The sequence below is a fragment of the Dreissena polymorpha genome, chromosome 3, assembly GCF_020536995.1.
Source record: "Dreissena polymorpha isolate Duluth1 chromosome 3, UMN_Dpol_1.0, whole genome shotgun sequence".
Lineage (NCBI taxonomy): Eukaryota > Metazoa > Mollusca > Bivalvia > Myida > Dreissenidae > Dreissena > Dreissena polymorpha.
This window is the reverse complement of record NC_068357.1, coordinates 144612591-144756769: the sequence shown is the minus strand read 5'-3', so window position 1 is coordinate 144756769 and position 144179 is coordinate 144612591. Positions and strand designations below refer to the sequence as shown.

General features: G+C 34.7%; 5 protein-coding genes across 12 annotated transcripts in view; 4 read left to right on the top strand and 1 right to left on the bottom strand.

Annotated features, from left to right (window-relative positions):
* Positions 1 to 13577, top strand: part of LOC127871832 (alpha-(1,6)-fucosyltransferase-like) — a 62089-nt gene extending 48512 nt beyond the window's left edge. For both annotated transcript variants that reach the window (XM_052415066.1, XM_052415065.1), the window contains exons 5-10: positions 1017 to 1134; positions 2197 to 2434; positions 3293 to 3539; positions 3898 to 4074; positions 7255 to 7405; positions 10747 to 13577. In XM_052415066.1, the coding sequence (XP_052271026.1) occupies positions 1017 to 1134; positions 2197 to 2434; positions 3293 to 3539; positions 3898 to 4074; positions 7255 to 7405; positions 10747 to 11067 (1252 nt within the window). In that variant the 3' untranslated portion in view covers positions 11068 to 13577. The remainder of the gene's footprint in view (positions 1 to 1016; positions 1135 to 2196; positions 2435 to 3292; positions 3540 to 3897; positions 4075 to 7254; positions 7406 to 10746) is intronic.
* Positions 13578 to 69017: 55440 nt separating this feature from the next.
* Positions 69018 to 84252, top strand: LOC127871838 (alpha-(1,6)-fucosyltransferase-like). 4 transcript variants are annotated; one of them, XM_052415083.1, is made up of 7 exons: positions 69018 to 69149; positions 74446 to 74563; positions 75586 to 75823; positions 76512 to 76758; positions 77328 to 77504; positions 79468 to 79618; positions 81863 to 84252. In XM_052415083.1, exons 2-7 carry the CDS (start codon positions 74447 to 74449, stop codon positions 82181 to 82183), a joined length of 1251 nt encoding a protein of 416 aa, XP_052271043.1. In that variant the 5' UTR covers positions 69018 to 69149; position 74446; the 3' UTR covers positions 82184 to 84252. The 4 variants fall into 4 exon arrangements, with proteins under 4 accessions (XP_052271043.1, XP_052271041.1, XP_052271040.1 ...); XM_052415081.1 differs by lacking the exon at positions 69018 to 69149 and adding an exon at positions 70436 to 70755; XM_052415080.1 differs by lacking the exon at positions 69018 to 69149 and adding an exon at positions 70771 to 71269.
* A 3851-nt stretch (positions 84253 to 88103) lies between these two features.
* Positions 88104 to 90529, bottom strand: LOC127871839 (alpha-2Da adrenergic receptor-like). Its single transcript, XM_052415084.1, has one exon. The coding sequence runs from the start codon at positions 90448 to 90450 to the stop codon at positions 89128 to 89130; it is 1323 nt and encodes a 440-aa protein (XP_052271044.1). The 5' UTR covers positions 90451 to 90529; the 3' UTR covers positions 88104 to 89127.
* A 15427-nt stretch (positions 90530 to 105956) lies between these two features.
* LOC127871846 (mitochondrial genome maintenance exonuclease 1-like) lies at positions 105957 to 122599 on the top strand. 2 transcript variants are annotated; one of them, XM_052415100.1, is made up of 5 exons: positions 105965 to 105979; positions 106155 to 106793; positions 113883 to 114093; positions 114283 to 114418; positions 115059 to 122599. In XM_052415100.1, the coding sequence occupies exons 2-5, from the start codon at positions 106226 to 106228 to the stop codon at positions 115221 to 115223; spliced, it is 1080 nt and encodes a 359-aa protein (XP_052271060.1). In that variant the 5' UTR covers positions 105965 to 105979; positions 106155 to 106225; the 3' UTR covers positions 115224 to 122599. The 2 variants fall into 2 exon arrangements, with proteins under 2 accessions (XP_052271059.1, XP_052271060.1); XM_052415099.1 differs by having other exon boundaries at positions 105957 to 106793.
* A 154-nt stretch (positions 122600 to 122753) lies between these two features.
* On the top strand, positions 122754 to 136859 carry LOC127871854 (uncharacterized). Of its 3 annotated transcripts, XM_052415110.1 has the most exons (8): positions 123953 to 126030; positions 128300 to 128629; positions 128970 to 129140; positions 129609 to 129748; positions 130412 to 130510; positions 132885 to 133108; positions 133557 to 133631; positions 135758 to 136859. In XM_052415110.1, the coding sequence occupies exons 3-8, from the start codon at positions 129001 to 129003 to the stop codon at positions 135893 to 135895; spliced, it is 816 nt and encodes a 271-aa protein (XP_052271070.1). In that variant the 5' UTR covers positions 123953 to 126030; positions 128300 to 128629; positions 128970 to 129000; the 3' UTR covers positions 135896 to 136859. The 3 variants fall into 3 exon arrangements, with proteins under 3 accessions (XP_052271072.1, XP_052271070.1, XP_052271071.1); XM_052415112.1 differs by lacking the exon at positions 133557 to 133631 and having other exon boundaries at positions 122754 to 126030; XM_052415111.1 differs by lacking the exon at positions 123953 to 126030 and having other exon boundaries at positions 126503 to 128629.
* Positions 136860 to 144179: the final 7320 nt, after the last annotated feature.

The window sequence follows — 144179 nt, the reverse complement described above, 5'->3', positions numbered from 1 at the left end:
GTAACAAGTTTTATAGAGAGATAATTTCTATTTATCCTTTGGCAGGTACAGATCATTTTCTTAAGGGAAGTAATATTTTTTTAAAGGGATTTTTTTTTAATCAATGCGGCGCAGTAGGGGGCATTGTGTTTCTGACAAACACATCTCTTGTTATTTCTTATTGAACATAGCTTACAAAATAATGTGGGGTGTAAGTAACATATGTTTTACTATTTTAACTTAGAGATACACACACTTTTTGGTGTTGGTTTTCACAATGGGTCTTTCACCATGCATGCTTTTCAAGGTACATTGTATATACATTGTAGATGAACGGGTAACATTTGTCTCCAATATATTTTTTCTACTGTGCAATAATGACTGTACTATTTTATATATAATGCTAAATAAATTGATATAAAATGAACATTAACATTATTATATGTAGCACATTTTCTCTTTTTTTCAATAAACAATGGCTGAAAGTATTGTTGACATAAAATGATGTCAATAATGGGACGATTGAACTTTACCAGTATGTAAAAAATAATGAAAAAGCGTATAATAATGTTATCGTTGCTAAGTGCGCAACACCTTACACCTAATGCAATACCTAATAATCCTTTTTATCCTATATATTTCCTTAGTTTCAGGGGCTACCGCCCCAAACCCCCGCTTTGTCAATAGTGGTAAACAACTGCGTACCGGTAAAGTTCAATCTAGCCTCAATATATTATATTTTTTTAAGCATGTAATGCTTTTTTTTTTGCTGAACCATAGATCTTAGGTTATTGGATAAGCTTGGAGTTTCAAGTCATAAAATGCTAACCTTATATAAAATCAGGGTAGACTTATGTTATATGTCGAGTTGTTTTGTGTCAAAATATAATAGGCTTATGTTTTATGTTTAGGTGTTTGTATGTCAAATAACAAAAGACCTATGTGATTTGTCAAAAAATGGTGGACATGTATTACATGTAAAATTGTTTTATGGCAGATCATTAGAAACTGTAAAACCATGCTTGTTCTCTCAACAGGAAGTTGAAGAATGACCAAAGCAAGCTGGCCAACATGGTTGATGGGACAGGGAAGTGGCGCAAGAAAGAGGCCCAAAGGTTGACTGACCTCGTACAGAGGAGGCTCGAACATCTTCAGGTGAGTTGGAGTGTCTTAGTTTAATGTCACACGTTTGTAAATTTAAGTGGTGTCGCCTATGTGTTGATCTTTTTTAAGGACAAGTCTCTTTATGTTATGAGTCGAAAATAAAAATATTGCAACAATAAATGTAACAACACTTTTTTAAGTTATTGTTATTTTCTGATACACATTTGTCAGTCAATAATATGTTATTTGTCTTAACCACACAACTAATGCATGTTTGTTTACCAGATTTTCATAGAAGTTGAAAATCCAGGTTACTAAATTGAGGTATTGCCAGTGGGAATGTTGGTGGGCGGGCAGGAGGGTGTCGTCAAACAGGTGGTTTTTGGTCAATAACTTGTTTGCAATGACCAGTCTTGATCAATTGTTTGATATAGCAAGCTTGTATGGAAACTGGGCTCAGATTTGCATATGGGCTAGACTGATTAAGGTCAAGGTCACAGTTTTTACAAATGAATTTTTTTTTTCTCTATATAACTTTAGTTTGATTGGAGATACTGTATTGAAATTGTATGTGTAGAAGCTCAAATGCAGACCTAGCCTAGGCTTGCATTTTCAATCAGTTTGGTCAATGTTTAGGTCACTGTTAAGAAAACCAGACAAACAGCAAAGAGGATGTTTCAGGTCAATAATTAAAGTTTTTGTTGACCAATCTTGTTGAAACAGATTATATATCAAGCTGGGAGACCTAGCTTAGGATTGTATATGGGGGGTTTTGGTCACCGTCGATGCCATTGTTCCAAAACATAGAACATTGGGTTCCTGTAAATACATTGAATCAAAGGGTTGGTTTTGAAATAATGTATGCAGGTTGCTTATAGGCAGACTAAGCATGGGAGTTCATGTGGGGCCGTTTGGATTATGGTCAAGGTCAAGAAAGAAATATTTCTGCATAATGGCTTGAATGATGATGGAGATATTCTGCTAATTTGTTTATGTAGGTAGCTTACAAGTCTACCTATTTATTGACTGCCAGGAATCTGTCTAATCTGTGTCTAAAAAGGGAAATTTATTATCACTTCCAAATGCAGTAAATGTTTCATATTTGCTCCTCAGAATCCCCCAGACTGCAATACGGCCAAAAAGATGTTCTGCAACCTGGGTAAGGGGTGTGGCTATGGGTGTCAGCTGCATCATGTGACCTATTGCCTGATTATGGCATACGCCACCCAGCGCACACTCATCCTGCAGTCGGAGGGTTGGAGGTATGCGTCCAAGGGCTGGGAGTCGGTGTTCCTGCCACTCAGCAAGACTTGCCGCACCACTGGCGGTCAGACCACCTCGCGATGGGGACGTGAGTTCAGTAGAAAAAGATTGCAGGGTAGTTTGTAAAAATAAGTTAAAAATTTGAAAACATTTGATCATTCAGAAAGAATTGCACCAGAAGTTGTGAATCTCCTAATAATGAGTATATCAAGTGTTTTGTGATTGAATTCTTTTGTAATTCACATGTGTGACCTGTTTTTCATACCCTTAAGAACCCTCTATGTATGCAAATGAGCTCAATATTTATGACATCACTAGTTGTTCCTTCATTGGTTTGGAAATGATTTTGTTTTGTTTAGTTAACTTTAATGACTTTCACATTAGTTTTACAATATTGATGAGATGTCTTATTTTTCCAGTTATATTTTCAATGTGTGTTTCAAAATTAAACACAAACTAAAACGGGTTACTTTGTTAGCAGCTAAAACTATAACCTTTGAATTGCTGTTGTCATTTTCATGTTGCCCATATTATATTTGAACAGCTTATATCTACTTTGAGTTAAAAATGCAGGAATTAATAGCATGCATCTTCATTGTGGCATTTGTATTCATGCAATTATGCAATAAGATCAATTTTTCGGACGTTTTATTAATTGGCACAATACTAAATTATACTATTAAATTCTTAAAGAAATAACTTAAAATGCTTTACACATATTACCCCAGTTTAAATATCACTTGTTATGCCGCTATTGTCATAGCACAATTTAGTCTGCTGTCAAAATACTATAAGATAAATAATAGTAAGTTTATATTGCTGCCACTTCTTAACTATACAACAGACTTACGACTTTTGAATATAATAAAATAAAAAATCGTTATAAAATTAAATAATTATAAAATCAAATAATTTGTGTAAACTTTATGTCCGGCTATTTTTACAGCAAATTCTATGACGGATGATGCACAAATCATCGAGCTCCCTATAGTGGACAGTCTGTCTCCACGTCCCCGGTTTTTACCGCTAGCGATACCAGAGGACCTTGCTGACCGCTTGACCCATGTCCACGGCGACCCTTCGGCCTGGTGGGTAGGTCAGTTTGTGACCTACTTGACCAGACCAAACGCCATGCTGGAGCAGTTTCTTGATGAGGCCAAACAAAAGCTGGGCTTTACCAATCCTATTGTGGGGTAAGCGTGACTCTTACTTGCAGAATATTGCTTTGAATTATTAGAGTTTGTATTGCTTTGTGTATTTTATCTTGAACTTTTCAGTTATCAGTTGAGAACTGTATGCTTTGAAGTACATCTTAAGTCCCCTACTCTTATCATGAAAATATATTTGTACATAAATAGAAATGTTAATTGGCAATGCTTCCAAAGCCCTGTTTGATAGCACTGTATGTGTTTAGGTTTTATCTTGAAATACCTTTCAACGTCATTGTCCCTTTATTTTTTTTATGGACATTGTTAGTTGGCTAAGTTACCCTTCTGGTAAGTTTAACATATAATAGTTCACTGAGAACCTTGAATATTTTATGTATAACAGAGTGCACGTGAGACGGACAGACAAGGTAGGCATGGAGGCCCAGTTTCACAGTGTTGATGAATACATGCGTTATGCCAATGAGTGGTTCGATATTTACGAGAAGCAGCACCCTGGAGTCCAGAGGAGGGTGTACCTGGCGTCAGACGATCCAGGGGTGCTGCATGAGGCCAAAAAGAAGTAAATTTTTAGAAGACACAATATGTGCCGGTATATGCATTGTTGTTGTGGTGACAACATTGGTACAAGTCTAATATATGTCAACTAGACAAGTTTTATATCTGAGACTAAATCAAATCACAATTTTTATGCCCCCAAAGGAGGGCATATAGTGATTGGACTGTCCGTCTGTATGTCTGTTTGTCTTTCCGTCACACTTTGCGTTTAGGTTTCGAAAAATGCTCATAACTTCTATGTCCCTTGAGATGTAACCTTCATATTTGGTATGCTTGTGTATATGGACAAGGCCTTTACATATGCACACAAATGTTGACCCCTGTGACCTTGTCGTTGAACTTAGGGTCCGCTTTTAGGTTTCGAAATCTGTGTTTAGGTTTCGAAAAATGCTAATAACTTCTATGTCCCTTGAGATATAACCTTTATATTTGGTATGCATGTGTATATGGACAAGACCTTTCCATACGCACAAAAATTTTGACCCCTGTGACCTTGACCTTTAACTTAGTGTCCGCATTTAGGTTTTATAAATCTGCATTTAGGTTTCAAAAAATGCTCATAACTTCTATGTCCATTGAGATATAACCTTCATATTTGGTATGCATGTGTATATGGACAAGGCCTTTCCATACGCGCACAAATTTTGACCCCTATGACCTTGACCTTGAACTTAGGGTCCGCGTTTAGGTTTCGAAATCTGCGTTTACGTTTCGAGAAATGCTCATAACTTCTATCAAAGCGTTTATAGGGGGCATATGTCATCCTATGGTGACAGCTCTTGTTGTTACAATATTATATTTCAACTTTATGGTATTTCATGGTTGTTCTATAGGTTCAGATTTTGGTGTGTTAATTCATGGCAATATAATGAGATTGTTATTTAAAAAAAAATAATATGACATTTCATGTAACAATAACCTTAATTTTACATGTTTATGCAGACACACACACACGCACACAATTGTTCTTTAAAGCTTAACTGAGCACAAAGTGTTCATGGTAAGCTTTTATAATCGCACTTTGTCTGTCGTTTGTCGTCTGTCGTCCATAGTCAATATTAACATTGTTTACACTTTATTGTCTGATTTTTATGGAACTTTGTCAGAATACATGTCCCAATGATAACTTGCAGAGTTTGAAACTTGGCCAGGTATTTCAAAATGAAGATAACTTGGTCCAATTTAATAAAAAGAGTTTTAATACAAGAAGTCACATTTGTTGTCAAATATTCATGTCATTTGGTCAGAACTTTTGTTCATTTGATGAGTTAAAAAATGATTCTGGTTCGTCAAAAAACACCGCTGCCAAGGGCCGGGAAGTTTTCCTTATATGACTAAAGTGAAACCTTGTAAACACTTTAGAAGTCACATTTAAGTCCAATCTTTATGAAACTTGGTCAGAATATTTTATGTTATGATGTTTCAGCAAAGTTTTTTAATGTTTCTGGTTTGTCTTAAAAAGTGGAAAATAGTAGGCGGGTTAGTTTTCCATATAAGGCTATAGTGAAACCCTTGTAAACACTCTGGCGGGTCAGTTTTCCATATAAGGCTATAGCGAAACCCTTGTTAACACTATAAAAGTCACTTTTTTGTCCAAACTTTATGAAACTGGGTAGGAACAATGATGAAATAATTTCTCAGCTGAGTTTGAAAATGGTTCTGTTTCATCTTTAAAAAAAAAAGCCGCCATAAGGCTAATGTAAAATCTTGTTAACACTATATTGGTCACATTTACTGTCCAATCGTCATGAAACTTGGTCAGAACATTTTTCCCAATTAAAAGATTCAGCCGAGTTTGAAAACTGGATCATATGAGGTTAAAAATTAGGTATCTAGGTAAAATTTAAAAAGTTAGTGAACACTCTAGAAGTCACATTATTTTCCAATCTTCTGGAAACTTGGTTAACACAAATTATTTTATGATATCTCAGCTGATTTTAGCAATTATTCTGGCTGGTTGAAAATGATGTCTTGTTAGCTGACTGTAAGTCACATTTTTTGTGCAATCTTCATGAAACAGTGTAAGAACATCATGTACCTGTGTTTTTTGATATTTAGGCTAAGTTTGAAAATTGGTCATTTGAGATTAACAACTAGGTCAAAATAAAGAAAAAGCTTATTAACACTCTTGAAGTCACATTTCAAATCAAATCTTCAAGAAACTTGGTCAGAATATTTGTTCTTATTCTATCCCAGCCAAGTTTAAAAATATGAATGTGCCTAGAAATTTAATATTTATTTATAGTACTTGTGTTATTCTTAAGTGCTTGCTTCTCAGAATAGTTTAGTATGGCAAGCGGTTCGACGCATAATCCCAAGAAACTAGGTTTCTCATGAGAACCTAGGTATTCAGAATGAGAACCTAGCTTCTCGCTTGAAGATTGCACATGGCTTCAAGAACCCAAGTTTTTAAATGTGAACCTAGGTTTTCATGAGAACCTAGGTTCTCATTTGAAAACCTAGGATCTCATAAGAACCTAGGTTCTCATGAGAAACCTAGTTTCTTGCGGTTCGACGCATAATCCCAAGAAACTAGGTTTCTCATGAGAACCTAGGTTCTCAGAATGAGAACCTAGTTTCTCACTTGAAAATTGCACATGGCTTCAAGAACCTAAGTTTTCAAATGAGAACCTAGATGTATGAGAACCTAGGTCCTCATTTGAAAACCTAGGTTCTTATGAGAACCTAGGTGTTTATTTGAAAACCTAGGTTCTCATGAGAACCTAGGTTCTTGCTTGAAGATTGCACATGGCTTCAAGAACCCAAGTTTTCAAATGAGAACCTAGGTTTGCATGAGAACCTAGGTTCTCATTTGAAAACCTAGGTTCTCATGAGAAACCTAGTTTCTTGCGGGTCAACGCATAATCCCAAGAAACTAGGTTTCTCATGAGAACCTAAGTTCTCAGAATAAGAAACTAGGTTCTCAGAATGAGAACCTAGGTTCTTGCTTGAAGATTGCACATGGCTTCAAGAACCCAAGTTTTCAAATGAGAACCTAGCTTTTCACGAGAAAACTGCTTGGAATTATGCGTCGAACCGCTTGCCATAGTTTAGGGTCTCTGGCCCACGGCTCTCTGTATTGTTAAAGAACTGTTCAATAAATATTGATACAAGTTTTATATAGAATTTATTTTACCAAAAAGGAAAAAAGAGTAAATTATTATCTATTTCGCATGATTTTCAGTTATCCCAACTACATTTTTGTAAGTGACAACGAGGTCTCCAAGACTGCAAGCCTTGGCAGTCGCTACACGGATGCCTCCCTACGTGGCGTTATTCTCGACACTTACTTGCTGTCACGATGCAATTATCTTGTTTGTACCTTCTCATCTCAGGTAAATGTTATTGAAATCAAATTTATTCTCTCTACCTTGTGAATTTTACCTTGATTTTAACAAGGGCCAAAGGTTTTCATCTGATCCTCACTTAGCTTTATGAAAATTGTAATGGGGATACCAAGCAATATGTAATCTTTATCAAACAAACTTCGTTTAAATGGAATTGTGCAGAGATATCATATTTTTATGTCCCCCACCCACTATGGTGTCTGTTTGTTGGTCTGTTGGTCCGTTGGTCTGTTTGCTCCAACGTTAACATTTGCAATAACTTTTTCAATATTCAAGATAGCAACTTGATATTTGGTATGCATGTGTATCTCATAGAGCTGCACATTTTGAGTGGTGAAAGGTCAAGGTCAAGGTCATCCTTATGGGTCAGAGGTCAAATATATGTGGCCAAAATCGCTCATTTTATGAATACTTTTGCAATATCAAAGATAGCAACTTGATATTTGGCATGCATGTGTATCTCATGGAGCCGCACATTTTGAGTGGTAAAAGGTCAAGGTCAAGGTCATCCTTCAAGGTCAACAAAAAAATCAAAGCGGCGCAGAAGGGGACATAGTGTTTCTTACAAACACATGCCGCCCATTTTGAGTGGTGAAGCTCAAGGTCAAGGTCATCCTTCAAGGTCAAAAATTAAAAAAAATAAATTCAAAGCGGCGCAGAAGGGGACATAGTGTTTCTGACAAACACATTTCTTGTTGAAAAATGTTAAAATATTTATTATGCCCCCCTTCAAAGAAGAGGGGACAAATTGTTTTGCACATGTCGGTCGGTCGGTCCGTCCGTCCGTCGGTCCGTCCACCAGATGGTTTCCAGATGATAACTCAAGAACGCTTAGGCCTTGGATCATGAAACTGCATAGGTACATTGATCATGACTGGCAGATGACCCCTATTGATTTTCAGGTCACTAGGTCAAAGGTCAAGGTCACAGTGACTCAAAATAGTAAAATGGTTTCCGGATGATAACTCAAGAATGCTTAGGCCTAGGATCATGAAACTTAATAGGTACATCAATCATGACTGGCAAATGACCCCTATTGATTTTCAGGTCACTAGGTCAAAGGTCAAGGTCACAGTGACTCGAAACAGTAAAATTGTGTCCGGATGATAACTCAAGAATGCTTACGCCTAGGATCATGAAACTTCATAGGTACATTGATCATGACTGGCAGATGACCCCTATTGATTTTTAGGTCACAAGGTCAAAGGTCAAGGTCACAGTGACTCGAAACAGTAAAATTGTTTCCGGATGATAACTCAAGAATGCTTATGCCTAGGATCATGAAACTTCATAGGTACATTGATCATGACTGGCATATGACCCCTATTGATTTTCAGGTCACTAAGTCAAAGGTCAAGGTCACAGTGACTCGAAATAGTAAAATGGTTTCCGGATAATACCTCAAGACGGCTTACGCCTAGGATCATAAAACTTCATAGGTACATTGATCATGACTGGCAGATGACCCCTATTGATTTTTGGGTCACTAGGTCAAAGGTCAAGGTCATAGTGACTTGAAACAGTAAAATGGTTTCCTGATGATAACTCAAGAATAATTAGGCCTAGGATCATGAAACTTCATAGGTACATTGATCATGACTGGCAGATGACCCCTATTGATTTTCAGGTCACTAGGTCAAAGGTCAAGGTCACAGTGACAAAAAACGTATTCATACAATGGCTGCCACTACAACTGACAGCCCATATGGGGGGCATGCATGTTTTACAAACAGCCCTTTTGTATTAACAAAGTGAAATATTTTGATTAGTTTAAAATTATAACATAACTAGGAGTAAGATAAAACTCTACCAATAGACCACATGGCTTTTAAATTGGTAAAGTAGTTAAAATGCCATCTTGGAAATTAATGTTTGCTAAATTACCAATGGAAAATGTAAGAAACGCTTTATTATTACTCAGATTTTCAATTAAGAAACAAATATTTTTAATGTTTTCTTATTCTGAGTCAGGTGTGTAAGTTTGCTTGTTTTAAATATTATGCATACGTTCTTGTTAGAATCTTACATTTATTAAAAAATTATAATTTTTCCAAACAAGTCACTTTAAAGGAGATTGTACAAATGTAGGAACATCTCCAGGGTTTATAGGGCTTGATTTTCTGCTTAAATACGGAGATTCCCCTTATTAAGTGTCAGGACCTCACCCCCCCCCCCTGATTTTGAACTTAAATCCCTTGAAATGCATGACTTCTAATGTCATTCAGTTTAATATAAATTAGATCATATATAATATGTATAATATTATTATACCCTCACAAACGAAGTTTAGGGGGGTATATAGGAGTGAGCTTGTCTGTCTGTCGGTCTGGCGGTCCGTATTTAGTGTCCGCTCTCTATTTCAAGTTGTTTTCATCTGATCTTCACCAAACTTGGTCAGATGTTGTATCTAGATGATGTCTAGGTCAAGTTCGAATATGGGTCATGTTGGGTCCGGTCACGGGGTCACTTAGTGCGTTTTAAATATTGAGCATGGTGTCCACTCTCTAATTCAAGTTGTTTTAATCCGAGCTTCACCAAACTTGGTCAGAAGTTGTATCTAGATGATGTCTAGGCCAAGTTCAAGCATGGGTCATGGCATTTCAAAAACTAGGTCACGGGGTCACTTAGTGCGTTTTAAACATTGAGCATGGTGTCCACTCTCTACTTCAAGTAGTTTTCGTCCAATCTTCACCACACTTGGTCAGAGGTTGTATCTAGATGATGTGTAGGTCAAGTTCGAACATGGGCCATGCCAGGTCAAAAACTAGGTCACGGGGTCACTATGTGCGTTTTAAACATTGAGCACGGTGTCCGCTGTTTTTTGTGAAGACAACATGCAAAATATTCTTTGTCAATGCGTAATGTGGGGGTATTAGTCACGTCTAGTTAATATTATTACTACAAAACATACAAAATGTACTAACAGGTAAAGACAGAACAGATTAATGGGACCCCCATTTAATAAAGAGAACTGCTAAATATCAACCACCTTAGTCATGTGGACCAATAAAGTTCAATGTAGGTATGAAACCCTGCATTATCTCTTACAATTTAATGGTAATCTGGGAAACAGGGCTTAATGCATGGCATAAAGTGTTGTCCCAGAATAGCCTGTCAAGTCTGCACAGGCTTATCAGGGACAACCCTTTCCGCTTTTATAGAATTATTCATCAAAAGGAAGTTGCTTCTAAAATAAATTCCAAACCAGACGGAATGTGTTGGCCCCCATTTTCTAATCTGGGACAACACTTTACGCAAACGCATTGAGCCTGGTTTTCCCACAACGCGGCTAATTCAATTCTTGTATGCTTTGTGATTTCCCTTGCCAGGTCTGCAGAGTGGCTTATGAGCTGATGCAGCCACTGCACGGAGATGCCTCGGAGTGGTTCAAGTCTCTTGATGACATCTTCTACTTTGGTGGGCAGAACGCACACAACTGGTTGGCAGTTGAAGACCACCAGAGTCGCCGTGAAGGAGAGATAAGCTTCAACGCCGGGGACACGGTTGGAGTGGCGGGAAATCACTGGGACGGGTATTCCAAGGGTAGAAATGCAAAGACAGGGAAGTCAGGTCTTTTCCCGTCTTACAAAACTGTGAATAAAATAGATAGGGTGAAGATGCCTACGTACCCTGAAGTAACAGATTTGTGATGACTTAAGGCTGTTTTTTTAATTTTAGTTAGTTTTATGTTTGGTTATAAGGAAAATTTCATGGTGTTTATTTTTACATTTTGTTGCAATATGTCTGTCGCAAGTCAAATCATTTGTACGCAGGTAGGTATAGAACATCGTCAAATTTTTATACAAATTTCAATTATCATATTTACAATACAAATTGCTAGTCATTTTATGTAGAAATAAACCTATACATATTTTAATATATGAATATTGACTTTGTAACTTATATCATGTTAGATAGATATATTAAAACCTCTTTTGTTGCTCAATAGTTCAATATCTACGCAGTAAATTATATAAGGATATTGCAATTGCTATATGCTTTTTTTATAATAGTGGTGTGTGTTACAAACATACATACAGGTGTTGTAAACCTTAATACATAAGGGATTCTTTTTTTGTCCTCTACTGGTTTCACCGGAGGGGACTTATGGTTTTCGCTCTGTGTGTCTGTCAGTCTGTCTGTCATTTCCTTCATCCTCTACAAAATGTATTTAAATAATGCCCATGATTTGAAGTATGACCACAACCCAGGGGGTCACATTTCTTTATGACAATAAAACAACTAAATATCACTGAAACAACTAGGCAGAGAGCTTTGATATTTAGATCAACAAACAATCACTGAAACAAGACAGTCCAGAGCTTTGATATTTAGAACAACAAACAATCACTGAAAAAAAATTGTCCAGAGCTTTGATACATATAGAAAATTTGATTCCATATAGGTTGTGTGCTTGACTCATGTGAAAATTATTGAAGGCTGTTGATAGGCATACCTTACAATTATACTAGGTCCAGGCAGTTGTTCTCCATTTTAAGATTGTTCTCATACATATTATAAAATACATACATATTATAAAATACATATTAGTTTAGAAGAACAAACAATCACTGAAACAAAAAGGTCCAAAGCTTTGATATCTAGAACAACAAACAATCACTGAAACAAAATTGTCCAGAGCTTTGATATTTAGAACAACAAACAATCACTGATATTTAGTATGTAACATCAGGTTTGGTCCTTTAAATAGTTCAAATCATTCCTCTGTTGTCAAAATCAGCCTAGACCCAGGAGTTACATGATTTAAATTGACTTGTGTAGCAGAATCACTTTCAAAAGCTCGTATCTTAAATGTACAAGGTCCTGAGGTGTAACTATTGATTGGTAACTTTGTAAAATGGTCATCTACAATTTTTCAATTTTATGCTCCTGTAGTCAAAAGTATTCCTAAGCCAGGTGTCTCAAGTATAATACCTTTCAATTGCAGTTTCTTAGGTGAGCATTCAAGGATTGTCTTGTTATTAAAAATAAACAATATTTATTTTCCATCTAGGTTGTGTGCTTGACTCATGTGAAAAACATTGAAGGCTGTTGATAGGCATACCTTACAATTATACTAGGTCCAGGCTGTTGTTCTCCATTTTAGGATTGTTCTCATACATATTATAAGAGATATACAGAAAAAAACACATTCAATATAATAATAGACTCTCTAACTTTTTAATGTATAGCTTTTGTATATGTGATAGCTGTTGATGCTTTGCAAGTTAATCATTATGTACATCTTAAAATTGTGCATATTACATTGGCACCAAACGTTTTTACACCAAAATTCAAAATTTCAACACATTATTTTTGGCATGATTTAAACCAAAGAAAAAAGTGCTTATGAAATAGGAATGTTTTTTCAATTATGTTTTAATTGTTTTTGGTTGAATAATATGTATCATATTTTGTAAATGATTTTAAAAACATTACCGGTACATTTGATCACATTTATTGATGTTGAGGCATTAAACAAAATATTAATTTTTTATATTTTAAAATATTTCATCTATGTAAATTCATCACAGTGAATCAAATGTATGTTTCTGATTCTTTTTAACACATTTGTTATTATCCACAATATTGAATTGTTCCATATTGTTTCAGATATTAATAATTCTTAGTCTCTGAAAATATGGTGTTTTTAACCTTGTTGGAGTGTGAAAAATGTAAATATATATTCTTTAAATATTGGCATCGTTATTGCCAGATTCAATACATTTCATCCCATCTTTAATTGAGCAATTTCAAAATAAACTTAGTTTTATTTCAGCATTAAAGTTTATAGAGCTGTTGTGTGCACAACAATCATGTCATTTTGATTTTTAGTGTAATGTCATTTGATGTTTATTGTAATATTTAGCTTGGCTGTTTTCGAAGAAATCCCGAGGTATTGTCATAGCCAGCTCGTCGTCTGCGGTCTGCTGTCTGCACTTTGCTAAAACCTTGACATTTGTCTCTAAAATCAAAGTGCTTCCACCTACAACTTTGAAACTTCATTTGTAGATGCACCTTGAGTTCTACATGCCACACCCATTTTTAGGTCACTAGGTCAAAGGTCAAGGTCACTGACCTCTTAAAAAAAAAAATCTGACAAGCTTTCATTTATTCAAAACTGCACGCGCAGCCGAGCATTGGAACCCGTTATGCGGTGCTCTTGTTTGGTATATTCTGCCATTTTGGTATGTTTGGTTTCAAAATTAACACCAAACATTTTCATGAAATGATGTATAAAGTACAGAATACTTTTTTGATTTTCAAGAAGACATGTTCTCGCCAAAGGATTGTGGTTTAGGTTTTCATAGCCTGGCTAAATGAACTTATCTACTTTATATTCAACTCTAACCTGGTATTCTTTTATATATTCATCCTACCGTAGAGGAACTTTTAACTATGCATTGTAGTATAATGTCACAGTTTATGTAATATATTGTCTCTGTAATATAATGCATGTCCAAAAAGAGAGCAATCTTGCTGAATAGTCGATCAGATACTTTGATGTTTCATAGAGGTAATAAAAATCTTATATTTACTGCATTCATAGCTTAAATTTTAATTTTAACTTGTTCCTGATTGGTTGTTTTTTTCACTTTGTTCAGTAAAGGGCCATTTTGCTCTCTTAATTATATGTGCCATTTAGAACTAATTATGTTAGATTTTATTTTGATTTGTTTAATTCAGGCCAGTGTTTGGACTTTTCTTTAATTGTGTTCTTTTAGCTTAAAACAGCATTACAAAAGAATGAAAAACATATTCTGTGATTGTTAATTTTTGCTAGCTTATTTCAAACAAACAAACCTGAAAAGCTTTTAATGACTTACTATTACTTAAAAATGGATATGAACATTTTAAGCTCGACTATTATATATGAAATATATATAGTGGAGCTATCCTACTCGACCCGGCGTCAGCGTTAGCAATAGCGTGCAAAAGTTAAAGTTTTCGTCTTACCCCAATTATTTTCACCCCTACCCCCCCTACCCCCCCCCATTTTTTTTTAAACATCATCTAATAAATTACCACACTCCACATTATACCCCCCCTCTCACCCCCCCTACCCCCCCCCCCCCCCATTTTTTTTTTTTTTTCCTTTTCTTATTTTTGAAAGATTGTCTAATAAATTATTGAATATGAACAATATCCCCATGATGGCTTACATTATACTGTCAACCGCTCGAGTAGTCGAGCGCGCTGTCCTGTGACAGCTCTTGTTAATTTTCAAAATTGACAAATTGTTTGATTTTGTTTATTATTCAGAAACATAAGTTTAGAGTCATCCTATAAATTATAAGCAACCTCTTCTTTTGTTTGCGAATTTCAACATTTGCTAATGTACTTTTTTAGACTTTAGACGCTTAAAAAAATGCTGTAAAAAAAATCCAAACAGGCTAAAATGTTGTATTTGTTTGTCTTGCCTTGTGATAACCAGAAATCCAGTCAAATTTTTGCCATAAGTTATATTTTTACAACATAAAATCATTGTAGCATTTTAAGTTATCCTCTAAATGAATTTATATTATATCTTTGTTGGTGTTGCTTGTATATTTATTTATGTTAGAAAAACACGTCTTTTAAAGCATATTTTCTTTTTAGTTTCTTTTAGAAGATTATTTTGTCATTATAAAGATTTTTTTAAATTCATATTAATTATATTTGACCTGTGTCATGTAAAAATGAGTCTTGTGCCATATGCAGCTAACAAAGGTTATTGTCCCCTACCGGTTTCACCGGAGGGGACTTACGGTTTGCGCTCTGTGTGTCCATCAGTCTGTCACACTTTTCTGAATCATGCGATAACTTTAAAAGTTCTTTATATTTTTTCATGAAACTTGAAACATGGATAGATGGCAATAATGACATTATGCACGTCATATCATTTTGTTCCTACGTCAAAATTTCTGGTTGCTATGGCAACAAATTTATAAAAAAATATTTTTATTTCTGACAATGGCGGAGCCAGTAGGGGACATATATTGCTTGGCAATAGTCTTGTTTGGTCTCATTTGTGGACATGGTAGCTACTGACTAGGCTGTGCAGATGCATGGGCTGCTCTGGAGCTATGCTGACCACAAATCTCATAAGACCCATTTTTGCATGATGCAGGTCATAAGTTTTTCTTAAAGCTCAGCATAGCTGGGTTTTTTTCATTGATTTAATGTTAACAACTACGTTGAACGATGTTTGAAAAAAATGTGTAGCATATTGTTTGTTAAAGTGTTATTTCAAGCATGCTAAGGACAATATTTGTAAAATGTTTAATTATTGACTTGCCTGATTTTTTTTATTTGTAAGTTGTTTGTGATTTGGAAGATGTTTTCACATTACATGTGCTGTGTTGGTATTTATTTAAGTTTGTAAGATAGTGTGTTGTGTATGTATATTCTGTATTCATATATAAAAGATACAGCAATCAGTATTCTGTGTGACTGTAAATGACAACTTCACTTTCTAGCTCACCTGAGGACAGACGAGGGCCATTCTTGAATACATTCTTAATAACAAACCTGACATTACAAACCTGTTCTCACAGATTTTATCGAAGACTGTACTGGAATTGATTCATTTAAGCACTGTCAAATTGTAACATTGTCCAAAGTATTTTCAGATATATATTTGATAATGCAAAGCAGAATATTACTCAAATCAAGCTAAATCATTGGCACAGAATTTAATACTGTGCTCTACTAATTAATTTGTGTTTGAATGCATTGTGTTCCAGTCTTTTGAAGACAACTTAAACTTAAGATAATTTGATTTCTTATTTGTATCTTTATTTCAGAATAATTATTTCAGATATATAACGTTTTCATCTAATTGTTTATCACGTAATCGATTTTATATCAAATTCAAAGCATGTATTGATAATGGTATTTTGATCAATTGTATTATGATCTAAAAATATTGCAGATGTAAAATAGATGTGTACTAAATTTATGAATTTTTATAAGTATTTTCAGTAGATAAATTGCGATTGTTTATTGGTACTTTATTAATTTTATCACACATTACATTTAGAAAACTATCACTAAGAATTGTATGATGAACAGAAGAAAACGAACCTGGGTATAAAATAACAGCTTTCTTTAATTTTTATTAAATATCTGTAATATTGATGCCATGTATTCTAGTCCTTGTAAGTAATGTGTATGTTAACAGATGTTTGCGTTATTGTTATCATCATACACCAAATTGTTGCTAGCTTTACTTAGCACCCACATTAACTAACTGCCCCTGAATCAAAGTGCCACTTTCTGAGAAAATTGGGCTAAATGCATGTGTATAGTATCTTCCAGATTTAGCCAGTATAGACCGCAAATGCTAATCAGGGAAGAGACTTTCAGCTTTTATGGAAGAAATCCAGACTTGCCGAAATGTATTGTCCCAGATTAGCCTGTGAACTCATGAGCCCGTTCTGGGACGATATTTTAAGCACATGCATTGAGCCTGGTTTTCTCAGGTACAGGTTCAATTACAAATGCTTATTGCAGTTGGGTACTTATTTGACATCAAACAATGGAGAAACGTGGCTAAAAAACTGATTGCCTGTTTTATCAATAAAAGGTTTCTTTTTTCTCTTTTGTATTTAAAAGGTTATTTATGAAATGCTGTCACAGCTTCTTGTTAACCCTTTGCATGCTGGGAAATTTGTCGTCTGCAAAAATGTCATCTGCTCGAATTTTTTCAAAGAATACTATCAGAATAGCAAACAGTTTGGATCCTGATGAGAAGCCACGTTCTGTGGCGTCTCATCAGGATCCAAACTGTTTGCAAAGGCCTTCAAAATTCGGTTCCAGCACTGAAAGAGTTAATATAAATGTTTGTCTTGCATACTGGCATTGTTGGTATATCTTGGTTGTTTGAGTTGTGTTGTAACAAAAATGTTATCAAAATGTCCTATTGTGATTAAATCTGTTTTACAATTGTATGACTGTTATTGTATTACTAGATAATAAGATTGTGTAAATACTGGTAATTGAAATAACGATGTTCATTCAATTAGTTTTGTTCAAACATCATATTGGTGTATTTATTTTGTTGTGTATTAGAATTGGGTTACATGAGTGTGCTATTAATGCAAAAACATTTGGAAAGAGTTCTCAGGATTTCAGCTATGTTAAATTTGATGACAGCTAATGATTTGTTCTGTGCAGTTATTTGTTGGTTTTGAGGTTTGTTCACACATGCATTCATAGTTCCAAAATTGTTATGGCAGCAATTTAAGACAGTTGTTAAAAGCAAATCTTAGTGTCATTCTCCAGTTAAGAGAATCCCAACGTTAGTTTTATTTCTGTGTGAATTATATTGAGTGGGATTCTAAGTGTACATGTGTATGTGCAGCATTCCAGTATTGGTAGGCATGGTATTTTTCCTGTCTTAAGACGCTATTTATGACAGAATTAATCTTAAATTAAATATGCTTATATGTCTTTAGGTAATTTTTACCTCAGATTTTCCCATTCAGCCCTTTTTTCTCCCATATCTGCAAGTAAATGCACATAAATACACATGTATGCCTTGTTATTTCACTGGGCATATAACCGCTGACAATATGTATGACCCATGTATGAGAACTTAGTATATGAAATAACTCACGATTGTTTATGTTGTGTTTTATCGTTTTCTAGTTGAACATACATGAAAATGTAAATTGTTGATTCAGAATAGTTTTTTCTTATTTTAATACATACATTTTCAGCTGTGGTAATATTTGCACGTTAATGTAAAAACTCAAGTGACGTCATGAAGAAATAAAGTCTGTTTCGTGTTTAGATGTGCTGCGCTGTTTTTAGCTCACCTGAGCACAACGTGCTCATGGTGAGCTTTTGTGATCGCCTTTTGTCCGTCGTCCGTTGACCGTTGTGCGACATCAACATATGCCTTGTTCACTCTCTAGAGGCCACATTTATTGTCCAATCTTCATGAAATTTGGTCAGAAGATTGGTCTTAATGATATCTTGGATGAGTTCGAAAATGGTTACGTTTGCTTGAAAAACATGGCTGCCAAGGGGCGGGGCATTTTTCCTAATATGGCTATAGTAAAATCTTGTTAACACTCTAGAGACCACATTTATTGCCCAATCTTCATGAAATTTGGTCAGAAGATTAAACCCAATAATATCTTGGACAAGTTCGAAAATGATGCCGGTGGGTTGAAAACATGGCCGACAGGGGGCGGGGCATTTTTCCTTAAATGGCTATAATAAAACCTTGTTAACACTCTAGGACCACAGTTATTGTCCAATCTTCATGAAACTTGCTCAGATGATTTGTCCCAATGATATCTTGGATGAGTTTAAAAATGGTAGCCTTTGCTTGAAAAACATGGCTGCCAAGGAGCGGGGCATTTTTCCTTATATGGCTATATATGGCTATATTAAAATCTTGTTAACACTCTAGAGGCCACATTTATTGTCCGATCTTCATGAAACTTGGTCAGAACATTCACCCCGATGATATCTTGGACGAGTTTGAAAATGATGCCGGTTGATTGAAAAACATGGCCGCTAGGGGGCGGGGCTTTTTTTCAAATATGACTATAGTAAAACCTTGTCAACACTCTAGTTATGTTATAAAGTGCTGCTTTAATGTATTCTTACAATGAAGACAATGTTATTGTAATTTCTTGTGTAAATCTGTACTTAATGTTTTGTCACATTTGTTATCAGTTTGTAGCAAATTAATCTATAATGGGAACTATTACTGATAAGCCATCTTTGAGAAATTCCCTGCAGATATTGATCATTGCAGTGTGTAACTTTTTACCACTCAGCTTTCTTAGCCAGGTAGTGTCTGAAACAGTTAGAAAACCAGCATGAGTTGCCCTGAACAAATTGATAACGACCACAGACAGACAGAATCATGATTCCTAGGTACTTAATTACCCTTTCACTGTGCTCTATGCCAGATGTTAATATTATTGGTCAGTAATTCAAGCTAGTTGAAGTGTTTGATATATTTTATTTCACAGAAGGAGTATTAAATGCATGTTTTTAACAATTAACAAAAAATATGTAATTTAAATGGGAACTTCATATCAAAACAAGATTCCATAATAATTAACTCTATATAGAGTCTAATCATATTTAAGTTATGTTAACACAAATCAAATGGATACTCTATGAAAAAAATAAATAATAATTTCAATTATAAGTTTCTGGAGATAGAAATCAGAATCAGAATAACCTTCAAAGTCAAGATTTACCTTTCTTATTTGCAGAGTTCATTTATCAAGATTTAATCATTTTCAGGCTTTATGTATTAAAACGATGTCAGAAAAATGAAAATAAAACGGTAATGAATGATACACAATATTAATGAAATGAAATATAAAATCGATACATTTTCATATTTCTAAATTGTTTAGTGAAAAACAGCCTACTGTTGAATAGTATGTTTATAAAATTATATTTAAGTAAACGGCAATACCTTTAGTAAATTGAATTACAACCAATCAGCGGTGTCATCCTGACCGGAAATAATCGTTTGTCGAATAAATATTTCCGCATTACATAAGTGCTCACAAAGTAACATAACCCGTAACCATCCCGTGACCGGTTCACTTGCGTAAGCAAACGAGACCGCAATACCACACCTGGATACGACGGTTGAGTTCGAAAATGGTTTGGATCGGTGAAAAAAACATGGCCGCCAGGGGGGGGGTCTTTTTCCTTATATTTATATAGTAAAAAAGCTTGTGAACACTCTAGAAGTCACATTTTTTGCCTAATCATCATGAAATTTTGTCAAAACATTAGCTATGTGGATGTCTCGGACGAGTTTGAAAAAGGTCCTGATAAGTGAAAAAACATGGGCACCAGGTGGTGGGGCAGTTTTCTTTATGTGTATAAAGTGAAAACCTGTGAACAGTCTAGAAGACACATTATCTTCATGGCATTTGGACATATCTTGGAAGAGTTAAAAAATGGTTCAGGTCTGTTTAAAAAAAACATGGCCACCAGGTGGCCATTTGTTGTTCATTCTTCATGAAACTTGGTTAGAACATTATTGTGTTTCATTGATATCTTGGGCTGCAAATAACAGGTCATTTCTTTTTTATCTCAGGTGAGCGACTTTGGGCCTTTCAGGCCCTCTTGTTGTATGACAGTTCAAATAATGAAAAAAACCTGTCAATATTTACATGAAATACATGAGCATTGTATATGAGTACATGCGATATGAACACGAATTGTGTCCCATAGATTTTGATATATTTGAATGCTGTTTTCGGTCATGGTTTAATGCACTTTGGTGATTTGATTGCAAATAAATCCACTCGGCCATTGGTTGTGAAATTAAAGAAGAGTTGTTGTTTTTTTCTTCTTTGATCATTTTTGTCACGCCTATTTCTTCATAGCACTTATTAAACTCCTTGAAAAATAACCAATCTTAAGACTACTGCAGTGGTCCAGATATAATGCTGATCTGAGTAAAATATGCATGGAAAATATCAAAATACGAAGTAATAAAATTGTATTGAGTAAAATAACATATTACAATCCACAATAAGCATTGGGAGCAATTAGCAAGCAAACCACCTTTGCCCTTATCCATAATTTGCATGCATTTTTTTGTCTTTTCTATCATTCATGATTATCGTAAAGATGTCGCTCATGAACATTTCATATCCATCGGTATCACCAAACATCTTCCTTGACCATGTCCAAGACGAGGATTCTGGCACACAAATTCTGGTTTTACAGTGTTTTAATAGCAAATTATATATTTTGTCTCAGAAATAAAGATTTGATTATACACTCTTTGTAATAGTTAAAAACTGTGTGCATAACCTTAAAATAATTTATTTTTTTATATTTATTTGTTTTAATCATTAATTCGGTATTTTCTAATCTAAAAGATGAGGTTCTTGTTGAAAGGGATCAACATTATAATCAATAAAGAATGATGTGCAATCTAATGAATACTAGAACAAAACACCAGGCAACATATGGAAAAGCATGGTTCCTTAACGTCGTTTCTATGTCAACATCTTAGCGGATAAATGATCCCTTAATTATTTGACATATATTTTACATATTGTAAGTAATAGTATAGAAATCTCAACTTATCTGAATACATTAGACGTGACTTATGTATACTTTCTATTATAATATACAAGGCAGAGTTGCCTATTCTGGAAGATAATTCGAGATTATGTCATTATCCAGCAACTTATCTACGTCATCAGGTTCCTGTTGGGGGAAATTTGAGTGCAGTCAACCACAACAACCACAGCTCCCTGAACCATTTTATGTGGAAACAGGAGTGAAGCAATGATATATTTCTCTCCGATCCTCTATTCGCTGGCATTTGATTAAATCATTCACCTCACCATAGAGTGAAGGAGGCCGGGAATACACTGGACGCAACCAGCGTTGCTAGTCCGTGTTCTAATAGTGTTTTGCAGTGAAATATTGATTGGAATACAGCAACTATAACCACACTTTGCTTCATCTCGAAAAAATTAGATATCACATTAGCAACACTTGTAGCATGCATTTATTCAGAGGAAGTATTTTTCTTGGATCTTCGTCTATTCTGTTTTCTTTCATCAAAGAATAGGTTGGTGAATACGGGTTAGGACTATGTCGATTATATCGGGTTACTAGGTAGTAGGAACCAGGATATCCAGCAAACGACAAAGCAGTTGGCAAAGTCACCAAGCACCATAGGTCGTATGGTCAACATACGAAAGACCATGGTCATGAAGCAGTACTTACCACCTTCAAGGAAAGACCTTATCACTTTCAAATACCAGCCTCTGCAAGAAGAGGACGAGTTCACTTACCTGGGCAGAAGGATAACCACAGATGGAGACTACACAAAGGTTCACAAGGTCGGCAAAGCCAACCAACCCTTTGCAATGCTGAAGCCACGTAGATCCACAAGAAGCAGCACACACACCATTCTCCGCAAATCCAAGAGCAGCGTGCCGAGCGTCTTTCTTTCCGGGTCACAGGGCTTGAAGGCAACTACTAATATTGAACCATAGCTTGAAGTCTTCTGGGACAGGTGAAGCAATGACCGCGGCGAAATATGTTACTTTATATTAAGATGCTTTTAATTTAACGAATTTGCAGCTAAGGTTGTTTTTTATGCATAGTGTCCAAAGATATGGTTTTAAAAAACATTCAGTTAATACATATGGGTACAGTTCAGTATGTTTAACGTGAAATACTCGATGGGCCTTGCGTTAACGACAATTTTTTACTATACACACATAATTAAAAAAATAATTGGCTCCGACCTAGAGGTAACCTGTTTCATATATGTATATAATGAAAACTTAAACAGATCTTCTTTTGGTAACACAAGGTTTGGTATTTGGAATGTAAAATAATAGAGTTTAATTGAACCCAAAATTGAAATTCAAACATGGCAAAATGTGACTCCTTTTCATAGTCCCGTATTCATCATTTGCTTAACTAATACGAGACAATTCCTTATTCATGATTCAAGGTAACCATATTTGATGAAAGCCTTTAGAGAAAAATAATACAAAAATCTCTTTAAGTAAATCAAAACTAAACCGAACAACTCGAATACATTTGATTTATGTGTGACGATAAATGTCGTTGATTTTCTTATTTGAGCTTGACTAGCATTTATTGTTCAAACTTAGCTGATATTCCCTACTACCAATACATTCTTTACATCAACGAAAATGTGAAATTATTTTTAACTTATTTATTATATCAAACAACACATTATAGTTCATTTCTTCTTTATTGTTTCAATTTATTCCCCACTTCATTTTTTGCAGCTGAAACGAGAAACGGGAACCAGTTCCTTATTCAAGCCGTATAACCCTTGGCATATTCTTACTTAAGTCATACATTTAGAGGAAAAAAATATATCATATACATGTATATGTTCTATTGCCTCGTAGCGCAATTTTGATTTAATTATGATTCCAACTCCTTTCAAGTTTGAACAGTTCCCGCTTAAAAACAGTTTGCCATCCTATTGTTTTGCCAATTATCTTTTAGCATTGTGAGGAAGCATATATCAAATTTGTTATTTAACCATTTAAACACATTCTGACGTTTGCTTTTTGATGATAAGCCTTTTACATTAAAATTGCATATACGAATATCCATTTATGTATGTTATTCCCCCCCCCCCCCCCCCCCTAGTAAGCGATTGAATCGCCATAGACCCATGTATCGCTGGTATTATAGTGACATGCCCGAAAGAAAAAGAATGGAGTAATAAGAGCTCATATTACAAGCTAGAAGTACAGACAGTTGGAATGGACATTTTCACAGCTTATAATATTTACTGGTAACAGAGATCACACGACGATATTCAGCATGATATACATGTACCATTTTACCTCATATGACGTAGAGAGGTCAAATCTGTACATATAATATAGATACCTTAATTAGGATAACTACGCTAGTAAAGCCACACTTAATGGCATACAGACATATCTTTAACTATATAATCCATAAATAAGCTAGTCGCATTTCCTTGTCGAAACAAAATACAAGGATCTGCGTTGGCTATAAAGACCACTTATCTGCGTTGGCCTTTTTCAGTTTTCCTGATAATTTTGTATAAGGAAAGGTTAAAAAGGAGTACCGGTAACATTGAGAAAAAAAAGAAACGTCTTGTTAAACAATGACTGTGTGGTATTCTAAAGGATCACGGAAATGTGCGTTATACAGATTCTTTTAAACAAAAAAAAAAATTTAATCGTTTTTATTTCAATAAACAGAATCAATCATATGTACATTGTGTTCATCGTATTTATAATAATTTACGTTTGTTTTATTTCATATGGTATAAATAGTGGAAACATTTGCACAATTGTTATACCTAGATTAATAATAACATGGTAGGCATTCCATAGCTTACATAAATATTTTCATACATTTGATATCATTTCCTGTATAAAACAGATTCATATGTTTAATGCCCTTGGACATGAAATACTCGTGTATATTGTTCCATGTTAATTGCTTTAAAGGGGCCTTTTCACAGATTTTTGCATGTTTTGAAGTTTGTCATTAAATGCTTTATATTGATAAATGTAAACATTCGGTCTAAAAATATACAGTTAAAAAACAAGAATACAATTAAAGAAAAAAAAAAGTAACCCTAAACGGGGCTCGAACCACTGACCCTTGGAGCCATGGAGCAAAAGTCTACCGCTCTATCCACTAGACCATCCGCTCTTAGACCACTTTCAGTGCATTTTTTACCTCATATATGTAATCCTCGTAGTATAAAAAAATACGACAACAAAAGAATTCTCCAAATTATTAAATCGTTTCGCGTTGCAACGCTATATAATTTTCAGGTTTTTAAATCGTCAAAAGATGCACATAATGGATATTTTAGAGCATGGTTAATGTTCAGTATTACTGTTTCCTCACAAATATCATAACTTCAAGAAAAATGTGCGAATCTGATACAATTTTTTTCTATTTTGTCAATTTACCAAAGAGTAAAAAAGGCCCGTTTTAGCAGAAAAAGCAGCAATTCGTTTTCTTGAATATTTAAAACTTTAAATAGTTTCTGGCAACAAATGATAAGAAAACCAAGGAATGTTTGGGAAACGTTGCTGAATATAACTACCGTATATGATTACATTTGCACGCCTTACATAAACAATGTTATACATTCTATTGCTTTCACTGTGTATTATAATCTTTTTTTGAATCGCATATTTAAAGTTTAGATATATTATTGAACTTAAACCGTTTACTATTTATATTAATAGAAGTGTTTACTTCAATACAATGTGTTGTAAACGATCGGTGGATGTAAAACTTTTTAAGTGGCGATTCCTCGAGGAACTCGTTGTTACAATACAGAAAAATAAATATACTGTGATATAAACTACATGTATACTGTTCGCAAAAATATATTATTCGTGGGCGAAGTTTCACTTTATTTTGTTGCTGTTCTGGGCCATGGTAAGTTTATCCAATGTTCGTAGTCTTCGAACTTAACCGGTTGGATTTTGTTCATGTGGCTCTTGAACATGATTTTACCGTTTATAAACCACTTTTTTGAAAATGGGTATTGCAATACTGTTTTTATTGCTATCGACTTGATACAGATGTATCAATTCTGCGCTTTGTTAAGCTTTTAAACAGGTATATAATTAATGCTACGAATATGAATTTACTATTGTTTTGTTATAGCTTTCGTCAGCTTAATTGTGTGTTAATGGTTTCATTGAACTATTATCTTGTTCAACTTGTCTCTTGAGAATTACTTTTTCAACTTGTCTATGCTTTTAAATCTTACATAAAACTCCAACCTTTGGTATTTCAATCAAGTGATATCATTTAGCTTTATAACCCTTGAACCTTTCCTTTTTGACATGCCGCTAGTGAGCCTGCAACAAAACAAAGTACATACAATAATAAAATTAAAATCTAATGCATCAAATATAGAATATTAATATAAAATATTATCTTGTTCCGCGTAAAACACGTGTCATCTATTTGCATTTAGGTAAATACGCTTTCTGTTGTTGACACATCAATAAAATAAAGTCCCAAAGCAGACGGCATTTATTGAACATTACTTTTTCAACTTGTCTATGCTTTTAAATCTTACATAAAACTCCAACCTTTGGTATTTCAATCAAGTGATATCATTTAGCTTTATAACCCTTGAACCTTTCCTTTTTGACATGCCGCTAGTGAGCCTGCAACAAAACAAAGTACATACAATAATAAAATTAAAATCTAATGCATCAAATATAGAATGACTTTGATAAGTTTCCGATTTTATTTCGATGAACCCAGGGGCATTTTTGTCGGAGACGAACAAACCTTTTAGCAGCCTTTGTATCAATCGGGACTCCTCGGACAATTCCGCCATAACGGCGATCGTCTGTGTGGAGCCCACTGTCCGATGCGTTCAGATTGCCTTTGTATGTGGACAGCGAGCGCCATATTTTGAAACCGTGTGTCCGTTATAGACTGATCTCGGAAAAGCACGAGTTTTGAAAAACCCACTAATCACCCCGGTACAAATAACACTGGTTCATTACATCAACCAATGATAGCTTACTTTAATTAATAACGGTTGATACGGTGTGTGATTTTGAAAGGATTATAAATGGGTCATGTTCATTTGTACCAGCAGATAAGTGCGTTTTTCCAAAAAGTTGCTTTTTCCTGGATACATATATTTAGTAACCATAAACACGTTTATGGATCATTAAAATTGTCTCTATCGAACATATGACTTTAGATACTCAATACATACTGTCTAGGCGATAGGTGACAATTATCACACTTGCTTTCAATGGTCATGCCTGCTTGAACTCCACATTGCTTCGCGCAGGTACATGTGTCCAACGGGATACATTCTGTTGTTTGCCCTTTTCACGTTCAACTCTTCATACACGTCTTAGGCGAAGGTCATTTAGGCATTTGCAATTGATCACAATTTACCACACATAGCGTCCGTGACACATGCGTGGTCATAAAGCCGATATGATATAACATAATTTTTTTATTTGTTTACTATTTACATGTTAATTTTGATCAAAATGAACTCAATGAAATAGTGAATATCAGAGAATATGGAAGAGACAAAAAATGGAATTTTCTCATATAAAACCCAAGTATATGCTTCACCTTACCTGAAAATCTTTCTTTCATCCGTAATAAGAAATGCTTGCGAGATAACTGGGAAAAGAGGTAACCAATATATGTTTGAAATGTTCATTTAAAAATGCAAACATAAGTTTAATAACGTCCCATGTTAATTGACGTTCAATGCAACAAAACGCAGATACATGTAACAATTCACATTCTATTACGTCATACTATTTCCGGAATCAAATGAGATGTGCAATGACCGTATTGTAATTAGTCAGTGCGCTGTTGGGTCTCAGACAGTGTACACCAATGTTCGGTTTTATACTGAGAAAAACTAGACCGTGGCGATATTTCTCGTCAGTTAGAGACTTACTAGTTTTTTTATATTCTTTGGAATATTGGTCTCTAAGAAATAGCTTGGTTGCTTAATTGTATTTTATTGTTTTCGGACAAAATTCATAAAATATATCTGCTCGCAGATTTAAATATAAGTCCATTTACGACTTTGTTATTTTACGGCATTTGTCGTAAAGTAGTCTTCTAGTCTACGTTGCACGTGTGTAATGGCGGACAAAGAAGTACAAAACTCAAAACAGTCTACGGTTTCGGCCGTTACAGGCATGAAAGAGCCTAAACCACCGAATGAAAATGCAAACCTATCAAAGACTTCATCTGTAAAGCCAGGTAACTCCCGTCAGGTACCCGCCACGAATGCGAACATGAACGAAGTCTTAGAAATTTTGCGTGTACTAAATTCTAATGTCAATACTCAAAATGAGCGCATATCGTTTTAATGAATTCATGACCGCTTGTAACGAACCCATGGAGGATTATAGTAATTATGATGATTGTTATGTTGTTGAAACAGAACACGAAGAATCCTCTATTGAGTCGGAACAAAAACCCATTTTCAAACAGCTGTCCGACAAATTTTATCAACATGAACAAGTTTATGTTGATATTCATCCTGACCTGGCAAGTCTTGTAAACAACTTTTTCAGAAATGGTTTATCTGAAGACAATCTTGATGACATTTGTAAGCGAATTCATCAGCCAGAAAATTGTGACTCACTGATAAAAACAAGAGTTTACCAGGGCATTTGGCGCCTGATGAAAAGCTACACTCAAGCTAAAGATGCGCGACTTAGTGCCATTCAAGGAGTCGTGTTAAAGGCATCCATAAATATGGTAAATCTCGTTGAAAAGCTTCGGAGCATGTCGAGTTAGGACCTAAAATGATGAATACAAAGCGAAAAGAGCTCCACAAACAAGATTTAAACTATTATCATTATTTTGCTTCGGCATCATTACCCTACACAGATCTGTTGTATGGGAATGATACGATGTTAATAAACAATGTCAGAGAAATAAACAACATGAATCGTATTGGCAAAGTTGGGCGTGGTGGTCCTATGAGGGGCTTTAGCCGGGGACGCCGAGCTTGGTTCAACCCATATGGTCTTCGCGGACGAGGCTTCCGCGGCAGAGGCAGAGGAAATGGCCCTTTTCGGACTGAAGCCTTTCCAAAAAACTCGAGACCCCAATAGAAGAAGTAGATAAGGTTGGTACTTTTGTTGCTGGCAATATAAAAAATCACATTAAAAATTGGAAAAAAATTACAAATGATTATAATGTCCTAGATATTGTTGAGCATTGCCATTTGGAATTTATTGAAGGCGAAAATCCTATTTAAACAAACTCTTATAGAAATAAATTCTCAGAAAAAGAAGAACAAATTATAAATACAGAAATACAAAATTTATTGGCAATGTGCGTTATCGAGGAAGTTGATCATCACCCTAATGAATATATTTCTCCAATTTTCATTATTCCAAAACAAACTGCGGGTGAATATAGGATGATTTTAAATTTAAAATTATTAAATAATCATATTCAGTACCATCATTTTAAGATGGACACCTTTGAAGCAGCTTTGAAATTGGTAAAGCCTGGTATTTATTTTGTAAGTATTGATATTCGCCATGGCTAGTACAGTGTACCAGTTGCTGAGGAAGAGCAGGAAAGGTCAGATTTAATAATTTAGGAAACATTTACCAGTTTAAAGTACTGCCGAATGGCGTTTCATCTGCCCCAAAGTTATTTACAAAACTCATGAAGCCGGTTTATGCATCTCTGCGTATGCTTGGGCATAAAAATGCTGGTTACTTAGACGATTCGTTATTTCTGGCTGACACGTATGTTAAATGTCAATTAAAAATATAAGATACAGTAAATCTTATTACTGATTTAGGGTTTATGTTTTCTTTGTTTCATCTTTCTCAGCTGTTGAATATGGTCCTCTTTTTTACCGAACTCTAGAATATGAAAAAAATCATGCCCTTCAGCATAATGCTGGTGATTATGAAGCAATCATGTTCATTTCGGAAAAAATAAAGCATGAACTTAGCTGGTGGATTGAATGTTTACCACAGCAACAGAGAAAAATAACCCATAAAAAACCCTGAGTTAATAATAACAACAAATGCAAGTGCTTTTGGATGGGGTGCTATATGTCTTAATGATAAAATTTGTGGTAGATTGGATGAAACTGAAATCAAAAACCATATAAATGTATTGAAATTACTTGCTGCAAGTCATGCTCTGAAATCTTTCTGTAAAACAAAAAGCAATATTCATGTGCAGATACGTTCAGATAATTTATCAACTGTTGCTTATATAAATAATATGGGCGCAAAAACTTTACTTCCGAAAGAAATTGCTAGAGAAATTTGGCTGTGGTGTAAAAACAGAGAAATTTGGGTTTCAGCTACACATATTCCAGGTATAATGAATGAAGCAGATTTTAGTTCTAGAAATTTTAATGAAAATCTTGAATGGAAATCGGATGAATCTGTTTTCTTAAAGGCAATGCAATGCTTTGGTTTGCCTGAAATAGACATGTTTGCTTGTCGTTTAAATAAACAGATCAGGAGGTTTGTGTCTAAGAAGCCAGATCCCGATGCTGAACAGGGCCCTCAATCTATTAAATCTGTGGCCGAATTTCGGCCGCAGTCCCCCCACCTGAAAAGTATAATTTTTTTACCCTTTTGGGGAGAAAAATTCCCCCTGAAATTAAATATATATATATATATATATATATATATATATATATATATATATATATATATATATATATATATATATATATATATATATGTGTGTGTGTGTAAAGATGTGTCTCATGAGTATTATATCTCTATTCTATTTCAATTTAATCTTGTCAAACATACTAAACTATGAAAAAAGAAATGAAATAAGTGCAAACATGTTCAAATGTAATAATGAGAGAGTAAGTAAATAAAATCAACCCCAAAAGCGAAACGCCGCGAAAATCCCCCCTCATGAGGGTAGCGACCCGCTTCCCCTAAAATTGAGGGCCCTGCTGAAGCAGCAGATGCATTTTCTGTTAATTGGTATAACAAATACATTTATGCATTTCCGCCTTTCAGATGCATTGCACAAGTTCTGCAGAAAGCCAGACAGGACATGGTAGATATTTTACTGGCACCTTTTTGGATAACACAGAATTTCTATACCAGCATCCTGGAGATGTTGACTTACGATCCTTTTATTCTGAAGGTTGGTCCGAACATATTGAAAATACCACAAACACAGAAGATTCATCAATTAGTCAACAAACTACATCTGATGGTATGTCGCATATCCGGAAATCCTATGAAAAGCGAAACCTATCTAGCCAGTCTATTGAAATCATCATGGCATCATGGGGGAAAACTACACAGAAGCAGTACTCTACGTACATTAACAGATGGGTTTACTTCTGCAATAAAAGGAAAATTGATCCATTTCAAAGCCTTATAGAATATTGTATTGAATTTATTACAGAATTATATGAATCTGGACTGAGATATGAAACACTTAACACAGCTAGAAGCGCTTTGTCTAATTTATGTGAAAAACAGGATGGTTATTCAGTTGTATGTCATCCTTTAGTAGTTTGATTCCTCACTGGAAACTTGGAATGTATCTAAAGTTCTGTGTTATCTCAAAACATTAACACAAGTCAATCTTACAAACGTGTTTTGCTTATTGTTTTCTACTCAAGCAGGTCGAAGCCATTCAATTTTATTATTGACATCGGAAAACATTGTTAAAATCAATGACTCTTATGTATTGTTCTATAGTGGGTTGTTAAAACAAACAGGAAGAGGAAAAGTGAATCCAATCCTTCGATTGTGTAAATATGTGCCAGACAATGATGTGTGTATATTGTACTCTTACGGAATATATTAAACGCACAAGTACCCTTCCCAATAGTGAAAAGAAATTGTTAATAAGTTACATTTATCCGTATGAGGCTATAGTCTCGACTACTGTGAGTAGATGGATTAAATGCGTAATGAAAAATTCTGGCATTGAAGTTGACAAATTTAAAGCGCATAGTGCGCGGTGTGCAATAACTTCAAAAGCGAAACAAAGTGGCCTTCCAATCCATGAAATTATGAAAATCGCTGGTTGGTCAACAGATATGACATTTGCTAGATTCTATGACAAGCCATTGGAAAAATAAAGCATCTGCTCTTTTCAAGACGCTACATTACAGTGTTGAGGTTTGTTAAGCAAAAAATTGGTGAATTGGTTCCAATTGCAAGCAAGGTTTGTTTTTGCGTTGAAATCTCATTTGATTCCGGAAATAGTATGACGTAATATAGTATGACATTTGCTAGATTCTATGACAAGCCATTGGAAAAAGAAAGCATCTGCTCTTTTCAAGACGTTACATTACAGTGTTGAGGTTTGTTAAGCAAAAAATTGGTGTATTGCCTCCAATTGCAAGCATGGTTTGTTTTTGCGTTGAAATCTCATTTGATTACGGAAATAGTATGACGTTATAGAATTTCCACAAACAAACAAGACTTACCTGGAAGTTGATGTTTGGTTGGAATTCTATGTAGTCATATTACTATTGACTGGATCAAATGCCCACCGCATGTTTGTCTCTCATGGCCCAACCTCTTTTGAGGAATAGAATCAATGCTTTCTCAAAAAGTTCATTTCATTCAAAGAAATACCACCTAGTTGTCGAGTTTCTGGTGTTGACCGGCAATTTTCTTACGAATCTGTATACGAAAGCAGTAGTACGAATTAATTTCCGGTAACTGCTAAATCTTTCGCAATCGACAATGAAGTGAGAATAAGTTGCTGACATCAGGTTGGAGGTCTGTACGCAAACGATTTCATCATTATCATGATCTTCTTCTTTTTCCTCTTCTTCGTTTTCTTCTTCTGTTTCCAACAACACTGTAATGATTGCTGCTGTATTCCACGACGGCCATTTACTTTTGTCATTCAGCCATGGGGGACCTTCTCTGCAAAGAATGCTTTTCTTACGTTTAGACGCAAAGATGCCGCGTGTCTGGAGATCCGCCGGATTGTCGACTGTCGGACAATACCGCGACAACCTAGGTTCGAATTCTGGTCACGGCACCAAAAATGTTCGATCGTAATAGAAAACTACGCGTTGTGCAGGTTCGTACCTTTATCTGACTTTTTCAAAAAGTTACGTACAATAACAAGTATATAAATATGACGTCAAATAAAACGTGAACGATTGCGGCGACGTCGTGTGTGCGACGACGCGCCAAAATCCTAACAAATATTATATGATCATTGGAGAACATTATGAAAATGGATATTATGAACATTTTCAAATAACATTTATTTTCCAGTTGGATTGTATTACAAATTATCTTTTTGCATGTTTGATTAGCATTAATGAATAGAAGCCTTACTCCGTTGAAAATACCCAACACAAGGATATTATCTGCCTTGCGAAGGTTTGTACAGGTTTAACCCTCCGTTTAGAGAGTTCTGGCAAGATGACACCTTCAAGTAATGGTTCATCCAAGGAATTCCATCTTAGAATATTTTAACCCCAAACAGGCTTGTAATGGATTGATAACTGTATGCTCAACACCTTTAAATAACCAATAAGTGATAATTAGCTGTCAGTTGAATGTTAAACAAACATGATTGCCACTTGTTTAGTTTATGATGCCAAAAACTATTGTTGTTTGCATAACACTGTGTAAATGTAACAAGTAATGTATAATGATAACAATAATTGTATCGGACACATGTAACCTTGATCTATACATAGTACTATTTAAATGCATACACCATGCACTCTGATCATTAGTTGATAAGAACTACTTCAAGATTGTATTTCATCACTATATTACACATTGTACTCTTTTTTTCATATCAAGATACTAAATTAATTTAAATAAATGTACAGAATGGATAACCAAATAAATGCTAAATACAAATATGTGTCCGTTTTAAGGGCGAATGTGTCCGACTCATGGGCGAATTTAGTGGGTATTGTTGATCAACTATTCCTCAATAAACATAAGATGGGAATCAAATAATTATTTGTAAAATAGATTCATATGATATGATAGTTAAAACTCACACAAGCTGAGTCCCGGCTTTGTTCACAAAGCTCTTTATAAATGACTTATACCGTTAACCCGTCCGACTTAAGGGCGAGTTACCATATTATTTTTTGGTATCAAATTCATTTTCTTTTACATGTATTTTGATAGTATTTTAAAGTCATAACAACAACCAAGGTATGTAATATGGATCTTTTACACCCAATATTGCTTTTCTGAGCAAAAAATTAATCCCACGCTTGCTTCTCGCCACCCAGGTTTATAAATGGGTACCTGTGAGGGAAATAAGCCAATGTGCCGTGGCTGCCTGGTGCGCCATATGTAAACGGACGACTTAGACCCCAGTGATCGGGGGGTTAATGTCAAAGTCGGCTGAAGATGTATATCGAAGCAGACTATAAACCGCACGTTTAACCTTTCTTCTTCCTGTAATTGCACGATGATGATCTGAAATATTCGAACCATGGAGTAATTTAGTGGTTATTAAATCGAATGCGTTTAAATTCCCTTTTATTACTTTTATTAAATTTGAGTTGCGATACTATGAGGTTAAATTTTATTTACACTTACATGTATCATGAAAATTGCTGCGGCAAGGTTGAGCGCTCTTAAACCAGTTAAAACCCCCAGTGCTTAGCATTGACCGTTCAAAGGCGGTGACCACAGCTTTTTTTTACTAAGTGTTTATGTTTTTTAGTATTATGTCGTACTTTTTTTGCAATTGGTTACTTGCCACGAATAAAGGTCCACGAACGTGTGCATGGTAGGAATGCAATACTGCTGGAGCAACTGGAGTTTCACTTCTTTATTCTGAACGTTTGTAAGGCCAGAAGCATTCTAGACGAACTTGCAAATGACTCATATGATATAGGTGGTGTTTTCTATGTACTCGTAGACCAGGGCCCATATGAAGCAACCAACTTTTAGACATAAGAATACAAAATAAACGTAGACCGAAGAAAACATACATCAGAGTTTCATTGTGTACAGGCTAGCATGATGCCTTCTTCTGCAACTTTTTTCAAGCAAAACGTTTGTAATTATACGCGTTAAATGCCATGATAGATTTCGCTGTTAGCTAGTTCGAAAACGTTAGAGTTTTGTGAATATTCTTTAGTTGTAGACTTATGGATAAGAATCGGTTGGTGAATGTGAATCCCATTCTTAGATTATTACACAATAACTAATATCAATGCATCACTGTGTGTTTAGCACATATTGAAGCATGTGACGTAGCGAATCTTTTTAGAATTATACACACGGATACTGGGCAATATACTCAGCAAAGAACCACCCCCAATCAGCAAACCCGTCTTGCCATCTTATTTGTACATACACTTTTATTGCCATTTGTTTATGATTGCAAAAATAAGTATAGCTGCCATTCGGAGCATTTTATTGTAATAAATAGGCAATAATGAATACAAATGGTCTCAATAAGCTGACGGCACGTCTATATTCCTGGATGGCTCCAAAGAATCTCTTAATGAACGCCTGAGGTATTGTCACATTCTGCAATCTTGTAAGGTATACAAGCACGATGCAGGAGTTCAGTTCTGAAAGAAATAAAATAAGATAGAAGTTCAAATGGAGCCAGAAATCCTTTTACATGATCTGCTTAACATTTCATATTAATCTACAAAAAGGATGCTGGGACTCCATTTTACGTAGAAATTATCATAAGTCAAAACAGTAATAAAACTTGTAAATAAATATTATGACACCTGTATGCTGAATACAAGTGATCAAACAATAGCTCTGCCAATACTAACCATACTTAATCTTTTATGTCGCTTTCAAACCCGTCACGCGCAATATAAACTGAGTTAAATGACCACATTTTTGGAATGGTAGATTAATAGTTCACAAAGGCCCAATATGATACCGTAATTTATTTTAGTTTTCGGAAATTTTTAAGTGTTTGTTCTTGTCTGAAAATTTAGATAGACAAATGTATTCTCAAAACAAAATGTATTAAAAGTTAGCGACACAATGACAATATACCTTTTTAATGTACGTTTATCTGTGTTATGTTGTTTTACAGACATACTTTCAAATGTTGAACTGTAACAACAGAGTAAACAGATTAGTATAAATATAAACTGCAGCATAAACCCATACTATTAATAGTCGATTATTATATACTGTCAGAAAGATAATTGTAATTCACCATTTTTTTCTTCAAAGGTATCTTTACCACATTTATCACATCATAATTGTTGCCGTTGCGTAGTGGATATGTTGTCCGAAGAGCGATCGGGAGGTCACAAGTTCGATTTCCTGAGTGGACGGATTCTTTAGATCTCCACCGAAGACACATGGTACTAGAACTGGCTCTACCCAGGAAACGGACGTAAATAGGCGTAAGGCTTTCGATACAATCGAGCTTAAAAAAAATAGGTTTAAACTAAACCAACGCATGAATTGGAAGTGTAATCGGGAGCCTATTTGTCCCTCTCCAGATTTTCAGCATGTAGTTGGTATGTTGATTTGGATAACTAAATGCATATGACTAAACAGCAATTAACCAACACATTACTTTTTTCCAATCGCTTTGAGATAACAATCGTAAGCACTAAATGAAAACAACAGTTGTTCTCGAAATGATAGCAACTTGAATTTTATTAAACAGATCTTTTTGGATACTTGACGATGATAATTTAAACTGCGTAACTACTTTGAAGTATTGGGTGCGTAACTATTAAGAGGGATATTGGGTAATACCATAACATGTTCTGCCTATATATGCATATTGACCCAAATAAAGCACAAGTACCGGTCGACTGACTTCTTGAATACATAAGTCAGGTTTCATAACTGTCATCCGGTTTTAAAAAAACACAGGTTTTGATGCTTAACTGGATTAACGCAAATACCTGTTAAATTAATTCGGACGTCCAAGCAATAAGAGTCGCACAAAAATTGATTTTGCCTACATAAGAGGGTGTCTGAAAATTTTAGTCTTGCACAATGATAGACTTTGATAAATTATATTGCTGTTGTCTACATTTTAGCGAGAACTTAATCGCTACAAAAGGAACATTGAAATCGACTATTTAGTTTCACTTAATGCGAACAGCTGAATACAAAATAAATAGTAGAAAATCAATTTTAATCATGGGAATAATCTGTTTTGTAATAGAAGGTTTTTTCAAATCTTAGTGAAAAGGTGTTCACTTTATTGGTAATTTGTTCAGCATAACACCAATACTTACATTTTATTGCTTTGAAGACTTATTTCTATAATTTTTATCCAACCTCCTTGCTTTATATAGGCATTTTAATACTTTAACAAAAATTATTATGTATAAATGGGAACTAGATTTTTTTATGTGCTATTAAAAAGAACTAAATCTAATTAGTCTGCATATCTAAATATTCGACTCCCTTTAGTTTTTTCACGGGACGTATATTGATAGGAGATGAATCGAGTATTTGACCCTTACTGTAGTAAATTCAACCTTATGCAAAAACTAATCATCCGATTGAATTGGTTTATAAGTTATCCTGTGGCTTATTAATTCCTCTTTCAAAAATATAACTTTAAGTATATGCCCGATGTTATTAATGGATTTATAGCGAGTTAAGCACAAGTATCTAACATTTTATGTTTTACCACCGCGCGTTAAACCGTGTCGTAACTGTGTCACGTGACCGGTAACTATCGATTAGCCTACATCGAAGCGCCGAGGTTATTGGCGTCGCTCTGGAGAGCGGTGACTAGTATGTAATGCATTTTTTTTCGCTTATGGGGGGAGAAGTTATTTTACGGATCAATGTATATATTTTTGTTATAAGAATATCTAGCATAGTGGTGATTTTTTGTGTAAATTAGTGTAAATAAGTACTGCATTTGTGCCTATTACATTTATTACAACATTTATTGCCAATAATGCAAAGCTAATTGTTTTAATTAATAACTGATTCACAACTGATCACAGGGGTAAGATCACAGGGACTGGGCAAATACGCGAAAATTTCTGGTTTTGTATTAAAAAAAATCAAAATATATTTATTTTGTGGTTTTTCTAATTTGCTTATTAAGTGGAGGATCAATGTAGTACGATATTTTACGACCTATCGCGCAAGCAAGTTTATTGGAAGGCGTAGTGGTACGAAAACGTACAATGTATTAGTTTATTAATAGACATATAATAACGATCGCTATACACAACTTCACCAAAAAGCAGTACATAAATGATGTCAGACGGAAAAGCTCAGTTGGGAGAGCGTTAAACTGAATTTGTTTACGCAACAATATAAAGGCCCCCGGTTCAATCCCGGATTCCGGCACGAACGGAACAGTTCGGCGGCTGACAATTTTTTTCAGTCATGTTAATAAATATAATAAAGCTTTATTTTATGTTGACATTTTAAAATCCATTCTACTACAATTCTGTTTTTCTTCTGATTTGGGCAGCCCGGCGAGTTATAACTTTAACTTTTGCAAATATCATACCGTTTTAGAATCTAGATTTACGATTGACATGTTTGTACTTTAAACCGATTTGTAGCGTTTATATTTGGTGTTCAGTTTTACAAAATACATCTTGCTTAGGAGAATAGAATTCTGTATACGATAGAACAAAATGGTTTAAAAATGAAAACAGAATGAAGGCGGAAGAGAGTAGCGCGCGGTCCTAACGCACCGAACTGATGCTACGGTCTTGGCGATTATGATTTTGTTTAGATACCGGCCATTTAATTCCCTTTGCCATTATTATTATATTTTATTATGGATTAAAATGAAATATTGTGTTCACGAAACATATCTATAAAACTAATTATTATTGAAGCTTAATAAATTAACGATTTCAACTCTTGTTTATAACATAGAAAGGGTGTTAATTTAATGATGAGATTTTTCGGCTTTGCGAACGTCAAATAAAATAGGTGTCAAAATCATTCATCGTTTGTTGTTTATTTTTAAAGAGGTAATTGTGTATAATCATATGAAAAATTATTTACCTTAAATAGTAAATAAATTAAAATTATTTAAAGATTCTTGAAAATCAAGACTGAAAATATCAAAATACAAAATTATCTAATAGATCTGCAAGATGTCAATGTGTCTGTGCATGCAACAACTAGTATATTTTGAACGCAATCGTCGTTCGCGAATTAATTCGGTGGAATGTTGCTCGTCACACAGGTACAATACATTAATTTACTTTCAAAAACTCCCCCGTGTCGCAAGTTATAAGGGCCCTACAGTTTCGAATGGGTTGTGGTTGTCTGTTTATGTACATTTATGGATGAATAAATCTTCGCTAAATCGCACTGCATTGCCCGATTTTTAAAGTATTGCGCATTGTGTTGGAAAACATAAAAAACCAACTCACTATGAATTATTATCCGTGAACTTACATTTTAAATAGAATTGGCTAATTTATTAATGCATCGCAAGAAGAGGTGGCGCCCGTGATTAACGGACGTGTATATTGGGCCTTAAAGAGAGATTATACGATTTTATCAAATATTAAAGAAGTTATATAAAATGTGTAAAAACTTATTATATATATATATATTTCAATATAAATGAAAATAAAAGTTAAGAAGAACATGTGTCGAAAAATGCGAAATAAGCCAGAACTTTTAATTCTGAAATCGAAAATTGCTGTAGAGTCGAAATCCCCAGCATGTATATCATGCATGTACGATGTGAATCTAAACTTAGTTTAACGGTTCATTTTAAATTCATACAACGATTTATATTCATACGATACACGAACACTAACTCTGATCCTAATAAAAAGACGAATGCGTCGGTTATTGTAAGAAAATATATACGTCACAATCGGCTCGGGGCGCTAATTTGTCTTTGCTGCATTTTATGAAATTCGTCTTTAATGTATCATTTGTCTTGCCTATTTTGTGTAATTGTAACATATTTTATCAATATATTACAATTTAGCACATATAATAAATCATATAATCTCGCTTTAACAATTAAAATAACCATGTGAACGTATGTTTTACTAAAAGTTTCATTTATTGTTAATTAATGTAAAATGAATTAAATCATTTCAACATAAATTAATGAATCGAAATCAAGGAGATATTTTCCTTAAAATATGACAAAATACTTCAATACTTAATGTGATAAATAACATGGGGCATTGTATTACCTCTTTTGTGATACTTCGCAACATGTTACTGTTAATTATCGAGTTTTCGTTCGTAAAATGTTTATTAATATATGTGTATTGGTTAGTGTGAAGCACGTGATGGAATTGCACATTATGAATCGGCGTATTGACGACGAAAATATAATATATATGAAACAGATGGAGCACATATGTATACTTCATTACTTAGAAATATGACACACAAGTCAATTTTAAGTTTTAAATAACCAGCATTATACGCGGGAGTGGTGTTTGAATTGGTAACCTATCGACTGAAGTACATGTGTTGATTTTATGTTAAACGCATTCGACTCAAGGTTGATGTTTTATTAATATAGAAGTTTCAGCGTTGTAACAACATCATGTCCGCAATGGCAAAACACAAGCTGGATGTAAGCTAACAAGGACGTATAGAACAAAACAACAGCATGTCTATGAAAGGTAAGTTTGTTGTCTTACTTTTAATTATCAGTGTGGTGTTTCGTGATATAATTATCACTCACGTGTACGTGTATTAAGCCTTTAAGTCAGTTTTCGATGTCTTACGTTCTTCCATAGTCGATTTTAGCAGATTAATGCGACCTTATGGAAAGGTTGACATTTGGTGTCAGTTAATTTTGCATGTTGGCAGATATATATATATATATATATATATATATATATATATATATATATATATATATATATATATATTTGTATACATAAGTTGGGCGGAGAGTAATAATCTGAGATAAGTCCAGGTCATGCTAAAATTCAAGAAACTAAATAGTATTCTCTGAATGAATTGGGTAGAAGAGAAAGGTTAAGGGTTCAGCTTTGGAGAATTGATACTGTTTAAATGTTACATTACTAAAATGCTTTCGTCTTGAAACCCTTTAAATTTATTGACTGCGATTTTGGTTATGTCCTTCAACTCATACTTGAAACCTAGGTTTCAAATATGAATGGATTAAATGAATCAACTTAATATTAAACAAGATTCTGTTTAAGTTATACTTCTACTTATCCTCGTTAATTCTAAATATATATAATTAAGTTTTCATATACTTAGTCATATTACAGAAATCCAGTGGTAAATAAGACAAGCAGTTAACAAACATGCAAACATTTCGTTGTATTATTATTGAAGGTATATTTAAACTCAATTGAGCACTAATCTGGTTGTTCAATTTTAACATTTAATCGGCATCTCCATTATAGAGGGCATCTCTATTTCTGAGACAATCGGTTGTTGTTGTCCATTTATCGTCAAGCTAAACGATTAACATAAAACTTATTTTGATATCTTAGAAACTTAAATTAATTATAAATAGTGGGGAGAACAACAAACTGAGCATAATTAAGATTCGTTGACCTTGGCCTTTAAGTAAATTAAGCATTAAGATTAATGGACACAAATCATCGTTTCAAGAAGAAGTATCATATTATATTTCTATCGTGAATTTTTATACTGAATTCAAATATTGATGTCGATGAATTACTTGTATTTTGATTACATTGACCATTAAGTTATTGGTTTTATTGAGTATTACACATTTTTGGTATATATCGTACAATATGTTTTATTCATGTTGGTGACTTCTTAATTGAGTTGATCACTTATATATTAAAAAAATACATCTTATTTATTATAGAACTTGTATATGTTCTTAAAGATTTGGGCCTTCGTTTGTACGTTGAAAAAATAAATTAAATATAACAAATAACATTGTCATTGCGAATGTAATTGCGATACGACTGTTAATTGTTACATCAAGCATTGGCGCCACCTCCTATCATTAGCGCCATCTCCTAAGCATTGGCTCCATCTCTTTTGGAAAAATGCAAAATTATCTTCTACGTCGGCAAGAAGCCAATATTCGTGTGCATGCCGCACCGATGCACATTTACAATGATTTTCAAACAATAAAAACGATGCAAATAAGCTGGAAATTAGCTTCAGAACGGATATAATTACAACCTCAAAGTTCAATGAAAATGATTTACAAGGCATCAGAGTGGGCATAAATCAGCTGTTATAGTGAGCTTTTAGGTTTATAAATGAACTGCACTAATGTCATATCTCGACATCTTTGTACTGCACCATGTCATATCATTTTTTCATTAACATGTAAAATGTAAAGTCGAATTTTTCCACTAATACGAATTTTTTAAGGAAACCACGACGGATATGTTACTCGGGGACATTGGTTAATATAATTGTCGGTGCAAAAACTTTTGCATACCTTAAAAGAAATTTGTAAATAAATGCTAAATATGGGACAAATCCTTGCATCGTCGTTTTTAAATAGTCATATTTCAATAAATCCTCAATATTAATAACCAGGATTTTTCTAACATACATGGTAATACCTCCTTTGCTTACACCAAAATATATTTTAATTCAAAAATGACTTTAAACAATTATAGAACTGGATTTACTTACCCTACCGAAATTCATCGAAATCTATCGGCAAGTTCTCCTAGCACATCCAAATTCTCACAGCATATCGGGTTTCCGGGGGTGACAATGTATAGTTTTTGGATTGAGAACTAGATGACAGTCTGATATTGATTTCCGATGCATGCTGCGCTAATTGTGTCATGTAAGTAAAAAAATGCAAGCTGAAAAGTCGCCGATGATAGCGAAAGATCCGTTATTAATAAGTGTGTATTTCTCACAGCCATTTGATTTTGCAGATTCGTACAAAATGTCTGAATAACCAAGCCCTTGTTTTTTGTAACACAAGTATTTTATTAAACGTTTGGTTAATCTTGAGATATTTGTGTGTAATGACCCATTAAGTAATTTATATGTGAGACGAAATTGTATGAGAAGGCTAGACTCAAGTGTAAGGGGATGGTTAATCGATTATTTTATCACCACTAAACTCCTTTAGGGTATATTGAAACACTGAAACGACAAACATCAACTCATTAATGTTTAACAAAGTTGCGCGCGATTTTGGGAATTAAAGCGCTAAAACCTTATTACCAAACATGTGCGGATTAAGGCTCAGCATATTTGTGTTTATTCAATATATGCTTATTATGTGTTATTTACTATTTATTCACAAACTTGGGCAATATTTATTTTACAACAAAGCATCACAAATATAATATTTTTCCTTTCAAATATGATAAATGATACACTTATAAAGCGTATAAAAATAGCTTTTAAAGAGCACACAAAATGCTTGCAGTACCTGTATGCCTTTTGAGGGCTCTGTCTGCTAAAACATTTAATGCTAAAAAGTAATAACGAGCAAAAATAAAAGCATAGAATGCCTATATGCCTTTTGAGGTTACTATCTGTTAAAATATTGAATGCAATTAAAATCCAAGTAAATTTCAGAATACGCCCATAAACATTAAATAATGGAACATTAAAAAAATGATAACATCTGTTTTCACAATCCATACATAACTTAAACAATCTGCTTAAAACGACAAGGCCCATATGTGATCTTTTTGGATGAAACATTATATAATCCTCCTCTACAAGCTTTGTTCAAATCAGGGCCGTTGCTTCATTATTGGCCGAGTCATGGTTTCCTTGTATGTATGGACACAATCTTTCCTGAAACTTCAATTCCCATTGGCTTGGTACGTAAACTATTGCATCGAATAAATAAGTGAATCCAAATAAACAATATTTAACATTTTTTAAGCAATGAAGATTAATTGAACAAATATATGAAATACTAAACATTCTTCTGTTATTCCACCGATCATGTGGCTCTTGATTAACAAATCATGCGCTATTTTATATCCTTACATTTTTGCAATAAAGTTTAATTGAATTAAATATTTTATATGTAACGCACGTCTATCATTTTCAGCAACGAAGTGAATTAACCCCCCCCCCCCCTCCTCCCACACAAATTGCACATTAAGAACGTTCCTCTCATTTTCAGCAATAAAGTGAACTACGCAAAGAAAAAACTCAGTTTCACAAGTCAAGTGTAGTTGAGCCTAAAGTTGAAGTTCAGGCAAGTCGTATCAGTCCTCTTACTGGCTTGGCTATTTGTCATTACGTACATGATCATGTCCAACTTCAAAAGCACAAACGACACAAACCAGCGCAACGAAATTTAACTGCAGCGGGCTCTTGAAGAACTCGAAAAACTACGGACACATAATACTGAACTGAAGTTTTTAAACGCAAAAGAGGTAAATTTACCCAAGGCGATTAGATGCTTATTTGTTTACTGAATGTACACGATGCACAAATCAGGAATAAACTGCTTACAAAATATATGTTTACTCACCTTTGTTTGATTTAAGTTGCACAATATCGGAATGAACCAGGACGGCAATTAACAAAAACAAAAAAGACATGATTGCCCAAAAGCGCTCACCTAAAGAGTCCAAGCAAAACCAATTGTTCAAACTTAACCGTGGAAAAAGCTTTATTGACATACGGTACCCAGATTCGAGGTTTTGAGAAAATGCACATTCTGACCAAGTGTAATCAAGATTGAGGCATAAATGTCTTCTGAAGTGGAAACGAGTTATTTTGTCAGATTTGATCTTTAGACCTTTTTTGGATGCCATCAACAAAATTCGAACTCAACGTTTATATGGACATGATATGCCTGTAGTGTAGTTATACAGGTATTTCTAAGATTAGACCTAGTCACTTAATGTTTGAACGCACCAAGATTTAAACTTTGCATGTGAATTTTTAAGATAAGAATTTATTAGCAATACGGCTAATGTGTTCTAGAAAACTTTGCATAAATTTGACGACACCTGAAGGACGAAGAATGGCGCCTGATTTTTTTCCGAAACGCAAAATGACATGTTCCGAATAAAACCAAGTATTGTAAACTGAAACAGTTTAGGATCGTGAATAATTTTTGTTACTTACTATTTCACCTTAAACAAAACAATAACACCCATATTTAACAGTTTAAGCCAAACAAAAACAATAACCAAACCATAAGGCAGCATATTCGTTATTGAATTCTCTTTCTACACAGGACAACGATGCACAAAGTTCTTTGTTTTAATCAAAGTTACTTGCATCGCCTGTCGAGATTAAAATAAACAGGAAAAAATCAAGTCTGACCTCTCGAATTTAGAGCTGCTCATTCCGCTTTACACAAAAAAATCCTTCCTTTCGTTGGGAAACTGCTCGTTAAGAATTCTTTTTCATTTTCCTACAGTGTGTTCTTCCGCCTTCTCCATATCTTGTTCCCGTAGAAAACACACCTTTGAAAATAAAATTCCTAAACAAATATATTTAACGCATGGATGGAACACTGAAATATGAATATATGATTGGCCAGTGCTTTTTCTTATAGTCTAAACAATAGATGGAACCAAGGAGAGCAATCACACTATCATGATCGCATTGAAGATCTTAGCAAACGCGTTGACTGTACTATTATTCTCCACAAACAAGGCATTGTGAACCGTTTTAACATCAAGCTTCTGCTGTTTTTCCAAAGTTAAAACTAGTTTGAAACGAACAAGTCACACGCAGGTCAAAATAAGACTTCTGATCTTTATTAACATTGCCATTTCGAGAATTGACAATATGTGTTAATTCATTTTAATATGTGTGGTGTAAAATTAATATTATTGTACACACTTATGATTTATGTGTCAGACAAATAACGAAAAAATATGCCTTTCGTACTTTTCAATACCTGTTGGTCTGAATTGAGGCGTGACACGAGCTTGCGAATGAGCTTTCGTTGAAATTGACATGACGCCTTATCTATGATCGCTCCGCCAACTAGAATTGATCCACCAATCAGCGATCGATTAATCGGGCGCACTCGTTAGCAACGACCTGTCCGCCATTTTCTAGACAAGCTACATGTTTAGGTTCACTTTTATTCCAACGAGTTTCTTTTGTTTTCCTCTTAAAAAAACGATTAAAAATGGTTAAACGGTGTCAATGGGGATTATGTAACTCGGACAATCGATATCCGGACAGATTAGTTGGTGACATTGAATTTATTTCGTTTCCAAAGCCGAAAAAAGATCTTGAGAAGTGTAAGAGATGGATAAAGGCATGCGGTCGTCCCCACGAACAACTGAACATCAACATTGTCAACGACAATTACAATATGTTCGTCTGAAGGTGACATGTGATATATTATCTTATTAACGGTATCTACACATTTGCAGTCATGTGGTGTCACCAATAAACGCTTTTAATCCACACTAGGAGCTCGAATGCCTAGATCTCATTTTTAAACGAGTTTCGTTTATTTTGTTCGGATTAAAAACGGATATGAAATATGGCAAAAACGGCGTGAAAAGGATTAATGCAACTCTGAAATTTGGTATCCAGAAAGATAAGTTAGATGAATTAAATGTATACCATTTCCAACGCGGCAATGCGGTCTTGACAAGAGTGAGCGGAAGCTTCAAGAATTTCCGAGATCCCCTTTATAGAACATTAATTTATTTCACAAACTTGAAATGTCATATGAGAAATAACTAAGCATTATTAAGTATGTATTATGTCACGTGTGCATGTAAAATAATTGAGAGTTTTGGTACCCAATTCGTGTAACTTTACGAAATCCCCGTTAAAAATCGCGTTTCTGTGTGTGTCAGAAACAAGTGAAAAAAATATTATTTTAATAAAGACGTATCTATAAATGCTATTGTAAAAGAGTTATTATTACTGATATTAGTTAACCAATAAATGCGGTAACTTCGGGGAAGTCGGTACCTGCGCGAGCGTCTGATATTGGTAGCCTTATTAATTTATAATAGCCTGACCGTATTCCATTTCGTACAACGCTTATTTTATATCAGACAATGTCCAAACTTACTGTGTTGTTTTTGCGCTTTAAATTATAGTGATTGATAAATGTCCCATAAGCAATGTTTAATATGATTAATATCACTTTTATACGCAATAACATGTGGGATTGAGGTACCCACCCGGCGTCAGAAAGCGCGTAAAACTTCACCGAATTTCCAGTTATAAAGCGCTGTTTCGTGTAAAATACACGGGTAGGGGGGAATGTTTCGGTAATAATTTTGTTAATAACACGGGTAAATACCGGTGAAGTGTTAATTTATTGCAAATACCACCATTACACGTAATAACGGGTTCGATTTCGGTAAGCGCGCAAGCGTTTGAGAGCGTGTTTAATGTACCGATTTACCCGTTATAAATAGCTGATGTTCTGGTGTTTACATTGGTAACCTATCGACTGAAGTACATGTGTTGATTTTATGTTAAACGCATTCGACTCAACGTTGATGTTTTATTAATATAGAAGTTTCAGCGTTGTAACAACATCATGTCCGCAATGGCAAAACACAAGCTGGATGTAAGCTAACAAGGACGTATAGAACAAAACAACAGCATGTCTATGAAAGGTAAGTTTGTTGTCTTACTTTTAATTATCAGTGTGGTGTTTCGTGATATAATTATCACTCACGTGTACGTGTATTAAGCCTTTAAGTCAGTTTCCGATGTCTTACGTTCTAATATAGTCGATTTTAGCAGATTTATGCGACCTTATGGAAAGGTTGACATTTGGTGTCCAGTTAATTTTGCATGTTGGCAGATATATATATATATATATATATATATATATATATATATATATATATATATATATATATATATATATATATATATATATATATATATATACAGGGGACAAAAATTCCACTCGTCCGCTCGTATTGACGAGTGAAATCTTGAAAGGACGAGTGAATTTCCCTAAAGCTCTCGTCCTACAGGACGAGTGAAAAAAAGCTGATGTTAAAAATGAATTTTCTGACCAGTAAGACTATTTTTCATTTAATTAAATCATTTTCTAAAAGCATATCTATTCCGAAAGTAGAATGCGAATGAACCGGAAATTGTAATTGTAAATTTTATACAGCAGGTGCGTGTTGTTATACGAGACTTGTGTCCCGAGTAAATATTGGCTTTTTGGTGTAAGCTTTGCGCGTACATGTTGACAGGGAACCATGCGACTGCAGTCACTGTTAGTATTGACTTTTAAAGAATTATTTAAGCGCGAAGTACGGTTTTAAACCAGATTTAAACCAGTCTGAATTTCGTTTGAAAAATGTCTGCCATACGAGCGTTCTTAAAAGGGGGCGGGGGCGATGTTCAAACGTCCGAAACGGAAAGCACGCTAGCATTAGAAAAAAATATTTATTTTGTGTTCCTCATAAATAAAGTAACTTATTTCACTGCTTAGCAGTGATATACTTTAGGAAATTTTATAAGTCATATCAGCCCTTTGCAATCTTTATTTCACACATATTTGAAGGACGAGTGCGTGTGTTTGCAGGACGAGTGAAAATTTTAATGCACTCGTCCTGCAGGACGAGTGCAGTTTATGAATATTTTTGTCCCCTGATATATATATATATATATATATATATATATATATATATATATATATATATATATATATATATATATATATATATATATATATATTTGTATACATAAGTTGGGTGGAGAGTAATAATCTGAGATAAGTCCAGGTCATGCTAAAATTCAAGAAACTAAATAGTATTCTCTGAATGAATTGGGTAGAAGAGAAAGGTTAAGGGTTCAGCTTTGGAGAATTGATACTGTTTAAATGTTACATTACTAAAATGCTTTCGTCTTGAAACCCTTTAAATTTATTGACTGGGATTTTGGTTATGTCCTTCAACTCATACTTGAAACCTAGGTTTCAAATATGAATGGATTAAATGAATCAACTTAATATTAAACAAGATTCTGTTTAAGTTATACTTCTACTTATCCTCGTTAATTCTAAATATATATAATTAAGTTTTCATATAATTAATCATATTACAGAAATCCAGTGGTAAATAAGACAAGCAGTTAACAAACATGCAAACATTTCGTTGTATTATTATTGAAGGTATATTTAAACTCAATTGAGCACTAATCTGGTTGTTCAATTTTAACATTTAATCGGCATCTCCATTATAGAGGGCATCTCTATTTCTGAGACAATCGGTTGTTGTTGTCCATTTATCGTCAAGCTAAACGATTAACATAAAACTTATTTTGATATCTTAGAAACTTAAATTAATTATAAATAGTGGGGAGAACAACAAACTGAGCATAATGAAGATTCGTTGACCTTGGCCTTTAAGTAAATTAAGCATTAAGATTAATGGACACAAATCATCGTTTCAAGAAGAAGTATCATATTATATTTCTATCGTGAATTTTTATACTGAATTCAAATATTGATGTCGATGAATTACTTGTATTTTGATTACATTGACCATTAAGTTATTGGTTTTATTGAGTATTACACATTTTTGGTATATATCGTACAATATGTTTTATTCATGTTGGTGACTTCTTAATTGAGTTGATCACTTATATATTAAAAAAATACATCTTATTTATTATAGAACTTGTATATGTTCTTAAAGATTTGGGCCTTCGTTTGTACGTTGAAAAAATAAATTAAATATAACAAATAACATTGTCATTGCGAATGTAATTGCGATACGACTGTTAATTGTTACATCAAGCATTGGCGCCACCTCCTATCATTAGCGCCATCTCCTAAGCATTGGCTCCATCTCTTTTGGAAAAATGCAAAATTATCTTCTACGTCGGCAAGAAGCCAATATTCGTGTGCATGCCGCACCGATGCACATTTACAATGATTTTCAAACAATAAAAACGATGCAAATAAGCTGGAAATTAGCTTCAGAACGGATATAATTACAACCTCAAAGTTCAATGAAAATGATTTGCAAGGCATCAGAGTGGGCATAAATCAGCTGTTATAGTGAGCTTTTAGGTTTATAAATGAACTGCACTAATGTCATATCTCGACATCTTTGTACTGCACCATGTCATATCATTTTTTCATTAACATGTAAAATGTAAAGTCGAATTTTTCCACTAATACGAATTTTTTAAGGAAACCACGACGGATATGTTACTCGGGGACATTGGTTAATATAATTGTCGGTGCAAAAACTTTTGCATACCTTAAAAGAAATTTGTAAATAAATGCTAAATATGGGACAAATCCTTGCATCGTCGTTTTTAAATAGTCATATTTCAATAAATCCTCAATATTAATAACCAGGATTTTTCTAACATACATGGTAATACCTCCTTTGCTTACACCAAAATATATTTTAATTCAAAAATGACTTTAAACAATTATAGAACTGGATTTACTTACCCTACCGAAATTCATCGAAATCTATCGGCAAGTTCTCCTAGCACATCCAAATTCTCACAGCATATCGGGTTTCCGGGGGTGACAATGTATAGTTTTTGGATTGAGAACTAGATGACAGTCTGATATTGATTTCCGATGCATGCTGCGCTAATTGTGTCATGTAAGTAAAAAAATGCAAGCTGAAAAGTCGCCGATGATAGCGAAAGATCCGTTATTAATAAGTGTGTATTTCTCACAGCCATTTGATTTTGCAGATTCGTACAAAATGTCTGAATAACCAAGCCCTTGTTTTTTGTAACACAAGTATTTTATTAAACGTTTGGTTAATCTTGAGATATTTGTGTGTAATGACCCATTAAGTAATTTATATGTGAGACGAAATTGTATGAGAAGGCTAGACTCAAGTGTAAGGGGATGGTTAATCGATTATTTTATCACCACTAAACTCCTTTAGGGTATATTGAAACACTGAAACGACAAACATCAACTCATTAATGTTTAACAAAGTTGCGCGCGATTTTGGGAATTAAAGCGCTAAAACCTTATTACCAAACATGTGCGGATTAAGGCTCAGCATATTTGTGTTTATTCAATATATGCTTATTATGTGTTATTTACTATTTATTCACAAACTTGGGCAATATTTATTTTACAACAAAGCATCACAAATATAATATTTTTCCTTTCAAATATGATAAATGATACACTTATAAAGCGTATAAAAATAGCTTTTAAAGAGCACACAAAATGCTTGCAGTACCTGTATGCCTTTTGAGGGCTCTGTCTGCTAAAACATTTAATGCTAAAAAGTAATAACGAGCAAAAATAAAAGCATAGAATGCCTATATGCCTTTTGAGGTTACTATCTGTTAAAATATTGAATGCAATTAAAATCCAAGTAAATTTCAGAATACGCCCATAAACATTAAATAATGGAACATTAAAAAAATGATAACATCTGTTTTCACAATCCATACATAACTTAAACAATCTGCTTAAAACGACAAGGCCCATATGTGATCTTTTTGGATGAAACATTATATAATCCTCCTCTACAAGCTTTGTTCAAATCAGGGCCGTTGCTTCATTATTGGCCGAGTCATGGTTTCCTTGTATGTATGGACACAATCTTTCCTGAAACTTCAATTCCCATTGGCTTGGTACGTAAACTATTGCATCGAATAAATAAGTGAATCCAAATAAACAATATTTAACATTTTTTAAGCAATGAAGATTAATTGAACAAATATATGAAATACTAAACATTCTTCTGTTATTCCACCGATCATGTGGCTCTTGATTAACAAATCATGCGCTATTTTATATCCTTACATTTTTGCAATAAAGTTTAATTGAATTAAATATTTTATATGTAACGCACGTCTATCATTTTCAGCAACGAAGTGAATTAACCCCCCCCCCCCTCCTCCCACACAAATTGCACATTAAGAACGTTCCTCTCATTTTCAGCAATAAAGTGAACTACGCAAAGAAAAAACTCTCAGTTTCACAAGTCAAGTGTAGTTGAGCCTAAAGTTGAAGTTCAGGCAAGTCGTATCAGTCCTCTTACTGGCTTGGCTATTTGTCATTACGTACATGATCATGTCCAACTTCAAAAGCACAAACGACACAAACCAGCGCAACGAAATTTAACTGCAGCGGGCTCTTGAAGAACTCGAAAAACTACGGACACATAATACTGAACTGAAGTTTTTAAACGCAAAAGAGGTAAATTTACCCAAGGCGATTAGATGCTTATTTGTTTACTGAATGTACACGATGCACAAATCAGGAATAAACTGCTTACAAAATATATGTTTAATCACCTTTGTTTGATTTAAGTTGCACAATATCGGAATGAACCAGGACGGCAATTAACAAAAACAAAAAAGACATGATTGCCCAAAAGCGCTCACCTAAAGAGTCCAAGCAAAACCAATTGTTCAAACTTAACCGTGGAAAAAGCTTTATTGACATACGGTACCCAGATTCGAGGTTTTGAGAAAATGCACATTCTGACCAAGTGTAATCAAGATTGAGGCATAAATGTCTTCTGAAGTGGAAACGAGTTATTTTGTCAGATTTGATCTTTAGACCTTTTTTGGATGCCATCAACAAAATTCGAACTCAACGTTTATATGGACATGATATGCCTGTAGTGTAGTTATACAGGTATTTCTAAGATTAGACCTAGTCACTTAATGTTTGAACGCACCAAGATTTAAACTTTGCATGTGAATTTTTAAGATAAGAATTTATTAGCAATACGGCTAATGTGTTCTAGAAAACTTTGCATAAATTTGACGACACCTGAAGGACGAAGAATGGCGCCTGATTTTTTTCCGAAACGCAAAATGACATGTTCCGAATAAAACCAAGTATTGTAAACTGAAACAGTTTAGGATCGTGAATAATTTTTGTAACTTACTATTTCACCTTAAACAAAACAATAACACCCATATTTAACAGTTTAAGCCAAACAAAAACAATAACCAAACCATAAGGCAGCATATTCGTTATTGAATTCTCTTTCTACACAGGACAACGATGCACAAAGTTCTTTGTTTTAATCAAAGTTACTTGCATCGCCTGTCGAGATTAAAATAAACAGGAAAAAATCAAGTCTGACCTCTCGAATTTAGAGCTGCTCATTCCGCTTTACACAAAAAAATCCTTCCTTTCGTTGGGAAACTGCTCGTTAAGAATTCTTTTTCATTTTCCTACAGTGTGTTCTTCCGCCTTCTCCATATCTTGTTCCCGTAGAAAACACACCTTTGAAAATAAAATTCCTAAACAAATATATTTAACGCATGGATGGAACACTGAAATATGAATATATGATTGGCCAGTGCTTTTTCTTATAGTCTAAACAATAGATGGAACCAAGGAGAGCAATCACACTATCATGATCGCATTGAAGATCTTAGCAAACGCGTTGACTGTACTATTATTCTCCACAAACAAGGCATTGTGAACCGTTTTAACATCAAGCTTCTGCTGTTTTTCCAAAGTTAAAACTAGTTTGAAACGAACAAGTCACACGCAGGTCAAGATAAGACTTCTGATCTTTATTAACATTGCCATTTCGAGAATTGACAATATGTGTTAATTCATTTTAATATGTGTGGTGTAAAATTAATATTATTGTACACACTTATGATTTATGTGTCAGACAAATAACGAAAAAATATGCCTTTCGTACTTTTCAATACCTGTTGGTCTGAATTGAGGCGTGACACGAGCTTGCGAATGAGCTTTCGTTGAAATTGACATGACGCCTTATCTATGATCGCTCCGCCAACTAGAATTGATCCACCAATCAGCGATCGATTAATCGGGCGCACTCGTTAGCAACGACCTGTCCGCCATTTTCTAGACAAGCTACATGTTTAGGTTCACTTTTATTCCAACGAGTTTCTTTTGTTTTCCTCTTAAAAAAACGATTAAAAATGGTTAAACGGTGTCAATGGGGATTATGTAACTCGGACAATCGATATCCGGACAGATTAGTTGGTGACATTGAATTTATTTCGTTTCCAAAGCCGAAAAAAGATCTTGAGAAGTGTAAGAGATGGATAAAGGCATGCGGTCGTCCCCACGAACAACTGAACATCAACATTGTCAACGACAATTACAATATGTTCGTCTGAAGGTGACATGTGATATATTATCTTATTAACGGTATCTACACATTTGCAGTCATGTGGTGTCACCAATAAACGCTTTTAATCCACACTAGGAGCTCGAATGCCTAGATCTCATTTTTAAACGAGTTTCGTTTATTTTGTTCGGATTAAAAACGGATATGAAATATGGCAAAAACGGCGTGAAAAGGATTAATGCAACTCTGAAATTTGGTATCCAGAAAGATAAGTTAGATGAATTAAATGTATACCATTTCCAACGCGGCAATGCGGTCTTGACAAGAGTGAGCGGAAGCTTCAAGAATTTCCGAGATCCCCTTTATAGAACATTAATTTATTTCACAAACTTGAAATGTCATATGAGAAATAACTAAGCATTATTAAGTATGTATTATGTCACGTGTGCATGTAAAATAATTGAGAGTTTTGGTACCCAATTCGTGTAACTTTACGAAATCCCCGTTAAAAATCGCGTTTCTGTGTGTGTCAGAAACAAGTGAAAAAAATATTATTTTAATAAAGACGTATCTATAAATGCTATTGTAAAAGAGTTATTATTACTGATATTAGTTAACCAATAAATGCGGTAACTTCGGGGAAGTCGGTACCTGCGCGAGCGTCTGATATTGGTAGCCTTATTAATTTATAATAGCCTGACCGTATTCCATTTCGTACAACGCTTATTTTATATCAGACAATGTCCAAACTTACTGTGTTGTTTTTGCGCTTTAAATTATAGTGATTGATAAATGTCCCATAAGCAATGTTTAATATGATTAATATCACTTTTATACGCAATAACATGTGGGATTGAGGTACCCACCCGGCGTCAGAAAGCGCGTAAAACTTCACCGAATTTACAGTTATAAAGCGCTGTTTCGTGTAAAATACACGGGTAGGGGGGAATGTTTCGGTAATAATTTTGTTAATAACACGGGTAAATACCGGTGAAGTGTTAATTTATTGCAAATACCACCATTACACGTAATAACGGGTTCGATTTCGGTAAGCGCGCAAGCGTTTGAGAGCGTGTTTAATGTACCGATTTACCCGTTATAAATAGCTGATGTTCTGGTGTTTACATTGGTAACCTATCGACTGAAGTACATGTGTTGATTTTATGTTAAACGCATTCGACTCAACGTTGATGTTTTATTAATATAGAAGTTTCAGCGTTGTAACAACATCATGTCCGCAATGGCAAAACACAAGCTGGATGTAAGCTAACAAGGACGTATAGAACAAAACAACAGCATGTCTATGAAAGGTAAGTTTGTTGTCTTACTTTTAATTATCAGTGTGGTGTTTCGTGATATAATTATCACTCACGTGTACGTGTATTAAGCCTTTAAGTCAGTTTCCGATGTCTTACGTTCTAATATAGTCGATTTTAGCAGATTTATGCGACCTTATGGAAAGGTTGACATTTGGTGTCCAGTTAATTTTGCATGTTGGCAGATATATATATATATATATATATATATATATATATATATATATATATATATATATATATATATATATATATATATATATATATATATATATACAGGGGACAAAAATTCCACTCGTCCGCTCGTATTGACGAGTGAAATCTTGAAAGGACGAGTGAATTTCCCTAAAGCTCTCGTCCTACAGGACGAGTGAAAAAAAGCTGATGTTAAAAATGAATTTTCTGACCAGTAAGACTATTTTTCATTTAATTAAATCATTTTCTAAAAGCATATCTATTCCGAAAGTAGAATGCGAATGAACCGGAAATTGTAATTGTAAATTTTATACAGCAGGTGCGTGTTGTTATACGAGACTTGTGTCCCGAGTAAATATTGGCTTTTTGGTGTAAGCTTTGCGCGTACATGTTGACAGGGAACCATGCGACTGCAGTCACTGTTAGTATTGACTTTTAAAGAATTATTTAAGCGCGAAGTACGGTTTTAAACCAGATTTAAACCAGTCTGAATTTCGTTTGAAAAATGTCTGCCATACGAGCGTTCTTAAAAGGGGGCGGGGGCGATGTTCAAACGTCCGAAACGGAAAGCACGCTAGCATTAGAAAAAAATATTTATTTTGTGTTCCTCATAAATAAAGTAACTTATTTCACTGCTTAGCAGTGATATACTTTATGAAATTTTATAAGTCATATCAGCCCTTTGCAATCTTTATTTCACACATATTTGAAGGACGAGTGCGTGTGTTTGCAGGACGAGTGAAAATTTTAATGCAGGGTTCAGCTTTGGAGAATTGATACTGTTTAAATGTTACATTACTAAAATGCTTTCGTCTTGAAACCCTTTCAATTTATTGACTGCGATTTTGGTTATGTCCTTCAACTCATACTTGAAACCTAGGTTTCAAATATGAATGGATTAAATGAATCAACTTAATATTAAACAAGATTCTGTTTAAGTTATAATTCTACTTATCCTCGTTAATTCTAAATATATATAATTAAGTTTTCATATAATTAATCATATTACAGAAATCCAGTGGTAAATAAGACAAGCAGTTAACAAACATGCAAACATTTCGTTGTATTATTATTGAAGGTATATTTAAACTCAATTGAGCACTAATCTGGTTGTTCAATTTTAACATTTAATCGGCATCTCCATTATAGAGGGCATCTCTATTTCTGAGACAATCGGTTGTTGTTGTCCATTTATCGTCAAGCTAAACGATTAACATAAAACTTATTTTGATATCTTAGAAACTTAAATTAATTATAAATAGTGGGGAGAACAACAAACTGAGCATAATTAAGATTCGTTGACCTTGGCCTTTAAGTAAATTAAGCATTAAGATTAATGGACACAAATCATCGTTTCAAGAAGAAGTATCATATTATATTTCTATCGTGAATTTTTATACTGAATTCAAATATTGATGTCGATGAATTACTTGTATTTTGATTACATTGACCATTAAGTTATTGGTTTTATTGAGTATTACACATTTTTGGTATATATCGTACAATATGTTTTATTCATGTTGGTGACTTCTTAATTGAGTTGATCACTTATATATTAAAAAAATACATCTTATTTATTATAGAACTTGTATATGTTCTTAAAGATTTGGGCCTTCGTTTGTACGTTGAAAAAATAAATTAAATATAACAAATAACATTGTCATTGCGAATGTAATTGCGATACGACTGTTAATTGTTACATCAAGCATTGGCGCCACCTCCTATCATTAGCGCCATCTCCTAAGCATTGGCTCCATCTCTTTTGGAAAAATGCAAAATTATCTTCTACGTCGGCAAGAAGCCAATATTCGTGTGCATGCCGCACCGATGCACATTTACAATGATTTTCAAACAATAAAAACGATGCAAATAAGCTGGAAATTAGCTTCAGAACGGATATAATTACAACCTCAAAGTTCAATGAAAATGATTTACAAGGCATCAGAGTGGGCATAAATCAGCTGTTATAGTGAGCTTTTAGGTTTATAAATGAACTGCACTAATGTCATATCTCGACATCTTTGTACTGCACCATGTCATATCATTTTTTCATTAACATGTAAAATGTAAAGTCGAATTTTTCCACTAATACGAATTTTTTAAGGAAACCACGACGGATATGTTACTCGGGGACATTGGTTAATATAATTGTCGGTGCAAAAACTTTTGCATACCTTAAAAGAAATTTGTAAATAAATGCTAAATATGGGACAAATCCTTGCATCGTCGTTTTTAAATAGTCATATTTCAATAAATCCTCAATATTAATAACCAGGATTTTTCTAACATACATGGTAATACCTCCTTTGCTTACACCAAAATATATTTTAATTCAAAAATGACTTTAAACAATTATAGAACTGGATTTACTTACCCTACCGAAATTCATCGAAATCTATCGGCAAGTTCTCCTAGCACATCCAAATTCTCACAGCATATCGGGTTTCCGGGGGTGACAATGTATAGTTTTTGGATTGAGAACTAGATGACAGTCTGATATTGATTTCCGATGCATGCTGCGCTAATTGTGTCATGTAAGTAAAAAAATGCAAGCTGAAAAGTCGCCGATGATAGCGAAAGATCCGTTATTAATAAGTGTGTATTTCTCACAGCCATTTGATTTTGCAGATTCGTACAAAATGTCTGAATAACCAAGCCCTTGTTTTTTGTAACACAAGTATTTTATTAAACGTTTGGTTAATCTTGAGATATTTGTGTGTAATGACCCATTAAGTAATTTATATGTGAGACGAAATTGTATGAGAAGGCTAGACTCAAGTGTAAGGGGATGGTTAATCGATTATTTTATCACCACTAAACTCCTTTAGGGTATATTGAAACACTGAAACGACAAACATCAACTCATTAATGTTTAACAAAGTTGCGCGCGATTTTGGGAATTAAAGCGCTAAAACCTTATTACCAAACATGTGCGGATTAAGGCTCAGCATATTTGTGTTTATTCAATATATGCTTATTATGTGTTATTTACTATTTATTCACAAACTTGGGCAATATTTATTTTACAACAAAGCATCACAAATATAATATTTTTCCTTTCAAATATGATAAATGATACACTTATAAAGCGTATAAAAATAGCTTTTAAAGAGCACACAAAATGCTTGCAGTACCTGTATGCCTTTTGAGGGCTCTGTCTGCTAAAACATTTAATGCTAAAAAGTAATAACGAGCAAAAATAAAAGCATAGAATGCCTATATGCCTTTTGAGGTTACTATCTGTTAAAATATTGAATGCAATTAAAATCCAAGTAAATTTCAGAATACGCCCATAAACATTAAATAATGGAACATTAAAAAAATGATAACATCTGTTTTCACAATCCATACATAACTTAAACAATCTGCTTAAAACGACAAGGCCCATATGTGATCTTTTTGGATGAAACATTATATAATCCTCCTCTACAAGCTTTGTTCAAATCAGGGCCGTTGCTTCATTATTGGCCGAGTCATGGTTTCCTTGTATGTATGGACACAATCTTTCCTGAAACTTCAATTCCCATTGGCTTGGTACGTAAACTATTGCATCGAATAAATAAGTGAATCCAAATAAACAATATTTAACATTTTTTAAGCAATGAAGATTAATTGAACAAATATATGAAATACTAAACATTCTTCTGTTATTCCACCGATCATGTGGCTCTTGATTAACAAATCATGCGCTATTTTATATCCTTACATTTTTGCAATAAAGTTTAATTGAATTAAATATTTTATATGTAACGCACGTCTATCATTTTCAGCAACGAAGTGAATTAACCCCCCCCCCCCCTCCTCCCACACAAATTGCACATTAAGAACGTTCCTCTCATTTTCAGCAATAAAGTGAACTACGCAAAGAAAAAACTCAGTTTCACAAGTCAAGTGTAGTTGAGCCTAAAGTTGAAGTTCAGGCAAGTCGTATCAGTCCTCTTACTGGCTTGGCTATTTGTCATTACGTACATGATCATGTCCAACTTCAAAAGCACAAACGACACAAACCAGCGCAACGAAATTTAACTGCAGCGGGCTCTTGAAGAACTCGAAAAACTACGGACACATAATACTGAACTGAAGTTTTTAAACGCAAAAGAGGTAAATTTACCCAAGGCGATTAGATGCTTATTTGTTTACTGAATGTACACGATGCACAAATCAGGAATAAACTGCTTACAAAATATATGTTTAATCACCTTTGTTTGATTTAAGTTGCACAATATCGGAATGAACCAGGACGGCAATTAACAAAAACAAAAAAGACATGATTGCCCAAAAGCGCTCACCTAAAGAGTCCAAGCAAAACCAATTGTTCAAACTTAACCGTGGAAAAAGCTTTATTGACATACGGTACCCAGATTCGAGGTTTTGAGAAAATGCACATTCTGACCAAGTGTAATCAAGATTGAGGCATAAATGTCTTCTGAAGTGGAAACGAGTTATTTTGTCAGATTTGATCTTTAGACCTTTTTTGGATGCCATCAACAAAATTCGAACTCAACGTTTATATGGACATGATATGCCTGTAGTGTAGTTATACAGGTATTTCTAAGATTAGACCTAGTCACTTAATGTTTGAACGCACCAAGATTTAAACTTTGCATGTGAATTTTTAAGATAAGAATTTATTAGCAATACGGCTAATGTGTTCTAGAAAACTTTGCATAAATTTGACGACACCTGAAGGACGAAGAATGGCGCCTGATTTTTTTCCGAAACGCAAAATGACATGTTCCGAATAAAACCAAGTATTGTAAACTGAAACAGTTTAGGATCGTGAATAATTTTTGTTACTTACTATTTCACCTTAAACAAAACAATAACACCCATATTTAACAGTTTAAGCCAAACAAAAACAATAACCAAACCATAAGGCAGCATATTCGTTATTGAATTCTCTTTCTACACAGGACAACGATGCACAAAGTTCTTTGTTTTAATCAAAGTTACTTGCATCGCCTGTCGAGATTAAAATAAACAGGAAAAAATCAAGTCTGACCTCTCGAATTTAGAGCTGCTCATTCCGCTTTACACAAAAAAATCCTTCCTTTCGTTGGGAAACTGCTCGTTAAGAATTCTTTTTCATTTTCCTACAGTGTGTTCTTCCGCCTTCTCCATATCTTGTTCCCGTAGAAAACACACCTTTGAAAATAAAATTCCTAAACAAATATATTTAACGCATGGATGGAACACTGAAATATGAATATATGATTGGCCAGTGCTTTTTCTTATAGTCTAAACAATAGATGGAACCAAGGAGAGCAATCACACTATCATGATCGCATTGAAGATCTTAGCAAACGCGTTGACTGTACTATTATTCTCCACAAACAAGGCATTGTGAACCGTTTTAACATCAAGCTTCTGCTGTTTTTCCAAAGTTAAAACTAGTTTGAAACGAACAAGTCACACGCAGGTCAAAATAAGACTTCTGATCTTTATTAACATTGCCATTTCGAGAATTGACAATATGTGTTAATTCATTTTAATATGTGTGGTGTAAAATTAATATTATTGTACACACTTATGATTTATGTGTCAGACAAATAACGAAAAAATATGCCTTTCGTACTTTTCAATACCTGTTGGTCTGAATTGAGGCGTGACACGAGCTTGCGAATGAGCTTTCGTTGAAATTGACATGACGCCTTATCTATGATCGCTCCGCCAACTAGAATTGATCCACCAATCAGCGATCGATTAATCGGGCGCACTCGTTAGCAACGACCTGTCCGCCATTTTCTAGACAAGCTACATGTTTAGGTTCACTTTTATTCCAACGAGTTTCTTTTGTTTTCCTCTTAAAAAAACGATTAAAAATGGTTAAACGGTGTCAATGGGGATTATGTAACTCGGACAATCGATATCCGGACAGATTAGTTGGTGACATTGAATTTATTTCGTTTCCAAAGCCGAAAAAAGATCTTGAGAAGTGTAAGAGATGGATAAAGGCATGCGGTCGTCCCCACGAACAACTGAACATCAACATTGTCAACGACAATTACAATATGTTCGTCTGAAGGTGACATGTGATATATTATCTTATTAACGGTATCTACACATTTGCAGTCATGTGGTGTCACCAATAAACGCTTTTAATCCACACTAGGAGCTCGAATGCCTAGATCTCATTTTTAAACGAGTTTCGTTTATTTTGTTCGGATTAAAAACGGATATGAAATATGGCAAAAACGGCGTGAAAAGGATTAATGCAACTCTGAAATTTGGTATCCAGAAAGATAAGTTAGATGAATTAAATGTATACCATTTCCAACGCGGCAATGCGGTCTTGACAAGAGTGAGCGGAAGCTTCAAGAATTTCCGAGATCCCCTTTATAGAACATTAATTTATTTCACAAACTTGAAATGTCATATGAGAAATAACTAAGCATTATTAAGTATGTATTATGTCACGTGTGCATGTAAAATAATTGAGAGTTTTGGTACCCAATTCGTGTAACTTTACGAAATCCCCGTTAAAAATCGCGTTTCTGTGTGTGTCAGAAACAAGTGAAAAAAATATTATTTTAATAAAGACGTATCTATAAATGCTATTGTAAAAGAGTTATTATTACTGATATTAGTTAACCAATAAATGCGGTAACTTCGGGGAAGTCGGTACCTGCGCGAGCGTCTGATATTGGTAGCCTTATTAATTTATAATAGCCTGACCGTATTCCATTTCGTACAACGCTTATTTTATATCAGACAATGTCCAAACTTACTGTGTTGTTTTTGCGCTTTAAATTATAGTGATTGATAAATGTCCCATAAGCAATGTTTAATATGATTAATATCACTTTTATACGCAATAACATGTGGGATTGAGGTACCCACCCGGCGTCAGAAAGCGCGTAAAACTTCACCGAATTTCCAGTTATAAAGCGCTGTTTCGTGTAAAATACACGGGTAGGGGGGAATGTTTCGGTAATAATTTTGTTAATAACACGGGTAAATACCGGTGAAGTGTTAATTTATTGCAAATACCACCATTACACGTAATAACGGGTTCGATTTCGGTAAGCGCGCAAGCGTTTGAGAGCGTGTTTAATGTACCGATTTACCCGTTATAAATAGCTGATGTTCTGGTGTTTACATTGGTAACCTATCGACTGAAGTACATGTGTTGATTTTATGTTAAACGCATTCGACTCAACGTTGATGTTTTATTAATATAGAAGTTTCAGCGTTGTAACAACATCATGTCCGCAATGGCAAAACACAAGCTGGATGTAAGCTAACAAGGACGTATAGAACAAAACAACAGCATGTCTATGAAAGGTAAGTTTGTTGTCTTACTTTTAATTATCAGTGTGGTGTTTCGTGATATAATTATCACTCACGTGTACGTGTATTAAGCCTTTAAGTCAGTTTCCGATGTCTTACGTTCTAATATAGTCGATTTTAGCAGATTTATGCGACCTTATGGAAAGGTTGACATTTGGTGTCCAGTTAATTTTGCATGTTGGCAGATATATATATATATATATATATATATATATATATATATATATATATATATATATATATATATATATATATATATATATATATATATATATATATATATATATATATATATTTGTATACATAAGTTGGGCGGAGAGTAATAATCTGAGATAAGTCCAGGTCATGCTAAAATTCAAGAAACTAAATAGTATTCTCTGAATGAATTGGGTAGAAGAGAAAGGTTAAGGGTTCAGCTTTGGAGAATTGATACTGTTTAAATGTTACATTACTAAAATGCTTTCGTCTTGAAACCCTTTAAATTTATTGACTGGGATTTTGGTTATGTCCTTCAACTCATACTTGAAACCTAGGTTTCAAATATGAATGGATTAAATGAATCAACTTAATATTAAACAAGATTCTGTTTAAGTTATAATTCTACTTATCCTCGTTAATTCTAAATATATATAATTAAGTTTTCATATAATTAATCATATTACAGAAATCCAGTGGTAAATAAGACAAGCAGTTAACAAACATGCAAACATTTCGTTGTATTATTATTGAAGGTATATTTAAACTCAATTGAGCACTAATCTGGTTGTTCAATTTTAACATTTAATCGGCATCTCCATTATAGAGGGCATCTCTATTTCTGAGACAATCGGTTGTTGTTGTCCATTTATCGTCAAGCTAAACGATTAACATAAAACTTATTTTGATATCTTAGAAACTTAAATTAATTATAAATAGTGGGGAGAACAACAAACTGAGCATAATTAAGATTCGTTGACCTTGGCCTTTAAGTAAATTAAGCATTAAGATTAATGGACACAAATCATCGTTTCAAGAAGAAGTATCATATTATATTTCTTTCGTGAATTTTTATACTGAATTCAAATATTGATGTTGATGAATTACTTGTATTTTGATAACATTGAACATTAAGTTATTGGTTTTATTGAGTATTACACATTTTTGGTATATATCGTACAATATGTTTTATTCATGTTGGTGACTTCTTAATTGAGTTGATCACTTATATATTACAAAAATACATCTTATTTATTATAGAACTTGTATATGTTCTGTAAAGATTTGGGCCTTCGTTTGTACGTTGAAAAAAATAAATTAAATATAACAAATAACGTTGTCATTGCCAATGTAATTGCGATACGACTGTTAATTGTTACATCAAGCATTGGCGCCACCTCCTATCATTAGCGCCATCTCCTAAGCATTGGCTCCATCTCTTTTGAAAAAATGCAAAATTATCTTCTACGTCGGCAAGAAGCCAATATTCGTGTGCACGCCGCACCGATGCACATTTACAATGATTTTCAAACAATAAAAAAAGATCCAAATAAGCTGGAAATTAGCTTCAGAACGGATATAATTACAACCTCAAAGTTCAATGAAAATGATTTACAAGGCATCAGAGTGGGCATAAATCAGCTGTTATAGTGAGCTTTTAGGTTTATAAATGAACTGCACTAATGTCATATCTCGACATCTTTGTACTGCACCATGTCATATCATTTTTTCATTAACATGTAAAATGTAAAGTGGAATTTTTCCACTTATACGATTTTTTTAAGGAAACCATGACGGATATATTACTCGGGGATATTGGTTAATATAATTGTCGGTGCAAAAACTTTTGCATACCTTAAAAGAAATTTGTAAATAAATGCTAAATATGGGACAAATCCTTGCATCGTCGACTTTAAATAGTCATATTTCAATAAATCCTCAATATAAATAACCAGGATTTTTCTAACATACATGGTAATACCTCCTTTGCTTACACCAAAATATATTTTAATTCAAAAATGCCTTTAAACAATTTTAAACAATTTTAGAACTGGATTTACTTTCCCTACCGAAATTCATCGAAATCTATCGGCAACTTCTCCTAGCACATCCAAATTCTCACAGCAAATCGGGTTTCCGGGGGTGACAATGTATAGTTTTTGGTTTGAGAACTAGATGACAGTCTGATATTGATTTCCGATGCATGCTGCGCTAATTGTGTCATGTAAGTAAAAAAATGCAAGCTGAAAAGTCGCCGATGATAGCGAAAGATCCGTTATTAATAAGTGTGTAATTCTCACAACCATTTGATTTTGCAGATTCGTACAAATAACCAAGCCCTTGTATTCTGTAACACAAGTATTTTATTAAACGTTTGGTTAATCTTAAGATATTTGTGTGTAATGACCCATTAAGGAATTTATATTTGAGACGATTTGTATGAGAAGGCTAGACTCAAGTGTAAGGGGATGGTTAATCGATTATTTCATCACCACTAAACTCCTTTAGGGTATATTGAAACACTGAAACGACAAACATCAACTCATTAATGTTTAACAAAGTTGCGCGCGATTTTGGGAATTCAAGCGCTAAAACCTTATTACCAAACGTGTGCGGATTAAGGCTCAGCATATTTGTGTGTATTTAATATATGCTTATTATGTGTTATTTACTATATATTCACAAACTTGGGCAATATTTATTTTACAACAAAGCTTCACAAATATAATATTTTTCCTTTCAAATATGATAAATGATACACTTATAAAGCGTATAAAAATAGCTTTTAAAGAGCACACAAAATGCTTGCAGTACCTGTATGCCTTTTGAGGCCTCTGTCTGCTAAAACATTTAATGCAAATAAAGTAATAACGAGCACAAATAAAAGCATAGAATGCCTATATGCCTTTTGAGGTTACTATCTGTTAAAATATTGAATGCAATTAAAATCCAAGTAAATTTCAGAATACGCCCATAAACATTAAACAATGGAACATTACAAAATGATAACATCTGTTTTCACAATCCATACATAACTTAAACAATCTGCTTAAAACGACAAGGCCCATATGTGATCTTTTTGGATGAAACATTATATAATCCTCCTCTACAAGCTTTGTTCAAATCAGGGCCGTTGCTTCATTATTGGCCGAGTCATCGTTTCCTTGTATGTATGGACACAATCTTTCCTGAAACTTCAATTCCCATTGGCTTGGTACGTAAACTATTGCATCGAATAAATACGTGAATCCAAATAAACAATATTTAACATTTTGTAAGCAATGAAGATTAATTGAACAAATATATGAAATACTAAACATTCTTCTGTTATTTCACCGATCATGTGGCTCTTGATCAACAAATCATGCGCTATTTTATATCCTTACATTTTTGCAATAAAGTTTAATTGAATTAAATATTTTATATGTAACGCACGTCTATCATTTTCAGCAACGAAGTGAATTAACCCCCCCCCTCCTCCCACACAAATTGCACATTAAGAACGTTCCTCTCATTTTCAGCAATAAAGTGAACTACGCAAAGAAAAAACTCTCAGTTTCACAAGTCAAGTGTAGTTGAGCCTAAAGATGAAGTTCAGGCAAGTCGTATCAGTCCTCTTACTGGCTTGGCTATTTGTCATTACGTACATGATCATGTCCAACTTCAAAAGCACAAACGACACAAACCAGCGCAACGAAATACAACTGCAGCGGGCTCTTGAAGAACTCGAAAAACTACGGACACATAATACTGAACTGAAGTTTTTAAACGCAAAAGAGGTAAATTTACCCAAGGCAATTAGATGCTTTTTTGTTTGCTGAATGTACACGATGCACAAATCAGGAATAAACTGCTTACAAAAATATATGTTTAATCACCTTTGTTTGATTTAAGTTGCACAATATCGGAATGAACCAGGACGGCAATTAACAAAAACAAAAAAGACATGATTGCCCAAAAGCGCTCACCTTAAGAGTCCAAGCAAAACCAATTGTTCAAACTTAACCGTGGAAATAGCTTTATTGACATACGGTACCCAGATTCGAGATTTTGAGAAAATGCACATTCTGACCAAGTGTAATCAAGATTGAGGCATAAATGTCTTCTGAAGTAAAAACGAGTTATTTTGTCAGATTTGATCTTTAGACCTTTTTTGGATGCCCATCAACAAAATTCGAACTCAACGTTTATATGGACATGATATGCCTGTAGTGTAGTTATACATGTATTTCTAAGATTAGACCTAGTCACTAAATGTTTGAACGCACCCAGATTTAAACTTTGCATGTGAATTTTTAAGATAAGAATTTATTAATAATACGGCTAATGTGTTCTAGAAAACTTTGCATAAATTTGACGACACCTGAAGGACGAAGAAGGGCGCCTGATTTTTTTCCCGCCTTCTCCATATCTTGTTCCCGTAGAATGCACAACTTTGAAAATAAAATTCCTAAACAAATATATTTAACGCATGGATGGAACACTGAAATATAAATATATGATTGGCCAGGGTTTTTTCTTATGGTCTAAACAATAGATGGAACCAAGTAGAGCAATCACACTATCATGGTCGCATTGAAGATCTTAGCAAACGCGTTGACTGTACTATTATTATCCACAAACAAGGCATAGTGAACCGTTTTAACATCAAGCTTCTGCTGTTTTTCCAACGTTAAAACTAGTTTGAAACGAAAAAGTCACACGCAGGTCAAAATAAGACTTCTGAGGTTTATAAACATTGCCATTTCGAGAGTTGACAATATGTGTTAATTCATTATAATATGTGTGGTGTAAAATTAACTTTATTGTACACAATTATGATTTATGTGTCAGACAAATAACGAAAAAATATGCCTTTGTACTTTTCAATACCCGTTGGTCTGAATTGAGGCGTGACACGAGCTGGCGAATGAGCTTTCGTTGAAATTAGTTATCATAAAGTATTATTAATATGAACCGTACCGTTTAAAACAGAGTTCATTTATCTACGCTGTCAAACATTATACATGTTTTGCTTTTGATGATTTGATACACGTTTTAATGATTCTTTTTGACCAGTGAATACCATTGCAGAAACAAATCGTATTTCTAATTAATAAGTTTTGCATCTTTCAAGATTGCGTGTAAAATCGGAAGTGGAGGCAGTGCACGGATTTAAATCAGTAAAAACAAGTTCTATCCAATTTGAAACATCGCGCAAACTGTTCTGGAAAGAAATATTGATTATCGGGTATATAATTGTGGAAAAAACGAATGAACAGTAAGAGATTGTTTACAGTCGATGTTATTTAAAACATATCATGTTTCTGGTTCGCACGGTTCACAAAATATGATTTGATTGGGAATGTTATGTTTTTGTTACACGTTTTCTGTATGGACCAACATAATGTTCCACACTCTTAAAAAAAAATCAAATAAAAAAGCTTCATTGAAATTGATCCTAAACGAAAACTTGACAGTCCTTTTCCTCGCAAAAAAAACAACAAAAGAAAACAAACAAATATGCTGCACCAGTTTGAAAGGTCCGATCAATCGATTTATTGACAAAGTCCATGCATGTAAATTAACTGCTCTCTGCAGAACGTTTAAGTTTCAGCGCTCAACAAACCAAGCCACTGCTCAGGAGCTGACGAGTCTGAAAGAGAGGCTTGAAATTGCTCAGAGACAGCTCGTTCACAGCACAACGCAACCGGAGGTCAGAGGTCAGTCAGTCAGCCATTCAGTCAGCCATTTAGTAAGCCCTTCAGTCGGGAATTTAGTTCGCCAGTTTCTCGTATCTCCCCTACCAAATGAAGGGTTTTCATTTGTTTTATTGAAAAGAAGCGCTTAAGCAATTAGCAAAAACACTGGCTCTAAATTAAGGTCAGCAACTGAAGGTTGAAATAATAAACGTAAGGAAGACAGCTGTCTCTTTGAAGTCTTTGTTAAAAAGAAGTAATTTAATTTTATCTGCTCTGATTCAGATAAAAATCAATATATCAATACCCTACATAGAACAAAAATACCACGAACTCTTTTTTCGACGATCATAGTAGACATATTGTTGCTGACTGTTTTCATAAATATAAAACTAAAGAACAAAGTTTTGATTTCCCGATTTTCGGTAAAGCTGTTAACGAGAATTCTCACCAGATTTTTCTGACCCTATAAGCAATAACTAACCCCATAATAATCAACACCTGTACTGCGAATAATTAAACAAAAAGGAGGGGTTCGAGGCGACACGATACCAATCATATTTGTTCCGCTGGCGTCGTGTATCGTGCTTCGTGTGTAAATTTGTTTAATCCAATCTTGATAAAATTTGCTCAGAATATTTATCTAGACAATATCTAGGCTGAGTTTAACTCTGAGTCAAATGGGTCCACAAAACTTGGTCACCGGTCAAATCTTAGAAATACGTTGATTTCACTCTAGACGCCACATTTATGACGCAATCTTGATTAAACATGCTCAACAACATAATACTAAGTTTGAACGTTTTTTGAAACTTAAAACATGTTTAATAAGTTTATTAATTTTTTGTCATTTTTAAAACTTGTGTATACGTTATAAGACATTTACTTGTAGATAGCACTTAATGCGTATATAGAGTATCCATAATATCCCAAGAGTAAGTGTGCAAACGACCTACTCAAAAATATAAATAAATAAATAAAATCTGGATACAATAGTAAATGCTGACCTAGAACTCCAATGAAAAATGGAATTTGACGTAATTATAAATACATGAACCGTTCAAGAAGGTCGTGTTTGCAGAATGACACGACATTACTTAATATCAATCATTTCTTGTAGGCTTTTTATATACATATGGTTCGGCTTGAAAACGTTTCTATCTGTTTACAAATTCTATTATCAGATATGAACGTTCAACACTAAACCCTAGATACATATCTCCCATTTTAGGCGGCCCAAAATTTGAATATGAAGTGATGCGACGGGAGGTGGAGCGTGTGACAGAAGAGTATAATTTGTACGTGCAAGCTAAGCTGACGCAGATAAAGGAGAATGCCTCCGACCCTGCCCTTGTGAGTGAGGTCAATACAATCATCGAGATATCAGCGGATATACACAAGTAAGCAATGGTTGTTCATCGACTCTACTTTAATGTAAAAATAATCACGGATGGAGATATATTCTCTTGGACTGTCCTGATCAAAAGAAGGTTTTGATATTTCATTACATATCTTCTGATATGAATAAAAATCAGCATACCATTATCCTGCATGAAACATGATAAGTATATAAAAGAAGGCATTGCTGAATTTCAAATTTTTAAATCAAATATTTACTATTTCTCACATGGCTCTTTAAAAAACAAATTTTCTCATCAAGGGGGTGTGCGTATACGGGAGCTTACCGGATTTAAGTGAGGCTAGTTGGAACTTACTTCCAAGATTGGGTCGTTTTTCGTGAAGGCGTAGCGGATTTTTTCACCCGGTATATCACTTTGTATGTATATCTATTAAGAATTAATACACCCTTTCGACTCTATAGTGTGTGTGCTTCCCTCGTGTATTTTTTGTTTGTTTTAAAATCGTATAAGTCGGGGAAAAATATTGAAGGAAACCCGTCCACAAATATGTTGTCTACTTACGTGACATTCGAGAAATCGGATGTACAAATATCATGATCTCTTATAATACACAGTATTGACGCAAGTGCACAGTAAAATATAACCGATTCTTTCATTATCCCGAGACCATTTCATCCCTGATAACTAAATATTTGCCTTAAAAATTGGTTTAACCCTCCTTTTTGAAACTGACATCCTTTTAAGCAAATTTGGTACCTATATGCAGTATATGCAATTAGGAATGAAAAAAAGACTGAGTACCATGCCCCATTCATGGACCACATGCGTTTATACGTAAAATATTCCATAAAGAATCCTTCAACACAGCCGGACTAAAACAGCAAATTAAAACTGACGAACCAAACAAAAACATATACAGACTTGTGCCATAAGTGAACGTCATAACGTTTTGAGTAATGGCTGCATTGGTAAGGGCAGTAAATATACAACATTCAAATGAAATAAAAATATAAGGGTTATATCCCTTCCTATAATCAATTATTTTTCTATGCTTCGTGACATCATCATGACGTATTTATATCTAGAATATGATGTAAAATGCAGCCGAAATCGTGTTATAAACAGTCATGGTAGGTGAAAGGAAAGAACTCACCCCTGACACGAAAACGGCTGTTGTTTCATTGTTTCAATCAGGTCTTCGACAAACAGAAATTTCTCGAAGATTAGGCATACCACGGACTACAATAGCTGGGATTATAAATAGATTTCGCGCACGGAATAGTGTTGAAAACTTACCGAGAAAAAAGCCCCGACAAAAATAAATGAACGTGAAAGTCGGGCATTGTTGCGGATCGTAAAACAAAACAGGAAAATAACTTTTTCGGACATAACTGGAGATTTCAATCAAAATAGGAACGCCACAGTTTCCAGACGAACCGTACAGAGGAAATTGTATAGTGAATGATATCACAGGCGTGTAGTTGTAAAACGGATTCGAATTCGAGAAATCAACCGGAAGAATCGCGTAAACTGGTGCAGAACAAACAGAAGGAGGAGTGTATGCCATTACTGGAAAAGCGTGATCTTCAGTGACGAGTGCACAGTTGATATCGGGACCGACAATAAGGTTTTCATTTGGAAAAAGGTAGGCGAAGATTGGCTACCGTGTTGCCTCGGAACTCCCCCAACCCCTAAGTTCAGTTTGATGATATGGGTTTGCATAACATACGAAGGTGTCGGTTCTGTAACTGTTCTGAAGGGTAACATTAATGCTGAAAAGTATATTTCCATCCTAGAAGATAATCTCTGGCCCGTTGTAGCTCGCCATTTCCCGGATGGAAGGTACATATTCTAGGACGATAACGCCCCGATACAAAGAGCCCGGGTTGTAAGCCAGTTCAAAACAGAACATAGAATTCATTCTATGATCTGGCCTGCCCAAAGTCCGGACTTAAATATAATAGAGAACGTATGGCATAGGCTTAAAAGACAACTAAAAAATCAACCCGATGTCGTAGACACACAAAATAAGCTTGAGGCAGACATTCGGAACATCTGGATAAACATTCCTGTTGAATATATTAGAAACTTGTATTCGAGTTTACCAAGGAGAATACAGAGTGTAATAAAATCGAAAGGCTATATAACCAAATATTAAGGTAAATGGTTGATGTTTAATAACCCGCTTTGTTTTATTCGGCACATTTATTGTTGACGTCAGCCATTCAGTTTTTTGACGTTCACTTGTGGCACATGTAGTTTGTAGTGTTTTATTTAAATTTTATTAAGTATACATAGACAAGTCTGACATATAATTGCTATGAGTGTTACTTAATTCGTTACGTATATGCCATAAATTGGCATAATGCTAATATCTCACTTTTTTGGTATATTTTTTTTATCTGCATTGCGTCATTTCTTTCCAAGATGTCTCTACATACATTTTCAGTGTATTCAACACTTACTTACATGATTCATATCGGACGGAATGAACAGAAATGCATTTGACATATTAATATAACTTGAGATAAGAAGGCAATGTTAGGAACAAACAACATAAAATATCAAAGTAAACCAATACTTTATTTCTTAAATAATATGTATAAGTATGAACGAGCAAAAATACACGTATATATTGAATACTTCTTATGAATCATATCGTATATTGGATTTAAATAAATCTTTCTATCCACTACAAGTTCACTATTTTCGATTGTAATACATTCATGTACTCAAAACTTGTTTCAAAAAAGGTTATCCAAAATGTGTCACATCAAAGTTACATACATGTATAAGTATCGTTATGATAAAACGCGTTAAATGTCATTGTATTAAATAAACAGTTGATATATACGTTTGTAATATAAAAACACATCTACTGATATGCATATTCTAAGCAAGCGTTATGTATTACAAATTACTCTAGACATTCCCAATCGCAATATGGTAGTTTTTCGTCACATTAACCTTATAAACAGTTTAAAACTGACTTAACCTTTTCCTGTTTTTTCCTTACACTTATATTACTCGTATGTCATTGTTTGAAATTTGTTAACTGGCGAAGTACTTCGACTTAATCGTTTTTGTTTGACTGGTGGGGTTTCATGTACCTTTTGCTTTCTAGATCGTACACACTTCGTTACGCCTTCTGTTTAAATCTTGGTACCCTGAACTTCTATTACCGGCGTCTTGATACCTTGATATATTTAGCAGAGTATTCCGTTAAGAAAGAATAGTATTCCGTTTTAGACGTATTCAAACATAAATATGTTTATATGCGTTAAAATAAACAGGTAAGAATTCAATTTTTAAATTATACAGTCAAACCCTTATATTACGCACATCAAATGTCAGCGTGAAGTATGTGAGAAAACCTATAGTGATTATAATTAAAAATATAACAATTAATAAAAAGAGGATAAATCTTGATCTTCTGAAAGAGTAAATGTTCTCTAAAACCTGTGCACCAGTGCGGAATTATTCATCTAGGACAGTAATTTCGTGTCAAGCTCTTAAACATAGGAAAGATCTCTTTGCATTTGGAAGTCAGATACCAACATTTGCTTTAAAGGAAGTCAGTTCCAAAAAAGTGGTTTTAACCAATTTTAGGCAAATAATGAGTGATCAGAGATAAAACGGCCTCGAAAAAATGTAATAATCATGATTTTATTTATATTTAACTGTACACATGCGTCAGTAGGTTTTCCTTCAATAGCTTTTTTATTCCGACCTCTACGATCTTGAAACAAACAAAATGAGGGAAGCACAAACACCGTACATTTTAACTAAAAATATAGATACAGTGGCTTACCTGGTGAAAATGTCCGATACTCCTTCACGAAAAAAATCGACACCATATTGGAAGTCAGTTCCAACTAACCTAACTTAACCCCGGTAAGCTCCCGTATACGCATGCCGCCCCTGCTTATACATCAAGATAACAAAACGTTTTATCATACACAAGTCAACTTCAATTTAAAATCTAAATTAACCGATAAGGAATATTCGAGTGAGTGGTTTTGTAAGAGATGTAAACCGTAAGTTTATAAAGATTTATTGGTGCGTAGAAGAGGTATTCATGTTCATTGAGTGGTATAAGATTCAAAAAATTTGTTATGATTTATTTCGTTTTATTTTGTGTATTTTGTTCTTTGCTTTTTGTTGAATTGTATATTAAATATATTACAAAATTGTGGGTTTTTTTGTGTTTAGAATAATTTTTCATTCAAATTGTTAACCACATAGCGCCGATGTGTGTCGAACGTAAAATGCTACACGTTAATCGCTTACTTGTTAATTGTTTACTGCATAAAGCCAAATCGAATTCGCTTACACAATAAACATGGAATTTTAAGCTCTGACTGAAACTGGATCTGTTACGATGCATTCTTTATATTGCCATATACCATTCAATGAGTTAGGTTGACTCTCTAAATGTATGTGCATGTGATGTATCACCATGTGTTAGTGGTATTTGTTTTCTACGTTAATAAGATGATAAAATCGCGTTTCAATAGACGAAGTATTTTTTATACGGCCATACGTAATGATTTTGTAAATGTTAATTTATTAAGGCATACATGTTCATTTAATATGAAACTGGAGTTATCTTCCATGCTGAATAGCCTTCAAAAATCAATACAAATCTTAAACTGTATGAAAAATGTGCAAAAGTTTTTGGTACATGAATTGTGGTTGGACAATATCAATACGGTTCAGTGGATTAGCCAATGGGCTAGGATCTTGTCGAACACATCACTTACGTAACAGCTAATCAATATGGAAAATGTCACTCGACTGGTACAAACGCATGGAACAATTGACTAGCGTAATATTCCGTATATATTCACAATCATTATAGTATTTATTTTCACATTGCTGAAGACAATAACCTTTACATGACATGTGTTCTTGGCTGTCATTTTATCTTTAAACATGAAAACAATAGCCATGGTGTTTTTTTATAAACATTTTTGTAGTGTTTCAATACATTAAATGTAATGGTGTTTATATTTTATTTCTAGTTAGACTTTATTCTTTTCCTCATTATGGTGTAAATAGCATTTAGGCATCGATGTAATATCATGATATAAAGACGAATTAAGAAACAAATCAAAACACGATAGCCTTATGCAATATTGCAAATCATTAAAGCATCGGTTATTAAAGGTTTATCGAATAATGACATACTTATTTTATATACAATATCTTAAACTTTTGTAAATTTGTCAGTTCCTGAAAGACCTGTGTCTTATGTTAGACTCGTTTAAATGTATCAAATCATGAGAAGCATAGATCTAAGTCAAATGTAAGACCATACTATTTTTTCCGACAGGATGATGAAGAATGACCAGAGCAGACTGGCAAATGCGGTGGATGGTGATGTGGACTGGCGCAAGAGGGAGGCGCTCAGACTCACTGACCTTGTACAGAGGAGGCTTGATTATCTTCAGGTGATTTGGCTGTATGTGTGGTGGGGTGATCAGGGTTAAGGCATGTGCTTCCAGCTGTGTCATCTAGCAGTTCTTTTTACCGTGGGTTTATGGTAAGAAGAGACTTTCTTTAAAGTGTAAAAACAGATTTAAGCATAATATTTTCCTCCTAAGATCAAGTATTGCAGGAGACGTTTTATCAGGCGCTCAAATTTTCAAACAACTATGAGGCCATAATTTCATCGAGAAAGTCCTCATTTAACCCCAAAGCATCTTCGTTTCGTCTCACACACATCTTACATTGTCTCTGAATCCCGCACAAAAGCAACTTCCTCAAGAAGTTTCAGCACCTCGAAATCAAGCTGCCACGTTCCCCATCCACTTTGACTAAAATACGTGGAAGGCTTTTTTGGGGGCAACCGTTAACATCTCAAACCTAAACATTTACTACGCAGATCAAGAAGTTTTGTTTGTTTTTTTCACACTACACGTTTGCTTTTAAAAGTACCCGTTGGTTGGTACACAGCTTGCAGAAGTACCTTTCGAATGTGCAATTAAAAAAAATATTATTGTTCGTGTATTTGTAGTTAAGACATTTTTATTGTAAATATCGATTTCTTACTTTATTGTTTTAGTATTTTAATAATGTGCATTAAAATAGTGTTTTTTGCGATCTATATTTTATCTGTTAATATGCAAAGAGCCTTGCGGATATTATCAGGTCGTATCTAATTTACATATTATACTACCGTACATCAGTATTTAAGCGGCTTTTGCTACTCTATATCATCCTTGTCTGTAATGACACGATATAATAAGTACTAGTAAACAATCCTATATTATCTATATCCAGTACACGCTCCGGAAGCACATGGTGGCGTTTCTGAGTTCAATTTCTTTCCGGTCCACTGAACACATGTGGCATTTGAACATGAACCCTGAAGGCATTTGTCCTTGTGTCAAACATAGCTTTTTGACACGAAAGTTAATACAAATGTTTCACCAAGCTGAGGATAAGAAGATGTTCGATATTTTCTCCTCAGAATCCTACGGATTGTGACAAGGCAAAGAAAATTGTCTGCAATCCTGGTAAGGCGTGTGGCTGCGGGTGCAGACTGCATCATGTGACCTACTGCCTGATCATGGCGTACGCCACCCAGCGCACGCTCATCTTGCACTCGGAGGATTTGGGGTACGCTTTCCAGGGCTGGGAGTCTGTATTCTTGTCAATCAGCAAGACATGCCGCTCCACCGTCGGTCAAACGACCACTCGCTGGGGACGTAAGTACACTGGAAACAATGAAAACATTTGCAAAGCATTTAATCATTTCGAAACATTGCTCCACCACCTTTTGAGTCTACTTCACAAATAGAGATGGAAATTTTACAAAAAGATTCAATTCTGATTATCCATGGATAATATTCACAATACATAGCATAGGCTTAGTTAAAGCCTTCTTACACCTCCCCCCCCCCCCCAACAAAAAATCTCATGTATTCTAATTTATCAGCTTTTATTACATTTCTGTTTTCTTATAATTGCCACAATGTAGTCATTGTATCAGCATTGACCAATGCATATATTCAGAAGAAGCAGTAAAGTAAATAATGGGCCAGTAAAGTTAGAGAAAACGTTTTAGATAAAACAGTTCATGCCGGATCAACAAACAATGTTAAAATTCTTATTACGCAGACATTAAAAAAAAACAAGAACTTTCAATTTAAATGTTTTCCAAATCCTTAAATCTTCCAATTTCGTTTAAAACTGGTAAATATTACATAAAAACACATTGACAATTAAACAGTTTCTTAAGTAAGAAGTTTGAACACGTTTACTTTCAGACTTTTTTGCAATTTTAATTGCATAAGACTTTCATTTATAGACGTTAACATATTATAAATTAAAAGAGTATCATGTACCGTAATACAATAATGTGTAAACAAAATTTATGCCTTGTTATTTTTGTAGCGAATTCTATGACGGATGATTCGCAAGTCATCGAGCTTCCTACATTGGACAATTTGTCTCCGCGCCCAAGTTTTTTACCGCTAGCGATACCAGAGGACATCGCTGATCGCTTGACCCGTGTTCACGGTGACCCTTCGGCCTGGTGGGTAGGTCAGTTTGTGACCTACTTGACCAGACCAAATGCCATGATGCGGAAATTTTTGAATGAGAGCAAAGAAAAGCTGGGCTTTGTTAACCCTATTGTTGGGTAGGTAGAAGTATATGTTTCAGAATATTTCTTTGAATAATGATTTTAAGTATTGTGTTACATGTGTGTTTATTTTCGCAAACTGCAACAAATTTTTGGTGGAATTAAATTCTATTGAATAATTACTCAGTCCACATATGGCTGATGTAATTGAAAAGCTATGGAATGTTCTGAAAACAAATGTAAAAAAACCCACTAGCAATCACTCTAAAAGTTGCATTCTTGACAAATCATCATGAACCTTTGACATAACGTGTGTTTGATATATCTGCTTAGTTCAGCGAGAGTTCCGGTCCGTTGATAAAAATGTCTGCCAGGGGACGGGGAGATCTTCTTTATTTAGCTTTATTCAAACCATGTCAACACTTTGGCACAAAATGTTTTTCCAATCATCATGAGACGTACTCAGAACAATTGTTAAAATGATATTGTCGCCGAGTGTGAACATTGTTCCAATTCAAGTTGGATGATTAGTGCTTAGATGCGTACGTCACATCCTGCAGTATAACCTTAAATATATAAGACTGAGTGGATGTTACCCAATATTTGATAGTAATATTGAATTAAAGAGTGCACGTGAGACGGACAGACAAGATCGGTACGGAGGCCAAATTTCACAGCATTGATGAGTACATGCGTTATGCCAACGAGTGGTTCGATATTTACCAGAAGCAGCACCCTGGAGTCCAGAGGAGGGTGTACCTGGCGTCAGACGATCCAGGGGTACTGCATGAGGCTAAACAGAAGTAAGTTTTGATACATATTTCCATTGGGAAAAATGCACAGTATGATTTTTATCCGTAGCCATTGGCGGAGGGATATTGTTTTGGCGTTGTACGTTCGGAACTTTTGAGTCTGGAACCATATTTTGGAAGTGCTTTGGCGGATTTGATTGAAACTTGGTATGTATGAGTATAAACATGGATAAGATGATGATGCACGCCAAATGGCATTGTACACCATCTGTTGATAAAGGAGTTATGACCCTTTGTTTCTTGAAACAATGCTTTTTAATATAAGCTTAGAGCTTTATCTCCATAAACACATGAGCTACAGCCACGAAACTTGCCATAATTGTTCTCAATTATCTGGTAGTGCTTTACATTCAACACCCATAATCCTAGGGGCAAAGGTCATGGTCCTTTGAAAAAAAAAGCTTTTTAATATAAGCTTAGAGCTTTATCTCCATAAACACATGAGCCAGAGTCATGAAACTTGCCATAGTTGTTCTTAATCATCTGGGGTGCTTCACATTCAACACCCATAATCCTAGGGGCTGCGGTCAAGGTCACACATTGAGGTCAAAGGTCACAAATGTTATGAATTATTCATTATTAAGTCACTCCTTTACTATGCATCAAGGGATTCTGTAAAAACTGTCTGCAATAGTTCTCCATTATCTAGCTGAGTGTAAAATATAAAATCCAGGTTGCTAGGGTCATGGTCAAAGTCACACACAAAGGTCAAAATCACACATTTTGATTAAATATGCCTTATTTGGTAAGGATTCTACCATACTAAAATGGATTCTTAAAACGTCCTGATGCAAGTGTTCTCAATGATCAGGCAGTGCAAGACCTATTTGTTTTTTACCAAAGTCAAGGTCACCCATCAAAGGTCACACGTTTGTAGAAATAGTTATCGTTTAGGCATTATTTTACTATGCATCAGTGGATTTGCAATAACCTTCCATAATTCTTCTCCATCTTCACCCTTGCTGAGTGTCATATGTAAGATTCATGTCTATGGTTAAGGTCAAGGTTCATGTCTAGGGTTAAGGTCAACGTCACACAATATACTTCATGTAATGTCATACGATTCACATCAAGGTTCAAGGTTACACAAATGCTTCATGTAAGGTCGTACGCTAAACCCCTAAACTGACTAGCATTTTTTTCCAGAATTATGTATCTTTGTACTTAGAAATTACAGGTTAGAGATTTTGTGTTCCAACAAGGGAGAGCATATAGTCTAAGACTTGTCTGTCCTTCCTTCTCTCATAATTTTATCTGGAGGAGGATATTGTTTTGGCGTTGTCCACCCGTCCTTTTATCTGGATCAGATTGTTTTGGCGTCGTCCATTCGCCCAGAAAACTTTTGTGTCAAGAAGCATATTGTGGAACTGCTTTCGAGCATTTCAATGAAACTTGTTTGTACTTAAATGCATTTCTTTATCCAAAAATATTTGCATAAAATTTTATGTTTTAAGTTTTTGATTTTCCCAAATACTAATGACACAATGGCACACACATGTTGGGCCCATGTTCACCAACCATTCTTAATGTCTTGTACATTTAGACTAATTACTCCCCCCCCCCCCGCTAAAGGCGGAGGGATATAGAATTGGCGTTGTCCGTCCGTCTGTCACAATTTTGAAATTGACGGGGGACATCAATTCAAGGAATTTGCTTGTTTGTTATAGAATTTTAATATGCTAAAGCAAAGTGGATCTAGAGAGAAGGATACATTTTGTATCTGAAATTTAAACACAACAGCTGATTTAACTAGTTTGGTATTTTGAAACAAAAAATGTCTACTGTATTCCTGTAAATTTATATGCTTGAAAGTATTTTGTAAACACAGGAATGTTGATTCCGTCAAGCTTACAATAGAATTGTTACTTCCATATGACCTTTCTTACTCCAATTTAATTAGTTTAACATTTAATACAAAAACAGTGTGTTTTCTTATGTTTAAATAACTGTCCAGATACCCAAACTACACCTTTGTGAGCGACAACGAGGTCTCAAGGACGGCAGGCCTGGGCGATCGTTTCACGAATGCCTCCTTACATGGTATTATCCTCGACATTTACCTGCTGTCGCGATGCGATTTCATCGTCTGTACCTTCTCATCAAATGTAAGTTTTTACACACGGACTGAACAGCATGTAAACACACCGTTAAGAACTTTATTTTTGCAAAACGTTAAGTTATTGAAATAAATTAGCAAACATCTTAGGTGCACACAATACAGTAAGTTTTTCTTGCAGTTTGTGCGGATATCTTCAATTTAAGAATAAATCATTAAATACGTCTGAAATCGGTGACAATATTTCACTTTGAAGGCAGCATATCCATGAACATGGATCATTTACACATGGAACTTTTTTGCCAAGAACACAGTCTTATTAGATAAAGTTATTTTGATGTTTTTCACATTGTCATAAGCAGCATAAAAATGTATTTAATGTAATATTTGAAATTCTTAAGAAAAAATTGTTTAAAAACATATTTGAAATAAGCACCACTTACCGGTGTATTTACAATTATAAACATTGAATTGTGAGACTCACGGGATCCTGTAACCTGATTGATGTAAAAAAAAAACATTTAAACTTTAATACAATATAAATTCAAGAACACTTATATAGCGCAAACAATATTTGACAATACTACATTGCGCTGTAAACAATTCTATCACTGAAAAAGCTAATTGGTAATACAAACGCAACATATATGCGTTCTTAATTTAGTTTTTAACTGGAATTCGATTTGAGAGCTTTCCACCACTTGTGTCCAATAACATCAATCAATCTTTCAGCCAGTTTTGTTTGAGTCCTTGGGATATTAAAGTTATTATCATCAATTGATCTTAGTTGATCACCAGTTGTAAACAGCAATCTGATGTATATTGAAGCGGTCCCACATTTATTTCTAAACATGAGCACCAGTAAGATTACATGTGCATGTATAGGGTACCAGTGCAGTAACCTTAAGATCTCCTTTATCGGTTGATCATGCGAAGCAACAATCGGCGTCAATTCTGGCTGCTCGATTTTGAATTCGCTGCAGTCTGTTTAACTAATTTTCATTTTTCCTGAAAAGTCTGTTACAGAAGTCTAGATGAGAATGCATTAGGAAGTGCACAAGGACCTCTGCAGTTTTTGTGATAAATGCCTTCTAACTATTTTGAAATTTTTTCATTGCGAACTAGCGATTTGACATTTTCTTGTGATGTGCAGCTCAAAACATAAAGTGTTATTCATTTGTACACTTAGGTCTCGAAGATGATACATGCAAAATGACAGCCACCAATATTTATTCCGGATATAGTTATTTTGATAATTGCTGTTTGGAATTGTAGATAATAGCACAATGCTTTATAAATGTTCATTTGCAATTTGAACTGAGCAATCAAGTCAATGACATCTTGTTAACACCTACCGACATATTGTCATACTGATTCTTCATTTTGAGGATTTCCAGGTTGAATTTTGAATGTTAGTTTGTGATCGTCAGCCTTACTATACAAACCTGATTGATGTATTTTTTGCAACCTCACTCAGCGCGATGTACATGGTGGATATCACTGGACCGGCACATGAACCATGGGGAACACCGTACTCAACGTGCTCAGACTTTGAAGAAAAGATATTCACATCCACTCGCATTTCCACTCGTCATAAGAATCTATCCCATTAAGAGGAGTTTTATTTAAATTCGAAAATCATTTTGTAGGATTGTAATTGCTATTGGTATGTCAATAGTTTCGAAGGCGGAAAAACGATAAATCATTACAACTAATGTAACGTGGTGCTGACCAATCACATTCAGAAGGTTATGATGCATGTAAATCATTACTGTGTCATCACCTTGCGATAAGCACTTTGATATGATAGGGGTAAGTTGTTCCTTTCAATGTAATATGTGATCTGCTTTAATGAAACCTTTTCAATGATTTTTTCATAGAAAAGATATGTTTGAGACCGGTCGAATGTTGCTAGTTTGAGGGACAACCCCGATTTATGTAACAATGGTTATATTACCGCACTTTTCCATTCGGAAAAACACCTGCAACCAGAGATCGATTTACAATTTCTCTGATAGCAGGGATAAAAAATGTCAAATTGTCTTCTATCGGCATGATGTATTGTGTGACTACTTCGCAATCATGTTTCAATTTTCTTACCTTATTTTTTTCATTTTATGTGCAGACTATTGCATGCATATAGTTAACCGTTCAAAAATCTTATCTCCAATTTACTTATCCTCCTCAAATTATGGCTGGTTTTCCTGCTTAGGGAAGTTATTTATGAATAAATTCGCATCTATTTAATCCCCTTAATATATATTCTACCGTATTGTTCATTTCCCCTCCCCAGGTTTGCAGAGTTTCATACGAGCTGATGATGCCACTACACGGGGACCCCTCAATACGGTTCAAGTCTCTCGACGACTTATATTACTTCCACGGACAGAACGCACACAATGTGCTGGCGATTGAGGATCACCAGAGTCGACACGATGGAGAGATCAGCTTTAATGTTGGGGACATTGTCGGCGTGGCGGGAAATCATTGGGACGGGTATTCCATGGGTACACACGTGAAGACGGGAAGGTCAGGTCTGTTCCCGTCATATAAGTTTGTGAATATAATTGAGCGTGTAAAGATGCCTACATATCATGAAGAACCTGATTTGTGATAACTAAAAACTGTTCTTGCTCAGAACATACAAATCGGTTAAGGTATAATGTAAATTCATGCTTATATCCATCGAATTTCATTTAATCTGAAGCTTACTGGCCTCTTTGTTTCTCTTTCTCGAGAGATCTAAAGTGAAAAACAAAACAAAATCGAATGTTAAAAAAAGTTACCATTCTTAAAAGACACAAATATTGTGTCTTTAAATAATATAACTAGAAGTGTCTGCTTTCATTTGATTATTTAACATTTACATCTATCGCGTTTATGCATTAAGCAGTAAAATTATTGTTTTTCTTTTCTTTGCATTTTCATTTAAAGAACATGAAAGTTTATCTGGCTATTAATTTGTTGTTTCGTTTTATTGTGAAATGAAAGTTCATTTGCATATTATTTACTCATTTTAAATGTTATCACGATTATTGTATGACTGCATTGGACGTGAACATTTGTCCTGTGAGTTTACTGGCTTTCAAAAAGACGGCCACTTAATTTTAAAACTCTATTCAAACATCAAACTGGTAAGATCATTTTTGTTGAGTTCACGATCGTAAATATCGATGCTCCATGCATGCGTGCTAACATGTGTGCGTGCCTGTGTCTGTCGTAGTTTGTCTGGACCGTTACTTTGTCATTAATCATCCAATTATACAATAACTACAAATAGTAAGCATCTTTACTCTTGCGACAATTTGTCATTTGTAATACGCGTCCTTCAGCCTCAAAGGTAAAGGTCACACCAAAAGGTCAATTGTATTTTTCTCCCCATTTACCAGCTTTTCCGGACTGTAACTTCGTCATTCTTCGCGCAATTATGAAATAAAAAACAGTCTGTACTGAATGTAACTTTATTATTCATCAGTTCATTTTAATATTATCTACCTCACTTGTTAACCGGTGTTCTATGCGTTACTTCCTAATTGCTCAAGGTCTCACATTATAAACAAACAACTGCTTGCCTAGATTGTTTTTTCATCATTCATGTGTTTCCCCTTAATTGTTGCTCTTGTTTTCATGTGTTTGTCGCTTATTCAGAACATTAATTTTTTTATTATTAAGTGTATTGCATATTTATTTATACAGTTTTTTTATTGATGTTTTTACAGATAACCACTAAATGCATAATACATATCAAATGCCCTGTGCTTTGTACACACTTATTACGGCTGAATTTGCAGAATATAAAACAAAAAGCGAATATCCATTACATATATGTAAAATGTATACATACAAGACATATACTGTATTAAACATAAGTTCGTTCCCAGGATTGATAATATTTTACATACTAAAAAGACACCAATAGTGTGTCTTTAAATAATATTACTAAAAGTGTCTGCTTTCATTCGATTATTTAACACAAAAATTTCCGCTAATATCCATCTAGCCGTCAAATTATTGTTTACTTTCTTTGCATTTTCATTTCAAGAGCATGGAAGTTCATCTGGCTATTTTATTGTTGTTTCGTTTTATTTTTAAATGAAAGTTCATTTGAATAGTGTGTTTTCATTTAATTTGTTATCACTATTGTTGTAAGACTGTATTGTCCTGTGAGTTTACTGGTCTTCAATAAGACGGCCACTTAATTTGTAATTTTTTTCCCATTTAACAGCTTTTCCGGACTCTAACTTCGTCATTCATCGTGCATTTTGAAACCATTTTCCACAAATTTCCATAAGCAGAAGACGATGTGTCACCTTTTAAAAATCTTATTAACTCCTTCAAAGGTCAAGGTAAAACTAATGGAGCAAATGTTAAATTTTGAAATAAAACAGTCTGTACAGAATGTAACTGTATCATTCATCATTTTATAATCATTTACATCACTTGTTAACCGTGTTTGCACGTACAACTATGTGTTACTTCTTATTTCTCAAGGTCTCACATTAAGAACAATGGCCATAAAACTGCTTCGTGTGTCACCCTTTAATTGTTGCTCTTGTTTTCATTTGTTTGTCGCTTATTCAGAACATAAAATGTTTATTATGAATTATATTGCATATTTATGTATACAATGTTATTGATGTTTTTACATATAACAAATTAAGGCATAATACATTTCAAATTTCCTGTGATTTGTACACACTTATTACTTCTGAATTTGCAGAATATAAAACATAAAGGGAATATCAATTACATATATATATTAAAAATTTATACGTGCACTTAGAAGGCATATACTGCATTTAACATTAGTTCATTCTCCACGATTGAAATGTATTGAATGTATTTCCTTAAGACGCGGTTTTCATTCCACACATTCAAAACATACATTGATATTCATTACGTATTGTTATGAACAGTCTTACCCCAATTCTTTCCGATTGAAAATTGAAATCTTTGTTATTTAAAGCAAGCGAATTAAAGTCAATGTCAGATTCTTGGTTTCAAGGACGATTTCCAGACAAGTTGACCGCGCAGTGACCTTGATACCCTGCGATGTTGAATGATCTACGTTTAAAGAATGTGCAAAATGTTTCGCTGGCTAATGCCAAACTTAATACTCTTAATGTTTATATGCCAATACAAAACTATCGAGCACGAATTTTCGTTAGTAATATAAAGAAGTGAAACTCCAGCTGCTGGTGCAGTATTGAATTTTCATTAAAAACAATTTGTTGGTCCTTTATTTAAGGCAAGTGACCGATTGCCCAAACAGTACAAAACAGCACAATACAGCACAATGCAAACCAACATACACACAAAATATGAATAAAGCTGGGGTCACCGCCTCGGAACGGTCAATGCAAAGCATTGGGGGTTTAAACCTGGTTATAGAGCGCTCAACCTCACACTTGGCCCAGCAATATTCATAATACATTTAAGTGTAAATAAAATTTAACGTCATAGCATTGTAACTCAAATTAAACAATAATAAAAGGGAATTAAAACGCATTCAATTTAATTACTATTTAATTACTCAATTGCATTGAAGATACAAGAGTAACAGAATTACAACTTTTTGACGAACGATCAAATAAAACTATTAACAATTGTCAACTACATTCCTTCTTTATAGAAAAGATTTGAGAATATATAATCATATAGTTAATATCTCAGATAATCATCGCGCAAATACAGGAAGAAGCAGCGATAATGGGTGTAAAAATAAATCCGACTTTGGAACTTCTTGGAAAATCAATTTTAAAACGAAATAGAATATATTAGTGACAATATTTCAATATGAAAATTATTGTTAAATGTAAGAATTCAGCCTCTACCCATTTAGGCAAATGTGAAGGAGTATGCACCAACATGTTTTGATATGGACAGCTCAGTGTGGAACTGTTGTTCCCACTCATTTCTGTATGAGATACGATAGCTTCACGCTCAACGTTTGGATGTCATCGTTGCGATGGTGCATCTCTTTGATTTTCAATGCGGAAAAAATTGTTGTAGAATATTAGTCATTTGGGTATACTGGCGAGAAATTGTATCCAATATTGTATTGGCTGTTAATTAAGTCGATTAGGCAAGACGTGGCTTAGACAGCTTCGGCAAATAAAAACCTTATAAATCAAATTTATCTGATAATTTGTATATTTTTAAGTCATGTTTACGTCGTTCTGTAAAATATTACCAAAAAGCATTGTTCTTTCATCTCAACCTATACAATGTTTAATGCTGTTTAATAAAATAAAGAAACTTTCGTTCCCATTCCACTGTAACCATTTTCAGCGCGAGTTTCTACTATTGTATCTAACTTTATCTTATTCCATGGATTTGGTAGATAAGCGGTCGGGTATGTTGTTGCAGAATGAAATTTCTTTAATACATATATGTCGTTATTAACGGTAACATAATCTTTATACATGGTTGTAATCGATAACCATTCCAATATTTGCGTTAAAATGCAAAACCATGCGTTATTTCACAATTCATTAAACGCAAACCAATGGGGACCGCCAACTTTAAACGTTCGCGGCGATCTTTGGCGTTCAATAAATGCTGATAGCTAAATGAACGATGATTGACCTTGACAAATGTTAGATGTACACACTACATTACGGAAATAAAGCTCACGTGAATGTCAGTGTGATTTTCTTCCGGCATTTAAGTATGTGCAAATTTAAGTGTAAACATTATGACCGCTTATGTAAGCTTTGCGGTTGTAACATCAAGTAAACAAATTTCATTAAGCGGCCTTGTTGCCTTTTTTTTTATATTTAAGAATATTCTCATGCAGGTAATGAATTGAAATACAATGGTAAGATTTTATCATTTGGCTTTAAACATCGTGAGAAAGTGTTTTCTCATTATTAGATTCTACATCTACGAATTTGTCTCAACATTTGAAATTCACAAGTATAAACTTAATGATTTGAATATAGTCATACAAATTGGGCAGGATAAGATGCCTAACAGTTTGCATTTAAAAAATGACATTATGTTTTACTCATCTGGAACCAACATAATAAGTTCGTCGCGCGATTATGGTATATTTAGGTGGCTCAGACTTAAAAATTTGTAAAAATCATTACTTTTGCTTGAAACGTGTTTTCTTACTTCAGTATATCGTGATGCTATGTTAACCAACATAGCAAAAAATGTAAGACGTTTTCCACAAAATAAAGACATAATAACCAATACGATTTATTTATAGGAAGCAGTTGCAAGTAATTAAGTCATATCTAGGAATAATTTTAGCGCATTTAATAACATATAAGATGTCTACTTATCCATATTTATTTTATAAACAAAACATATGTATCAGATACATTTAAGGCACGGTAATTTTTAACAATATGACAGATGTATTTTTAATTTATTCGATTTCAACCAGAAGGCATTGAAGAGGGAATTTGTATCTTAGGAGGAGCAATTTCAGTTCTAATGAGGTCTTTGTGTACGTACTTATTTGTGCACGTAGAAATAAAGAGGGTCAAAAACAACATGTGATTGTTGTTATATCAATTTATTTAATATATTAAATAATTTACTTTGACTGTTGTGTATTTCAAAGAAGTTCGTTGTAGATTCATTTGAAAATATTACCATTTCAGACATAAAATTTGCAAAAAACTTTATTGTTTTTAACCATGGTATTTTTTCTGTATACGTATGTTACACAATTGCATGCGTTATTTAAGAGCGAACCGTGTCGAGAGGTAACGGGATTAGCAATTTTAATCACATAATCACATGCTTAAGTTAGAAGATAAATACCAATATAAACAAGATATCGTTATCTACGTGCATATAAGTAGGTCAACTGCGAAGGAATAAACGTCATGCTATAATAAAAAGATTTAACTTATAAAAATAAATTATCTACTTCTTAGTTGTGCATATTACAAGTTATTTGTACAATACGTTCACACGTATTTGCATTTAATCCATTAGCTTCACAAGTTAAAATATTTCTTATACTCAGGTCTTTTTGCATAAGACATATATTTATCATTATTTCTCAATTTACATACTTTTGTATTTGTCTACAGTTAATGCTGATGCCATGTATTTTCGTTTTGCCATTTAAAGATACCCTGATGAGCATATTACCATTGGCTGAGCAGGCACATTCAATGTTCCTAAGCCTCATATCATATTCAACGATTTCTCGAAAATTCGTTGGTCTGTTTTAGCAGGTTAAGCCTCAGCTGACGATATTCCTTTAAAAAAATATATCATGGTCGAATATTACAATGTGAACAAACAAACACAAACAATTTTATAAGAGAAATTTTATTTCAAAAATACATATACATATATACACAATTGAAATAGATCTTTATGGTCCTTGTTCAACATGATGTTATATCTACAATAATTAACAATTTTGCGACAATCAGTGCTTATATACATATTATGGTGTAATTGTAATATTCATATCAGTGTTTTAACAAATTATAAATGTATTTGCCAATTTGCTTATCGAGTATGTTCATAAAAACAAACAAACACAAATATGGTATGTATATGTACACTACTTTATATTTATAAAGAATTTCATTCTAAAGAATAACACCATACTCACGTGCAAATCTTATTTTACAGAGCTTCTAAATCTTTAATGTTTGAATTTGTTTTATTTGAGATTTAAGGCAATTTACAACATCTTTAATTTTATAATAGTTTTATGAATCAAGGAAAAAAGATGTTAAATAGCTGTGGTCACGTATGTCATAATACCAAGTTTTACACGACGTTGTTCATTTTTTACAAATATGACAACAATATCAATTTCTGCACTATTTGTTTTCAAGTATTTCATGTGAACACTTTATTTCAACTAATATTATTCAACAATAGTAGTATATTCACAACAAATACAAAATAGATAACGTTAAAAAGTTCTACGCAGCAAACAATAATAAGAACCCCTGATAAGTGCTATTAGAATAATCAATTATCGTACCCTATGCTAGCAAAAGAATTAATTACAAAACACACAATGAACATTTAACACCAACCTCATAATATTGCAATTCCAATTGCAAAGCTTGACATAAACTTAGAGAATGACAACTATAGGATGTAACTCATCAGATACAAAACTCACAACACTGCTTTAATATTAAGGAGTAAGAGTTTTTTTAATATTCGCTCTGTAAATATATTAATATGCGACAAATCTTTATTGTTTTCAAGGAAAGAAATCGTCAAAAACGAGTAAACGCTCGAACGCACGCATGGACATCACAACCTTATTTAGGCTCCACGTGAGCACCATATGCTCAGATCAGCTAAAATAAGTGATGCATTTACAGACATAAACACAATATGCAACAGTAATACATGGATAAACATGTATTACTAGCCCACGATATGCACTGTTTACACATATATGTTCGTGGTACTTTTAAAATAATTACAGTAGTTAAACAAAGTGTTATGAAATTATGACGACATACAAACATAGATCTGCAAGCTTTACATTAAGAATAAAATACAGTAAATTACTTTTGATGAAGTGGCACTTAGCGTATAAATTGTGTGTGTTTTTCAATGATTGACGAGTTTGTTCAAAATATCTAATATGTCGTTTCGAAACCTTTCATCCATTATGCCATACACGAAAGGATTGACTATTGTATTAAGGAAATACAGCCTCAAAAAGAAGAAAAACAGCACTTTTTCCTCATCAGGCATCTCATTAAGGACGTTCACCGTCTTGAAGCTTATCAGCACGACGTAGAGAAACATGGTGACTACAAATGTGACTGTCAGGACCAGCATTATTATTGTTTTTTGCTTCATTCTTTGAAACCTTTCTTCCCTGACTGTTGTTGCACTGAGTGCAATGCTATTTGACGTCCGGGTGTCTGATGTTCTCTGAACATCCGTAGCGTAAGATTTCCTTCCGTTCGAAAAATGCGATAATGTTTGTTCTTGATCTTTGGATGATACATTGATATTTTCTATACAACATATCTGACTTTCATTTTGACTTGTTCGGCCAACAGCATTTTTCGGTAATGAGACCGGTACTTCATTAGAAAAGTCTGGTAAAGAAGTAGGCTGTGTACCGCCAGATACTGATGCAATCTCGGAGACATCTTTTCTTACAGTTTTTAGTTCTGACTGCACATCTTGAGCTTTTGCTGGCTTTTTAAATTTATTTCTCTGTCTAAACAACGTAATAGATGTGATTGAATTTAGGCAGAGGAGGACTAGCAGTGAAATGCCAACAGGGAAAATAAAAACAAAACCTATGCTGAACATGCCCGCGAATCTATGTGCTAAGTAAGTTTTATCACACACAGACACGTTAACAGAAACAATTATATCTACCGTTTGTTCGTAAGTATATTTTCCCCAGACAAGTGCAACCCAACTTGCTACAGCAGCAGAAATAACTAGGGCTAATATACATAGCTTCATCGCAAGCGTTGTTGTTATCTGCCAGCGGAGCGGTCGGCAAATCTTCCGGTAGCGGTCAATCGCGAGCAAAAATAGAATCCAAGCTGATCCCCAAGATGTAAAAACATTGAAGAACGTTTTGGCTTTGCAAATCCAGATATATGGGTTGTCATACCAATTCAACAAAATGTATATTTCACCCGGGGAAATCGTGATGCAGCTTGTTAAGTCGATGGTAGCCATCATGAGTACGAAACAGCGGAAGTTTCCTCCATCCCGACGGCGGCCGTATATTATCAAAATCAGAACATTTCCGATGATTCCAACCAAAGCTACAATACCTATAAATAGTATCACGGGTAAAATAGTCCGCTGCAGTCGCAAGTTCAGCATTATGGCGATGTGCTTCAAATAATTGTCATTTTCGCTAATTTCCAACGAGTTATTTGTGCTATTCCATAACATGATGAACGCAAATGCGATAAATCTGCGGCTGATTAATCAACAGTCTGAACGATATCCACGGTGATGAGCAGCTCTTTATATATACTTTGACCGCCGTTTTATATCCGCCTCCTTAATACGTATGCGGTATAACGGAAAGAAAATCCAATGGTCTTGATTTATGGTATATTAGTTTGCGGCACTCTTTATGTATGCTTGCGTGATACGCGACCAGCACAACATCCTACTCTGGTTCGCGATTTTAACTCAACTATACAATATTTACGGTCTTACATCAACCAAAACTCTTACGGTCACAGCAGTACAACACTGTTTGGCGGCATGACGTTAAAAGAAATATCAATGGCTTTTCGTCTGTACAAGGTATTTTTAGGTCGGTATGTACATTTTACATGTAAAATATCCAAACTTAAGAATAGCTTCTGAGCTTATGGATTAATTTTTTCGTGCATAATTGACATACTCTGGTGTCCCGTTAGTCATCGCGAAATGTTTTCTTTTAAGGATAACGTAAATAGTAAAATGGCATTTGTAGCGAGCATTTACCGTTTTGAATTGCTTTCCGAAAATCAAACAAGCGGGAACGGTTGATACCTCCTTAATCGAAATTCAATGGAGATAAAACAGTGAGTGGTATTATTTTCCAAAACTTAAAAAGTTGTCCTTTTCATTCTTAAATTATGTTCAATAAAAATAAATATTTCATCCAAGAAAGGTATAAGGACTCTATACTTAGTGAACGACTGGAACGTAATTCTTGTTCATTGACATTTAATTCTTGAAGGTCGCAATGGAAATGATAATTATTCGTGAAAAAGATAACAACTCATTTAACTATAGTATTCATTTATTTTCTGTAGTGTGATATACATATCATTTTATAGAAAATGTGCACTTCCCTTATGTATTTATCTTAAAAATGGTCTAACATTATCACTGTTAATAGAATTAAAACATGTTTCAACCAAGTTTAAACGACGTATGCATCCAAGAACATGTTATTTCGTAATTATTAAACTGTTCTCAACACGTGCGTGTATCGATCTGTAATTTTACTAATTATTAAAGTTTATACGATCAAGTGATGTTGTTGTTGTTTTTTTTTCAAACCAGACAAAACGTTATGTAAAATACAATATAATGAATGTATCGATGAAGTTGTACCTGAAACTCTACGAAATTATTGTTTTAATTGTGTACATAACTGTATGTTCTTGTGCAGGTAGAGAAATTCATTCCTGTATAGAAGACATGTACGCTATTGAGAAATCCACAATTTTCGTTGCAAATTCGTTCAACTGAACTCGCTTAACAATATTTGTTTCTACAAGAAATAATAGGAAATGTGTCGGTACCGGCGCAAACTCGTTTCTTTCGCATATCAAGTGGGTACAAACATTTGATTTAAATTACAATTGTAAGATATTAAACATGTTTTAAGTACGACTCCTCGTTCATATTCTTGTATTATTGGTTTAAGGTTGCGTGCTAACATAAATATCGTATTCACTCGCTTTAAGCGCAAAATGGGCAGTAAATATAACAAAAAAGTTATCTTATTTTCCATCAGAACCGTTTTGCATCGTAATTGTAATATCAGCTGAGTCGATACGTATGGAACTTGTTTTTAATTAATGATCGATAGAAGAGACACACAGCCAATAGGTTCTAAGTTAATCAGTTTCAGTTGGTGTTGCTTTATTTTGAGCTTTAAATATATGTTTTCCAATAAAAATAAAGGAATATATTTAGTTTTTAAATGACTTTTCAACATCGGCCGCCCTTTGCTACGCACAAAAAGGCCGTATTTTATACTTTATGTCAGCCGCACATAGCATTTGAATGATGATGTGTGTTCCACAATTTTAACGAAAACAAAAATAAACTTACACTTAATTTCATAATTGAGCGTTAAAACGATATATTATTATTCTTTCAATTTGAGAGACAAATGCTGATTGACAAATCTGTAGGTATAAAATATTCACATTTTTTTAGTCTTGTGCCTTATAATTCTTCCGTACTTCACCATAAACTTACTGAATTAATTTACTTATCAGTACATATTTGTCAATAGTCATTCTGAAAATAATATGTAGCACTTTGTTTAATTATTGACGTTTTTAAATTTAAAAATCAAGCAAACTGAATCGAATGCAAAAAGGCAAACTCAACTTAAAGGTACCATAATTGTATGATATCATATAAATACAATAAATCAGATAACTGGCATGTGTACATTTTATGAAATACTTTTGATTAGAAACGAAGTTGTGATTGTTTGCGTCCTTGCAAAATTATTGCGCTATGAGATGCATTTACGCCTTAATGTGAACACTGCACTAATAGTCGAATGAATATAGAAATTGAGCCATCCAACCCCCGCCCCTCCAATAAAAAGTGCCACAAAATGTATTTAACTGATCCTAGTAGGATTTATGGTACTTTATTACATATCAAAAGTTTACCTAAAGCGGACCTCCGAAAAGTTTTGCCAAAACCTATTAATGATCATAAGTAACTATCCTCTTAAATATGATGATGTTGGTGTCTATACCTATATTTTTTGGGGTTATTTCATTTCTTGGGGGGGGGGGGGTATTAGGGGATGGGATGGGGCAAAAACACATTGATCATGTGAGATCATTTGACATGATGTAAGTCTATTACAGTGAAATCCAACATGAAGTCCAAAATTGCAACACAAACAAACCATAAAGGACCATCCGTAACTTGTGATTCAAACGTGATGGTTGTTATGCTAAACGCCAAAATCTATATATATATATATATATATATATATATATATATATATATATATATATATATATATATATATATATATATATATCACTAAGCAGAAGAATAATCATGAAATCCACTACCATCACCTGACGCACGATCTATGTTAACCATTACATTGATTCCCAAGCGTTAAACTGTCGTTGTCGGCCTCCTCCTCCTAACTTCCGACCGATTGTGACCTTTTTGGATTGTCATAGCTTTCAGTTATGCAAGGGCAACATACAGCAGAACAGGGGAGTCTATAGCGTCTGAAGATAGAATCGAGAGATCGAGAGGATTGACATCCTACAGAACAGTAACAAGAGATGATTTTCTACAGTTCTTAATGTGCAGCATAGTTTTCGATCATGATTGGAATTAATTGTTCGCTGTTCTGTTTCCATCCCCATTCAATCATTATATTACCTGCCAGCCCCATCCATTCCATTAGTTGATAGTATACACGTTGGCTACGGAATACGTGTGTATGTGTTGCTGAGGGAAGTTGCTCAGGAATTATGTTTCGGGAGTAACCACTTTCGTTGTGAAATTGTTATGGCGCAGTGATTTTTAGGAAAAATTGGACTTGCCACCAAACGAATCAATGATGAGTTCAGCAGACTTCTACAACTCAGTTGGTCAAAGCCTTATGCATAAAGCCCTTACAAGCCATGAGGATATATGAATACATAAATTCAAGTAGAAATCGCTGTTGAACTATCGTGAATCCATTAGAAATCCCGGTTAGGTTAGTGTGTTGTATCACGAAAATATTGACATTATAATAGTGTTATTGTATTATCTATTAATACAGTATACTTTATTCAGAAGCAAAAAATATAAAAGTTCTGCATTTTCCGTTAAAATTACTGGGATGGGAATCGTATCCTAAATCGGTATTCGGATAACCGTGTCCGCTATCCGAATATATCCGGATATCTGTATTCTTTTGTAAGTAAACTACATAATGCTGTTATGTGAATACGTTAATGTGCACTGTTTACAGAAAATCAAACAATATAACGCATTTATATGATTACTTTATTTCAATAATTTAATATATAAGAACAATATCAAAGTCGCAAAATACGTAATTTCATTTTAAAACACACACACACACACACACACACACACACACACACACACACACACACACACACACACATCGTGAAACGCAAACAAAGCTTACTTCGAAATATATTGTACATTCTACATGCATTAAATACACTCAGTTCAATTTCATTTGTATTTTCTAAGATGCACTGACCTAAGGTTCTTGTTTATGAAAATAATTTCATCGACTAAGTCGCTATTGAGTATGTTCCTTAGCTTGGTAAGTACCAAGCCGGTCGGCGAGAACACGCGCTCAGACGGACCCGATGTTGCCAAATTGCCAGAATAATTTGGGCGACATAATTGCCAGTTTGGGAAATCGCAATTCGTATACTCTTTTTTTACAGATAAATATTGATTGACCAATTGAAAAACTGTTATTTGATTGGGCAGAGATAGTTTTTCCATACTGTTTCACCCGTCGATTGAAGCCAAGTAGCCAATTGGTGTCAATTATCGGGAAGTAAGGACCATAAAACCAAACACGGAGGCGCAAGTTGGCCATGATGCAACTCGGCCATTATCACCAAGATGATCAAGAACTGGCTGGGACACTCGCTGAGCAACAACCGTTTAACGGATTTGTGTCAGTCTGTCAACGATGTCTGGTAAACAGAGTTACGTCGAAATATACGATAAGGAACATAGTGTGCATAATAACCTTGGTAATATCGTTAAATCAAGTATTCAAATCCTCTTTTACAATTCGGATACTTGACCAGTATTCGGATATCCGGATAATCGTTACCATCCCTAGTTAAAAATCAAATTGAAGAACACGCGATGGCTTTGTATAAGTAAATTACGACAAATCCTGTTTGGCCGTTTTTTAAACTTATTTATTGCCATTATACAAGTTAATTTATTGAAATTGTGTAATTATAATTTAAAACTCAGTACTTGTAATAATGAAAACGTATTCATTAATTGTCATTCGCATTAATTGAAGATAAGTCGGTAGACGTTGTTATAAAGAAAGTAAAATAATATTTTGGATGATATTTCCGCACCTTTTTCAGATGACATATTTTTGCAGAAGTGTGCTCGCTACAGATACATTATCCTAGATCAGATAGCCTTATTTGTAATACCTTTCACATCTTCAAATTAATTTAGTTGCAAGCAAGGCTTTGTGAAAAATTTAAATACCAATGTTGTGTTTTAAGCTTTAAACTTAAAAACCTAGAATCTTTGTCAAATTGGCTCCTAATATGTTAACTGAACAATGAATATAGAATAGCAACAAAAAGTATAGCAAACAGAATAAAAAGTACATTGTCGTCAATTATTTCAAGATCTCAATCTGGATTCAATAAATGACGTTTCGTTGATGAAAACATGCATCTGATACAAGAATGCATAAATTATTTCAACCATTCAAATTCTGGCTTTATCTTCTTTGCATACATTGAAAAGGCATTCCATTCACTTAAACATTCGTTTATGTTATCTTGCTTGTATGAAATTTGATTGTAGTCTAATTAAATTGTTCTGTAGAGATATTAACAGTATAATTATTAATAATTGCTTTATTTCAAACAGTTTAAACATTGAAAGAGCGGTAAGACAAAGATGTCCACATTCATCCGCGCTATTCATTATTTGCTTGGTGTATCTATCACACTATACCCAATCAAATAAACATATAAATATTATATCGCTTGAATCCGACGAAGAATTTCAACAGCCCATATTCGCTGACGATGCAACTCATTTTTAAACGACAATAGTGTCTCATTCAATAACCTTATAGAATCGCTAACCCTTTTCGGAATTGCATTGGGCCATCGGAACTCAACAAAAGTAAATGCATTGTGCTACGAGTAGGTACATTTAAACAAAGTAATATTCATGTAAAAAAGGAAGGAATTTCATTTAAACATCAGATGAAGTCACAACGATATCACTAATTTGTACAATCAAAAGGAAGTTCTATTGCCAAAATTACAAGAATTTAAAAACTGTTTAACATCATGGCAGAATCGTCAAAATAAACTTATCGGAAGAACACCGTGTTGAAAACATTTGCACTCCCTGAACTAATGTACACACTAACATTTCTCCAAAGTCCGCCAAATGATATTATGAACGATATCAAATCAGAAATATTTAATTCGTATAGGACGGTCAACCTTATAACATTATGCGAACTCAGTTAATTCAATCAGTAGCATATTAGGGTATCCGACGAGGATTAGATTTATTATCTGCTTTGAAACTGAAATGGTGCTTTGTTATTTGAAATTAGTTAATATAAGTTTAATACTTAATATAGGAATCCATAGATAGGCATCTAAGCTATTTTCATTAACCATCATGGTGTACTTAAGCTTTGTCTAACATGTATCATGTACATCTTAACTATGAGTACAAAATGAATTGATGGATTTCGTTTAAGAGTAGATGTAAAATACATTAATATAAATGTCACATTCATTACATACAAGTAATTTCCCGAAGCAATTTATTGAATTCACTTAGATTGACCCTGGTTACTCGGTACAAATAATGTTTTACAAGTCTTTTAAATAATTATGCAGCAGATTATATATGTTTTTTTCACGCGATATTTAATTAATCAACCAGAGGTGTTAATGGAAACCAATATGATTTAAGCAGATCCCCCATTAATTGCGAAAGGTGAAGGTATTAACACGTACAGAATGAATTGAGGGATAAATCAGACTGCGTAAAACAACTTCAAAATGGTCATATTGTGATATTGGGCATTTGTTGCTAATGTAAAACATAATTTTAAATAATTACAAATAAATTGTACTGCTTTTTTTTCTAATTCGTAGCCTAGCTTGAATCTGCTATTAAGAGTTCACCAGAAATTCGCTCAATTCTCTTTAATTATCGCATTTTTAAATATAAATGTTTAGATCGCAATCGATACATTTTAATAACGTGTATCCTGTTTAAAAGAAAACTACCGAAGAGTGTTCCAACGCATACGGATTAAGCTATTTACAAGATAATAATTGATGCATTTATTTCACACGGATTTTTTTTAGAAAATATTGTTGGTTGCAACATTGTCGTCAATAAACAAAATCAAGTAAAGCCGTGCACACACGCCATTAAGCAACTGGTATTACTTTATTTTATTTCCAAAAGAAAATAATGACAGTGTTCAAATATATACATTTGTTCCATACATACACAATGGGAAAAGGGTTCTACAACATTATCAGGGAACTTTCCTTTGCGATAGTTATTTTGTCGCGTGGTTGCACATATTTTTATAGAGTAAGACATACATAAATTAAAATGTTGTCACTCACATAATACACTGTTGAGAACGCAATAATTATATTGATTGCATTCTAGATTCTAGTACTACTACTCATAATGGTAACTACCCATGAATATAATAATTATAGTTATTTTTATTTTTATTAATTTGTATTCGTGTGTTAGCTTTACAGTTTGTAAGGCAAGACAAACCACGACAAGATAAGAGTTTTTTGTAAAGAAAGGCAATCGAGCAAAACTACAGCATAAAACAAGACAAAAATATGTTACATATTGAGATGTGTAACATTATTTATAACCAGCATCTTTCGATAAGATTGTTTCATTTACAAACTAAACAATGCGTTAAGCTTTTTTGCCTCGGAAATTTGCAAAAGGTGGCATAAATGTTTAACATAATGCTTCATATTTTACCAAATCAAATATATATCTGCCTTTCTTAGGTATATTTAATAAAAAAAATTTATAATAGATGGATAGATATATGTCTCTGGAGTTGACTTTAATTAAGAAATTATGAAGGTTTCAAATAAAGGAAAATTCCTTATGATTTCTAGTTCTGTATCTTACAATCACTCAATCTTTGTTTAAATGTATTGGATAAGAACAGGAATTTCTCTCCTGATAGACTTAGTCCAAAATAACATTTCCTCCATTGATAATGTTGGTATAAAAGTAGTCCCACGTATTTTTAATCTCACGTGATATTAATCGAGCTGTTATCGTAAACCCAATACACATTTGGCCAAATTTGACCGCGGTTGCTGACAACAAACATGTCGGTCTTCTTGAGGTATGGCTTTTGTTAAATAATTTACTTCCGATTTAAACGTCATTGCAAAATCGGCGCTGCTCGCGATATTGTCTGCCAAACGTGCACATATGCTTACTGCTTACTCCTCGGTGATAAATATACATACATTTTAGGTCGGTTTCAGTAGAACCGCTTAAATGTCGTTTTTCCTTAACGTCAGTGTTATTAAATACTTGACCCATGTACATGGATACGTATTTAATCAACGCTGTGCTTGGTTTTAAATAATTAATTTCATATAAATACATTCAAAATCAAACGACTACCTACAGCCTTAAACTGTCAGATTAACATTAAATGTACAACAACACGACACAAGTAAAAATACCATGTACTGGTAAGAGTCAGCAATCGTGTAGAAAAGAAAAGGAGCCTCGACCTTAAACCGTAAAACAATACCAATAACAATAGGTTTATTGTACTGAAAGGTCTTCGGCCCAAAATACAAACATACATGCAAGAATCATCATTGACATTGTATACAATATAAACGATAGTAATGGTGAGACGCGTTCAGTAAAATGGAGTTCTGCTTAAACATGCAGATATATAATCAAACATTTAAGCGTCATTTAAATGTATTTAAACCAATATCGGAGGCGGGTGTTATAAAATTATTTAGTAGCACATTTATGAGTGGAACCGTTTCGCACAAACTGTCAACAGTATGCGAGTTTGACTTCAGTTACAGTCAACATGCCCGTAACGTATATGCAACGTAAAGATATTTACCTAATGCAAACATAGCTTGTTGCCTAGTGCCAGACATAAGTAGCACAAATAAATGTTCTTATATAGTACATTCCAACCAGTTATCCATGAAATATTGTTGTATTATATTATCATGAACAGACTAATAAAAAGTGCTACTCATTTTAATACTATACACATTCTGTTGTCATTTTCAGCTGCCATGTTTTGCATATACAATCAATATCACATTACTCCCAGTATTGCTTTAATATCCAATCGTCAATATGCCAGCGCAGCTGCTGGATGTTTATAGAGCACAATTTGAAATTTTCTTGCGTTGGTGTATTTGAGCTTTGGCCGGAATCATATATGCCATTACCAGTAACCTCGAGCCGTTGTTTGTTTACGTCATCATATATGCATATCACACCATCGACTTCTAGATGGTCATTACAAAGAAAGCGTTTTTATCACTATCTAGGCATTCTTTGAAAAACTCGTTTCAAAATAGTTTCAACCGAGATTTCATCACATACTCGAGAAATTTCTCGCTAACTCGAATTTGTCCTTTTCTCCAGCTTTCCTTTTGGACCGGAATTGCGCCATGATTCTATCTCTTACCTTCATATTTGCACACTTTATTAGAACTGATCTCGTTGCCGATTTACTTGAAAGACGGTATGCAAAGTCAAAAGAGTTCTAATTTTCTAAAAGACCCAACTGCCTTTTGATAACCTCAAGTAGTTTTACTTCGGTTTGTGTCTGGGTTTTGTTGCCATCGTTTTCAATATAGAAAACTTTCAGGTTCTCCTTCTTGACGTGTCGCTCAAGATCCTAGTGTCATTTTGACGATTCCGTTAGCAATGGACTTCCATGATGTTTAGCTTTTATGTTAGGCTGCTTACTTGTTCAGTTCATTCTTCGTTTTGCTTTTTACAACATGAGATATAAAAAAATATCGGCCTTATTAGCAGCCATCGGTTGAAGGTGGAAGACTACATGCACCCTTAAACTGTTCGGTTACCAAACATTTTACGCAAAACAACACAAGTAAAATATGAGAACATATTGGTAAAGGAGTTAGCATAATGTTACAACGTCAAGTAGTTTCGCTGCGGTTTGTGTCTGGGTTTCGTTGCCATCGTCTTCAATATTGAATACTTTCAGGTTTTCCTTCTTGACGCTCTGCTCAAGAGTCTCGTGTTTTTTTACGATTCCGTTAGCTTGACTTCCATGATGTATAGCTTTTTTGTTAGGCTGCTTACTTGTTCAGTTAATTCTTCGTTTTGCTTAATTATCCCCCGCCTTAGGCGGAGGGATATTGTTTTGGCGTTGGCCGTCCGTCCGTCCGTCTTTCCGTCCGTCTTTCCGTCCGTCCATCCGGCACTTTTGTGTCCGGAGCCATATCTTGGAAGTGCTTGGACAGATTTCATTAAAACTTGGTATGAGTATATATATGGATAAGAGGATGATGCACGCCAAATGGCATTGTACACCATCTGTTAATAACGGAGTTATGGCCCTTTGTATCTTTAAAAAAAATCTTTTTTAGTGTCAAATATAATACTTTTGTGTCCAGAAGCATATTTGCGGGGGATATCAATTCAACGAATTTGCTTGTTACAACTTGAGATATAAACAACAAAACTTTCGGCCTTATAAGCAGCCAACGGTTTAAGATGGAAGACTACATGAACCCTAAAACTATTCGGTATTCAAAAAGTGTACGGCATAACAACAAAAGTAAAGTAAGAGAATATACTGGTAAAGGAGTTAGCAGTCATGTACTTAAGCAATGGTACTGCAGCCTTTAGCAGTCAGACAACATGGGAGATATATACAACAAATATTGACCTTAATAACATATGTGACATACAAAAGACTACCTCAATCCTTAAATTGTCAGGTTAACATGAAATTTCAAGCAACACGTCAGCAGAAAAATACAAAATGTAACCGGTAAATATAGTTAATATAGCAAGAAATCATAAAGTAAAATAGTGAAGCTGTGGCCTTAAACTGATAGACATCCAAGGAGATGAATATGTAAAAATGCTTGCTTAAAGAAGTATGAGTAAAGAAGTGAAAGAATACCTGCAGTCATAAACTGTCAGGGAAACTTCAAATGTACGACAACGCGATAAAAGTAAAAAAAAGCATGTACCGCTAAGACAGCAAGTAATTTAGAGGTAAAACAATATTGCGGCCTTAAACATCCATGCAATAAAAAAGATATATTCAACAAATATTGGCTTTCAATTAATGCACCGGTAAAAAGGTGAAAAACTACATGTAGTCGTAAAATGTTTAAGCATTAAACGTTCACCAAAGTTACCAAAGTTAAATAGAATATATATACTATATATTTATATATTGATATATATATATATAAATATATATATATATATATATATATATATATATATATATATATATATATATATATATATATATATATATATATATGTATATATATATATATATATATATATATACTATGTTGTTTGACGGTTTGAGGTTGCAGCTCCATTGCTGTATTGTGTATTACATGATAGATTACTCCTTTACCAGTACATTTTCTTAATAACTCTTTTGTCGCGTTGTTGTACATTAAATGTTAATGAAAGTTAAAGGCTTCAGGTAGTCGTTCACCTCTTTTTGGTTCTTGTACTTCATGCCAATATTTGTTATACATATTTCATTGGCTGTCTGTAGGTTTAAGGCTGCAGCTTCGTTGTTTTACTACTTGATTGCTTACACTTTACACTTACACTATTAATGTATGTTGTTTTGCTGTATTGTTTATGTTTTAGTTGACAGTTTAAGGCTGCGGGTAGTCATTCGCCTTTTACAAATGTCTGTTATTTAGACCAATATTTGTTGTAAATATCCTTTATGTTGTTAATGTCCGCAACTATATTGCTTTACTTCATGATTGCTGACTCCTTTACCGGTACTATTTCTTATTCTACTTTAGTTGTTTCGCTGTACAATTTATATTTAACTGACAATTTAAGGTTGCATGAAGTCTTCCTACTTCTACCAATTCCTGTTATGAAGGCCAATATTTATTTTATATATATATCTTCTGACGATATACTAGTATCTGACGATTTAAGACCGCAGCTCCACTGGTTTCATATCTGTTTACTTGCTTTTAGCAGGTCAATTCGCTATTTTATTTTTGCTGTATATTTAAGTTAACCTAACTGATTAAGCTGCATGTACGTCTTTCACCTTTTGCACATTATGCCAATATTTGTTGTTCATATACTAGAATATTGGTTTATCTGACCGTTTAAGGGTGCAGCTTTATTGTTATCCCCCAGAGTCGGCGGAACGGTTAAAATAGCCGTTAGTTCGTGTGATAGTTTGAGTCGTTCCTTCCTTCCTTTTATCATTCATTCATTTATTAATTTGTTCGTTCATAATTACATTCATTTATTTATTCATTTCTCCGTCATTCATTCTATTCCACATGATTCGTATTTGTTAAAATAACTGTCAACTGCTAAGGCCGTCTATCGCTTCAACGCTGACCTACATAAACGAAGTGTGTATACTTTGACGTATGAACTGCCTTCGATTTGTATAAATATAAACAATGTCGGCCCAATGTCGAATACCATATCGGTCGAACCTCCCTTTGGTAAAGGTTATGCAAAGTGAAAATGACATGAAGCCTATATAGGACCAGAACGTGGCGACTTCCATGCCGAGACATGTATTTTTCGCCGTTTTATATCGAGACAGGTGTTTTTCGCCGTTGTATACCCTTTATTACTTCAATTAATTTTGTAACTGTCGCTCACTGTCCATGCAGCTATACCAGCAAAAAAGTGAATAGCGTGTATTTTGTATCAATATTCGCTCTGTATCTCGACTTTACTCGATACTATTTTCTAGTTGGATCACAACATTACAGCTACCATTAAAAACATTGGTAGATCGTTTCGTGATGTGCGGTTAATATCTGGCCAATATCGACTCTATGTAGTGTGCTAGCTGGTTTGTAACATCCATGTGCGTTATGAAATACAAATGAATGAAAACTATTAATCTTAAATATATTTTTGGTTTTTAAAAACACTCGACATAAATGTGTGATAGATCTACTTAATTGTCTTGTAGTTTGAAATGTCTACGTTGTTTATGATTTTGATGTTAGTGAAACGTCCGTTTTCCTGTTCGCTCATATATGCCCATTTGTGTAAACATTAAAAATGAATATCCCTATTCGCAGATCTATATGAATCATGCTGTTTCATGACGTTATCACACATGCCGACAGAGTATGCACATGAATAACATGTTTATATACATTGATTGAGTATAAACATTTCTTTTACGTCTTTTTCCCGGGGGGGGGGGGGGGGTAACTTCCTATATACGGGTATACAGGGATGTGCCGATTTTATGGGGTGTGTTTTTCGACTAAAATTATAGAAATGGGTAGATCTATGGTTTTGTGCATCTAAGTATAGATATGGATATTGAAATAGGAAATTTGCTTGTATATAAATGCATATAGCTCTACTCAGTTTAATATCCAGTAGGGAAAAAGATATATATTTTCATAGCAAAAGACACTCTTTTTTCTAATATTTTTTCTAATAAGTTTACAAATATGAATTTCCTACATAGTTATAATCGTTTTATATATCAATACAATAAATGTTATTCAACGTCAAAATAGACAGGATATTACGTCATGACGTCATACATTATTTAAGAAATAGTAAACCCCACTGAGGTCCCTATGGCATTATAGTGACCAGCTTGGCAGCCACAAACCGTATACATTTTTTGGCTGCCTGGCTGGTCACTAAAATGCCATTGGGACCGAAGTGGAGTTTACTATTTCTTATATAACACCGAAGAGTGTCCCCTGTATCATTGTACAGTGTTGTACCATCTTTCCGTACTTTTATTTTTCATGCAATTGAATGCGCAAACGATGACGTATATCGTGTGACGTAGTTTCTCTGACGAAACATTCCAGTTGGAGCTAAATTCTCTGGATGTTAAGGATATATCGGACGTGGTGTTTTTTTAACAGTTAGTTGTTTGTGTAAGGCATCGAACGAATGCCAAACGTATTTCGGATTGTGTGTTTATTATGCATAATGTTAACTTCGAAAGGAATACAATAAAATAGTGTGCTTTAAAATAAGTTTCGATACGGGGATGAAAGAATAGAAAATGGAAGTGAATATCGTTTTGACTTAACTGTTATAAACATTGGATGTTAACGTTGGCATTGAGGTCAGCGTGTCGTTTATTCTAAATTAAGTTTTTTTTTACTCTTGTTAATGCTGAATTATTTTCTATGCTGTTAAATAAAACGCTTCAACACAGTGCACATTTAGTGGTGTGTAACCCCGAACGGTCCATAAAATAAAAAAGTGACCGGTCCATATACTATTAGATTCCTCTATCGCATTTTACAGACTGAAACCGGTCATATAGATATAGAAGGACCAATATCTCTGAGGTGTAATTTTATGTGATATACATTTGCGCCAAAATAAATAAATAAATTACATGCTGATGACAAATTGTTGTATAATTTCTATATTTGATCAGAAATTTTTGCCCATTGTAATTTCACTACTATACTATAATAATAATAATACAGATATACATTATTATGTGATATACATTTGCGCCAAAATAAATAAATAAATTACATGCTGATGACAAATTGTTGTATAATTTCTATATTTGATCAGAAATTTTTGCCCATTGTAATTTCACTACTATACTATAATAATAATACAGATATTGACTGTTTCAGCCTAAAAATAATATTCACACAATCAAAATTCTTATGTTGAAGCCACAAATATTAATACCATATCTCAACATTAATTATTATTGGCTATATTTATGAACATTAATTAATTAATCATAATAATTCCAATCCCATTTTTTTAATTGAAGTAAAATTATTATGTATTGTGTTAATACATATGCACACATATACATGTATACGCATACATTCACACATGAACATACCCACTTATATATTTGCACATATAATTACAGATTTACATATAAACACCTACTTGTATACATACATACACACATACATACATATATATATTTATATACACATACCCATATACCCACTAATACATTGCTATTCAAATTGTGTACATGAATCTCGTATTGGTCTATATTATCGCTTGTAATCTTGCCATACTAAATCTGAAGCTGCCTTTGTGTTTAGACCATTTGGAACTTCTGTCTTTAATAATCGAATCCAGTTAAGTTCTTTTATTTTGCGGTAGTAATCCGAATCGTCCCGAATAGTTTGCAAAATACCATGGTCTTTGGAGTTAAAATGTTCAGCAACAGGTTTGCTTTTGTGGTGCCTAGTATCTGCCTCATGCTCCTTTAACCGTTCTTTTAGTGAGCGTGATGTCTCTCCCACATAGACCATTTTGTCACATTGGATACAGTTTATTCCATAGATGACGTTCCATGACTCACAGATCTGCCTTTTGGTAATCGTCACTCCACCCACTCCTCCACGGTTGTGCAACCCCCTGGGCCCTTGCTAACATGTCACACACTACACACTTTTTGGTACATCTTCCTACTGGGTTGACCTCTTTTGCCATAGCCCGAGTTAAAAATGGGTCACATTTCGGAAGTCTCAGCGGGACACCCCTACCCAAAACTTTGGGAAGTTACCTCCCCCCCCCCCCCCCCCCCCCCGGGATCTTTTTCACTGTATGGCATCTGTAATGGACCAACAAGGTGCAAAGTGACCGTCTGCTTTCTTTTATTTTTTACTTTGCCTCATTGTCTATTTGTGGCAAAATTACTCTTACACGATTTCGCGATGTGCAGAGAAAATTGGTCTGCTAAATTTTGCAATAAAACTGCAAGTTTTACTCATTGAGAAGCTCTTTTAAAACATTCTATTTGAAACCGCTTTTTAAACTATATTATGTGGGCTAAAATATAGATTACATGTGTATTATCAGCCAATGTTTAGAATATTATTTCCCTTGCAAGTTTACGTTGTTTGTAGGAACTCGGTATGCGGTTTAATAAATGAAATCCAGATATAAACTTAAATTATACATTTACTAAGCTTTGATCATGAATCAATCTTACATTAAAAGCTTGATGCTCTTAAATCGTATTCAATTGTTGTCAAGAAGTGAAAACCATTGGCTTTGCCGCTATTTTTCATCGACGTTTAATATAAATGATATTGTGAAACAAAATAAGCAGAAGACAACATCTTCATCAAAAAAGAAAGAAACTAAACTCAAATCTAGCAACAAATCAAATGAGATTTCAACAGAGGAAAACAATACAGACATAATCACAGATTTGCAGACAGTTGCAACAACAAATGTAGGCAATAAAGTGTATACACCGGACAGTAATAACAATGCACAATTTTCTAAAAAAGCTATAAATCATCCTGAATGTTTTACATGTATTCTTGACATGTCAGTGTATGCCAATGCAAATATAGACACATGTAAGTTACAAGAGTTCAAAGACATTATAGAAGACCTTGAAATTGGTTATTTACCATCAGTCTCAACTATTATTACTGCAACTCAAAGCAAAAAACAGCAGGAAGTATTGAAAAATTGGCAGTTGGAAAAAACAAAAGAATTGGGTGGAGATGCACAGTTTCAAGAGTTTAAAAAAGGTTTGTTAAAATTATATAAATTAAATAGTGATGATTTTAAAATTAACTAGAAATGGCATGGCAGAGGCAGACGCGTATCCCCACGCCGCATGTTTGACCCAGGGGCGCCCCAGAGTTGGTAATGGGGCCATGCATAGTTGAGATTGACCGTATTGTCATAAAAGAAGTTCAGTATCAATTAGAAGTGAATCGGTGTAGAAATGAAGAAATTATGGTAAAAGTCAATTTGGGGTGGGCGGGGCGCCCCAGGGTTGGTACAGTACACTCCACGCGTTTTCCCCAAAAAACGCGCTCCCTCCGCGGGTTTTTTTCTGCTAGCGAGTGTTCACACGGCGTTGGTAGAGCGAGGTGAACTTGATAAAACGCTCTGCTTTTTAAAAGCCTGGGAATATTGTGGTTATCTCCGCCGTCCGTCCTGGCCACTATCTCCTCCTACAATATTAGCACTAAAACCTTGAAACTTACACACATGGTAGCTATGAGCATATGAGCCACCCTGCACTATTTGGAATTTTGATCTAACCCTTGGTTCAAAAGTTATGGGGGTTAGGGTGGGGCCGGGTCAGAGATTTTTAACCAGGTTTTTCGAAGAAAAAAACTGGTTAGTAGATTGGCCAATGTCGGCGGGCAGGCTGGCTGGCGGGCGGGACAAGCTTATCCGGGCCATAACTCTGTTGTTCATTGTCAGATTTTAAAATCATTTGGCACATTTGTTCGCCATCATTAGACGGTGTGTCGCGCGAAAGAATTATGGCGATATCTCCAAGGTCAAGGTCACAATTTGAGTTTGAAGGTCATAAAAGGCCATAAATGAGCTTGTCCTGGCAATAACTTTGTCGTTCATTGTCAGATTTTAAAATCATTTGGCGCATTTGTTCACCATAATTAGACGGTGTGTCGCTTGAAAGAATTACGTCGATATCTCCAAGGTCAAGGTCACAATTTGAGTTTGAAGGTCAAAAATGGCCATAAATGAGCTTGTCCGGGCCATTACTATGTGATTCATTGTGAGATTTTAAAATCATTTTGCACATTTGTTCACCATCATTAGACGGTGTGTTGCACGAAAGAATAACGTCAATATCTCCAAGGTCTAGGTCGCCACAACTAAAAATAGATTGATTTTGAAACAACTGTGTAACTATGAACAATCAGTAACAATGCACATTTTGATTTTGAGTTGTCTCTCTTTATCAGACTTTTTTATGCCCCCCTTTAAAGAAGAGGGGGTATATAGTTTTGCACAGGTTTCCGGATGATAACTCAAAAATGCTTAGGCCTAGGATCATGAAACTTCATAGGTACATTGATCATGACTGGCAGATGACCCCTATTGATTTTCAGGTCACTAGGTCAAAGGTCAAGGTCACAGTGACTTGAAATAGTAAAATGGTTTCTGGATGATAACTCAAGAACGCTTAGGCCTCGGATCATTAAACTTCATAGGTACATTGATCATGACTGACAGATGACCATTATTGATTTTCAGGTCACTAGGTCAAAGGTCAAGGTCACAGTGACTTGAAATAATAAAATGGTTTCCTGATGATAACTCAAGAATGCTTACGCCTAGGATCATGATACTTCATAGGTACATTGATCATGACTGGCAGATGACCCCTAATGATTTTCAGGTCACTAGGTCAAAGGTCAAGGTCACAGTGACTCGAAACAGTAAAACGGTTCCGGATGATAACTCAAGAATGCTTACACCTCGGATCATGAAACTTTATAGGAACATTGATCATGACTGGCAGATGACCCCTATGGATTTTCAGGTCACTAGGTCAAAGGTCAAGGTCACAGTGACTGGAAACAGTAAAATGGTTTCCGGATGATAACTCAAAGAATGCTTATGTCTAGGATCATGAAACTTCATAGGAACTTTTATCATGACTGGCAGACAGAGTTTGTTTTTTTTACCTATAGGGGATTGGTGGCAGGGCCCGTCCAAAGGAGAAAAACGCGTCGTTTTTTAGGAAAAGGGGAAAATAAAAATTTACTCTTTTATATGTAATGATATTAATTATATGTATGCATGAATGTAATATGCACAGCTGAATGTCTTTGTCCTTTTTCTTGAATATATATCAATGATTTTAAGCTCATCTATTTTTTGAAAAAAAAAATGAGCTATTGTCATCACCTTGGCGTCGGCGGCGGCGTTGGCGTCGGCGTCCGGTTAAGTTTTGCGTTTAGGTCCATTTTTCTCAGAAATTATCAATGCTGTTGTATTCAAACTTGGTACACTTACTTACTATCATGAGGGACTTGGTAGGCAAAGTTAGATAACTCTGGCGTGCAATTTGACAGAATTATGTGCCCTTTTTATACTAAGAAAATTGAAAATTTTGGTTAAGTTTTGTGTTTTGGTCCATTTTATTCCTTAAGTATCAAAGCTATTGCTTTCATACTTGCAACACTTACTAACTATCATAAGGGGACTGTGCAGGCAAAGTAATGTAACTCTGACTGGCATTTTGACAGAATTATGTGCCCTTTTTATACTTAATAAATTGAAAATTTGGTTAAGTTTTGTGTTTAGGTCCACTTTATTCCTACAGTATCAAAGCTATTGCTTTCATACTTGCAACACTTATTAACTATCATAAGGGGACTGTGCAGGCAAAGTTATGTAACTCTGACTGGCATTTGGACGGAATTATGGGCCCTTTATACTTAGAAAATTGAAAATTTTGTTAAGTTTTGTGTTTTGGTCCACTTTACCCCTAAAGTATCATAGATATTGCTTTCATTCTTGGAACACTCACAAACTATCATAAGGGTACAGTAAAAGGACAAGTTGCATAACTCTGGTTGTCATTTTTACAGAATTATTGCCCTTTTTTGACTTAGTAACTTTGAATATATGGTTAAATTTTGTGTTTCGATCAACTTTACTTCTAAAGTATCAAGGCTATTGCTTTCAAACTTCAAATACTTTCATGCTATAATGAGGTTACTGTACCTGGCAAGTTCAGGGGTGTCAATTTTCCGGATTATTCCGGAAATCCGGATTTGAGCCGTCCAGGGTTGATTTTGAGGTGAATGTAAATCCGATGAGTTTGTTTAAGGGGGGTGGGGGTAGGGACAAAATTCTTTTAGTGCGGGATCATTTCAAAACGAATATTGTTATAGCATCGTCGGCATTCCGGACATTTGCGCTTGGTACCGATTTTATTTATTGATTTTTGATTGGTAAGCGGCTGGCACTGACATGAGCAGTAACTTACAAAGTAAAGCACTGCAATATCATTTTAAAACAATATGTTAATCAAATTATTTATTGACTGCGTATTTGCTAGATTACTGGTTACTGGTTTACATTTTCTGCAGTCAAACGATATGCATATTTATTTCATTTGCAAATGATGTATCGGGACATGTTTTCGGACAGGCGTTTTTGATTTGGTTTGTCGATTTTAATTTAATTTTGAAGTTCTTAATATCATTTGTTAAGAATGACATTTACACATGCGGTGTTACGGATGGTTTGGTTTATAATATTTTGCATTGTACTCACCAGAAATTGCACCTAGAAAGACTATAAGAAAAGAACAATAAGCTAGGGCTCGGTGGGGGGGCCTCTCTTCCCTTTATCCTACGGCCTCAGACTCTCGGCTTAATTTTCCGGATTTCAAATTTGGGACAATTGACACCCCTGCAAGTTGAATTTTACCTTGACCTTTGAATGACCTTGACTCTCAAGGTCAAATTAATAAATTTTGCTAAAAATGCCATAACTTCTTTATTAATGATTAGATTTGATTGATACTTTGACAAAACTACTCTTACCTGACATACCACAATAGACTCCACCCAAACCATCCCCCGTGTCCTCCCCCCCCCCCCCCCCCCCCGAATTCCCCCCCTTTTTTTTAAGATCATCTCACAAATGACCACCACACCCTCACACTATACTATACTATACCCCCCCCCAATCCCCCCCTCCCCGAATCCCCCCCCCCCTAAATTATTTTTTTTTTTTATTTTTTTTTTTTAAGATCATCTCACAAATGACCACCACACCCTTACACTATACTATACCCCCCCCCCCCCCACCCCTGCCCCCCCCCCCCAATTTTTTTTTGTTTGAAACGGTTAAAAAACACAAATATTTATTTTTATTATTTTATGTTTGAAATACCGTCCAACCATTGCACCCAAGAATACCCCCCCCCTCCCCCTCCCCCCCCCCCCCGAATTACCCCCTCCCCCCTTTTTTTTTTTTTTTTTAAGATCATCTCACAAATGACCACCACACTCTAACACTACACCCCCCCCCCCCCCCCCCACCCCACCCCCAAATTATTTTTTTTTGAAACGGTTACAAAACACATATATTTATTTTTATTATTTTATGTTTGAAATACCATCCAACCATCGCACCCAAGAATCCCCCCCCCCCCCCCCCCCAAATTATTTTTTTGGCATTTTTTTTCCGCATTTTTGGAAGATAATGTAATAAATGTCCACGCTCCCACACTATACACCCCTCTTTACTCCACCCCTCCCTCCTTTGTGATTGAAAATGAGAGTCCCTTCACCTTTAAAAAGAAAATAGATGAGCGGTCTGCACCCGCAAGGCGGTGCTCTTGTTTCAACATTAGTTTCAGACAGTTCAGTCTTCATGCACAGTCTTAGTTTTCCTAGCCATTTTGAGTCTAATTGGGATTTTTTAAATCGATAAAATGGAAAAATTTAGCATTTTTTATCAATAAAATGGACTAAATTGGAATGTTTTTATCAACGAATATTGACACAATATAGATACATCAGGCCTTTCCCTGGTCATTTTGGGAAAAAAATGCAATTCATGTTAAATTAACTGATTTGGGAACAACTAACTTGATATAACTCTTTATAATAATTCAAAATCATATTAATTATAGTTATATACTTTATAAGTTGTTTATGAAATAAATTTGAGATATATCAGGGCTCAACATTAACCGAAAAACCAACTTGCCCTACCAGGCCAGTACTTCCAAAATCTACTTGCACTGAAAGTAAAGCAACTTGCCCAAACATGAAATATCACATCAACTGTAAACCTCATATTGTTTAATAAACCAAAATGATACACCACAAAACCTTTTCTATTTTTGAACATTTAACAAAATGATTACAGCAGTTAAAGTCTAAATTAAATGCTCTTTGTTCTTTTTTGCACTTTTCCTGGCAGACAACTAGATTATAAAATTACTTGCCCAGACCCAACTTTTACTTCCCAGGGGGAAATAGGACAACCATTAATGTTGAGCCCTGTATATTTATCATAAGACAGTTATTTAATAAAAAAAAATTTTTTTTTTTTTTTTTTTTTTTTTTTTTTACTTTTGGAGGGGATTTTTTCTACAAAATGGGGGGAAAATATATACTCTTTTTTGAGGTGAATGGGGCTGAATATCGCCCCGAAATTGCCATAGAAAAACACGGGCAGATGACCCCTATTGATTTTCAGGTCACTAGGTCAAAGGTCAAGGTCACAGTGACAAAAAACGTATTCACACAATCCATTCCACTACAACTGACAGCCCATATGGGGGGCATGCATGTTTTACAAACAGCCCTTGTTTTCTAATTGATATCAAGGTCAATTTTACACAAGGGGTTTAACAATACACATTTTGAATATTCTCCCTTTATAAGACTTTACCATTACCAACCCTGGGGCGCCCACATAGGCCACGCCCACCCAAAATTGCATTTTACTATGATTTCTTCATTTCTACACCAATTCACTTCAAATTGATACTGAACTTCTCTTATGACAATATGGTCAATCTCAGCTATGCATGGCCCCATTACCAACCCTGGGGCGCCCCACCCACTTAGGTCACGCCCACCTAAAATTGCCTTTTACTATAATTTCTTCAATTCTACACGAATTCACTTCAAATTGATACTGAACCTCTCTTATGACAATACAGGCAATCTGAACCATGCATTGTCCCATTACTAACCCTGGGATGCCCTGCCCACATAGGCCACGCCCATCCAAAAGTGCCTTTTACTATAATTTCTTCATTTCTACACCAATTTACTTCAAATTGATACTGAACCTCTCTTATGACAATGCGGTCAATCTCAACTATGTATGGCCCCATTACCAACCCTGGGGTGCCCCGCCCACATAAGCCACGCCCACCCAAAATTGCCTTTTATTATAATTTTTGCATTTCTACACCGATTCACTTCTAATTGTCCCCTACAGGTTTCACCGGAAGGGACTTACTGATCGCGCTCCGTCTGTCAGTCCGTCAGTCAGTCTGTCTGTCCGTCACACTTTTCTGGATCCTGCGATAACTTTCAAAGTTTTTAATATTTTTTCATGAAACTTGAAACATGGATAGATGGCAATATGGGCATTATGCACGTCATTTCATTTTGTTCCTACGTAAAAAATTCTGGTTGCTATGGCAACAAATAGACTAGATATACTGCTGCAAATGGTGATTTTCTAGATCCTGCGATAACTTTAAAAGTTCTTAATATTTTTTCATGAAACTTGCAACATGAATAGATGGCAATATGGACATTATGCACGTCATTTCATTTCGTTCCTACGTCAAAATATGTGGTTGCTATGGCAACCAAAAAAAATAAATTTGGAAAATGGTGGAATTTCTGGAAATGGTGGAGCCGGTAGGGGACAATATTGCTTTACAATAGCCTTGTTGTTACTGAACCTCTCTTATGACAATACAGTCAATCTCAAGTATGCATGGCCACATTACTAACCCTGGGGCGACCCTTGGTCAATCATGCGGCGTGGGGATACGCGTTGGCCTCTGCCGCGCCATTTCTAGTTAAAAGTGAATTTGTTTGTAGTCTATAGAAACATCTGGCAGATAGATAAGATTAAAAGAAGGATGTACCGGTAATGTCATTGATTCAATTTTACCTATTTACATGTGTATTGAGATAGTTTGAGAGAAAAAATGATTTTCAAAAACTAAAAGACTCTTCTACTGATAATTTCTTTAAGGCTAACAATTTAATACTTTGATGTATAAACATTAAAAAGTAAAATACAAAATTATTGGTATAACTATTGATAATGATATTAAGACTGTGTTTTTTTAGGAATGTTAAACACTGGGGAAAGTCTTCACAAATGTATTGAGATGAGATTGAAGGGTGTAGAAGATATTACACCATCAGAGAACTGTGAAGGACACTGGCAGAGTGTGCAACACATGTTGGGGGACATAAAGGATGTTAAAATGCTTGAAACAGACTGTGTTCATCAAGAAATCTTCTACAAAGGAAAATTTGATTGTATTGCAAAACTGGGGTAATATGAAACAACGTTTTTGCTTTATTTCTAAAACTAAAATATACAGTTTATATTTTACTTGTTGATTGTTATTTTAGCAAATACAACAATGTATGCAATGAATGTTGGTTTTAAATTGGTTGCGTTGTACTGGATGTGTGAACAAATGTACATATTGTAAAACTTGATGTTACTTTGTTTTGTAAGGAATACAATGTGTCTGATAGAGTGGAAAACCTCTTCTAAGCCGAAGCCTCTACTGTCAAGCACCTACGACAACCCTCTCCAGGTGGCAGCATACATAGGGGCAGTGAACAGATCAAGTCTTCTTAAACAACACGATGTAAGTTTTCGTATAGGCCAGATCAAATAATGCAGTTTTCTACCAAAACTGATCTAAATCAGGGGTTTTATTCCTTTTGCTTTGATTTTGTTCCAAATGCCAAAAATATTGCTATTTTTATGCTAAGGAATAGCTCAAATTTTGGCTATTGAAATGTTATTTTAGCTTGTATAAACTCAGAAATGTATATAATCAAAATAATAGAAATGTTACATTATCAATGTAATTTCATTATGGTTTGGTTAAAGTGAACTTCAACAGGATTTTCTTTAAGGGAAAGGAGAACAAAGTTGTATTTGAATAAAAGTATAATGTCTTATGAAAAAGTGGTTAGGTATTAAGTGTTTTTCATGGACTTTTTTGTGTTCTGAAATTGTATCATAATAAACGGCTTAAGAAGATTATTGTCTCCCAAAAATATTTATAGGACATAACATGCTTTACATGTATTTTAAACATCAATTGCTTAAACTTGTATCATAAACAACTTGTTAAAAAAATAACCATTTCATTTCCTGTTCCATTTTTTGGTGACCTAAAAAAATATCAAGAATTGCACAAATGCATATGTATTATATTATTCTTTAATTTTATTTTAAAAAAGCAAATAACTTAAATACGCATCCTGATTTATGTGCAGTTGACAGAGGTGACCCATGGTGCCCTGGTGATTGCCTACCCTAGCGGTGAGCCGGCAACTGTTCACGTGATGAGTCAGAGGATCGTGGAGAAGTACTGGAGTCAGTGGACCCAGCGCGTCTACATGTACTGGTGTCAGAGGATGAACCACAGGGAACCAGAGTGAGATTGGGATATGATGTTAGGGAATTGTGAGATGTGTTGCTAGAGAAGTCTGAGATAAAGATACTAAGGAACTGTTTGTTAAATATGGATTTACTTTAAGAGATAGAGGATATTTGTTCATGTCAGTGTAAGATTGTTTGTTATTTCACAAATGATCATAGAAAATATATTTTCACAAGCGGCGCAGTCACGAGTGAAAATTTTATTTTTCTATGATCACGAGTGAAATAACAAAAGATCTTACACTGACATGAAAAAAAAATCTGTTTCTTTTATGCCCCTTTTTCAAGAAAGTAATAAACAATTGTTTCCCTTTCGCTGAAAAGTTACCATTTCTCCTGTGGCGTGCCTCAATACATTTCAAAACACAAAATGACATCATTAGTGTGACGAAATGACTTCATTATACCAACAAAATTCTCCAGTTTAACTCTTTTAAAATGTAAATAAACGGTGAAAAAGCATTAAAAAAAAGATAAGTTGTTGGATTCAGTGGAATGTCCATTTTAATTCACTCATGTTCATAGAAAATGTATATATAATTATTTGTGATAATCTGAAAAAAGAAAAAGGAGTTCCGAAAATGTGTTTTTTTCACCAGTAAAAAAAACAATTTGTTTATTTTCACTGCTGTTATTTCACTGCAGAAATGTCATATTTTATCATTAGGTATAAAAGAAATAGATATTGCTAGGGTACCAAGAGTGAGTCGTGTATATGTTTGCTTTGGAACTGAAAGCGAGATATTGATAGTAGCTATTGAACTGAGAGTTAAGAAACAATTATGTTTCTAGGGATCTGTGAGTGAGATAGAGGCTTCAAATACAGATGGAACGCTTTGTTTAATTTCATGGTTTCAGGAATAATAAAACAAAATAAACCTTAATGGAAAACCATTTTCAAAGATTGTTAAATGTAAATTTAAAAAAACAAAAACATTTGCATTTGAACATTAATCTGAAATTAATCTGAGTTTTAGGAATCTCTTCTTAAAACAAAGTTAATCAATTTATTATTGTTTTTTATTTCAAAACAATTACATGACCTTATTGTGTTCATAATGATTTCTGTTGTGCTCATTTTTATTTAGTGAAATGTAAATTAATGTGTTCATTAAATTTACCTGATTATACAATAAATAGTGTTTTTTTATTAGTATACAAATATATATAATACAACTCTATTAAAATTATTGTATATGGATGGTCATTCTATACATAGATGGTGACGTCACTACGTCAGTAAGACCGGTGTGACACAATGTATGGATGGTTGGATGGATTGTTAATCAGACGTGTAAATGTCCAGAAAAAAACAGTCTAGAAATATGTATATTATAAAAAATATGGTGCTGATAGAAACTGTGTATTTGTTATATTTGCATTTTTAGCTCACCTGAGCACAACGTGCTTATGGTGAGCTTTTGTGATCGCCTTTTGTCCGTCATGCGTCGTCAACATTTTGCCTTGTGAACACTCTGGATGCCACATTTATTGTCTGATCTTCATGAAATTTGGTCAGAACATTTGTCCCATTGATACCTCGACTGAGTTCAAAACTGGGTCATGCTGGGTCAAAAACTAGGTCACTAGGTCAAAAAAAAGAAAAACCTTGTGAACACTGTAGAAGTCACATTTGATGCCCAATCTTCATGTAACCTTGTCAAAATGTTTGTCTAAATGATATGTTGGTTAAGTTCAAAAATGGTTCTGGTCTGTTGAAAAACATGGCCGCCAAGGGGCGGGGCAGTTTTCCTAATATGGCTATAGAGAAACCTTGTGAACACTCTAGAAGTCACAATTTTTGCCCAATCATCATGAAACTTGGTCAAAACATTGGTTTCATTGATATCTTGGACGAGTTTGAAAATGGTCCAGATCGGTGAAAAAACATGGCCACCAGAGGGCGGGGCAGTTTTCCTTATATGGCTATAGTAAAACCTTGTTAACACTCTTCATGAAATTTGGTCAGAAGATTGGTCTGTATGATATCTTGGATGAGTTCGAAAATGGTTACGTTTGCTAGAAAAACATGGCTGCCAAGGGGCGGGGCATTTTTTTCCTTATATGGCTTTAGTAAAACCTTGTGAACACTCTAGAGGCAACGTTTATTGTCCAATCTTCATGAAATTTGGTCAGAAGATTGGTCTCAATGATATCTTGGATGAGTTTGAAAATTGTTACGTTTGCTTGAAAAACATGGCTGCCAAGGGGCGGGGCATTTTTCCTTATATGGCTATATATGGCTATAGTAAAATCTTGTTAACACTCTAGAGTCCACATTTATTGTCTGATCTTCATGAAACTTGGTCAGAAGATTCATCCCAATAATATCTTGGACAAGTTAAAAAATGATGCCCATTGGTTGAAAAACATGGCCGCCAGGGGGCGGGGCATTTTTCCTTATATGGCTATAGTAAAACCTTGTTCACACTCTAGAGGCCACATTTAAGTTTAAGATCTTCATGAAACTTGATCAAAAGATTTGTCCTAATGATATCTTGGATGAGTTTGAAAATGGTTTCGGTTGCTTAAAAAACATGGCCACCAGGGGGCGGGGCATTTTTCCTAATATAGCTATATATCATGCTTTGTAAAACCTTGTTAACACTCTAGAGGCCACATTTATTGTGCGATCATCATGAAATTTGGTCAGATGATTTGTTGCAATGATATCTTGGATGAGTTCGAAAATGGTTCTGGTTGGTGGAAAAACATGGCCTCCAAGGGGGCGTGGCATTTTTCCTAATATAGCTATAGTTAAACTTTGTTAACACTCTAGAAGCCGTATTTATTGTACGTTCATCATGAAACTTTGTCAGAAGATTTGTCCCAATGATATTTTGGACAAGTTCAAAAATGGTTCCAATTGCTTGAAAAACACGGCCACCAGTGGGCAGGGCATTTTTCCTCATATGGACTTATGAATCTTCATGAAACTGTGTCAGTATATTTGTTTAAATGATATCTTGGATGTGTATGAAAATGGTTCTGGTCTGTTGAAAAAGGTGGCTGCCAGGGTGTTCACTAGTCATGAAAGTTGGTAAGAACATTTTGTTCCAATGACATCTTGGGCTGCACAGAACTGGTCAGTTCCTTTGAATCTCAGGTGAGCGACTTTGGGCCTTTCAGGCCCTCTTGTTTAAATCTTTTCATAACAAACATATTGTTAATGCAAATGTTTATTGAAACATTTTATACATTTAAATGTGTATTACATTGAGTGACATATCATGAATGTGTTCATTTCTTTAGTTGATACCTATTGATATTGTTGTTGCCTTTTTAAAATGGTAGTTTAATAATGTAATGCATTACAAAAACTTCACATTTACATTGAATCAAACTTATTTTTTAAACGGTTGTTACAGAATGTCATGTATGTTAATGGGATAAGTATATAATGAATATTACTATTTACTTAAGATGTTTACAAAGGCAAGTGTTCAGTAGTGAAGATAATTTGTGTACTGTAGATGTTGACTGTTCATTTACTGTTTCATTGGTCGTTGTCGGCTCAGGTACTACCTTCATGTACCCCGGGTTCTTTTAAGTATTTGGATATGGAAAATAAACTAAAATGTACCTAGTAACTGTAATGCTTACATTAGATTTTGGGCGGGAATTAAACTCCAGCACAGTCTCAAATTGGCCAGGTATGCTTAAGTAAATTTTCCGTACCCAGGGTACATTCAAGCATTCAAGCTAACAATGACCAATTGAGCTTTACTAACATGTAACAGACAGATTCCCAGTTAGGGTAGGAGAAAAATAAAATGGAAATGTTAAAAGATCCACTGGTAGAATCTATCTAAACTATTATCTTTTCTAAAAAAATTGCAAGAGAATACTATTTTGATATTTTTTATGCCAATTTGTATACAAATAGCAAGGGCATGCCGCTTTTGAGATCATTTGTACAAGTTCCATTTTCGTGTTCACTTTATGCAATGTACACTATGATTCTTGTTACACATTTCTTAGTTTTCATCATTGACAAGTTACCATACATTGTATATTTGCACGCATTTCATTTAATTATGTTTGTCGTGTATTGACATACATTACTTTTAACAATGTTGCTTTTTACTTACGATTGTTGTTATCAGAAAGTTATCCCTTTTGTTGACCTGATTGTGAAATCAGAATTTTTTGAGACAATCTTAAGTAATAAAAGTAATAACATAGTCAATGACATTAATTCAGTTGTAAGTTTTTTTCAACGATTGTCATATAAATAAGGTCAGAAAAACAGACGGTTTTTAAGCCACGAATAAGTGGCAACAACTTTGTGGAGTCCAAATAAACCCCTTCATTTTAGTACATTTCTGATCCCCGGGTACTTTGTAGTATACTATACCTGCAAGATTATCTGTGAATGCATGGGCATCGATGACTATATCTTGAGATCGCGATTGTGACTATTGTGTCAGGCATCGATGACTATATCTTGAGATCGCGATTGTGACTATTGTATCAGGCTTCGATGACTATATCTTGAGATCGCGATTGTTACTATTGTTAGGGTTAGGGTCGTTGTCGGCACAGGTACTACCTTTATGTACCCCGGGTACTTTTAAGTATATGGATATGGAAAATATACTAAAATGTACCTAGTAACTCTAATGCTAACATTAGATTTTGGGCGGGAATAAAACTCCAGCACAGTCTCAAATTGGCCAGGTATGTTTAAGTAAATTTTCCATACCCAGGGTACATTCAAGTATACTTAAGAACACCCATGATACATGATAAAGTAGTATCTGAGCTAACAATGACCAATCGAGCTTTACTAACATGTAACAGACAGATTCCCAGTTAGGGTAGGAGAGAAATAAAATGGAAATGTTAAAAGATCCACTGGTAGAATCTATCTAAACTATTATTTTTCTAAAAAAATTGCAAGAGAATACTATTTTGATATTTTTTATGCCAATTTGTATACAAATGGCAAGGGCATGCCGCTTTTGAGATCATTTGTACGAGTTCCATTTTCGTGTTCACTTTATGCAATGTACACAATGATTCTTGTAACACATTTCTTAGTTTTCATCATTGACAAGTTACCATACATTGTATATTTGCACGCATTTCATTTAATTATGTTTGTCGTGTATTGACATACATTACTTTGAACAATGTTGCTTTTTACTTACGATTGTTGTTATCAGAAAGTTATCCCTTTTGTTGACCTGATTGTGAAATCAGAATTTTTTGAGACAATCTTAAGTAATAAAAGTAATAACATAGTCAATGACATTAATTCAGTTGTAAGTTTTTTTCAACGATTGTCATATAAATAAGGTCAGAAAAACAGACGGTTTTTAAGCCACGAATAAGTGGCAACAACTTTGTGGAGTCCAAATAAACCCCTTCATTTTAGTGCATTTCTGATCCCCGGGTACTTTGTAGTATACTATACCTGCAAGATTATCTGTGAATGCATGGGCATCGATGACTATATCTTGAGATCGCGATTGTGACTATTGTGTCAGGCATCGATGACTATATCTTGAGATCGCGATTGTGACTATTGTGTCAGGCTTCGATGACTATATCTTGAGATCGCGATTGTGACTATTGTTAGGGTTAGGGTCGTTGTCGGCACAGGTACTACCTTTATGTACCCCGGGTACTTTTAAGTATATGGATATGGAAAATATACTAAAATGTACCTAGTAACTCTAATGCTAACATTAGATTTTGGGCGGGAATAAAACTCCAGCACAGTCTCAAATTGGCCAGGTATGTTTAAGTAAATTTTCCATACCCAGGGTACATTCAAGTATACTTAAGAACACCCATGATACATGATAAAGTAGTATCTGAGCTAACAATGACCAATCGAGCTTTACTAACATGTAACAGACAGATTCCCAGTTAGGGTAGGAGAGAAATAAAATGGAAATGTTAAAAGATCCACTGGTAGAATCTATCTAAACTATTATTTTTCTAAAAAAATTGCAAGAGAATACTATTTTGATATTTTTTATGCCAATTTGTATACAAATGGCAAGGGCATGCCGCTTTTGAGATCATTTGTACGAGTTCCATTTTCGTGTTCACTTTATGCAATGTACACAATGATTCTTGTAACACATTTCTTAGTTTTCATCATTGACAAGTTACCATACATTGTATATTTGCACGCATTTCATTTAATTATGTTTGTCGTGTATTGACATAAATTACTTCGAACAATGTTGCTTTTTACTTACGATTGTTGTTATCAGAAAGTTATCCCTTTTGTTGACCTGATTGTGAAATCAGAATTTTTTGAGACAATCTTAAGTAATAAAAGTAATAACATAGTCAATGACATTAATTCAGTTGTAAGTTTTTTTCAACGATTGTCATATAAATAAGGTCAGAAAAACAGACGGTTTTTAAGCCACGAATAAGTGGCAACAACTTTGTGGAGTCCAAATAAACCCCTTCATTTTAGTACATTTCTGATCCCCGGGTACTTTGTAGTATACTATACCTGCAAGATTATCTGTGAATGTATGGGCATCGATGACTATATCTTGAGATCGCGATTGTGACTATTGTGTCAGGCATCGATGACTATATCTTGAGATCGCGATTGTGACTATTGTGTCAGGCTTCGATGACTATATCTTGAGATCGCGATTGTGACTATTGTTAGGGTTAGGGTCGTTGTCGGCTCAGGTACTACCTTTATGTACCCCGGGTACTTTTAAGTACGTATATGGATATGGAAAATATACTAAAATGTACCTAGTAACTCTAATGCTAACATTAGATTTTGGGCGGGAATAAAACTCCAGCACAGTCTCAAATTGGCCAGGTATGTTTAAGTAAATTTTCCATACCCAGGGTACATTCAAGTATACTTAAGAACACCCATGATACATGATAAAGTAGTATCTGAGCTAACAATGACCAATCGAGCTTTACTAACATGTAACAGACAGATTCCCAGTTAGGGTAGGAGAGAAATAAAATGGAAATGTTAAAAGATCCACTGGTAGAATCTATCTAAACTATTATCTTTTCTAAAAAAATTGCAAGAGAATACTATTTTGATATTTTTTATGCCAATTTGTATACAAATGGCAAGGGCATGCCGCTTTTTAGATCATTTGTACGAGTTCCATTTTCGTGTTCACTTTATGCAATGTACACTATGATTCTTGTAACACATTTCTTAGTTTTCATCATTGACAAGTTACCATACATTGTATACTTGCACGCATTTCATTTAATTATGTTTGTCGTGTATTGACATACATTACTTTGAACAATGTTGCTTTTTACTTACGATTGTTGTTATCAGAAAGTTATCCCTTTTGTTGACCTGATTGTGAAATCAGAATTTTTTGAGACAATCTTAAGTAATAAAAGTAATAACATAGTCAATGACATTAATTCAGTTGTAAGTTTTTTTCAACGATTGTCATATAAATAAGGTCAGAAAAACAGACGGTTTTTAAGCCACGAATAAGTGGCAACAACTTTGTGGAGTCCAAATAAACCCCTTCATTTTAGTACATTTCTGATCCCCGGGTACTTTGTAGTATACTATACCTGCAAGATTATCTGTGAATGCATGGGCATCGATGACTATATCTTGAGATCGCGATTGTGACTATTGTGTCAGGCATCGATGACTATATCTTGAGATCGCGATTGTGACTATTGTGTCAGGCTTCGATGACTATATCTTGAGATCGCGATTGTGACTATTGTGTCAGGCATCGATGACTATATCTTGAGATCGCGATTGTGACTATTGTGTCAGCATCATGGGCATCGATGACTATATCTTGAGATCGCGATTGTGACTATTGTGTCAGGCATCGATGACTATATCTTGAGATTGCGATTGTGACTATTGTGTCAGGCATCGATGACTATATCTTGAGATCGCGATTGTGACTATTGTGTCAGGCATCGATGACTATATCTTGAGATCGCGATTGTGACTATTGTGTCAGCATCATGGGCATCGATGACTATATCTTGAGATCGCGATTGTGACTATTGTGTCAGCATCATGGGCATCGATGACTATATCTTGAGATCGCGATTGTGACTATTGTGTCAGCATCATTCAGTGTGTGAACACGATGACTATATCTTGAGATCGCGATTGTGACTATTGTGTCAGCATCATTCAGTGTGTGAACACGATGACTATATCTTGAGATCGCGATTGTGACTATTGTGTCAGCATCATTCAGTGTGTGAACACGATGACTATATCTTGAGATCGCGATTGTGACTATTGTGTCAGCATCATTCAGTGTGTGAACACGATGACTATATCTTGAGATCGCGATTGTGACTACTGTGTCAGCATCATTCAGTGTGTGAACACGATGACTATATCTTGAGATCGCGATTGTGACTATTGTGTCAGCATCATTCAGTGTGATAACACGATGACTATATCTTGAGATCGCGATTGTGACTATTGTGTCAGCATCATTCAGTGTGTGAACATTCTACAGGGTAAATTTTTGCACAATCTTCATGGTACAAAATGAATTATGGTCTTAACATTTTTTTCAATAATTATCCGACCGAGTTTGTAACTGGGTCTAATGCGGTCAAAAACAAGTCAAATTGTAGAAACAAACACGTGAAAAGTCCCATTTATTTCCCAATCTGCATTAAACTGGGGCACTAGTTAACTACCATTTCTATATAATTTGCTGATTTTCAGCATCGTTCACTGACTAGGAACTCTTATTATGCACTTTTAAGTGTAATTGTACTGTTAGTGATTTTAATTAGATGAATGAGTGAAAAATACCAGTAAATGAAAAACGGATCATTTCAATTGATCTCGAGTGAAATTTTAATGTTTAATTATTCACTATCTTTGGACTAGTTTAAAAAAAGGAAATATCCACATTGTCACTGCAACATTCAAACTATTTAACAATTAAGAAAAAATTAACAATAAGAAACAATGAAAATAATATCAAGCAACAAAAAGCGAAATCCTAAGCAATGATTTCCTTCAACAGCGTTGCGCGATATGTTTATGATCATATGAAGTCGAATAAGGGTAATGTCGCTAGGCAGCAGCTCTCTTAGGATGACAGGCTCAACTGGTTCTCATCTGAAACTCGACTATCACTTCTACAACCGGGACATTGGCTAAACAAAGTGATGGGTGGCATGTTTTTTACGACCAGCCACAAGTTCTTGTTGAGAGAAAGATTGACTCAAGCCCACTGGAAGGAAATCATGATAACAAAACATCAGAATACCAAACCGGTCTGGGCCCGGCATAACAATGACTGCGCACTACGATGTCAGTCTCACGGCTGGATGCGACAAGATCCCTATTACCTACGTAAGAGAATAGAACGTTAGAATATTACTTGCCTGCAAAAAGGTCAACGAACTGACGCATGAGCTGAAACCCTGCCGTCGGAACACCGTCGGACTAGCCGAGGTCAGGTGGCTAGGCTACGGAGGAACATCAACAGACAAACGGCACAAGATATGGTTTTGTGGGCAGGATTCTATACATCTCCACCGAGTAACTTGGAGCGTTAGGAAACAGGTAGGTAACAGGTCATCAGTTGCAACCCAGTCTCTAGCAGGCCTATGTTCATCACCGAGACCTCAAAACATCACCATACTTAAGGTCTACGCACCATCTTCATACTATGACGATGAGGATATCGAACAGTTCTACAATTAGAGTGCATCATAGTCAATGTTCAGAATACAGACATCATCATTGTCAAAAGCGACTGAAACGCTAAGGTCGGACATGACGCCTTCCAAGACTGGTCGGGTACAGAAGGTAGATTTGGCTTAGGCGAGATAAACGACAGAGGGCTGAGACTTCTTTAGTTGGCCGGAAGCCACCAACTTACCTTGGTCAGCGCTCTGCATCTATACAAACCGTCCATAATAGCGACTTGTCATGGTCCAAACGGACAAGAACACAACCAGATCGACTTCATACTGGCGCCGCAACAGGTTAAGTCCAGCATCAACAAGGCGAACATAAGAACGTTTTCTCTCAGAGACATTGGCAGTGACTATGACTTAGTGCTCACCTGCGTCAAGTTGAAGTTAAAGAACAAGCGCATCACCAAGAAACTCGTATAAGATTTGAGTTGGAGAAACGAAAAGATCCAGCAATAACAGATACATTTCAAAAAGAGATATACGGCAAGTTTGCAGCCTTGAACATCATGCACAAGTACATCTACGCTATCAACAACGACATCATGAAGGTTTTGCCGTCATCAGCCAGTGAAGTTCTTGGGAGTAAAGGAAGAACAAGCCATTGTGAATTTCTGTGACAAAGAAGAGTTTCGGCATTAGCAGTACACCAGCCTGGACTCCTGGACAGAATATCAGAAAGCAAACAGGTGGTGTAGGAAGAAGATGAATGAGGTACACAGAACAGAATAGGAGCAATCTATCAACATTCAAAAAATATAAGCACAGGCATCAGTCAAAATGCATACAGCACCCTCAAGATTCACGCAAATACCAGTCAATCCAAGGCCAGTGTATAGCAAACGCGGACGGGAACCTCCGGACCGAGAGTGCCGCAGTTCTGAATAGGTGGACTAAAAACTGAAGCAACCTCGATAATTACCCGTACCCGCTTGAACCAGACTACAGTTTCCTTCAGAACGATCCCTGACCAAAAGCAGACGACGAAAGTCTGTCGATACTTAAGGCAGAAGTGTGTGTCTGTGGGGGGGGGGGGGCAGTACCCAGTCGAAAGGTAGGAGGAAAATCATCTGGAATTGACAACGTCCCTTCTGAGCTGATTTAGCACGGAAGAGGAGATGCAACACAAACGTAAGCTCTTTCACATCGACTTTAATACAAAGTTCGACCGCATGTGTCATTTTTGCCTATGACAGGTTCTGATAAAAAACATAAATTTATTTAATTTAAGTGAAATAATTTAATCAAAATTATATGCAATAATACTTCCATAAGTTTTCTGCCTATATTCGAATAACACAAATATTAGTTCATCTCAAGAAATTAGATTGTTTATTATTCGAAAAATTATTACAAATATTTTTTAGATGGCTTTTATTTTATAGTTTTTAATTGTAAATCGAACATAAACCCATTTTTCCGATACCTTATACACAGAAAGACCGGTTTTTCTTTTAGTAATTGTTAGATTTCTGGTACATTGGCAGAATACAATTAATTTAATAATTTTATACATTGCCACCGGAGTTAAATTCTTTCCTTTTTGCACTCCAAACCGTTTTTTACCGCAAAAAAAACGAGCGAAAGCAATAAATGAAGTATTCTTTGACTATATAATATAACGTTCAAACGCAATGAATGGCTTGTTATGAACAAGCACTCATGCCAAAATATTGCGACTACTTCCACTTTTCTAATTATACCCCCATAACCATTGGTAATGGGGGCTATATAGGAGCCACTTTGTCGGTCGGTCGGTCTGTCCCGAAATTTCATCCGATCTTCACCAAACTTGGTCACAAGTTGTATCTAGGTGATGTATATGTAAAGTTTAAATATGGGTCATGTCGTGTCAAAAACTAGGTCACAGGGTCACTTAGTGTGTTTTAAACCGAAAGTTTGTCCGGACCATAACTATGTCATTTATCGTTAGATTTTAAAATAACTTGGTACATTTGTTCACCATCATGGGACGGTGTGTCGTGTGAAAAAAGTACGTCAACATCTCAAAGGTCAATGTCACACTTGGAGTTCAAAGGTCAAATGCATGTCCGGGCCATAACTTTATCATTTATTGTGATATTTAAAAATCATTTGGCAAATGTGTTCACCATCATTGGACGGTGTGTCGCGCGAAAGAATTTTGTCGATATCTCCAAGGTCAAGGTCACACTTTGAGTTCAAAGAAATGTCAAATGCATGTCCGGGCCATAACTTAATCATTTATTGTGAGATTTTAAAATCATTTAAAAAATGTTTTCACCATCATTGGACGGTATGTCACGCGAAAGAATTACGCCGATATCTCCAAGGTCAAGGTCACACTTTGAGTTCAAAGATCACAAATTGCCATAAATGAGCTTGTCCGGGCAATAACTATGTCATTCATTGTGAGATTTTAAAATCATTTGGCACATTTGCTCACCATCATTGGACAGTGTGTCGCGCGAAATAATTACGTTGATATCTCCAAGGTCACACTTGAAGTTCAAAGGTCAAAAATGGCCATAAATGAGCATGTCCGGGCTATAACTATGTTGTTCATTGTGAGATTTTAAAATCACTTGGCACATTTGTTCAGCATCATTGGTCGGTGTGTCGCGCGAAAGAATTACGCCGATATCTCCAAGGACAAGGTCAAACTTTGAGTTCAAAGGTAAAAAATGGCTAAAATGAGCTTGTCCGGGCCATAACTATGTCGTTCATTGTGAGATTTTAAAATCATTTGGCACATTTGTTCACCATTATTGGATGGTGTGTCGCGCGAAATGATTATGTCGATATCTCCAAGGTCAAGGTCACACTGTGAGTTCAAAGGTCAAAAATGGCCGTAAATGATCTTGTCCGGGCCATAACTATGTCATTCATTGTGAGATTTTAAAATTACTCGGTACATTTGTTCACAATCATTGGACAATGTGTCATGCGAAAGAATAACGTCGATATCTTCAAGGTCAAGGTCGCACTTGGAATTCAAAAGTGAAAAATGGCCATAAATGAGCTTGTCCGGGCCATAACTATGTCATTCATTGTGAGATTTTAAAATGACTCTGTACATTAACTTTGTTCACAGTCATTGGACAGCGTGTCATGCGTAAGAATTCAAGAGTTCAAAGGTCAAAATGGCCATAAATAATAATGGCATAATAATTCTTAAAAATCACCATTTAGATTCTCTTGTTTTGTGAAGACAGCTTGCAAAATAGTCTGTGTCAATGCGGCATGTGGGGGTATACGTCACGTCTGTGACAAAGATCTAGTTGCATTAGTAAATGTATGAAGTAATGTTATCACGATATGCGTTTCCTACATTGAATAATAAATGAAACGAATGGGTAGCAATTAACCTAAGCAAGTGATTTTAATTAAACCTAAATTTAAGGATTTTATTTCTATATAGGTACTCCGGTTGCCGTCTATTAGCGTTATTCACTTCGCCTGACGCACGCACATCTTGGAAAGCCAATATACCAGTCAATGATATGATAACAATATGCATGACAAACATATTTTCACGGAGCAAAGCCCATTTGACGTATTTCCAATATCCAGTTGTCACAGTCGCATCGCAGTCTCGCGGCAGCGGTCGATTATCGGGGATCGTCATAGAAACATCGGGTTCCAAAAGGTGCTATTGACGTACATTGCATCGGCCATTTTGGATACATTAACTACAGGAAAATATCGACTGGAACAAACACACGTATTTGGATTTGAAAATCTCTTTTATGTACGTATAAAATGAAAATATAGTTGTTTGTTATCAGCTTATGCCGTAATTACACACCTTTTTCGTTTGGGGATTCTTGCTACGTTCTGTTATTGTCATAAATGAACTGTAAAATCGACATACCCATCAGACTATGAAATTTTAATCACGAAACAGCAGGACGCATATATACGCATTACTCGCACATTCAGGTTGTGTAAATCAATTATATTAAATGTCTATTTTAATTTTTCTCGTATAATATTCACGGGAATACGTTATGGTTATAATTGCGTATTATGTATTCTTTCAAGAAGATCGAATGAACATTTTTCCAAAGGATTGCTTTCATTTGACATAGAAAGTCGCCATCTGAAGAACACACCAACGGCATGCAGTTTGTAGAGCTAATCGGGCTGGTATTCCTGGTTGCTCGGATACGGGCCTCCTCATACGGGGACTTCCTGGCCGACCTGCAGTACCTGTACAACATGAAGTCTCTACACGGATACTACCCGGACGACACATACAGGTAGCTTGTGGCGGTCTTAATCTTGCGTTGCCTCGTATATGTCACTAGCGCTCTATTGGTTGTTGTCGGCTCTGATACTACATACATGTACTTGTAGTGCAAATGGTACTTTCAAGTATACGTCAATATACCCGGGTACGTGATATAAGCTTAAAGGCAGCCGACCAAAGGAGTATCACCAGCGTTTCATCGCCCGTAATAATCAAAATGTTTCTTGTACAGGTAAATAGCACGTGGTCGCGATGCTACTTTCTTAGCAAGACTTAGTTGAAGAAATAACTAGCGCTGTGTCGCAGCTTTTCATAGAATAATAAATATTGCAATATGAGTATTACAATACGCGTAGCTGTATATTTAAATGTAATTGATATGATTTTGTTTTACTCGGTTTGTCATACATTGTTCTTGTACTGTTTAAAGTGTTGATTTTATAATGAATTCCTTGCATGGTTGGTTCGTATTCTACAGTGATAAGCTCAGCACGGACTACTACCCAGACCCGATGGCCATGGGGGCCCCTAAAGAAGCACGCGACTATGGCGAGGCGGCCCTTAGGGACCAGGAGTACATGAGCCAGCTCCCTATTTCCGGTTACCAGTTCATCTCTGGTGAGTCTTAATGGTCACGTCTATTTTTATTGCAGAATAATTACTTAATTATTATATAGTTTTTAAAAATTGGAAATGTGTGCTGCTGGGAAACTTTTACATTTTGGGAAAATGTAGGAATTCTTTTAAAACTTGAGAAGTTAGATATGTACGCCCTCCTTAATTGGATTGGGTTCATGTGCATTATGAAAAGGGTAAATGAAGGACTATTGTTCGTGCATCACAGTATTTCAAGATGAAGGGAAAGCAAAATTATGAAATTTTGCAAAATAATATCGCAGCAAAATCATTTGAATGTACTTTGTCTTTGATATCAATAGAAATAAAACTCATAAACATTGGAACCTGTTATCACTAAACGCTCAACAAATCAGCTGCGGATAGGCAGTCATTAAAAACTCTGCAATATTCTTCCTAACTTAATTATTTTTGTACGCAAATTAGAAATATTTTACTTCCACACTTGAAAATATATTTCATAAATATAATCCACCAGCAATCATTTTGTTCGTAGAAAACAGTGCGAGTTTGAACTTTTACTAATCTAGTAAACGGTTTGCGCTTCGTTATTTCTTTTGACAGTAATCGCCGTTTTATTACCAAAATGTAAAATTGTAAAATCATGGACAACAGTATCTTACTGTGGACATCCCGCTTTTGCAGGCGGCACTGGCAGGCAAGAAGACGAAGCGGAAGTGAAGACGGACAAAGTGCTGCCGTCTTACTGCACTCCGCCTAACCCTTGTCCCCAGGGTTACACAGGTGAGGACATTCGTAAAATGGCTGTATAACTTTGACATTTACAGTTGTTGATTGTTTTTTCAAACGCTCGAAACCGAAAACCTCCCTTGCTGTAACCACTTTAATAGTAACTAAAACTTTACCAGATGCAGCATAATTATCTTGTTGTTCAGCAATCTTTTAATAAATATCAGCATTTATATTTTCCTCAATAAATGTCGTTTTCTAAATGTTTCCGATAAAAAACACACGCGGTTTGTTATGACGACATGAATTTAACACGAGCCATTCTCAGAACCAGCCAAATCTGTGAGCTGGCAATCAATTTTTTATCACTTAAGTTTTATATTTATGATTGTCAATACCACGTCAACCTTGTACTTTAAGAAGGTGGTAAGGTGTTTACTTACATCCAGATGATTGAATGAATCCGAAAAGTCTCGTAATCAGATATGTCGGCCATAGACATTTGAAATAGTTGCTACAAACGTCATTATATATCTACTATATGCCCTTTATACTGCACAATAAGCGTGTGATCTGCAAATGAAGTGATATCCAAAGGAAAAGAAAAGAAAACTCTTTTTATGCTCCCCGAAATATTTTCGGTGGAGCATATAGTTGCCAGTTTGAAGTTCCTTACTTCCTTCCTTCCGTCACACTTTTGTTACAGTTTCTCATAGCACCTTCAATACTTTACAGATCTCTTTCATATTTGGCATGTAGGTACCTTGCATGGACCTCTACCTTTTGATGAGGTTTGAGGTCACTAGGGTCAAGGTCAAAGTCACCGAGGCTAATAATAGATTTTTCCGTCACACTTTTGTTACAGTTTCTCATAGCACCTTCCATTCTTTACCGATCTCTTTCATATTTGGCAATGCTGCAGCTAGGATTTGAAAAGGGCAGGGGGATTTTTTGTCAAAAGGGCACTTTGGATGCGCAGTATTTTGTCAAAAGGGCACTTTCGAGCGCGCGGGCGTTTCTAGAATGCTTCCTCATGCATGTTAATTTATATGTTATTAATAATTGTAAGAATAAATTATTCCCATCGTCATTAAACAATTCAAATTTAATGACTACAATGAGGAATAAATTAATTACAATGTATTTTAATAAGAGATTTATTAATCATCATAATATGTAAAAAAAAAAAAACAACTTTTTTTTTGTAAGGGCAGGGGGGGCCCTAGGAAGGTCAGGGCGGAGGTTCGGGAGGGCAGGGCGGGGCGCCCTTCGATTTAGGCCTAGCTGGAGCACTGTTTGGCATGTAGGTACCTTGCATGGACCTCTAACTTTTGATCAGGATTGAGGTCACTGGGGTCACGGTCAAGGTCACCGACGCTAATATAGATTTTTATTCCCCCCGGATCGATAGATCGGGGGTTTATTGTTTTTGTACCGTCTTTCTTTCTTTCTTTCTTTCTTTCTTTCTTTCTTTCTGTCTGTCATTCTGTGCAAAAACTTTTGAAATATTGAACATTGCATGGCATGCATGTGTATCTCATGGAGCTGCACATTTTGAGTGGTGAAAGGTCAAGGTCAAGCTCATCTTTCAAGGTCAAAGGGCATAACAATTCTGTCCCAAAACTACTTACAGTAAAGTTTTGCAATAACTTTTTAAATATTCAACATAGCAACTTCATATTTGGCATGCATGTGTATCTCATGGAGCTGCACATTTTGAGTGGTAAAAGGTCAAGGTCATCCTTCAAGGTAAAAGGTCAAAAAAATGAAAAAGCGGCGCATTAGGGGGCATTGTGTTTCTGACAAACACATCTCTTGTTTAGGTGGTTATTAACGCATATATTGTCAAAGCGCATCATCGGGGAGCATCCGTCAGTTAAACTGATATTCTTGTGTTAAGCTTAAATTGATTGAATATATAGAGAATATTATGTGAGTTTTGGATATAGATCAAGTTTATCATGCGAGGCTTAGAACATGGTTCGTGCCGAGCATGATAAACTTAATCTTTATCCAAAACTCACACAATATTCTATTTATCCTATTATTTTGTGGTCGTTTATCGTTCAAAAAGAGTAAAAATACTTTAAAATTCAAAGAAACAACGCTGGTTTTCCAAGTTGACTCCGAAGTGTTTGTTTACTTCAACGTCATCATTTGCTATGACGTCACATTGAAACATATAGTGTTCTTAAGATAGAGATCGGAAAACCATGGTCTAAAAATAGCGATAGTATAAAGCTCATGTTTATACGATCGTTGTTATACTATCGATTTTCATCTGGTAATTGGATAAAAGTATGAATACAAATAACACATGTACCGGTTCATCAAATTAAGATAACATTTTCGAGTACACTTAGATATAGTTTAACCTGATTACCTTAAGGTTTTTGGTGAAAGGCGTGTTTAAAACTATTCCCCACAGGACCGGATACGTGCGTTAAGGAGTTTGAGAACACGCCCGAGAACAACCGGCGCCTCTTGGAGCAACAGGACTGCCCGTGCGACGCCGAGCACATGATCACATGCCCACCCGGCAAGAAAACCATCGATCCAAAATCCGGCTTCGTCAGCGACGGCCTGGGAGATGACGACGACGATGACGTAGACGCTCTTGGCTCGCTGTCATCTTTTGATAATATTGACCTGGTGAGTTTTACGCATATAAATGGATTTGAATTGTAGACTTAAATTTACTGAATGCTTTTTTGTTTTGTGTTAAGGTGCAAAAAATAATATATTATAGCTTTTTAAAAACACTCAAAGTTTTTTTCATCCTTGTGCATTAGCGGTTTTTAAATTTGAAGTTGTATATAAAATCTCGAGATCAATGATCAAAGCCTGCCTCTCGGCATATATATATAAGAGAATAAAAGCCAGCTTAACTGAGAAAAAAACAAGCTTACAACTGTGAATTTAAAAAGTTAATTGACTTGTTTATGTAGTAGCAGCTTTGTAAACCTTTGGGTGCAAATGCAGATCTGCCACGCAGGTAACATGCATTTTTTCTGAATTTGCAAATACATACTTACCTCGGCGGACATATTTTGTTTCCATTAAATGGTCACCGAATTGTTCATATGCAATTCCCTTGCAGTCAATGGACCCATATTATAGTGCAGGCAAGAAGCGTCAAAAGTTCGTAGTTAAGAAATCGCACGTGGTAAAACGGGTGAGTGGAGTAGCCAGTTTCCGTGCATGGCTTCACGCTTCTTCTTCACATTTTCTCAGGCGTACATAGAGCAGTCGAAACTTCGGGGAAAAAAACATTGACAACCACGCATACTCTCGATAAAAATTGTTATGTTCGAACAAGTGTGTATTCATTCCTTATAAAAAGCCATTTTTCCACTATGGCATTGCCAAACAGTAGAGTTAACGTTGAATTTAGTCGCGTTCTGAGTAAACTGGGCATAATGCATGTGAGTAAAATGTCATACCAGATTAGCCTGTGCACAGGCTAATCAGGGACGACACTTTCCGCCTAAATTGAATTTTTGCTAAGAAGAGACTTCATTTTAACGAAAAATGTCATAAAAGTGGAAAGTGTCATCCCTTATTAGCCTGTGCGGACTGCATAGTTTTTCTTTACTGCAGACCTCGTAACGCGTAAAAATGGATATAGGATTGTTTTAACGTCTATGTAACTATCGAGTGATTAAATTTAAATTTGTTATATAAAATATATACAGCAATAATATCCTGTTATAAGCCGACTTCAACAATGAAACTTATTAAAAATGTAATGACATGAAACTTTTGTCTCTTAAATCTGGTTTTGGCGAACATCTTACAGCCGCTTCAGTACCTTTGGACACAAACTTATGGATCATTCGGAAAGTTGTAACACAAATCCAACTGCTCGGTGTTTGGCATACTTTCAGCATTATGCTTGTAAATGTGTGGCACGCAGTTACCTTTCTTAGCACTGTGAACCCACGTTCCTTGATTTATTCCGCTTTTCCAGTGTTTCCTCGTTTTTATGAAATTTATTGCCTTACAGCTTAGTGTTGTTGTTTTGTTTTTTTTTGCTCCCGACGTGAACTTTGGGTTATCTCATTGTCGCATCGTCCGTCTAACAATCTTCTTGCACGGAACAGAACTTCCTTTGAATTTAATGTCTAGAACTTCATATAATGATATAGAACGGAGATAATATATGCAGAATACAATGTACATAACTCTTACTTCAATACTACACATACGGTATTTACACAGTGATTGCCATTTGATTACTTATCTAGTGAAGAGCAATAATCCATTAGTATTGAAGAATGTCTAAGCATACGTCATGTTGACAGAAATCTATTTTCTACTGAAAAACTTTCTTTGTGGACTTTGGTCACTAACAGAACGCTTGTTTATTTTTTCTTGTAGTATTTCTTTACGTTTAGTGCCTTCATGCTAAAATAAGTCGTTCATTTATTAGCTCGTTTGTAGATATGTATTTCGCATCAACCTTTATAGAAGCATAATGCCAATTATCATGTACCGTATTTTATCACATGCTATACCCTGTTTCCCATGTAATACAACCATTACATATTTTTTATATCACACATGTGTAATACAACATTTTTAAGCGTTTTCATTGGCTTAGTTTTCGTTTATTGACCAATCGCATTTTGTTATTTTGCTGCAATGCGTCAAATGACGTCACGAAATGTAAACAACATTCGGGATTTATCATTATGTTTGCGTAAATATTTATTTAATTTGCTCATTTAAAAGCATGTGATAAAAAAGATCTGACACTCGTTGTCATATCATACCATAATTTTATTAAACTCGTACAGGAAATTCGTTAGTGAGCTCGCCAAAGGCTCGCTTACTAACAAAATTCCTGAACTCGTTTAATAAAATATGGTATGATATGACAACTCGAGCCAGATCCTATATATAAATTTTAAATTTGTATTCATTTTGAACAATTTCAGTGCATGAGCTTTATGTTCTCGTTTATTCGCTCACTGATATACGCATGCGCTCATTTGAGCATAGACTTGCCGGTGATTCGCTAGTTAGTGATACTCATTAAGCTTAAACAATATAGAGCTACTGGTTATTTGAAGAACAGAGAGAAAACTCGCGTTCAACCCTTTATAACATATCTAGTGTAAATCCATGTAACTGTATAAGAAGCGCTCGCATTTATGTTTGACGATAAAGTTGGCAATTCGGTACGATATGTCAGTTTTTAATAGTAAATGCGTTTACTGTCTTAGTACAGAAACTCTTCATCCGGAGATTGAAAGTTTTTAAGGAATTTATGACCGGTATACCTCAATTTGTTTTCAGGACACACCGGCAACACCGGACGATTTTTCGGACATGTTCCCGCTGATGACGGAGAAAATGGGAGACCTTGGACTGAATCCATACAGACAAATGTACGGAAAGAGTCCCAAAAGCGTCGTGAAAAAAGCTAGCCCGTGATTGTTCATACCTTACCGCTTTTAAGTTTAAATGCATTTAAGCACTTAAATCGAATAATGCAGATTCGCTTAATTGGTCAAATTGTTTTCTAAGTCACTAGATTTTGTTGGCATGTGTCGTTAGTTCTGTAAGGCATTGTTACATTATTACATGTATATCTGTTGTTGACTATGTTAAGTCAGTTTTACCGTGTGTCTACTGCATTTACGATATACGCAAAACTTACGGATTTCGAGCCAGTATGAAATTGACATTTTGCATGACGTTGTGTAGTGTTTGTGGTTCAAATTAAGTTACTAGTTTTTTCAGCTTTCTACCATGATCATGAACTTATAATCCCGGACCTAGGTCTTAGAAATCTGTTTACCGCGCAAACATACTTCTTGACAATTATTTTTCATGAACATGCTCAAAAAAGAATTCAATATACTTTCTTTTTTTAATGCAAGAAGGCAATAATCTCATTCTGAACTTGTTTCGTTGTGAAATTTAAGAGTATGTATTTAACAAATGTTCTGATACTGTAAAATGTAAGTTGCTGTAAAATCATCTGAAATGTCAACAATTCAATAATGTTTGGTGATTTATTTTTTACAATCTATTTTAATATATATTTTATTTTTACTTAAAACAAGTTTTAACTTTTTTTTTTTACTATCACTGTTTCCTCTCAGCATATCTTAAGTTTTATAACAGGCAAGAGACGTTAATTGGGCTTTATGTATGCAATTTTCGGTAATGTGTTTCTTGTTATTGTGAAAATCATACTAATACAACTGTGAGAGTTATTTTCATGCACAGATTACACACTTTGATTATGACACCAATAACGTTAACTATAAGCCTTTTTAATATGTGCAGTTTAATCCTGTATGATTAAATCATATAAAGCATTTGTTTTATTTATATAAGTATGCATATATTATTAAACATATATTCGTTTAAATAAAACGTTGTTTGGTTATTTTTTGTGTGTGTCTTATCTTTGAAGAGCGGCAAATATTTTTATATATTTTATATCTACAATAATACTTTTTAAATGACAGATAGAAATTATAATGAACAAGTCACTCGTTTAAGTGTTTATTTTTGTTTGAGTATTATAAAAACGTGAAAATTAACTTAGTGCTTTGGCAACAAATCTGAAAGCCACGGCTTATCCGACACGTCAACCAGCGTCGTTCCTAGTTGTACGACCATAATCATGCGTTTATTCCTCTGTATATAATGTACCCAATTTCGATCTTTCCAATCTCATTGACAATTCCTTTCACGACTGATTTCGACATCCTGATGTTGGAATTTTGTAATTTGTTTAGGCCCTACCGCGTCAAGGGCAACGCTTAACAATGCCAAATCGGGGTGCACTCTAGCTCCCCCAAGCACATACTCTTGACAGACCAAGCCAAACATGGGACAACTTTAATCAACCAAAATCAGCTATTGTTCGTGTGTTTGTGTAATGAGGTCCCTCAGTGCCCGAGGCTACATTATGTGTGGATCCGAATAGTGCCCCGGTACTCCTTCCTAATTAATTTACTAAACTCATGAACGTTGCGACGAATTTGGACTTTTAGCTGCTATTTCAAGCTATTTCGTTATTACTGAAATATTATTATCACTCGCCAAAGGCGGAGGGATATTGTTTTGGCGTTGTCCGTCCGTCCGTCATTCCGTCCGTCCGTCCGTCCGTAGCCAAATCTTGGATGTGCTTGGCGGATTTAATTGAAATTTGGTATGAGTATATACTAGCATATGGATAATAGGATGATGCACGCCAAACGTCGTTGTACACCATCTGTTAATAACGGAGTAATGGCCCTTTGTTTCACGAAAAAATGATTTTTTGAGTGTCAAATATAACACTTGTGTGTCCAGAAGCATATTGGCGGGAGATATCAATTTAACGAATTTGCTTGTTTATTTTGGTGTTGCTGTAGATTAAAACATCTTGTGTTAACGTTACGCACCTGTGTTTCAGGAGTATTCGCGTGTTGGCATAAGATTTGAGGCCACTTAAGTTTTAACAGAAATTTATAACCTCATGTATGTATGTCTCATTTCTTCCAAATGCCCGCTTTTGGTTAATCATTAGGATTTAAAACATATTAGATATGGCTTACTTATCCATATTCCTGACACTATTTTATCGACAAAAAATACGTACTACATCTTAAATATGAAAACTAGCAATTAAAACACAACTTCGATAGGGTTTTGTTATTTAGTTACTTGAAATAATTGTGAAATCCCACGATACATCTGCATGTAAATTGTAAGCTACCAACACAATTTATCAGAAATTATCTACTTAAAAAATGGACCCAATTGGAATCACAAGCTAGGTATTCATGTAACCTACTTGCGCAAAGTTTCAGCACACTCCGTGTACAAGTTTTTTTTATACAGCAAACGTTTTTCTTTCTACTTTTAATATCATTGACACTCGAATTGTGCACAAGTAGCCCACAAGAAAAAACGTATAATCAACTAAAATAAAAATGTTCAATTCAATACATTCACCAGAACTCGAGTTATTCAACGAAAACCAATTTTCTTTTTGAAGAACATTGACCTTGATTTTGATCCGACGCATTCCGTATAAAATTTCAATCTTGGTGTCCATGCAAGCTTGATACATTCTGAATTACATGTAGATTGGAAAAATGCAAACTTGAGTAATGAACCAAAAAACCGTGTCTGCTTTTAATTAACTACTTTAATCAAAGTGACATTGACTTGACTGGTCCCAAATGCAATCATAAGCAAGGTCTTGATGTAAGCTACCTACGCACACAATTTCGGTACCATATCTCAATCCAAAGGTTTGATCATCATCATCCCCATCATCATCAATCCCTTGATCGGGTTGGCCGTTCGGCGGGGGGAAGGGATGTCAACTCTTAAACATTGTCCATCAAGCTTTTCTTCTGACGGCCTCGCGTTCCTTGGAGCTGTATTCATCAATATCCGTAAGTCTATTTTTAAGTTATAAGTTTCAGACTCAGACTCAGTTTAAAAAAGTTAATTCACGAAACTAAAATCATCATTCCTTTTATTGGTGAATACGGCTCATGGAGTCTTGCACAAAGAGTCGTGCCTGGTGACGTGTCCAAACCAAGCCAGCTTTCGTCGTTTGACGGTCGCCATTAGGGGCTCGTATGGACTGCTCTTATGCAGTCATGTTCCGGACGTATTCTTTGGTCTTGTGCTCCGTGTAGGAGATGCGGAGCAGTCTACGGAGACTTTTATGTTCAAATGCCTATAATCTGAGTTCTGTGTTCGCGTGAATGGTCCAGTTGTCGCAGCCGTAGAATAGGATGGAGACTACGAGGGACTTGTAGAGCCAGTACTTGATGGCGAAGCTGATGGAACTTCTTGTCAACAACCTGCTCAGTTCGCTGCGGTCGGGCAATGTCAATCCTTATTCGGACCTCAGCGGTAATGGTACCATCCTTGGACAGGGTTGCGCCCATATACTTGAAGCTGATCTTACATAGTGACGTCATTTTTTCGACGAAATGACGTCACTATTCCAGCGAAATTCTCCAGTAAAATTCTTTTATAATGTAAATAAACGGTGAAAAAAGCATAATATAAAAAGAAAATTTGTTGGATTCGGTGGAATACTGATTTTAATTCACTCGTGATCATAAAAATCTTGATATGATAATCTAAACATAGAACAAGTATTTCAGAAAATGTGTTATTTTCACCGGTCAAAATAACAATTTGTTTATTTTCACTGCTGTTATTTCACTGCAGAAATATCATATTTTATCATAAGTAAAAAAGAAAAATCTTTTTTTTTTGTCAATTTTACCATTCCAGCTTGAGCATGTTGAGCCCTGCCAAAAAATCTGGATAAATGCGCCAGCTTTCGTTGGCAGTGAGATCAACGAAAAGCAAATTCAAAAGGTGGGTTTTTAACCATGATAAAACTCCGAGCACAGATGGTTAGCGTGTGGCTATGATATTAATTAGTGAAAACATCATTTTGCATGATAAATATTTTGAATGATAAATAATCATATTTTAACGAACAATAAACTTTTCTGAAAAAAATTCACTATCAAATAATATATATAACAAGGTATCCAACTCAAAATCACCCGAAAACGGGGTGCATCGCTTTGAACAGCCATGACTTCATCAATTGTGCAGCGATTTTCACGATCTTGGTCTTATTCAACGCCGAAATGAATCTCCTTTCTATAAATGTATATGTCTTGTTATATTTCGACAAATGCTGGGTCAAATTTTAAGAAATAACACGAAACACAACTCGCGTAACCTACTTGACACCGATCCGACAGAATTAATGAATGAAATCTTCAGTTGTAAAGACACACCTTCGCATTGGACCAATGAAATCAATCGTGTGTTTAAAATGTCGGTCAGTTGAAATGTATGTAAACAAAGGTTTCAAACGGCGCTGGACAGTTAGTTTTGATGCATAATGCAACGGCAAGCACGGTAAGAATGTTTTTTCATACGTTTTATTGAATTATGGTATCGAGGTCCGTGAACTTTGCAAGGAAAATCCCCTTTACTCCGTGAAGATTTCATTCATTTAACCTGTCTGATTGATGTCATACGAGTTGTGTATCGTGTTATTTCTTAAAATTTGCCCCAGCATTTTTATAAATATACCATGATATGTACATCTCTAGAAAGGAAATTCATTTTTCAGAAAAGTTGATTTTTCGTTATAATATGATTACAGTATTTATCAATCAAAATGATAATTTCACTAATTAATATCATAGCCACACGCTAACCTCCTGTGACTCCGAGTACGTCAGTTTCGCCTATCCCAAGGTTAATTACGCAAGGAACGACACAAGGTCAGGTGGTCCAGGAAGTGGCAAACGTGGTTCTTATAAATGCATCTAATATTTTGTCAGGTGGAGGGGTTCACACTCAATGCAAAGCGATACCATTCACATAGATAATGCAAATGTTGATACTTGTAACAGTTCCATACATTTTTTTGGTGTTTATATGGCATTCCATCGTTCACATCACCCGAGAGATTTGATTGATCCAGTAATAAAGGCACGTAAGGTAATGATTGCTCACTTACAGTCGGTGACCAAAGCGGCATTAAGGTTTGTTTATCACGATGTTTTCAACATGGCCGTCATTGAACGGGGCATTGTCTTGTACTTGTGTACTAGTTAGTGCGTTGTACACGCGCCATATGGTATGTTAAGTATTTTACTGCTGATGTCTTGTTTGCATTAATTTGTTTGTGGTTTCAAGACATTAATCATAAAACTAGTACATAATGGTTAAGGAAGCAAGTGCTTTGATAACACATTTTGTTTTTGTTTTATGAGTTATAAATTGTATGCTTGTATACATTAAGTAGATGCGATTTCAGTTTAATAAAACATTAAAGATGTTTTCTTCTTTCTCATGTGTCCTAACATGTTGATATATGTATTAACAGCTGATGAAGAAAACAACTTATGACGTCCTAGACACATGGATTGGGAAATAGATTGTGTGTGTGTTTAGTTCTCAAACACAGCGTTCTCTAAATTATTGCACATGCAATGTATCACTACCAAGAACTCTGAAAAATTTACAATGTCAAGTCCATGTCCTGGGAAGACCCAGTACTTTGTGTCTTTGAAAATAATGCGCCCAGAGTTGGGTTCGAAACCAGGTACCCCATGGTATCACTGCTGACCGGACTTCGTATCCACAACCTACCATTAGACTCAGTGATATTATGTTAAAGGATTTACTAGTCTTTTTAATTTCAGAGTTATTGCACCTTGCTTGTGTTCATGCAGAATTTTAAGTGCACTGTGCGTTGAGATCTTATATATGTACATACAAATCTGTCCAGTTCCTTGTATGCATTTTTGTTAATCACATTTTCCTTCCCTACATATGTTTGCATCTGTTTCATGTTTTGTACTCATACGTTTTTTATTACCCTAATGTTTTACAGAAATCATCCTTGTCATTTAGTCATCTTCATTTTTGTAGAGAAATCATCATCATTATGTTTATCATCATCATGTTTGTAGAGAAATCATCATCATTATGTTAATCATTATCATATTTGTAGAAAAATCATCATTATGTTTATTATCACCATGCTTTTTAGATAAATTATCATCATGTTTGTAGAGAAATCATCATCATTAGGTTTATCATTATCATGTTTGTAGAGAAATCATCATCATTAGGTTTATCATTATCATGTTTGTAGAGAAATCATCATCATTAGGTTTATCATTATCATCATGTTTGTTGAGAAATCATCATCATTATGTTTAACATCATGCTTGTAGAGAAATCATCATCATGTTTATTATTGAAATTTTTGTAGAGAAATGCTAGTGTTAGTCTATATCACCCTAATGTTTATAGTTTCATCATTTTTCATTGTATGCGTAACTAGACAAATAATTCTATCATGCTGATTTTTTTAATAAATGAAAATTATCATCTGTTATAATCTTTTTCTCCCCTTTTGTTTATCAAAATAAAACAATCAGGTTATGAACTCATTTTTGTAGTAATGTCATTATTGTTATCGCCATCATCTTCGTAATAAAATCTTCATATTTGTTTATCGCCTTCATGTTTGATGCAACAGACATACTTTTGTTTTTCACACTCATGTTAAGCATAATTATGATTGTAGTGACATCCTCATTTTTTCAAAACGATCGTCATTATCAAGTTAGCAATCCTTCCATCATCATTACCGGTAAATGTTAATGACAGCTGTATCCAAACCTATTCTCACGTATTATTCACTGATAATTCATATTAAAGCATTTGTTCAATTACAAACAGTGGAGTTCCAGCCCATAGGATGAGCAATGCTGCAAGCAACAAGAGCTCGGCTGCGAAAGCTTGTCAGATTTTTTTTTAGAGGTCACAGTGAGCTTTACCTTTGACCTAGTGACCCAACAAGAGATGTGTTTGTCAGAAACACAATGCCCCCTACTGCGCCACTTTGAAATAAAATTTCAATCCAATCCAACCGGGGGGAGGGGGAGGTCTGTAGACAGTCAAAAATGACCAAGTCTGACATCACTGACAACCAAGGCCTGTGGTTAAAGGTAGCGCACCCCTAGTGGGCACATATCCAAATATAATTTAATTAATTATTTTCCTAATCAGCATCATTTCACTGAACTACATGCAAATTTGTAGGTAGGCTTTCCATGTTGTTTTTTTAAATATACCGATTTTTTCAAAACCACCCTCATGCTCGGCTTTTGTCCAGTTTACTCCTGGGGTATATAAAAGTTCCATAATTCATTCAAATTTCCAAATATGGGCATGCAGTTGGTGTGTACAGATGCAGTAAAGGTGTTAAAAGTTAAAATTTATTTTTTACAATTTTTTTCTATGGGATAGCGCCATGAAATGTAAGTGATTTCAGCCAAGTAAAAATTGAGTCGGTTAAAAACAAAGCGTCATAAAATTCAAAATAGTATCATTTAAGTTATATTTTAAACTTAGTTTTTATAGAAACACTATATACAGCAAAAATACCAAGAAATAGACAGATTTACCGTTTACTTTTTTAAATAAAAATGCAACATGCATCATTCGTATTTTCAGCAGTAAATTACCCAATTTAGCCATAACGTTGTTTTAATTTTAAAAATTAAAGGATCTGCATACAATTTTCAACATATTTAACAATAAACATAGCTTATATGCTATATTAAATAAAATTACGTTAGAAAATAAATAAAACGCGTCGCAAAAAGTATGCGATGTCGGCAAGTTTGGAACATGCGCGGGAAGATCCCAAAAGATTTCTAGTCCATCGCCTTAACCACTCGACCACGACAACTTCACATCAGTGCAACCTTAAATTAGATATCCATAAGTAAACAGGTAAAAAGGCTCGTCGATCTTTAAAGAAATCGCGAAATCGTATTTGTTAGATGATAATTGGATCAAAGTCAATATTTATAGTGAAAATAATGTATTCTTCATGAATTAGGTACTGTAAACACATATCAAAATTCGAAGTTTGAAAAAAATAAAATGCATCTCTCGGAAATAACCGATCATTGAAGATCGGTAATGATCGTAAAATAAATCGCGGGAGATAATTAGAGGTGCGCTACCTTAAAAGAGATCATAGCCAGAGTTATTCATGTATCTGTGGACATAAGTCCACAGGTATGTGTGTATCAGAGTTTATTTACATGTCCTACCGGCCTCTTCACGAGGTCTTTGAGGTCCGACCTGCCACAGGTATGTAATAAACATCAAAGAAATTATATCAATAAAA

What these genes read in the sequence shown, in the direction of transcription:
- LOC127871854 (XM_052415110.1), top strand. Translation starts at nt 129,001, where the DNA reads ATGCAGTTTGTAGAGCTAATCGGGCTGGTATTCCTGGTTGCTCGGATA. An exon ending in TTGTCCCCAGGGTTACACAG is followed by an intron (nt 130,511 to 132,884) that starts GTGAGGACATTC and finishes TATTCCCCACAG; the next exon opens with GACCGGATACGTGCGTTAAG. An exon ending in CTTTTGATAATATTGACCTG is followed by an intron (nt 133,109 to 133,556) that starts GTGAGTTTTACG and finishes ATTCCCTTGCAG; the next exon opens with TCAATGGACCCATATTATAG.
- LOC127871838 (XM_052415079.1), top strand. Translation starts at nt 73,023, where the DNA reads ATGCCGCCCCTGCTTATACATCAAGATAACAAAACGTTTTATCATACA. An exon ending in CTGCATGAGGCTAAACAGAA is followed by an intron (nt 77,505 to 79,467) that starts GTAAGTTTTGAT and finishes ATAACTGTCCAG; the next exon opens with ATACCCAAACTACACCTTTG. An exon ending in TCTGTACCTTCTCATCAAAT is followed by an intron (nt 79,619 to 81,862) that starts GTAAGTTTTTAC and finishes TCCCCTCCCCAG; the next exon opens with GTTTGCAGAGTTTCATACGA.
- LOC127871846 (XM_052415099.1), top strand. Translation starts at nt 106,226, where the DNA reads ATGAATCAATCTTACATTAAAAGCTTGATGCTCTTAAATCGTATTCAA. An exon ending in GTTTCAAGAGTTTAAAAAAG is followed by an intron (nt 106,794 to 113,882) that starts GTTTGTTAAAAT and finishes GTGTTTTTTTAG; the next exon opens with GAATGTTAAACACTGGGGAA. An exon ending in GTCTTCTTAAACAACACGAT is followed by an intron (nt 114,419 to 115,058) that starts GTAAGTTTTCGT and finishes ATTTATGTGCAG; the next exon opens with TTGACAGAGGTGACCCATGG.
- LOC127871839 (XM_052415084.1), bottom strand. Translation starts at nt 90,450, where the DNA reads ATGTTATGGAATAGCACAAATAACTCGTTGGAAATTAGCGAAAATGAC.